We start from the raw sequence: 117972 nt of genomic DNA on the forward strand, positions 1-117972 counted from the left end.
TCCATGCTTTCATGTTCTTTACACCAAATTCTGACCCTACCATCTGAATGTCGCAGCAGAAATCGAGACTGATCAGACCAGGCAACGTTTTCTAAACTTCTATTGTCCAATTTTGGTGAGCCTGTGTGAACTGTAGCCTCCGTTTCCTGTTCTTAGCTGACAGGAGAGGCACCCAGTGTGGCCTTCTGCTGCTGTAGCCCATCTGTTTCAGGGTTCGACGTGTTGTGCATTCAGAGATGGTATTCTGCATACCTTGGTGGTTAACGAGTGGTTATTTGAGTTACTGTTGCCTTTCTATCATCTCTAACCAGTCTGCCCATTATCCTTTGACATCAACAAGGCATTTTCATCCACACAACTGCCGCTCACTGGATATTTTCTCTTTTTTTCACACCATTCTCTGTAAACCTTAGAGATGGTTGTGTGTGAAAATCCCAGTAGATCAGTAGTTTTTGAAATACTCAGACCAGCCCATCTGGCACCAACAACCATTCCATGTTCAAAGTCACTTAAATCCCCTTTCTTCCCCATTCTGATGCTCGGTTTGAACTTCAGTAAGTCTTCTCCATCACATAGATGCCTAAATGCATTGAGTTGCTGCCATGTGATTGGCTGATTAGTTAGTGTCTTAAGTAGAAGTTTGACCAGCTAGTTTACAAGTTTGACTAAAGTACTTTTTTGTTTAAAAATATGACCAGTCTTAAAGAAAAAAAAAATAGCTGACTAACTTAAGACTAGTCTTAAACTTTTATCCAACCAGCCCCTGGTAAATTATAGTTTATTATTGCAACAGATGGGTTACAGTGTACTGTATAGTGAACATTTATAACATTTAAAAAATGAAGCAGGCTGCACACACACACACACACACATATATATATATATATATGTATATATGTGTGTGTGTGTGTGTGTGTGTGTGTGTGTGTGTGTAGGCTATATATAAAACATATAGCATATAAAACACATTTTTAACATTCTTCAGTACAAAATGTGTTATATCAAGTAATATGTTGGTTATACTAAATATTAATTTTGAAATATCATTAACAATAAAAAAGAAAAAAATCTTGCCATTATTTTATTAAAGCCAGGATATATCAAAATGATATGTGTGACATGGAAGCAGATATTTTGGAAATAAAGTCTATATACTGAAGTACATGGATAATCAATTATGGGACAGATTGTATACAAAAGGTGTTTCAGAAAGAAGATTTTTTTTTTTTTTTTTTTTTAATGATGTAGAGACCTTAGAAATACACATAGCAAACACGATACATGTGGCTTTATAAGATTGGGAATGAGGGATTGGGGAGACACATACGCTCTATTCCATTCTGTTGCACTCTGTTTAGCCAGTCATTATGTGTGTCTATTTACAGACGAACAGGGGAGCTTCCGCTGGTTACTGGTTGGCTGCCATTCATTGGCATCACATTGGATTATGTTGCAAAACCTTTAGGCTTTTTAAGAAAGACTCAGAAAAAATATGGGAATGTTTTCACATGTAAGATTGCTGGAAAGTACTTCACTTTTGTAGCAGACCATTTTTCTTTCTCCATTGTGATGCGGCAAAGCAAACATCTTGACTTTCAGAAGTTTGCCGTTGGTTTTTCACACCAGGTAAGTGACTCAATACCGGGGGGGGGGGGGGGGGGGGGGGGCACATTATGAAACAAGCCTGGATCAAAAGAGTACTGTGTTCGGATCTCCAGTGGCTATTCTTTGAATGTCAATTTTCATCTCTTTGAAAGGAATAAGCAATAACCTAAGAATTTTCCAAAGAACAAGCTTCATGAACTGTGTAAGCTATAGGCACAGTGACATCTAATCTGAAAAATCTATAAATGTATGCAGAGATGCCCAGTTTGCTGCCACATAAATATCTCCCTTACCGACAATAACTCCAATGAGGAGTGTACTGCCAAATGTACTGACATGCATATGGTACACAAAAATATACTTTGACATGATTTTTATCGAAATTTGTATTACATGTATTTAAATATATTTGTAATTACATATTTGTAATGTAGCAAAAAAGTAATGTTGCAAAATTTAAAATATGTTAACTTTAAATGTAATATCTAACACTACAGTTAAAACTATAATCAATTACTTTGGATATGCTTTAGTATGTTAGTCAGCTCATCAAAATAAGTGTCTTAAATATAGCCAGAAAAAAACAGGTAAGTGAAATGACAGGATGATTTATTGACAGGTTTGGAGGCAGATCATTAGGAGCAAATAGAAGGTGAGAATCTAGGACTTAGAAACAGTTCAGTGGGTCTTAGCTGAATTCAGATGATAGTTTTCATTGCAGGATATTCATAGATCGGGAACCAGGAACTAAGAAGCACAGCATAGGAGAATCGCAGGAAGATCGTCGGGAGTCCAAAAGGTAGGTTACACAGGTAAGTGCACACTGGGTCTGGGAACAGTTGAGGGTCATTAACGGTAGACTGGACAATCACAAACTGTGGTTATATAGCTGACTTGATTGGTGAGTGCAGGTGCGGGTGATTAGTAATCAGGTGACAGGGATCTGGTGTGCGTCGAAACTGGTGACTGTGATGATAGAGGTGGCTGTGACTGTGATGAATCCCTGACACTACCCCCTCCTCCAGGGGCAGCTCCTGACCTTGGCCTCTGGGTGTGGGATGATCATAATGGATACAATGAAATTCCTCCAGCAGCATGGGATCAAGGATGTCGTCCTGGACCGCTCAGGAACTTTCCTGTGGTCCATATCCGTCCCAGTCAACTAAGTATTCGAGCTGGCCACCCCGTCGCCGCGAGTCCATGATGTCTCTGACCTGATATACAGATGGTTGGTCAAGGATCTCTGGAGGAGGAGGCTCATCTGGCTTGTGGGGTTCTGGAGTGGAAGAGAAATCTTCAATGAGATTAAGGAGGCTGCCAAGGTCCCCTTCCTTGACTCTCCGGTCTCCCCTATGGGGCTGTTTGGACCCGCCATCAAGGGATCTGCAGAGCGTTTTACAGCGGCACAGAAGTCGTCCCAGGCAATGCGGCATTTCCTGCCTAAGCGCTCCAGCTCTGCAGCGGTAACCAGTCGCACCAGAGCTGCACCAAACTGCCCCCAAAATGCCCTCTATTGCTAACCACGCTTGGTTCTGTGTGCCAGTGGTAATATGTTTGTTCTAGAAACTGTTGTGAATACTGGGCCTGTTCCAAAAGCGCCCTTACAAACAGCCACTGTTATAGCGAGAAAAATAAAAAACATTTTCAAAAAGAGAGCACATTTCCTTTTCCAGTTATCATGAGTGTCAAGTTCCTGCATGGCGACTCACCACCCAAACTAATCCAACTCCTCGCAACACAGGCCGAGGCCTGGCAGGCCATCCCCCGAGTGTCAGACTGAGTTTTGGGGATTATAAAACGAAGTTAGTCACTCCAGATCCTCTCGCAAATATGCCCAGGGGACTGGTTCTTTTCTCTGGATCTGAAAGATGTTTACTTTCACATCCAGGTAGCCCCCCATCACAGATGATTCTTGAGATGCGCCTTTGAGGGAGTGGCATATCAGGACATGGTTCTGCCCTTCGGACTGTCCCTGGCTCCCCGCACATTTATGAAGGGCATGGACATGGCCCTCTCCCCTCTGAGGTAGATAGGAGTCCGCATTCTGAATTACCTCGATGACTGGCTCATCTTAGCCCAGTCAGAGGCTGAGTTAATATTCCACAGGTCCCTCCTTCTCAGCCACTCAGAATGCCTGGGACTCAGGGTCAATTTTGCCAAGAGCTCTCTGTCTCCCAGCCAAAGAACTTCATTCCTTGGAGCAGTTTTCGACTCAGTCCACATGAGGGTGGTGGTAACGCAAGAAAGTGCACTGGCCATACAACAGCTCACAGTTACTTTCAAAAACGGAGCCTCTCGCCCTCTCAAGATGTTTCAAAAATGCTGGGCCTCATGGCCTCTGCATCGCTGGTACTACAGCTGGGCCTGCTCCACATGAGACCCCTTCAGTACTGGCTGAAACCTCAAATTCTGTCCCATGCATGGCGTCACAGTTGCATGCGTGTCAGGGTGAGCCAGACCTGTGTAACAGCTCTGGCCCCTTGGAAAGACCCAAAGTGGTTCAAGCAGGACGTGACTATGGGACCTTTGGCTCCTGGTCAGATGTAGGAGGTAGGCTACACATCAACTGCCTCAAGATGATGGCAGTATGTCGAGCCATTCAGACCTTCTTACCGGACCTGAAGTGGTGTCCTATATAAATTGCCAGGGTGGGCTCACCTAGAAATGCCTTTTCGAGATGGTAAAATGCCTCTTGGAGTGGGGACATCTCAACCTGCATTCATTGAGGGCAGCACATGTGCCTGGCATATTGAACCAAGGAGCAGACATGCTATTTCGGAGCAACGTCCCCTCAGAGGAGTGGATGCTTCACCCACAAATTTTTCATTGAGTCTTGGAGATGTTTGGCAGGGCAGAGGTTGACCTCTTTGCCTCAAAACACAACTCTCATTGTCCAACTTATTTTTTGAAGAGCGAGGATGCGTTAGCCCATGATTGGCCCAGCCTCCTAATGTATGCTTTTCCCCTGATTGTTCTGATCCCTCAGGTAATCAGATGAGTCAGGGAACACAGAGTCCTTCTGGTGGCCCCGCTCTGGAGGAACCAGCTTTGGGTTTCAGAGCTGTCTCAGCTGCTGAAAGCAGCCCTGTGGCCCATTCCCCTGAGGCAGGACCTTCTCTCTCAGATGAACAGGACGATTTGGCACCCCCAGCCAGAGCTGTGGGCTCTGGACCACTGGGCTCTCAATGGGAATCATTAGATTTTCCTGAGAGCATCCTGAATACTATCTCACAGGCTAGGGCCCCATCTGTAAGACGTCTCTATGCCCTTAAGTGGTCAGTCAGATTTTTGTAAATGTCCATACTTATTAAAATTTGTTGAGGTCCATGACACCATGATGCTGTCGTTAAATCAAGTACTGTAAAATAAAAATAAAAAGGTGGTTTTTCAATAGTAATACATAAAGGTAATCCCTCAATACAAATAGGACAATTAAAAATGGTGAAGAAACCAACTTTTGATACATTACGAGACTGTAGCCATGCAGATATTCAGACCAACAGCATAAAGCCTTATATTTGTTTGTATTTTTCCACATGAAAAGGAACAACAACATTCTTTCTTGTGCGATACTGCTTAGGTGATATTTATATAATTAGTAATATTAGTAATATATATATTTTAAATTAAATGTTTAATTATGTGATATCTAAGTTAAATACTTTTTTTATTTTCATTTTCATAAAGTAATTACTGAGATTTTTTAAACACAGACAGACGTGTAAATTCAAAGTGCCTCTGTTTCCCAGGAGTTTAAATATGACCACTTCCTGGTTGACAAAGGTCAATGAAAAAGTAATTTCTTCAAAAATGAGCGACAACTAAAGCTTTTCTTGTTGCTATTTGGTTCTGGTGCTAGTGAGTGCCCTGACCGTTTTTTATTTATTTATTTTTATATTTTTTTTGCAGTACATGAGATTAAACAATTCATTGACACTATAGCATTATGAAAGCTCAGTGATTCTGATGTCACCATGTTTCCAGACAGTACGCGTGCAGGCCTGGGTATTCTTCCACTATTACAAGATGTCCTTCTCAGATACAGAAGTAGCTATTGTTTGTTATATTTATTTGCTCAATGTCTTCTGAGGTTTTGGTTCTTTTATTGTTGTAGATAACCCATAGTATAACAAAATATTACATATCTCTTCATTGTGTTTGGGCCCCCCTGGACGTGCGTAAATCCGGCCCTGTGTGTGTGTATCGTTATTATGTATTTCATAGTAGCCTATGTAAGACAAATCATCATCACCATCATCATCAAAAATTGTATTATTTAAAACTTTTTCACAGTCCGAGTTTTTCGTTTTCATGTTTTCATGTTGCCGCTGAGAGCACAGCTATTTTAGTCGAACGAGGGCGCTCATTCACAAGTAATGTGCTGACTTGAGCGCGAGTATATTTCCTTCATCCTAAACACCCGCGGACATTACATTCATTACCTCTGAGATCCGGTGAAGTAAATCATCTGTCATACGTTTACTATCAGATAAATAGGACCGACAAGCACTAAATCCGTTTAATACTTTTTTGGTGCGCCTAGACTTCTGCAGCGTCAAGGTGAGTGTGTATCATCCTGGCCATATTCTTACAACGTGTCAGAAAACGAGCTAACGTTGACTTGTTACACTCGCAGCTATTATGTATTAATTACCGCTATATCTTTATGCTGTCTTTTATTCTATATTCCGCTAAAGCACACCTTGTACATTACATAAAACCTTACTTGCGCGAACGACCAGTAGCATAATAGCCTATTTGTCATTTAACATAGTTCTAAAGCGAAAATTATGTAAATAAAGTAATATGCGCCTGCGATGCACCCAAAAACATGTACAGTGATAAGGAAATTGTAGTAATAATAAATAAATAATTAAAATAATAATAATTGTCTGGGCTACGTTTCTATGACGTGTTTTATGTTTTTGGACAGTAAGCTAAATTGTATTTCTGTTGTTACATGAACTAAACGTTAACATTTCTTCAGTAAATTCATCTAGTGTGCTCGAAACCGGATAACCATGTCACTGTATCCATCTCTAGAAGACATGAAGGTGGATAAGTTCATGCAGGTTGGACATTAATTAATTAATTAAGTTATTTATTTATTAAAATATGTCTAACATTCCATAATGTTATCCTCCCCCCCAGGCACAGAACACCCCCACTTCAAGCCCATTAAAGGCTTTACCTCTTCCCGAACCTTCCAGATGCCAGAATGAGTCTTACTATGATTCAAAATCTGAAGAGATAGGTAAGATTCATATATTGTTCTGTATATATGATTATGTAATCTATGACAGAAAAGAGGCTTAGACCCTAAAACTGAGCTTCAAAGGGTACCAAGGGTACCTCACAAGAGGCTTTAGAATATATAGTCACACTTTAATTTGGGGACCAATTCTCACTATTAATTGTGACTTTCGCCTCAATAAACTCCTAATTTGCTGCTTATTAATAGTAAAGTTGTTTTTAAGTTTAGATATGGGGATGCTTTTGGTATTAGCATGCTAATAAGCAAATCGTTAAAACTGGTCTCTAAACTGAAGTGTTACTGAATATATAGGGTTCTTACAGTCTTGAACAATCAGGAAATATTATGAAAATTTCAAAACTGAAATTTTCAGGCGTGAAAACTAATGGAAACAAATACATTTTAGTTATCAGATTTTTCTCACTTGCATCCATGTAGCTTACTTTCATTTTTTATTTTGTCTGTCTCTCTCTTTAGCTACTTCTAGCAGGTTGTACCCTGAGCTGAATGAGTTTATGGGTCTAAATCTCAGTGCAGATGCTCAACAAACTTTTTCCTCTTTAGTTCCTGACCAGACCAGTGGGGTGAGTGTGTTTGTGTCTGTGAACTGCGCATCAGCTTGTACACACTTTAAAAATAACACACAAAAACAAGACATTCTCTTTTGCATGTATTTTTTTAAAAAGTACTTACTACAGAAATAATTTACTTTTTGCAAAAATAATGAAAATAATCCATGACTAAAAAACAAAACAAAAAAGAAGGCAAAAATCTACAGGAAACTACAAATCTTCATTCATCTTTGGAACACAAAACCAAGAAATCCGAGAGCTTTCTGACCCTAACCATAACCCCAACCCTAACCCTGCATAGACAGCAACAAAACTAACACATTTAAAGTCCAGAAATGTAGTAAGGACATCGTTAAAAAAGTCCATGTGACATCAGTGGTTCAACTGTAGCCGTTATGAAGCTACGAGAATACTTTCTGTGTGCAAAGAAAAACAAAATTACTTTATGAAATTACTTTATTAAAAAATTTCTTCTCTTTCACCACCTCTTAGTTCATTGTCTGTATAATCTGGTTCAAATAAGTAAGGCTGAGCAAAAAAATGCAAGTCATCCTCTCTGTCAAAATCTTCAGACATGTTTAATGAAGACTGTTTTATGTACAGCGTGCATCGTCTTCTGCTTGTAAATAAGGAGTTGCACATTTGGGTTCTATGTCAGAATGCCGGCTCCTGTGTCAGCAGCACCACACGCTTGCGTTGTGGTACTCTTCTGAACGTGCGGTGAAGACTGACACAGAAGAGAAGAAATTGTTGAATCAAGTCATTCATTTTGTTTTCTTTGCACTCAAAAATTATTCTCATAGCGTCATAACTTTACAGTTGTACCACTGATGTCACATGGACTATTTTAACAATGTCCTTTCAACCTTTCTTGGTCTTGAATATGGCAGTTGCGTTGCTGTCCATGCAGCGTCAGAAAGTTCTTGAATTTCATCAAAATTAACCCTTAACCTGGGTTTTGCAGATGAACGAAGGTCTTACGGGTTTGGAACAACATGAGGGTGAGTAATTAAAGATAGAATTGTCATGTTTGGGTGAACTATCCCTTTAATTTGATAATAAGACATAGGCAGTGTTAAGATAATAGCTGACAAAAATCTGAATGAAACAGAGGGCGTATATTCACAAAAGAAAACAAGGAACAAAACTAGATTCAGGTGAACATGATCTGTAAATAAGGAAACTAGAAACTGAAAACTAACTGGGTCAGAGATCGCAGATCTATAACCAGAGGAATATTAAAATGCAGATAAATCAATTCAACAACTTGCATTGTAAGACTTGTTGCCTTCCATTGTCAGTTGTGCTCATTCCTCTTGCGTGTCCTAATCTGGGAACCTACATGATCATCGAGTCTGAAAGGGAGGAAGTGGGACAAACCACTCTCTCCAATATTTTGCATTGTTGACTGCAGTACCCTTTTCTACCGCCAGTTGTCAATTTTACACACTACACCCTTAAAGGGATACTCCACCCCAAAATGAATTAATCACTTACCCGCATGTCGCTCCAAACCCATAAAAACTCCCGTTCTTCGAACACAATTTAAGATAATTTGGATGAAAACCTGGAGGCTTGAGACTGTCCCAGACTGCCAAGTAAAAAACAGGGTCAAGGTGAATAAAAGGTATGAAAGTCATCATCAGAATACTCCATCTGCCTTCAGACGTGCAATCTGGATTATATGAAGCGATGGGAACAATTTTTGTAAGCGAATCCCTTAAGCGAAGTATCCCTTTTAGAAGCTGTTTTTACCTTACTTTATCTTTAAAAAAATTACTTTCATTAGTATAACTTAATTTCAGCTTGATTACAGTAACTTTAAATAATACAATTTGTCTTGAATAAGACCAATTAATTGAGATGTTGCGACATGAAGTATATTTTTTGGTAATTTGACAAAATAATTTTTAAGTATAGTAATAATATATTCCCCAATTCTTTTTAGGCTCTTAGTGTCTGCACACCCAGAATGAGCTTTGCGGCAGCCCCCATAACAGGAAGTGACCTGGGGGTGAAGAGGGCAGAGATTCGACAGGGTATACGGGAGGTGTTGCTGTGCAAAGACATGGATGGGAAGATTGGCCTCCGCCTCAAAGTCATAGATAATGTATTTCTTTAATGATATGAATAATTTAACTTTTACATTTGAATTAATGTAATTTATTAATCTAGATTAAGATAAAAACAGCAGTGCAATAGTCTGCACTTTTTAGGTGAAAAATATATCAAACATTTAGATATTTTATGTTTTAATTAATTCTGTGTATTCTGTGTATCAGTATTCTGTGTTTTAATTAATGACATCTACATTCATGTCATAGCATTACACCCCAATAGTATAATGGTAATCTCTGATTAATATTTCCAAATGTGTGTTTCAGGGTGTGTTTGTGCAATTAGTGCAGGCTAATACTCCTGCAGCACTGGCAGGGCTGCGGTTTGGTGATCAGATTCTGCAGATCAATGGCAAATCGTGTGCTGGCTGGAGTAGTGATAATGCACATAAGGAGCTTAAGTATGCCAACCCAGAGAAGATCACTTTGGCTGTGCGAGACAGGTACACACACACAGATGACACAGAGCATTTGCGCAGGTTTGAAATACTCTGTACAATGATGTTATGTGCCGGTTTCAAATACTTTGCACAATGATGTTTAATTTATGAGGATCAGGTTGCCATGAGTTATTCATGAAGAGATGAGACACAGGAGGGTGTGTGTATGTGGTTTTAGCCTTACAACTGTACAGCAGTTTAAATTATTGATGTAAATCATTGTTGATACTAAAAAGTGTGCGGCTATTAGAGACATTTATAAAAAGAGTTTTTTAATTTGTCAAATTGTATAAGCCAATTAAGGCCTGAATTTTAGCAACAGGAAGTAACAAGAGAGAGGAGAATGAGAAAAGACCTTGAGTTAAAATTCAAGCTCAGGGGCCTCATTTATAAAGCTTGCGTACGCACAAAATGGGCATAGAAATATGCGTACGCATTTTTCCACGCACATATCGGGATTTATAAAAAATAAACTTGCCGTAAATAAGTGCGCAACGTAAGGATGCTCTTGACCGTGCGTACGCACTTCTTTTTCCTGGAGTGAGAAAAGTAATTAAGCAAACAGCGATTTTAAACTCTGTTTTCATGTCGATATACACATTTACATTAAATACTCCACTCGCATTAATGGATATAAACACTAAAAATTACATAATTTTACAAAAAAACTTAATTACATATTTTTTTAACAATAGGCTAAAAAAAATTTCCTGTGGTATGTTGTTTTAATGACAGCGAGGAGTAATAATTCATCTTTAAACTAAACTACAGATCACATGTTATGAGAAATATTTTAGTGAGAACAATGATCAATGATGCCCACTTACTTCGATATGATGGACACTGCTGGATTCAGTGGTCGAACAGTCCATTGTCCGGTATAGGACCAATGATAATAGCTTACTGTACAACCGCAGCTGCACGGAGGTGTTGATGTCGTGTGAAGGCATCTCCACAACATAATGAAAAATACCACTATGTTTGAAGGATATAACTAGGAGAAAACCGGTAAGATTTGCGCCTTTCCTTTTTAAAATACTTTGTCAGTGACAAGCCGAATCAGACAATTGTGTTTACACTGCAATAAATATGGACTTATCTGTTTCCACTAAAAAAAGCTAAAAGATGTTCATCAGCAAAACTGCATACATTTAATTTGATTTTTTTTAAAGTAATTGAAATACTATTTGGCCAGTGGAAAAGAATGAGATCAACTCTATTCTAAAAAAACCATCTTGTGTTTATGGATATTTTCATATATATTATTAAACATAACAAGGATACTGGATAATTTTTAGCAATAAAAAAATTAATTTGTATGGCACAAATGGCATTATAGTCCCCATCTCATATTTCCTTAATGTCTCAGTGTTAAACATCGTGTCACGTGCATGGGAATATGCATGGAAATGACATGCAGATGAGGTTATGCATAGTAAAACAAGGCGTTGTAAGCTCCATATACGGTGATTTCGGGGAGGAGTCGGGGTGGAGATGCACGTACGCACAATCTTCCCCTGACTGGGATTTATAAAGGGATTTTTGCGCAGGTTCTGGCAGGTTTTGCGCAGGTTCTGGCAGGTTCTGCCTTATGTGCGTATGCACACTTTAAGGATGAAATCTACGCAAAGTTTTATAAATGAGGCCCCAGGTCACTGAGCATAAACCAAGCACTGCTACACGATACGCAAAAGTACTGCAGGCTATGGCTCTGACAGCCCAACTACCAGAGAAGCAGGGGAAAAGTGGTGTGTGCTCTGTGTTGGTCACTTAGATATGTAAAACTATATTTATATTCATATATCTATAGTAGGTCTGTGCGATTAATCGAAATTGAATCGCAATCGCGATTTGAGATGTTGCGGTTTTGCTAATCGCAAAGCCTGCGATGTGGAAGAGATATTTCTCTGTTCCAGAGTATTTGCATGAATGCCAGCCTTGAGTGGCAGCCTTACTAACCAATAGAGTGAGCACACATCCGTTCTCCCCAATCAGCTCTGCTCTAGCCAACTGCATAAACGCCTACCATAAAAATAAAAATAAAAACAGAAAAAAGAAAAAAAACAAAGCGGGAGAGAGAGAGTGTGTGATTATGTCGTCTACAGGGTCAGATCGATAGTTGGTAAATTAATACTAAAGAAAAACTTATGTAATATGAGATTACTTCTGCGTCGAAATGACAGACACCAAAAAGGTAATGTTAATTTGCAAGAGCAGCGTCACAACACACATCAAGAGCTCCCTTATCGGTTCTGCTTTCAGTACTGGAGAATAAAAAATACATTCTTAGATGTTTTTATTAGTACATGAACGTTATCTTGCACATTTTTATCTCCCCAGCAGATTCTAATTTGAAAGAAGTTTATAATGCATGTTCGCTATTTCCAATTCAGAAGACCGCACACATAGCCTGTCTCTGATTCTCATACTCGTTCCTCTCATCCGCGTCTCATGAAGGAGCCGTTTACACACACATTACTGTCTCGTAATGCTCGGTTATACTCGCACACAGCTCCACAATGCCGTCTCTGGCAATAAGGATGTGGTTGATGCAAGCGCGCAACCTGTGGCAACTTGCGCATGGCTCCGCGTTTAAAACAAGTGTAAATTCAGTTTAACTGCTTTGCTAATTTCACTTGGATGAAATTAAACATTCAGCAAACTTGTTTTTAAAATCCCAAATGCTTAAAAATTAATAAATCAGCCTATGTATGTAATACTTAAATAATTAACTGAAGTAATAGAGTTCTTTATTTGCACAAAATAAACTATTTTTTTCTGTGAAATTCAGTAATTAAGTAAATTCTGTAAAAGTAGTAATACCATTATACTATTCTCTGCTGAAAACAAACAATAGAGCCCCTCCCAAAACACAATAGAAAATTTTATGGATTTAAGGGTTATAATGGGAATTATATTGGCTTTAATGTAAACTATAATGGTGTCTACTGGTATTTGATAGATTCTATTGGTGGGATGTAATCTGGCAGATGGGAAACAATAGAACAACAGTAATTCCTATTGGAATAATGGCCAAAACACACTACAAAAATGAATTTTGTAATTGTTTTAATGGAAACCATAAGAATTTCTATGATGGTTCCTTTTTTTTTTTTTTTTTTTTTTTTTAGCAGGATAATGATACCCATTCTGTGCTGCACACTACTGACAAATTAATCTGAAGCTTGACTTTGTAAAAATAAAATTGCAAATTAAATCTTAATCGCAATATCTGTCAAAAAAAATCGAAATTAGATATTTTCCCCAAATCGCACAGCCCTAATCTATATTTAGGCAGTGCAGTACTTAAAGTAATTGATACGTTAGATTGATAAAGAAAAACACATGGATGAGAAAATTAAGGTATTAAAAGGTGACCTATTATGTCCCTTTTTTACAAGATGTAAAAAAAGTCTCTGATGTCCCCAGAGTGTGTATGTGAAGTTTTAGCTCAAAATACCCCACAGATAATTTTTTATAGCTTGTTGAAATTAACACTTTTAGGGTATGAGCCAAAACGCGCCGTTTTTGTGTTTGTCTCTTTAAATGCAAATGAGCTGGTACTCCTGCCTCCCTTTACAGAAGAGGGCGGAGGTTCAAGAGCTCATGCTTTGGCATACCGGCAACAGCAAAACAGGACAATATCACGCAATCTGACTGTACTGTGCATAGTAAATGCACGTTTATAAATTACACAGGAGGGGATCATGGCACAATAAAAATAATGACATAGCTGGTCTCATGGTGCCTTCACGTGCTATCATATTATAAGCTCGACAAATTCAAGCAGTCAACTTCACATTGCTTTCATATGCAATTTTTAACTACCACATTCCTATTTACGATCATTCTGGTAGCACGTGAAGCCAACATCAGTGAAAACAGGCAGAAACAATGGTAGCTTTAGCAACATTAGCCTTTACAGAGTGAAAAGAAGAAGCTCTTTTGGAAAACAAAATTTGACATGTGATGCTTACTTTGTTTGGAGTTGATGTTCGGGCAAAAAGCGTTGGTATCGATCATTCTTCAAGAGGAAATCTTTGCACAACTCCAGTGTTGAACTGACCCTCATTTGTGAGGCAGTCCAGCATAAAACGATTAGCACAAACATATAGGACTTTTCTGTTTTTTAACCCTCTGAAGTCGACATAATATACAGACATAATAACAACAAAACTTTGTGCACTTATAAAATAAAGATAACAAACAAGGAGTGCTGTCTGCAGCCTTTGTCTGCGCTGATCTTCAGTTACTCATAAAATGAACTGTAACTCCGTGAATACTCAACACAGAGACATGAGAGAGATATCTACAGAAAGCCTGACATGTCTACTTTTAAACTAAACAAGTGCTGCCGAAAAACAAATATTCTGTGATAAAGTAATCCATATGAAAACAACGCGATGTCCGTTTTTCACGTCTCCCTTCATTATCTTATAATGTGACCACGCCCCCGCGCTGAACGCGCTATTCACATTCTAATGTTTCACTGAAGCGCACGGCTTGAATACGCCCACACAACAGAAGACAGCGAAGCGAGATTGTTCTTCAAGTTTTTTTTATTTTACTGTTTGCTTCGTGATGAGAGGAATAAGACATAATTCACCCCAAAAAGAATGAAGCACTTTATTCAGCAGAGATCATAAACATGAGTAAGTCTCTTATTTATTTATATACTTGTACTAGTTTTCACATAACGTGTAAACATTTTACTAGTTAGACTTTTTCCAAAAACTTTTTCCAAACTATAATTCCTGACTAAATGTATAATCAAGTGAAATATTATGAAGCTTCAATAACAATATACACTACTATACCATTCAAAAGCTTGATGTAAATAATATAAATGTACCAATAAATGTAACTGTAACAAATGTAATAAACAATACTGTTCTTTCAATTTATCCCCCCTAAAAAACCTGAAAAAATATTCTCAGCTCTTTTCAACATTAATAATAATAATAATAATAATGATAATAATAACAATAAATGTTTTTTTTTGTAGAAAATAAGATTGTTAAAAGGATTTCTGAAGGATTGTGTGACTGGAGTAATGATGCAAAAAATTCAGCTTTGAAAGTCAGCTTTGATTGTTCCTAATAAACTGTTTAACTGCACTCACAAGTGAATATTAAATTATGTTGTGGGATAATTAAATATATTCTAAATAAACTACAAACATAAAATTATATACATTTATTTTGTCCTCACATTCTTTCTTGTAACTCATCCCTCTCAGTGACACAGCTGACTGAATGGCTCATTATGCAGCTCATTATGCAGGTCTTTGTCTTCTCAGGTGTGAATTCATGATAGTTGACGCCTACTCGCATATGACTTTTACCAACAAAAAGTGTCTTAGAAAATTTAAATCAATATATTGATTTCTGTAAGTGAGTAAACAAGATGATTTTCACATCATTTAGAAAAAAAAAATTCTAGGCTACAAGCTCCAGTTCTCAAAAGTCCTGGGAACCAATTTAATTTTCTGTATGTGTTTTATTGCCTTATTCAAGTGATTTAACATTTTTAGTTTTTTCACTAACCACGCATACATTTTTTTTCTCAAAAAAACACAATCATGTACATACATGCTGCTCACAAATTATTATAGCCCAGTTTGTGCTGATTACAGTGAGATTAGACTTTAGCTATTTAGATATTTATAAGAAACTGAAAAAGCACAAATGTCAGGGCATGGCAAAACTTCTCCAGGCCCCAAAAATACCCTTAGACTCCAGAGGGTTAAGCAAGATAGGCAATGATTAAAACAACTCAGTGCACGCACACACACACACACACACACACAAAGCACATGCACTGAAAGTTTGCCATAGCATAGGATATCTGAATTGAGTTGTATTTTTTTCGCGGCTTATTGTGGTTGAATGGTCAAACACACACACAATCAAGTCAAAAAATGTCAGTCTGGGCAGGTATTCGGGTAAACACAGTCAGTTTATGACTTAAGTGAACGTAAACAGTTGTGATTTACTATCAGTATCTTGGATCAGTTCATTAGGCCTTAAAGTGACAGCAGCATAATAAACCTGCTGCTGTCTGTGTCCTTAATGTTAATCATACAAAAAAGAAAAAGAGAAAATCACTCACTGCTCTTTACTGAATGGCTTTTTTAGCTTTAATAAGGGATCAATCTATAATTCATACATTAAATACTATGTAGTGTTCTATTTTACATTTGAATATTCAATGTTTATAGAACTTTTACCTGAATACTACTTTGACCACATTTCATTAAAATGCTCAATGATTGAAAATACAAATTGAGCCCTTCAAACTGGCTGTTATTAAGCCTCTCATTACAAGAAAAAAAAAAAAAAAAAAAAAACAACTTGATCCTGGAGAACTAGTTAATTAAAAACTGATATCAAATTTCCCATTTCTGTCAAAGATACTAGAAAAGGTAGTCTCCTCCTCACATTTTTCTTAGAGAAAAATGGCATCTATGATGATTTCAAGTCAGCATTTATACCATATCATAGTAGAGAGACTGCTCTCATCAGAGTTACAAATGACCTGCTCTTATTATCTGATTGTGGTTGTATCTCTCTATTAGTGCTATTGGATCTTAGTGCTGCGTTCGACACTATTGACCACAACATTCTTTTGAATAGACTAGAAAATGATATTGGTATTAGTGGAATTGCATAGATATGGTTCAAATCATACTTATCCGACCATCATCAATTCATAGCAGTTATTGAAAGTATCATATCATTCACAAGTGCAGTATGGAGTACCACAAGTCTCAGTGCTGAAACCGTTGCTTTTCATGCTTTACATGCTACCCTTGGGAGATATCATCAGTAAACATGGTGTTAGTTTTTATTGTTATTCTGATGATACTCAGCTCTATATTCTGATGTTAAAATTTGCGTCACGAGCACTGTATGCTGACCCTCGCATGTGCGTAAAAGAGAAGTATACTTTGAGCTTTATTCTGAGGTCACCGTTGCCACCTAGATCTAGTCTGTATCCAGTCCAGATGGTGGATTAGCACCTAGAGGTGACCTCTACAGATCCCTTGTGAAGACCTCGTCAGACATCGGCTCAAGACCATGAGAACTAGATGTGTCCTCTTCTCAGTGTGACGTGCATTTCAGCCTGGAATTAAACCACACCAATGCTGGTTTCATCTGGCCAGAAGAGAACTGCCCCCCAGACTGAGCCTGGTTTCTCCCAGGGAGTTTTTTCTCCATTTCTGTCACCAAAGGAGTTTTGGTTCCTTGCCTTTGGCTTGCTTAGTTGAGGACACAGTTTCTGGCAACATTGTTGACTTGACTGCACAGTCACTATTAGAAGAGAACTGAACTGAGCTGGACGATGACATCACTGAATCAACAATGAACTGACTTTAACTCATAAACTGTTTTCTAATGTCCTCTTGCATTATCAGCACAAATTTTCTGGTTTAACACTGTAAAGCTGCTTTGACACAATCTGTATTGTATAAAGTGCTTGTAGTGAGTTCGTGTGTGGAAAGGAAGAGGACAAGGGTCGGCTGGACTGCTGACGAGTTTATTACGATTTAAAAATAAATATTCCTTGCAAACACCAATGGTGACTTTTACTTTGACAACAATATACTCTAATGCATAGCACTTCCAGGTTACTTCTTCTGGTTTCTCAGGTCACGTCAGCAGTCCGTCTCTCTCTCAACTGCTCCCGTTTCCCCTGGTGTTTTATACTCTCTCCACGCCAATTACTGCAACAAGAAACAGGTGTTGATCGTTTCCGTCCAACCCACACACTCACCGCTCATCTCCTGACTCTTCTCTCCCGCTGCAGACTTCGCTAAACCACGCCCCCCCTGCCACATATCCCCACCGCCCGACTCAGGCCGGGGAGCCATCCAGCCTGCAGCACCTCCCCCCCCCCCCATTTCTGGAGAGGAAGTCGGCCAAAGCCATCTGAACACCCGGCCTGTGGATCACCTTGAATTTAAAAGGCTGTAGAGCCAGATACCAACGGGTGATCCACGCGTTGGTATCCTTCATGCGGTGGAGCCACTGCAGCGGAGCGTGGTCTGAACAGAGGGTGAACTCCAGTCCCAGGAGATAATAGCGGAGGGTAAGGACGGCCCATCTGATGGCAAGACACTCTTTCTCGATGGTGCTGTACTTAGCCTCTCTCTTCGAGAGCTTCCGGCTAATGTACAGCACCGGCTGTTCCTCCCCCTCTATCTCCTGGGACAGGACTGCACCCAGCCCCCAGTCCGACGCGTCAGTCTGCAACAGAAAAGGGAGAGAGAAATCAGGAGAGTGTAATAACGGCCCGCCACACAGGGCTGCCTTTACCTGGGTAAAGGCCTGCTGACACGACTCCGTCCACTGGACCGTATCTGGTGCCTCCTTTTTAGTAAGGTCAGTCAAGGGGCTGGTGAGGTCCGAATAATTAGGAACAAACTGTCTATAATATCCCGCCAGCCCCAAGAACTGCCTTACCTCCTTTTTGGTCTTGGGACGTGGGCAGGTCGCAACAGCGGCTGTCTTGTCAATTTGGGGATGCACATGTCCATGCCCCAAGTGGAAGCCCAGATACCTTACTTCCACACGCCCAATCGCACACTTCTTCGGGTTGGCCGTGAGTCCAGCCCCCCTCAGCGACCTCAGGACGGCCCTCAGATGCTGCATATGCCGCTGCCAATCATTACTAAATATAATGATATCATCTAAGTAGGCAGCAGCATATGCCGCATGGGGCCGCAGAATCTTATCCATGAGGCGCTGAAAAGTAGCTGGTGCCCCGAACAACCCAAACGGAAGGGTAACAAACTGGTGTAATCCAAACGGCGTTGTGAAAGCTGTCTTTTCTTTGGATAATGGAGACAAGGGGATCTGCCAATATCCCTTCGTTAAGTCCAATGTCGAATAAAAATGAGCCGTGCCTAGCCGATCAAGTAAACTCGTCAACCCGCGGCATTGGATACGCGTCGAATTTCGACACAGCATTCACCTTGCGATAATCCACACAGAAGCGGACTGAGCCGTCCGTTTTTGGGACTAAAAACTATCGGGCTCCCCCAGTTACTATTGGATTCTTCTATTACTCCCATTTCCAGCATTGCGCCTAATTCAGCCTGAACTACCTTTTTCTTGTGCTCAGGTAAGCGATACGGCCGGCTGCGAACTACCACGCCCGGCTCCGTCTCGATATGGTACTGAATGAGGTTGGTACGGCCCAGTAAGGGCGAGAACACGTCGGCAAATTCTGCCTGTAATTTCGTTAGATCAGTAAGTTGGGACGGCGAGAGGTGATCTCCTCCTGGGGCCAGGGCGAGGGATTGTGGTTTGACATTCGCCTCAGGCCCGAGATCATCCTCTCCGCTAATCACCGTTGCCAACATCACTGATTCCGCCTCATTCCATTTTTTTAGGAGGTTGAGGTGGTAGGTCTGATGTGCCCCATTCCTATCGGACCGTATTACCTCATAATCGAGATCTCCGACTTGTCGTGCGAACCTTAAACGGTCCCTGCCACTTAGCCATTAACTTAGAGCTCGACGTTGGGAGTAATACAAGTACTTTCTTTCCCGGTGCAAATTTGCGTAATCTAGTTCCCCGGTTATACAGCTGGCTCTGGTGTCCTGGGCTTGTAACAAATTCTCCATTGTTAGCCGCCCCAAAGTGTGGAGTTTTGTTCTCAAGTCCAGCACATACTGAATTTCGTTTTTGCCTTGAAATGGCCCCTCCTCCCAAGTTTCTCTCAGGACATCCAGCACCCCTCGGGGCTGGCGACCGTAGAGAAGTTCGAAGGGGGAAAACCCCGTGGAGGCATGTGGGACCTCTCGCACAGCGAATAACAAGGGCTCTAGCCACTTATCCCAATTCTTGGCGTCTTCTTGGACGAATTTACGGATCATGGATTTAAGCGTGCGATTAAATCGTTCGACCAGGCTGTCGGTCTGTGGGTGATAGACGCTAGTTCAAACCGATTTAATGCCCAATAATCCGTATAGTTCGCGTAGCGTACGTGACATAAACGCCGTGCCCTGGTCGGTGAGGATTTCTTTCGGAACCCCACCCGGGAGATTAGACGAAACAGGGCGTCCGCAACACTCTTAGCGGAAATGTTGCGGAGAGCCACTGCTTCAGGATATCGGGTTGCATAGTCAACTATGACTAATGCAAAGCGATGTCCCCGTGCCGATCGCTCTAATGGCCCGATGAGGTCCATACCAATTCTCTCGAAGGGGACCTGCATTAAGGGAAGGGGGTGCAATGGCGCTTTTGGGGCGGCCGGTGGATTCACCAACTGACATTCCGGACAAGACGCACACCACCTGCGCACGTTGTCATGAATGCCCGGCCAAAAAAAACAAAAAAACGGGTCATGAGGCGATTCAGTGTTGCTGCCTGTCCCAAATGGCCCGCCATAGGATTAGAATGAGCCGCATGGAAAAGCATTTCCCTGCGGGTCTTTGGAATCAACAACTGGGTTGTATTTATTTTTGTCCGAGCGTCTTGGGTCACTCGATACAACCGATCTCTTAGAATGGCAAAATACGGATAGGTGAGCGGGTGGCCAGGATGGAGAGGCTGACCATCGATAGAGCAGACCTGTTGGAATGCATGAGAACCAGTCTCCCGATTTTGCTCGGTTCCCCCGAAGCAGAACCCAGCGGTCCTGGCTCAGTCTCTCCCACCTGCACACGCGCATCCCCCTTCCGTGCCTTATTTCCCCAAGAGGCATCCGCACATAGTGACCCCAATAAAACAGTAAACGCGGGCCAATTCGTTCCCAGAATTATCGGATGCCGGAGGTAGGGACTAACCGCCACCTCCACACTATGCTTTTGACCCCTGAATTGAATGATGATCTGGACCACCGGGTACTCCACCACATCCCCGTGTACGCACCGCACCTTAACCACGCGGCTTGTATCCAATGCCCCCGGTTGCATCAGGCTTCGATGGATTGAGGTTTGGTTACATTTGGTTATATCCTAGGACGGATATATACCCCCCTTGATACTCACGGGTATTTGGTATTCGCCTGCCTGACCGGGGGTGGCCTGTGGGACATCCGGGACCCGGATCATTGTTCCCACCTCCATCACAGGACACCTGTCCACAAAATGTTCCGGGTCTCCGCAACGCCAACAGGCCAGCCCAGACCTCCCCGCCGCCCCAGTGGCAGGGAGTGGATTGGGGAATTGGCGTGGAGAGAGCGGAGAAACGGAAATGCCTGGCCGGGGCTCGCAGACTCGCGTGGTGCCCTGGGTCAGACCCGCCCCGCCCCCGGACACGAGGAGGGCCGGGTGGACGGGACCTAGGGAGAGGGACAGGTCGAGAGAGAGATGGAGAGGGGAGAGAGGGAGAGAGAGAGATTGATGGAAGGGGTTCGCCGACCCCTGGGCACGCCACCATGTGGTCCTCCGCGAGATGGATAGCCGAGTCCAGCGACGTGGGACGGAGCACTGGACCCACTCGGCTGTTTTCCTGGGAAGCCGAGCGATGAACTGCTCCAGTACCACGAGGTCGTGTGTTCCACGTCACTTCCCTCGGCCAGTAGCCACTTGCGGCAGGAGTCCCGGAGCTGCTGGGCCATCGCGAAGGGCCGACCGGATTCCCCCAGGTCCAGGGAGCGGAACCGCTGACGATGTTGCTCTGGGGACCGGCCGACCCGCTGAAGGATGGCCCTCTTCAGGTCGTCGAAGACCAGGAGGTTCGCTACGGGTAGCTGTTGTGCGGCCACCTGGGACTCGCCCAAGAGCAGAGGAATCAGCCTAACTGGCCATTGGTCGCGGGGCCAGCCGTACGCTTCAGCTGATTTTTCGAAGAGTTCCAGGAAAGCTTCAGGGTCATCCTGTGGTCCCATTTTGTGAAGGGGCAGGTGAGCGGGAACTGCGGGCGGTCCCATGGCCTCAGTACGAACCTCCCGGTCGATCCAGCTCCGGAACCTCTCGCGGTCCTCCTGCTGGGCTTGAAGGATGCCGTAGAACCGCCGTTCCTGATCCGTTCTCAAGTCCAGCAGGGCCTGATGTTGTTCCTGATGTAGGGCCGCGAGGGATGAGAAACAGTCGAGCGACAGATAAGGACAGTAGTTTGTAAGTGTTTTGCCTCGTTTTCTCATTAGACTACTGCGTGATCATCGTTGCTAGGGAAACTTTGCTTCTATCATTATTAAAAAAAAAAAAAACAACCCTGGCTACGTGTTCTGTACTTGACTAACTGAGACTTGTCATAGCACTTGTATACCGTTGTTGTTCTCTCGTTGATCTGATTGTTTCTACTGTTCTCATTTGTAAGTCGCTTTGGATAAAAGCGTCTGCTAAATGATTAAATGTAAATGTAAATGTAATGAGATGATGTCCGCAAGTGGCGTGGAGGACGGGCTAGGCATGGCGGCGGCACTCCTTCCTCCTTTCCCGGGTTTCGGCACCAGTGTAGTGAGTTCGTGTGAGGAAAGGAAGAGGACAAGGGTCGGCTGGACTGCTGACGAGTTTGTTATGATTTAAAAATAAATATTCCTTGCAAACACCAATGGTGACTTTTACTTTGACAACAATATACTCTAACGCATAGCACTTCCGGGTTACTTCTTCTGGTTTCTCAGGTCACGTCAGCAGTCCGTCTCTCTCTCAACTGCTCCCGTTTCCCCTGGCGTTTTATACTCTCTCCACGCCAATTACTGCAACAAGAAACAGGTGTTGATCGTTTCCGTCCAACCCACTCACTCACTGCTCGTCTCCTGACTCTCTCTCCCGCTGCAGACTTCGCTAAATCACGCCCCCCCTGCCACAGTGCTATATAAATAAAGCTTACTCGACTCCATTCAATCAGTGCTCATTACCAATACTCCAGTAGTGCTGGAAAGCATATCATAACTCACCACATGGCTCTGCACGTAAACTGCCTCCACTCTGCAACCATCACCTTCCTGGTTATGGAGGGCTCAATGCCGAATATCATTCTGGGAAGTCACTGGCACCCATGGAGGAGTGTGTGAAGGAACTCTAACAGGGTGATGTCTACACTTCAACTTCCCTGCCTATTCCATTGACTACTGCACCCTCATTGACATAACCATCATATTCTGATATCCTCTTCACCTGGTCCTAGCAACCCTGAAACAGCTCAGAGGAGCATTGGTTGGTATCGCTTACAACCTCATTCAGATCCGAAAGGGAGAGGGAAGATGGCATTTGTCACTCTCATTGGCCACTATGGTCATCGGGTAATGACGTATGGCTTGGTCAACTCTACCACCATGTACCAAATCTTCATGAATGAGGTATTCCGGGAGTATATCCATCCCTTCGTCATCATCTATATTGACATCCTTGGCTACTCCAAGAGCGAGGGTCCGACCATGTAACTGTTATACTGGAAGTGCAAGTTCCATCAGCCTTCAAGCTAGTTTATCAGATATAACATCAGCCTTGCTGGAGTACAGATGGACTGGGGAAGGTCTCCACTGACCAGTCCTGGCCAGTTCCATCCTCTATCAAGGAACTACAACACTTCCTTGGGTTCACTTTTGGGTTCACAGGTGCTTTATCACATACTATAGCCTCCCTGGCACCCCTTTGACTTAGCTTCTCTGCTTCAGTCCGAAGTCTCTGTCCTTTTCACCTTTTAGGTCTGGCGTGGAGGATACTCCCCCTCCTCCGTTGCTCCTGGACAACAGACCCTAGGCATCAGAGGATTTGTCTTGATTACCTCATTGACTGGGAGGGATACAACCCAGAGGAGTGCTCCTAGATGGCTCGGTCAACATTCTGGATCCGGCCCTTCTAACCATCTTCAAAGATTACCACCCAACTAGACCAGCACTGTGTGGCTGGGGCTGGCCCTGACTTTAGACACATCAGTCCACAGGAGCAGCCTGTGGAGAGATATACTGTCACACCCACACCATACTCTCTTTCTTTCAAAATACCCCACTCACAGTCTTCAGAATTCTAATCATCACCACCTATTTCCAATCACCTGACATTAAGACACTATTTCAGCCCGACTCCCTCACTCAGTCAGCGTGAGATCTCGTCTATACCTAAACGTACATAATCGACTGTATCATTGGATATTGTGTTTGTATAATCTTATCTGCCAATAAACACTGTTGAGTTCACTCTGTCCATCTTTCTGTGTCACGTGGTTGTGAAATACCAATACATATGTGAGAAAGGATGCAAGGATGCAATACTCGCCTGGAACGGACCCCCAGGCAACATTTGTTTTGTCTTTATTTTAGGAAAGACATTATGCAAATACAAATCAGCTTTGAAAATACTATTTCTGTTTGCAGGCCACTGGAGCGAACTGTTACTCTTCACAAGGACATGAACGGGCAGCTCGGCTTTCTTTTTAAAAAGGGTCGAATCACTTCAATAGTAAAAGACAGCTCAGCTGCACGTAACGGCCTCCTTACTGATCATCAGATCTGTGAGATCAATGGTCAGAATATAATTGGACTGAAGGTAAATGACATCAGTATTTTGCAATTGTTGGTTTTCCTTCTTTCTTTTTGGTCTGTCTTTGTCTCTCTTAATTATCAATGGCCCTGTAAAGCACTAGCAGGTGACTCGTAAAAGATTTGAGTTCAATTTAAGCTACTTTCCTCTCTTTTCATTTCTTTTATTAGGACTCCCAAATCACAGACATCCTTAATTCCAGCGGAGGTGTTGTCACAGTAACTGTGATGCCAGTGGTTATTTTTGAACACATGATAAAAAGGTATGGAAAATAAACTGCGGGTGGATAAAACCCAATGCCAATTAGCAGTCTATTCATGTAACTTTACTTAAAGTATCTTACTTTTCCTTTTTTTTTTTTATAACTTTTATACATTTTTCTTAATATTCTCTTTCTTACTGCAGGATGTCCAGCAGTATTGTAAAGACACTAATGGATCATTCTATTCCTGAGGTGTGAGATCGTTTGGATCTAACTGTACAACTGAGGATGATTTGGCCACAGCTTGGAGGGCTGGCATTTTGTATAGAGCACAAGTTCAGTTGTGTGTCCACAATCATATGATTTTATATATGTTTATGTTTGTTTAGGAGGTTATTGTCATGCAAAGAACGACAGAGCAAGGAGAACATGAGAGATATTTGGTTCAGTTTTTCCTAATAGTGTACCCAAAAATGACAAGTTCTGTAATAATTTACTTAACTTGATGTTGTTTTAACCCATATGCCTTTTTTCTCCTCTGCCATAGCTGTCAAATGTCATTCACACTTTTGCATATTAAAACTGGTTCATCACGTTCAATCATGACATGCAACAACCAATGCTGTTTGTCATCAGTAATGTTAAAACTGGTGTGACGTGTCTTCACACTTCATAATTTTATATACATAAACGCAAATAAGGAGCTGCTTTGGAGAAGATTTTCAGCAAATAACAGTTTAAACATAAGTATGTTTACTGTATAACTTCAGAAGACTAACAGCACACAAGTCATATGGACTAGTTTTATGACATTTTCATAGTGCTTATTTGACTTGAAGTACTCTTATCACCATTCGTGTCATCATATTATTCTGTATTAAGAATATTTAACATCTCCTTAGGTTTAGAATAAGGTGTGAAACAATATGAAGATGAGTAAATGTTGACAAATTTTCATTTTTGGGTGATGCCTTTAATCCATCTCCTTCATCTTTAGATGTTTTTTGTTAAGCCTGAAGCTTATTTAAATTTCTCGCAACATAACATCTCACAAAAAGCATTCTGAATTATCGTCAACATGCATTACAGCATGCTGATGCTGTAAATCAGTCATAATAATAATGGTGATAAAATTACATTTTAAAACCCATTAAAAACCAAACAAAACAAAAAAAACTATGCACTGCTAAAGATTTGTATAAAAAAACAGTTCAGAATTCAGAGATTAATTATATGACAACTTCATGTTTAAGAGTTATAATTGCAGTACAGTTTTGTGCCTCTGTATTCTTTTTGTTGTTTTTCTTCATATCGTTTATGTTTGTGTGGCCTGTGTGGTTTAGTACTTAAAACAGTAGTTTTCTTTCCTCACAAAAACTTGTTTTTGTTTTTAGTTTTTTTCTTGATATCTGCAGACAGGACTACATCTGTTCGGCACATTGTTTTGCTATCTTCCTATTATATGTTAATCTAAAGACAGTGTCAGGCTGTGAATTATCAATGAAAACTCTATTATTTTCACTGGTTCCAAATAATAAAATTATACATTTATTTTTTAGCAACACATTTTTGTCTCCGAAAGTGTAAAAAAAAAAAAAAATTATATTGTTACATTTATAAAATAATTTGATTTATAAATTGCTATAATGATAGTAATAGTAATTATAAATTATACTATTTTATTATAACTCCAAGACAGCTATAAATTTATACTTATGCAGCTATACAGTGGCATACAGTCCAAACATTATTTATTTGTTGATACTTATAAAATGTGTCTTAACTGTCTTTCATGAAAGTTTTAGCGATCCTGACAAAATATAAATTAGTCAGCTAAATAATGTTGCCATGGTCATATAAATTAGTGTTGGATGAATAAAAAAAAGTTTCCAAATCATAAAATCACATGTACATGACCATGATATTGGGCAAGTGGCATTTCCACAGCTGACCAATTGTTTTATCAGGCATTCATTACACTATGGGTCTTCAACCTTGCTCCTGGAGAGCAGTCTTCTTAAAAATTAGAAGAAAAAAATGGAGAATAAAGCATTATGCTTTCCTTTTTGTAGAAAATTAATCATATTGCTAAACTGTGCAAACCACTGAGAGACAACAGACTGTTGTCTGTAGGCTATTGCATTAATAGAAGGCCAGTTAACATAAACATTTGTTGCAACTTAAGTATTCTTCAAATTATAAATGTAATAGTATTTTCGTTTCATATCTATGTGCACTTACTAGACTGTCTCATTCAAGCGTTTAATGCTAAGCAGGACTACAGCCTTGAAGCCTCACAAGGAATGGACTAGGAAGGATGCATCCTCATAGTATTTTCATGATGAGAGCACGATGTACATTAGGTGGCGGTATGTGCTTACGACACCAATCTGCTATTGGCCCCAAAGAAGAAGAGGAAGAAAAGCTTTGCTCACAAATGCAGAACTTTTAGATCGTGCGATTAACCAGCCTCTCCAAACTCTCTAACGCTGTTATCATGAAGCAGAAGAAAACAGTTCGCAAACAGGCCAGAAAAGGTAAAGTTAATTAGGATTTCGCTTCATACAAGTAAAGTTTTCTTTATGCGTGGCCCAATACATAGATTCAGATGCTTTTCATTATGCAGTGTTATTTAAATGTCACTATTCGGGCGTTAAATTTATAGATACGCGCATAGGTAATCAAAGAATTTCAGCGTGTTATCTACGGAGTAATGAGAGAATGTTTTTCATCCAGAATGGGGTGGATGTTTAATGATAGAGGTTGCAGAGATGAAAGCAGTACACACTCTTTCTGATACTGTGTATAACTTCTCAGAATCGCAGTTCTCTTACCAAAACATATGACAGCAGTATTATAGTAGAGCGATGGCATTAAATTGGTACGAATAATATGTACCATACTGTAATGTGGTAATCATTCACTACCATGGCATTTGCGTCGTACTCCAAGGTACTTCTATTGATGCTACTACTTAATTCATATCCATTATACCATAGTGTTGTTTTAATACTTTTTGACAATTTTTGTTAGTTACAAAGACATTATTAATAATGGGCCTAAAATTTCTTTGAAGTTCTGCAGTGATTTTCACAGATTTAAACGTATACATAAAGGAAGATCTTGGCAGACCTCTGACAAAATAAGTCAGAGGTGGAAGTCAGCTCGAAGTGGACAGGGCATGTAGGTTGAAAGCTCCTAATGGGTTGTAAATATCTTAGCCTATTATCACTTAGAAGGAAAAAAGGAACTGTAAATTCAGTGTTAGTACTTTTTCATTAACTACATTTACATGCAACCAAACAGTAAGTGACCACATTGTTGATTAATTTGGACTGAAAAACCTTATTTTGATTAGCCTTAATTTGAATAAAATTTTGATGAGATTGGAAGGGATGGTATAGGCCTGAAATGGTTTGATAAACAGGAAAAAAGTAAGCATGTAAACACTAGAAAATGAATATTTCTCTCAGCTGGATTCAGAAATACCTTGCATATGCGGCTGCTCCAGGATTTATTTATTTATTTAGTTATGTATTTGTTTGTTTGGGAGGCTTAACGTTTTAAATATTTATTTACCCGATGGGCAAAATCAAGTCCCACTCTACATTTTTTCCTTATTCAAGAGTTAATTTCAAATAAATATACAGGGATTGGACAAAATAACGTGAAGACCTGGTTAACAGGAAATATTTCATTATTAAGGTGTTTTAGCATCATTTGCATTTAATACAGCTTCCAACTTTTATACAAAAGCCAGTTGCTTCAGAGATGTTAAAAGAAGGAAACAGCATCTCACTCTTTTTTTTAAGTCAGGTGACCTAGCCAGGGCAGATGTTCTTGGTGCTCCAAATGTCCAGGTTTATGATCATGACACCATCTTTTTTCACATTTTGGCATTAGTGTTTACGATTTTTAGCAGTTGCAGCTCTTTCATGGATGTTGGCTTTGTGAATTTCTCTGAGGTCAGTTGTTGTGGAAATGGGTCTTCAAGGTGAAAATTGAGGTAGAGATTTTGGACTATTGCCTCTATCACGGTTACACACATTGCTGTGCTACGTGGTCATGAAAACCTATCAGTTGCAAGTGTTTTTCAGTATTGTGGATTAAAAACAAGTGATTTAATGCCATTGAAACGCAGTCAGCAGTGGAAGATAACTAGTATTTAGATAAGTATTTAAGTATTATTTTTTGCCGCTTTACCCGTCTAAAGCTAGTGTTATAGTTTCTGTGTGTGCAAAGGTCCGTGTACGCGGAGGCTCTTTGCAGACATTCGCGTACCTCCCATTTTTTGTAAATGTATGGACAAGTAAGCATGGTCACTAGGCTAAAAAAGCACCAACTTCGCATGTGCTGGAAAAACAACATGGGTGTTGAATTTGAAGAGAGGCGGTGTGAAGTCGTCTGTCTCCTGTCGCTACCCACACCTCTACAATCTGTCGATAAAACAATATAAAGACAGCCAGATGTGCAATAACTCTTGGAGGTTAATTGCCTATGTATGTTTACTGTTCAAGCCAATCTACAGCACATGTATGGAACACGTCCGCCAAGCGGACCCCAGCATACACTTCAAGTAGTATAAAATGCAAGTAGTCTGCGTCTGTGCTGTCCACAGCTTTCCGTGTATGTGTCCGAACTGGAGTATAATTGAGGCCTTATTCTTCAACGCAGAAGTAAGCCTATGGGCAAAACTTCCAGTTCATTAGCCGCTATAGGGAAATAATGAGAAGAACAACAACGTGCAGTTATGGCCATAACCAGGGTTTAAAAAATTTTGAGTTCTGGGGTGGAGTTAATAATTGTGCTATAATAACACCTACAAATACAACTCATACACTAAAAACTTAAAAGAAACAGACACGTAGATGCTTTTGAAATATGTTTTCTCTGTTTTGGCTGGGGGATAGACATTGTTAAATAAGACCATATTTATTGCATCAAAATTTGTTAATACTTTATTATAGACCCCTTAAAAGTTTGTAAACATTGCAACGTCTCCGGGTGGGCGGGGCTTAGCTGGAGGCAAAAAGAGGCGCGGACGCAATGTTGACTAGGGCTGGGCGATATATCTAACGATATGATCATGCGTATCTAGTCAGTAAAGCCGGTTCCCTGATTAGCGCTAAATCGCCATCACCTGCTTTCAAATGGAGCGGCATTTAATAGACAGAGCCGTAGTTCACTGACAAGGTATGCAATATCGCGTTCATTATCGAAGGCGATTCATCTGCCCTAATGTTGACAAGCGTAAACTAGCACGTTTTAGGAGGGATTTATTAAACATGGATGCAGAAGAAGGTTTGGAACTGTCCGAATATGTACAGTCACTGACTCTGCGGGACCGTGACAAAAAAATAATAATAAAAAAAGTGGGAGTTAGCATACATTTATCAATTAATTCAGTTGATCACTGACCAAACTGGTTATCTGACCAAAATATAATGACGAGTGGATAACATTACAGTAGCCTAATTTATTTATTTATTTATTTTTAGCTAAGCCTGGTGTAGTTCTTGTATCTTGTTCTCATTGGAAACATTTTAACCAGGTTTTGGATATTTCCTAGACAACATATTAATTACTTTCGGGTGGTTTGGGGAATTTTGTGAAGGCTTATTGTCTAATGTAACCTATCGCTGGGCTAACTATGATTAGTAATGTGGATTATTTTAAGAGACCATTCAAAGGATGGCACACACATCTATCGCTGTATGTTTGTTTAACATTTAAGCTAGCTAGTGCGCTGAAGGTTGACGACTTTTCACCTATAAAACATAAACTTGCTGATTTGTACTAGATAAAACCAACACAGCAGTACATATGCATAGATTATTTTACCTAATATTAAGTGTGCACTGCAAACACGAGCATTATTTATGATCGTCTCTGTCTAGTCTGTACGCCGTATTGCATTCAACCACAATTGTCTTCTTGATTTCTGTGAAGGAATGTCGGCAGGGATCCGGTGAAACTTTAGTTTTGAACCAAAAGTGCTGTTCCTTCTATTCTGGCAGCCAAAAACACAACAAGACGACATTTTAAAGTCAAAACCTCAAACTTTTAGCGCGCCTGCTATGAGTTTTTCCTTATGTTTTGCCTCCAGCTAGAGCGGTGACGTCACAGTGACGTAGGCGATTAAGGGGTCTATTGGTTAGGGGTGGATAATTGTATCATTTGTTTATTATGTAACACTATCCCACATGGTGTGTTAGTGCATAAAAAATGTTAAGTTAAATCAGATTTATTTGATACACAACATTGTTTCAATTCAGCTTTACAGAAAACCACAACAAGGCTTATCTCTTTATATCTTCATGCCATAGTCACATTTATATATGCTCTCAGAGAGGTGTCCAATAATATAGTTTACAATTTGCGATTATTATATATTGGTTTGTTTATTAATTTGTAGTACTTCACAATTAAAAATCATAACATAATACTTGTACACATTATGTAATACATAGGCCTAATGCATAGTGTTGTTAGTCCTCTTGTGTGCAAGCCAAAGTCTACTGTGGCAAGGTACAAAAACTCCATGTGATGTCTGGATAATGGAGGGAAAAAAAATGCCTTGGGAGAAACCAGATAACAACGATTTGTCTGTAAATGACAGTTTTATATGGATAATGTTTTTAAACTTGATCAACAATTAGGCTAAGTGAACCTTGTCACATATTGAAATTATTTAAAAAATTCATGTCATGATCCCTTTAAAAGTCAAGTCAAATGAATCTCAAAGTTATGTAGTTGTTTGGTTTTGTTAGTTTTGTGTTTTCACTTTTAGAATTTAAAAAATGGGAATGGGGATGAGAATTAAGGCTTAAACATACAATAAAACGTAAAAAAAAAAAAAAAAAATTATATATGTGTGTATATATATATATATATATATATATATATATATATATATATATATATATATATATATATATATATATATATATATACACACACACACACACACACACACACACGCAAACAAAACCAAATTAAACCCTGCGGCTCATGACGATGACGATAAATTGATGTGTAAAGACAAAAACGATCAGTCTGTGCAAGAAACTGAACAGTATTTATATGGTTTAATTTTTTTTTTTTTTTTTACCTCTGATTCACACAATGTGCGAATTGTTAGAACTCTCCTGAGTTCTTTCTCAATAGGAGGCATGAAGCGTCATCTTCTTCTTCTTGCTTTATGGCTAATCACAGACTTATAAGTGCATTAGCGCCACCTATCTCTCAAGTGGACCATTGACACTCTAACTACAATCTCAATTAGGAGTGTCATTGGAAGAAGAAGAAGAAGCCTCATGTGCCTGCTGCTAAGAATGTGCTCAGGAAGACGCGTTCAGGAGAGTTCTAACAGTTCGGACATTGCCTGACTCAGAGGTAAAAAAACCCCCGATATAAATACAGTTCAGTTTCTTGCACAGACCGATCGTTTTGTGTCTTTACACATCAATGTATCGTCACGAGCCACAGGGTTTAATTTGGTTTTGTTTAGGGGTGCACGATAAATATCGACCGATAATTAATGCGCATCTCGTCAGTAAAGCCGGTAATCTAATCAGCGGTAAATTCCATCAGGTGCGTAATTTCACATAGAGCAGCTGTTACTACACAGTAGGGTTGTGCCGATAGACAATAGTATTGTATATCAACGATAGTCAGAGATATTGACAATGTCTCTGTCGATAGTCAAGATGATATTAGGCTCATTCTCCTATTAACGTATTAAATTATAATAATAATAATTATTATTATTATTTTTATTAGGTGGCCTATTATAATTCAGCTATCAAACTCCCCAGCTATTTCACTTCAGCACCGCATTTCACACACACACACGCGTGCAAATTAGGATTAGAGCCTGTAGCCTGTGAAGAAGTCTCCATCCACAAACAGACGTACATCGTCTGCAGATATAAGGTATTTCATTGCACTTTAAGAAGTAATCTGAACGGCCTATATATGTGCAATATTTTAAACGAGCCCTCACTAGCTGAGTTTAATGCCACAGTTATGTTAGAAAGCTTCTCATTCTTGTTTCTGTGTGCGTCGGGCTCGTCATGCGGCGCGCGGTCCGGAGCGCTGTATGACTGATGCATCCATTCAATTGAACTTTACTCCAAATATATGAACTTAACTGTTTTGAATACTTTATATTTAATGTGTTCGTTTATGTCCAATATTAGTGATAAACTGTTGAACTTTAAATGAAATCTTCTATGATTTTGACTGTTGACTGATTTTGCAGAACATTTAGACTGAAAACTTCCGTGCTCCGATGCGGCAAATTTGTCACAGGACGCGCGATATGACAGTTGCGTCCGACTATGTGAACTAGCTGTTTTAAATACAATATTTTTATATTTAACGTTAGTTTATCAGTATATTTGAAAGTATATTTTTTCGATTATTGGTGATTTCAATAGGCTCTCTTTCGTGCACCTGCGCGGTTAAAAACACCAAATAGTTATGCTATGACAAGAACAAAGAGTCTCTCTCTTGCTCCACCCATGCATGATAATATCATGTATTGTCGATCTCACGGGCTGACGATATGACGATTTGAAAAATGACCATATCGCCTAACTCTACTACACAGAGCCTTTGTTAACTGACAAGGTGTGCAAATCCACGTTCATTATCAGGGCACCTGATTTACCGCTGATTAGAAACCCGGCTTTACTGATGAGATGCGCATTAATTATCAGCCGATATTTTTTGTGCACCCCTAGTTTTGTTTATTTATTTATTATTATTATTTTTTTAGCTTTATTGTATGTTTTAGCCGTGATTCCCATCCACTTCCATTATAAGAATGATAGACTGCAGTGGTTTGTGTTAAAAATCTCCGTTTGTGTTCTGCTGAAGAAACAAAGTCACCTACATCTTGGATGCCCTGGGGGTGAGCAGATAAACATCAAATTTTCATTTTTGGGTGAACTATTCCTTTAATAAAACATTAGCTGATGCATCATCATCATTCTGTGCATTCTCCACTCTTAATACAAAACAATATAAAAGTAAATACACATTATTTTTAAGGGTCTTTTCCCATCCTACCCTACAGTATGTTATTTTTACATGAACAGAATGTGCCATAGAAGATTTAGTCTGGTTGGATTTTGGTACTTTCATGATTTTTATTTTTTATTTTTTTTATGTTTTATTACAAAAAAAGTATTAACACCTAATCTGCACTAACACTTAAAAAAAATTATGGAAAAAAAAAATCTCAAAAGTTGCAGTCTGGTCTTTTGTCTTGAATGAAACGTAGGGAGGTGGGCTCAGTGGTCAGTTGTGACAAGCTTTTCTCAGTGGTCAGTTGTGTCAGTATGTGTGTGTTTAGCTATATAACTGTTGTCTCCATATGAGGTCCAAAAGAGGGTGTGTGTACAGCAGCTCTAAAAATACCTAGGAGGCAGTGCATATATCATGTTGCAGCTAAACCAGTGAGATGTACTTCATGTGAGCAGTAAAAGCTTTGCTTTTCTTTTGCAGTTTAGTTTGCAAAATCTAGAAACCCCAAAGGATGGGTGAAACCAGTGTAGATGAAGCAAAAATGACAGGTATAGTCTGACATGTTTAGACATGAGCTTTTTTTGCTGGGGCTTTTACTTGTGTGGTGTGAGCAAAATCTAAATCTGTCAGATATAGTGTAATGTTTCACATGTGGTTGTTGAACTCAGTGCTGGTTTGAGCATGAAGTCTAAAGTTAATCTCTTTGTGTGTTTGTGTATTGTATTTTTCATAAAATGTGAGCTTGTTATTGTTTATACTGTCATGCCATTTGTAGTTCATTCATTCATAACATGCCACTGTAGTTGTAACAACTTTCTGTAATTATTTTTACATTTGAATTTAATTTGTTTAACAAATGTATGTTTGATAATTGGTTGTATTTTGGACTGACTAATCATTGTGATACTAATTACGCTGGCCCTCTCAACCTTGTGAGGTCACACCCACATGTATGTAGCCACCTCCCCATTCGTAGATGGGACTGAAAAGTAGAGCTGTTAGAGTATGATCACATAACATGTAACATACAGACAACCTTACCTGTCAAGTGTAATACAATCTGTAATATGATCGTGTTATTTATTTTAACCCTTTGTTATTCACCTCTGTGAGTGAACCATTCCCTGTGGCTTTTTACATTCAACATTTGACCTCATTTCAGAACATTACAGGTACTTTTGTTGAATAAGAAGGGCACAGTGCCAGAAGATCTAGTACTACCAATTTTTAAAACTGAAAGCTCCTATAGTGCCAGTAGGGGTAACAAATTAACACGTTGATATTAAAGGGTTAGTTCACTCAAAAATGGAAAAAACACCCTCATGTTGTTCCAAACCAATGGAACTAAATGTGGACCGATATAGTTTTTTTTTTTTTTTTTTTTTTTTTTTTAATATGGCACTCTTTTATGTTTACAGTCAGTTAATTTTTTTTTTTCATTTTACTTTCGTTTTTTAATAAATAACACAACAATAATATATTTTTTTAAATAATCAGAAAATAATAATAGATAAGTGCTTTGAACTTGAATAAAAAGATCTGTAAAATAATTTTCCAGTACAAATTAATAGTTTTATTTTGTATACCAACTTCTGTAATCCTATTTTGGCATTTTTCAAAAAATAAAATGATTAAATGCATGAATAAAAAGCAAGTAAACACTGTAACCAGCAGTGCAATCAATCTAGTGGTTTTTGTATACTGAGAACCATATTTTCTCCAATAAAGATCAGGCAATGCTAATTTTACACATGAATACGACATAGAGTTCAGCTAGAAATAGCACAGCATACCTGCAGTTTGAGATTGGAAGCTGACCGCTTGTGCTTAGCTGAACTCTCCTGTCTGCATCCAACAGACCTTAATCAGGGTAGTGCAATATTTAAATTTTGGCGTCAATGAAAATGAGTCTATGAGGGATAAAATTACTGTGTGTTCAACAGGTTGTGCTTGTGTGATCACAATGAATTGTATGGAAATGCAAATAGTGTAAAATGTACATGCATGGTAATTAACTGTATATCCTTTTTTTCTTAGTGTCTTTTTTGCCAACCAATCAGTACCTGCCAAAATGTAGATCTTTTTTCACAGCCAGAGTCACTTTCTGTTCTGTTTGTCAAGGTCACACGTCTGCTAGTAAAAACGTAAACCCACTGGAGAGCTACTTTATAATAGAAATTCAAGTTGTAATTCTAATTGAAATTGACAATGACAATGTTTCTTCTTGTTTAGCCTAATTCTGTACAATCTATTATACAATCTATTGTATGAAGTGCTAAATAAATGTGACGTGTCTTGACTGGAGTGTCAAATTTTAGAGCTTGTACAAACGTATCCACATTGATATGATCAGATGCTTTCTTAACTGCTGTTTTCTTACCACTCATTATTGTTGTACGTTTATTTTGTTATTGAGAGGATAGTGCGCAGCACATATTTATCAAACCATAGTACCACATTTTTTAAAATTATTAATGTTCTGAAGATGAATGAAGGTCTTATGGATTTGGAATGACATGAGGGTTAGTAAATGATAACAGGGTGAACTGAAACTTTACAGTTTTTTTTTTTTTTACATAATTGCTTTTTGTATTTGCTTAACTAGCATTTTTTTAAAAACCTAATCTGTTTCTAATTCTAATTCTGCATTCAGATTTTCAGTGTACATTTAGTTTGTATTCAACTTAGAATGACAAATACAGTAGTTTTGAGAATCTCATTCTGTGTATTTGTCTTCTCAGACTCTCCAAGTGGAAATACAGCCGTTAAGAGTGAAAAAAAGACAGAGGGAAACTCTTTCTTTAGCTGGCTGTTGGTGCTGGCTTTTCTGGGGGCTTGGCTGTCTGTGGGTGTTGTGTGGTTTGACCTTGTTGACTACAACAGTGTGATTGGTAAGTATTTTTAAAAACAGAAATGTGTTTAGGAATGTAGACTGCTCACTTTTTGGTAAAATTACTTTTTTTTTTTTTACACAAATTGTGACCTAAATGAACCATGCAGATCTCTGGAGTGTTTACTTGAACATTTTATAGTGATGTAAAATTGTGTGTGTATGGACACACCAGTGGTAAGACGCACCAGTTTGCAATATCAAGCAGCAAAACAAGCTGTTTTGTACAGCTAAACATTTACAAAGACATTTAAATTTACAAATTGCTGCGCCCGCTCTTACGGGAAAAATACGGTGGGTAGGGATACGGAAAACTCGGACAGAATTGCTGAATCCAAAAATGGGATTTATTGTATAATGCGGAAATGCACAGAATTTGTTAAAGTTTGGATGACATAATCAAAAGTAGGTCATTACACTTAAATCATGGACTAGTATCTGTAAATATTAGGCCGCAAAATAAATATGAATCCTGCATGTTCTGTGTGTCTCTGTGTGAATGAAAGGTGACACGCGGTTTCATTTACTACACATTAGGGATAGGTGATACCACTTATTTTGTTTTTGATAAGATACTGATACTTTTAAAGGCCAATATCATCGATATAGATACCGATATGATACTTCTAAACTGAACTTTTAAATTATGAAATTTATTAAATTATTAAATTACCAAAAGTAAAATGGGTAATGATACCCACTTAACTTTTTATATATGAAACACATTTTAACATTCAGTATGCCTTAATTGCAACTTACTAGGTTATATTTTTGTTTACATGTGTTTAAAATATGTTTACTGTAGTGGTAACCACGGAAATCTACAAGTACTATATTTGAACTATGGTCACTTAGTGAAACCACTATGGTTAATTTTCATAAGCGACTGCCAGTGAAAGCCTGTTGCATGCATAAAATGCAACCTTTTTATTCTGACAGCTATGATTTATATTAACATCACAGAATAGAACATGATCAATATGAACTTTGTGTTTAATTTAAATAAATGTAATTGCACAATCTATAGGCTACAATTTCAATTTGTTTATTGTGAAAAACATACGTTTTTTCTTCTTCTTCTTCTTTTTCTTCTTCTTCTTCTTCTTCTCTGTCCTCTGATAAGCATTGATCTGCCATTCCCAAAAGCATAAATGGTTTCTTATGATACTTCTGGGAAACACAGCCCTGTTTGAATGCACTGTCCGAAGTGAGTGAATGCTGTCTGTGATTGATAAGTTCTGTCTTGCAGCACTTGCGTGTGTTCAGATGAGCAAGAAAATAGTTATATCCTACACAATTATTCACTAACATAAGTTATTCGTCCAATTCAATACATGTTGTACATATAAATTTTTTGCTAAACAAAATCACTGGTTAAAAAAAAAAAAAAAAAACACACCTTAGTATCGATATTTTTTATTTGATAAATAAAGATACTTTCGATACTCGCATCATTATCGATATATATATATATATATATATATATATATATATATATATATATATACACACACACACACACATCAGGATCAATACGCCCATCCCTACTACACATGCTGAAGCGCGCATAATGCTTGCGGTTATTGCAGCATCTCCTGTCTCATTAAATGAGGACATAAATACATAAACAACGTTTCCAGAACTTGTCTGAGAGTAACGTTACTTTAGCATTTTACCGTTGTATTTAAAGGTACAATATGTAAGATTTTTGTTTTATTAAAATATCCAAAAAAGCATTAGAACAGTTATATATTATGATATATTTTGCTGACTTGTGTCCTTACAGTATCCCAAATGTTTCGAAGAATGTTTAAATCCAGAGAAATAAGCAATTTTAACTAGTGACACGGACTGTGTCCATGGTGTCATTGTGTCGCCAGCCAGTGACGTCATAACCCCTCGATTTCCGAGGTTTTGTTTTGTAGAAAACATATGGAAACACCAAAGACGCTCTAATATATTATGCGTTTTATTAGACCGGTGACGACCGCAGAGAGTAGCATTATAACAGAACTTTCAAACGTATCTAGTATGATAAAACAGCGCTGCTTTTTTCCCCACATACGCACGACCGGAAGGAAGAGAAGCGGTCGACTATGACATAATAAAAGCTCTGCTGCTTTTGAGCCGTGTGTCACGCTCGTTCAGCAGCCTCGTTTTGCTTCGACGGCCTTCAGCCTCAACCTGCTTCATTCTACTACGTTAATAAATCATTAGCTCACTCATGAACATGATTTCTGCCCGAGTTCCGTCAGATTGCATCAGCTGTGCAGATGAAGAACACAACTCCAATGATTCCACACTCAGTTACGGTCATCAAACCAAGCTACCTGGTCTTTGTTTATTTTGAACACGGGCACTCTAGCGGTGAAAAAATACATATTGTGCCTTTAAGTAAAACTACCATCATATCATACACACTGAAGTTTAAAGGTATCCACCTTTTTCCTGACGTAAAAATGGGCGCCGCCATTTGTAAATTCTATGGGTCTAGCTTCCGGTCTCATTTGCGTCCAGCTATTTTTAGATGTACAAAACAGTTCGTTTTACTGCTTGATATTGACAATTGATGTGTCCTATCATGTTATTTTATTCTGTTATCTTAATTAAGAACACACTGGTTTGTACTGCAAACAGTTTTACCGTTTACTGCACATTGTTATTCTCCTCGTTATTTACCTATAGCGGCTAATGAAATGGAAGTCTCACCCATAGGCTTACTTCCGGGTGGAAAAAGGTGGATAGAGAATGGGAATATTAGATTAGATTAGATTCAACTTTATTGTCACTGCACATGTAAGGTACAAGGAAACGAAATGCAGTTAGCATCTAACCAGAAGTGCAATAAGCAGTAAGTACAGAATATACAAGGTCTACAATATGTACAATAACTATACAGATAAGTATTATGGACATAATTTACAGATTTTACATTTTAAATACTATCAGCATGATATACAGATAGGTGTACTATGAACATACTATACAGATGGAATATGTGAAAGTGTATGTACACTATAGGCAGAACTATGAACATATGAACATAATTTACACTATTGCAATGGAAAGTAAAGTGCATAGAAAATATTTCAGTGTGCAAATGGGTTTATTCAGTGTATCTGGATGAACAGACAGTAGTGCAAGTAATAACAAGTTTACTGTTTTTGCTTGTTGTAAATAAATAATAATAAATAAATCGGTCAGATGTAGTGATGAAATGGGGGAGGAGTCTGTGTGTATGGTGTGGGGGGGTGTCAGAGGGCAGAGTTCAGTAAGGAGACAGCTGTAGGGAGGGAAAAAGCTGTTCCTGGATCTGCTGGTCCTTGTCCTGAGGCTCCTGAAGTGCCTCCCGGAGGGCAGGAGGTTAAACAGTCCATGGTCAGGGTGAGAGGAGTCCTTAAGAATGCTGCGAGCTCGACGCAGACAGCGTTTCCTCTGGATGTCCTCAATAGCAGGAAGTGGTGTTCCTGTGATGCGTTGGGCAGTTTTCACCACCCTCTGCAGTGCTTTGTGGTCAGCCACCGAGCAGTTCCCGAGCAGAATATGTCGTCACAGCGGCAATACATTCTGAGAATTTAGATCACAGGAGCTACAGCGGAGACTGGATAATATAGTGAATGTAGACGTTTGATATTATTTAATGTTTATATTATTCTGCTTAAGATCGCGTTGGAGTGGTTAGGCTCACTTTACATCATTTGCCATAGCCCTTTGCACGGCCGATGTGAAAAAGCGTTAGAAAGCTGAAAAAGCAGAGGTATTTCCTACAGACATTGATAAGGGCTATGCCATAACCCTTATCAATGTCTGCATTAAATACCTCTGCTTTTGATTAAGGTTATGTTGATACAGTAAGTGAATCATTGCAATGCGATATTAAGTTGAATCATATAAACAAAATATTATAAAATGTCTACATTCACTACAGAACTCGGATGAAAGTTAAACTGAACCTCGGTAAACAACTCAAATGAGATATGTCTTAATAATTGATCTTTGTAGATTTATTATATACAGTGGTTTGCATTAAATTGTAAGCCTTCACACTAAAAATAGAAGAAAATCATATATGGAAACGTTATTTTTGCGGCAGCTCGTTGATCCCCAGCCACTTGTTTGAATGGATTAAGTTTCATTCATTCATTTATTTGATCGCATGCATCCTTGTTCGGCATCTCTAATAGTAAAAATCTTCAGCTTGGTTCAAGTCCATGTATTAATTTGCATAGCATCCACAATACACAACGTTTCAAAGCAGCTTCTAGTAAGCTCTGTTACCTCTATAATGTCTTAATTCTTAACACTGGGCAGTTTTACTGGGCAATACGACGATAACAATGATAAATGATCCGAGATCTAGCTATGTTTTCTCTCCTTTAAAAAATAGCCATGGTTTTGCTACTCTAACCAAAGTGTTTTATCAGTTAGCCTATATCAGTACCACTGTGTAGTGAAGGAGACTGAATAATTAATATTTGCAGCCTCTCAGACAAACCACAGTGCGTTTTATTTTATTTTATTTTATTTTTATTATTTAAAGAGATTTACTTATTATTCTGTTTTATTCTAAGAGTATAAGATGGTTTAAAAAAAAAAAAATTAATAGTAAACGGTAGGCTTTTTCTGTGGTGATTTGCGTGTGTTTACACTGTGTGCTCCTGAGCGTGACCTAAAACATGGCGTCCATGGAGTCCAACGCGGCGTCGTACAGTAGATTCCCATTCTCTATTCATGGCAATGCATCAAAATAAACATTTGGTTTAACATCATGCCAAAAATATTATTATTTTTTCAGTAGAATGCATGTAATACTACCACTATTGCTGCTGCTGCTAAAATTATTAAAACTTTATTTTTTTTTTAAGGAATAATCACACAATATTCTTCCATATGTTTTAGTAAGTTATGTAAGTTTAGTAAGTTATTATCCCCTTTGTTTGCCAAAAAATTAAGTTTGTTAATTTTCATTCATTAAAAGCTAAATTAAATGAATGTTTTATGCCCTCATTTGATAACCAGAAAAAAAAAAACATTATTATTATTATTATTATTATTATTATTATTATTATTATTAAATGATAAATACAAATCATAGGGCTATCGTAAGAATACATTTGAATAAATAAAGTTTTTATTATGCATTCAATTAATTAGACATGCTAAAACACATAATTTAGTAACAATAAAACATAAGGTGAGAAAAAAAAATCATAGGGCCTTAAACATATAATTTTGTTAAACTTTTAATAAATTAATGTTAAATTGTATAGGTTTCATGATTTTAATTAAACATTATTTTTGACTGATAAAATGTAATGTAACCATTAAAAAAGAAACAGAAAAAATAAATAAATAAAACATATTTCATATAGGGCCCTACATCTATCCTGCTAAATGCCTTTCTTTAAAGGGCAGTGTTGCTCAAGTTGCCTCTACAAAAAATGTCTCTACAAAAATAGTGCTAGTGTATGTTTTTCAGTTTTCAATAAGAGCACCGCATTTTTAAAAATACCAGGAATGTGATGAGCCACTGAGCGTTTGTTTCACGCTAAATGTTGCATCCTCAGCATTTTTCTTTCTCGTCGCTGAGAGTCGAAGAATGTTCAATTTTGGGTGAAATGCAGAACTCATCACTGTCAATTTTAAGTCAGCTAACCAATCACAGTGGACGTGGGTCAGAACGAATACAACACCGACCAACTGTCACACCCTGCTTGTACGACAGAACACCAGTGTAGAATTTATTTATTGCTTGTCTCCAAGTATTCATGTCTTCACCAGATGGAATTCCTGGACTACCACAATATTGTTATGAAAAAGAATGCTTGGAGAAACATGTGTCTGCCATATTACTTTAGAAGCTATTCCGTATCATAGCAACTGAAAACGCTGCGGTGCAGAAGCGTTTTTCAACTGGCTAAAAATGCTTTGGTGGACACGGCCTTAGGGTTGGGTGAAATCCACAGAAGATTTTTCTACCTAAGAATAGGGTTTTATTTACAATACCTTTTTTTTAATGTAGTATGAACTACAAAGTTTAACAAACTTTTCCACTTTCTGTCAGAATCAGGCACTTCTGTCGATGATTATCTTGTTGCACAGCTTAACTGATTAAAACTTCTAATTAAATGGTAGGACCGGTAATCGTACACACACCAGGTTGGATAGAGAGGGTCATAAAGCATAAATGAATCTAGTTATTCTAGCTATCTGTCACAAATTTAACTCTTTTTCTTTTCAGTCTTTGGTTTGCTGACTGATTTGTGAAGGAGACACAGAACAGAAAGTTCACACCCACCAGTAAAGCTCATAAGTTTTTGTTCAAACCAGAGATTATTCACTGTGAAGTCATGCGCAGTGTGAATGGGCCTTAACAACCTCATGGTTCATTGTGGATGTGCAAGACTGACAAAAGCACAAACAGGGTCTGGAGCAAGAATTATGTTTGGAAATGCATTTTGTTTACTGTGTTGTTGTGTTGGACCCTCTTTACTCTGCATCTTTAAGTCTTTTATCCTTGCTCAATGAAAGGTGCTCTTGGAGGAGTATATGATGCTGATGGCGATGGAGACTTTGATGTAGAAGATGCCAAAGTTTTTTTAGGTGAGTGGAATTTACTTGTGTATGTGGCTTTTTTCCTGCATCACTGACTGAGGTGACACACGCACACAGTCTGGTTCACTATCCTTGTAGGGATTCCCCATAGGTGTAATGGATTTTATACTGTACAAACTGTATTTTGTATCGCCCTACACCCAAACCTACCCCTCACAGAAAACTTTGTGCATTTCTACAATCTCAAAAAAAAAAAATCATGCTGTATGATTTATAAGCTTCTGTACCCATGGGGACCTCAATTTAGGTCCCCACGGTAACACAAGTCCCCATGAGTTGGTGTGTATTCAGGTTTAAGTCCCCACCAGTATAGAAAAACCTCTACACACACACACATTTTTCAGACTTAAGATAACTAATTGGTCAAAACTAGCTTTTCCTGTGCCACTAAATTAAAATGTGATGGTAGTAGACTCCTCCGCTATGTCTCAAATGCAGAAGTGTGTCTGCATTTGAGGTTTCCTGTCATTTGATGGCGTTAGCAAATACTTAGCATGAAACTTAGTTTTGTGTTAGTAAGGCTGGCGTCTCAGCTCATAGTTGTTGTTTTTTTCTTCCTTTTTTTTTCTCTCTGTTATAAACTTTAGATCAAAAAAGAAGTGGATCAGAAAAGTTCTTCAAAGTTGTCCTAAGACAAGAATGGGTATTGTTTTGATTTTAGGACAACTTTGATGAAAGGTTTTGATCCACTTCAAATGTTGACTACTGTAGTCCTGACACATTCAGAATTATCACTGGCAATTGATGTGGCAGATTTGTTATCTTGGTAGTGAGCAGTAAGCTTTGTCTCATTAAGAACAGATGAGACATTGTCCTACTCAGATCTGTTTCACAGTATGTTCTCCACAAATGCAGGGCCACTTATTGAAAATTTATTTAATCATTTTTTTATTATTATTATTTTTATTATTAATTATAGAAGTGAAGAAAGAGTGGTTATTGACTGGAAATATTTTATTTGCACTAAACCTGCACATGAACATATGCTTTCTACAGCAAACACACATTGCATGGTTAAGTGACTCCACAAATTATCCTGCTCTGTAAGCTTCACATTGATGTGCTTCCTGAATGGGTTGTTACAATCTGTGGATAAAATCAAGTTGTTGTTGTGTTTATTATTATAATTTTTTTTTTTTTTTTTTTTTTGAATGCCAGGTAAGTATAAAGTGCTTGGCTTGTATGAAGTGGTTAATAACTGCTGTAGTGTTTTCTTGTGATGGTAAGCGTTTATTTATCTTTCTATGCGTGTGCATATGTACATTTCTATTTATAGGTATCATTCTTATAATTTTCTCTTCTTCAGAGAATGCTACTGTGGCTACTAAGGAAAAAACCTTAAAAAAAAATATCACAACGGAGGGAGACCGTATCCAAGCAGGCCATTCCAAGCGTACATGTAAAGACATTTTGTGGCTATCACGGCCACTTGTACCTATGTTTTATATTTGTCGATTGTGTTTGCTTGCACCGAGAAAGCTGCAAAATGATTTAGCTTTTCTGTTACACTGGCATGTTGGAAAGTATCCATTGGTGTGTTGTTTGAGGTCTTTGAAGAAGCATTTTATTCTGACTTGGCTCTTAGCACTCAAAATTGACTGAAGTGGATTCATGAGACTGGAGTGTATGTTTAAAAAAAAAACTTTTCAAATTGACAAATTAATGGTACGGAAGAGGATTAGGGCCAAGCAATAATAAAAAAATAAAACCATCTCGAGATTAAAGTTTACGAGATTAAACTCGTTAAATTTCGAGAAAAAAAAGTCGAAATACAATCTTGAGAATAAACTCATTAAATTTCGAGAATAAAGTCGTTGTGTTTCGAGAAAAAACTCGTAAAATTTCGAGAAAAAAAAAGTCGATATACAATCTTGAGAATAAACTCATTAAATTTCGAGAATAAAGTTGTTGTGTTTCGAGAAAAAAACTCGTTAAATTTCGAGAAAAATAGTCGAAAATAATCATGAGAATAAACTCATTTAATTTCGAGAATAAAGTCGTTGTGTTTCGAGAAAAAAATTCGAAATGAAATGTAGAGAATAACGCATTCGATCAGTGTTCATTGCATAGCCTATAGAGGACATGGCAGAGTTGGATCACTTAGTCAAGATATATTTTAGACTTTCTTTCAGTAACAAAGAAATACTATCAACTTTAGCTAATTATGACACAATAATAATTAGCACACGAACTTTAAAGAGAATTTGCAAGCGGCTAGGTCTTTTTAGAAGAAAAAATCAGTCCAATTTGCGATGTAGGCTACTCGCTTTTGTCCAACATGAAATGACAACCAGAGGACAAATGCAAGGTTATCGCTGGCTTCACCCAAATGCACTCTTGCACTTGGACAGCTATGATAAATTAAAAACCGTACGGCATTGCCATTAATGGCGTGTAATGTAATGAGTTTATTCTCAAGATTGTATTTCGACTTTTTTTTTTCGAAATTTAACGATTTTTTTTTCTCGAAACACAACGACTTTATTCTCGATATTTAATGAGTTTATTCTCAAGATTGTATTTCGACTTTTTTTTCTCTAAATTTAACGAGTTTAATCTCGAAACACAACGACTTTATTCTCGATATTTAATGAGTTTATTCTCAAGATTGTATTTCGACTTTTTTTTCTCAAAATTTAATGAGTTTAATCTCGCAATATATTGACTTTAATCTCGAGATGGTTTTATTTTTTTATTATTGCTTGGCCCTAATCCTCTTCCGTAGAATGGTTATTTGTAACAACAAAACAAAAGAAATTTACTTCCATTTTAAAATTATTTAATTCATGTTTAAAATATTATGTAAATGTATTTTATGAATAAATATAATTAGTTTTTGCAGAATGATTAAGAAGTATTTGGTGAATAGATTAAGAAAAGCAGTTGAAATTATTTATCAATTTATTATTATTGATATATTTAGCTGCATTTTTAAACAAAAACATGAATTTGTTTTAAATAAATGTCAATTTGAAAAGATTTTTTGCTTTTTTTTTGTTAATATAATGATAATTTCTGTTTTTATAATTAACACTTTTAATCGTTTTTTGTAATGGCACTCCTCCATGCAATTGTTGGCTGATGCATCACTTTGTAGATCCCTGCATGGTGCAGTCTGTGTTGCATCATTTTTATAGAGAAGGTCATCTGTGTGTAATGCAGTGTGCTTCAACAATATTTGCCATCACAACAGTAATGAAAACATTTTAATTTGCACATACAGTACTTATACTCATATTGTACTTGTACGGATAAAAAAATCTCTATAATTTTCTTATTAGGACATACAAGTTTTTACTTTCCCAAATTCAGTTAAAAAAAATAAATATATTTGACGTATATGACTATATATGACTGTTGACGTACGACGCTGCTGACGTGTTATCTTTGTTATTGGGTGCACCAGAAAACACGTCAGCAGCGTCGTACGTCAACAGTCACAGCAGTCGCGTTCACAACAGACCCGGAAGAGAAGAAAAAAACGCGGAATAAAGTCGTAATTTTTGTTATTTTTGGAACAAAATGTATTTTCGATGCTTCAATAAATTCCAACGGACCCTCTGATGTCACATGGACTACTTTGATGACGTTTTTATTACCTTTCTGGACGTGGACAGTATACCGTACATACATTTTCAATGGAGGGACAGAAAGCTCTAGGACTAAATCTAAAATATCTTAAACTGTGTTCTGAAGATGAATGGAGGTCTTACGGGTTTGGAACGACATGAGGGTGAGTCATTAATGACATCATTTTAATATTTGGGTGAACTAACCCTTTAATATATGGGTGTAGAGCGCACAATGGTTACAAGAGGGCGCACTTCCGACCAAAAGATAAACCTTTCATGCGGAGCCCCCCAGTCATTTTGCACCCTAGGCAACTGCCTATGTCACCTATACCACGGCCCAGCCCTGTTGTAACTGCATCTGGCAGTGGTGGATCCTGGCATGTGTAAGCAGCTGCCTAGGGCCACTTTCTTCTCTTATTTATACTTAATTTTAGGCGGCTTCTATAGCGTGATCTTAATGACAATGTCAAGAGCGCATATGCAATCCATGTACATCTAATGTGCGAGCACGAATCTCCACTCGCAAGCAGATTTCCTTCACTCACACAAAACTGGATGTGTGCTTTTAAATATACATTGCTCTTTTATGAATTGGCTCTGCTCTCGCTCAGATATTACGTGTACATGCTCAAACGTTTTCCTCGCATCACTGAAGACCAGAGAAGCTTTTTTTTTTTTCCTAATTCAGGTGAACAGTAGGCATTTCTCACTAAATGGAAGCAAGCTGTATATAGTCAGCCTTTTCTAGTTATTTATTTTATTAATACTTATTTTAGTTAAGTGCTTAAATTGTAGATATGCATTTATTAAATTTATTTTATTAAGTGCATTTGTATTTTGTTGTTTTTGTTATATAGTTACACAATAAAAGCGAATCAACCAGGTTCCAGAAATAATCACAGATGGTGCTTTTGAAATTAGTAAGGGTGCTCTAGTCTTTATGCACATTTTCACACATTTTGTCTCGTCTATTGCTATGGTCATCACCATTTCAAACACTGCTCCTTCGAGAGCAATTCCAGCATAAATATACAGATGTCATTCCCAAAACTTTGCAACGTGTGTGTGTGGCCAAAACACAAAGTTCTACATCTTAAATTGACTGCCTAGAAAGCTCACAAAAACCGCTCATAATAACCACTAAAAAGCTGTCAATCTTTGTTCATCGCGATCTCACAAAGTTGTGTTACCAATGAATCCCCCCACATGCTCGCAACCTGTGTCAATTGGCGCCTGGCTCCGCATTTAAAACAAGTGTAAATTCAGTCTAACTGCTTTGCTAATTTCACTAAGATGAAATGAAACATTCAGCACATTTTAAAACTTGTTCTTAAAATCCAGTTCTTTATTTACACAAAATAAACTAATCTTTCATGTGAAATTCAGTAATTAAGTAAATTCTGTAAAAGTATTAATACCATACCATTAATACCATTGTTATATTCCCTGCTGAAAAAATAAAATAAAAACCAATAGAACCCCTCCCAAAACACAATAGAAAATTTAATGAATTTAAGGGTTATAATGGGAATTATATTGGCTTTAATGTCAACTATAATGATGTCTACTGGTATTTGATGGATTCTATTGGTGGGATGTAATCTGGCAGATGGGAAACAATAGAACAACAGTAATTCCTATTGGAATAATGCCCAAAACACACTACAAAAAGGAATTTTGTAATTGTTTTAATGGAAACCATAGGAATTTCTGTGACGGTTTCTATTGTTTTTTTTTTCGATACACATACCATGCTGCACACTATTGACAATGTTAAGCTGAAGCTTGACTTTAATTAAAATCGCAATTAGATATTTTCCCCAAATCGCTCAGCCCTAGTAGGCATGTTAAACAGCTTTTGAGCTTGCAGCCTCTGCACAGTAACGACCAGCTTGTGCGAGGAATCAACTTCCTTTCCTCCGCACCTGGTTGAGCAGCAATAACACATGGAGAGACACAAAAAGAGAGAGAAAGAGAGCACACAGCAGCACATAGCAACCAACAATATTACATAAATAAACACGGAACGTAACAATACTGTATTCTATATACAGTACCAGTCAAAGGTTTGGGCACACGAATGGGAAGTGTGTCGAAACTTTTGACTATACTGTACTGTAATATAGCCTACACATAAAGAATATCGGCATCAGTCTTTTTTTACTCCCTAATAAAGGTATCGGCATCGGCCCCATAAAACCCATATCGGTCGGGCTCTGTTTAGGCTCCCTAGAAAAGTGTGTGTGTGTTGTTCTTTTTTATGATTAGCTTCATTAACAAGTGACTTTCCTGTGGGCACACTTCTGTTTAGTCTCAGTCCTCAGAATGGTGTGAAAATGCTTTTAATTTCACTATTAAAGGGGTCATATGATGCTATTTCAAGTTTTCCTTTTTTCTTTGGAGTGTTACAAGCTGATTGTGCATAGATAAGATCCCTGAAGTTGCACAGACTAAAGTCTCAAAACCAAAGAGATATACTTTATCAAAGTTAAGACTCTGCCATGCCCCCCCCCCCCACAAACAGGCCCCAACATGTCTACGTCACTATGTGGAAATATTTGCGTAAAAATACCACCCGTGGTTTCAGTAGCTGCAGTTAGTGTTGAAGCAGCCATGTCAAGGAGATGCTGTGTGTTTCTAGGTCAGTGGTTTTCAAACCGGTCCTGCGAGCACCCCCAGCACTGCAGATTTTCTGTGTCTCCCTCATCTATCACACCTGATTCAACTTATCAGCTCATTAGTAGAGAATGCAAGACCTGAAATGGGTGTCAGATATAGGGAGACATACAAAATGTGAGGTGCTAGGGGTGCTTGCAGGACTGGTTTGAAAACCACTGTTCTAGGTGAAAGCAAAGGCACTTTATTTGGCCTTATGGATGACAGTTTCGTGAACCTAGGAGAGGAGGTAATTCTGACTTGCTTCGAAAATCTGGCGCTTCTGAATCAGCTACGGTAAGTATGTTTTGTTATTAGTTTAAGTATTTGCTATTGACTGTTCAAATGCTGAGTTTTGCGCATTGTGTGTGTGTGTGTGTGTGTGTGTGTGAGAGAGAGACAGGGTCACATCACAGAGTCAGCTGTCTTAACCGTCCGTGGCTTGTGTACTGTACACACATTCGAGCTTCATCACTGTGTCTGGCACACTACTCCACTTTCTGTCTTGAACTGATGGTAAAACTAAGGACATTATTAACTGTCTTTACATTTATTTTGAAAGATGAAGCTCGCGATTATGGAAAGAGGCCTTACATTTCCGACAAGTGTTTGCGGTGTTCAGCCAATCACAATGCACTGGGTCAGTTGGCCAATCAGAGCAGATTGCGCTTGTCTGAAGGAAGGGCATTGTAGAAAACGACGTGTTTGAGAGAGGCGGGGCATAGAGGACCTACATCAGGGGTGCCCAACCCTGCTCCTGGCGATCGACTGTCCTGCATTGTTTAGCTTCAACCCTAATCAAACACACCTGCCTTTAATTTTTAAGTGAGCCAGAAGACCTTAATTAGTTGCTTCAGGTGTGTTTGATTAGGGTTGGAGCTGAACTTTGCAGGACAGTCGATCGCCAGGAGCAGGGTTGGGCACCCCTGACCTACATTGTAATGTAATGTACAGTATTTGAAAAATAATGTGTTTTTTGAACATTTAAGCATGTCAACATATTCTGTTACACCATATACACAAAATAATGATCTTTAAAAAGCATCATATGACCCCTTTAAACATAGCCGTTAATGATAATTCACTTATTATTATTTTAATGAAATTTCAAGCATTTTGGTGATCTCTAATCATGATCATTCAAGATTTTTTTCTGACTACAGTGTTTACATGGAGTTATAGTGAACAAAAAGTTGACTCACCTTCTAGGATTTAATAATGCATTGGCCAGTTCTTTACCCAATTCCAGTGATCTCACTAGTTGATGCAGGCCAATATTTTGCCCCTTCTGGAATCTATTCCAGAGATTGGGAGCCAAATGCGAAAAAGCTCTACCTCCTTTAGTGGACTTTGCTATTCTAGGTACTATCAAAAGTCCAGCGTTTTGTGACCTTAGGGAGCGTGACGGGTTGTAGCGTGGTAGAAGACTAGTTAGGTACGCAGGAGCTAAACCATTAAGGGCCTTATAAGTAAGTAGTAATATTTTGTAACTGATACTGAACTTAATAGGTAGCCAGTGCAGAGACTGTAAAATTGGGGTAATATGATCATATTTTCTTGACCTGGTAAGGACTCTAGCCGCTGCATTTTGGACTACCTGTAGCTTGTTTATTGAGGATGCAGGACAACCACCTAGCAGTGCATTACAATAGTCCAGTCTAGAGGTCATGAACGCATGAACTAGCTTTTCTGCATCAGAAACAGGTAACATGTTTCGTAGCTTGGCAGTGTTTCTAAGATGGAAGAATGCTGTTTTTTTTAACATGAGAAATATGATTTTCAAAAGACAAGTTACTGTCTAATATAACACCCAGATTTTTGACAGTAGAGGAAGTAACAGTACATCCGTCTAGCTGCAAATTGTAATCTACGAGATTCTGTGTAATGTTTTCTGGTCCAATAAGTAATATCTCTGTCTTATCTGAATTTTATTGGAGAAAATTATTGGTCATCCAATCTTTTACATTTTTAACACACTCTGTTAGCTTAGATAATTTTGAAAGTTTCACCTGGTCTTGTTGAGATATATAGTTGAGTATCATCAGCATAACAGTGGAAACTAATCCCGTATTTTCTAATGATATTACCAAGGGGCAACATGTATATTGAAAATAGCAGAAGACCTAGGACAGATCCTTGTGGCACTCCATATTTTACTGGTGATAAATGAGATGACTCCCCATTTAAATAAAGTGGTAGCGATCGGACAGGTAGGATCTAAACCATCTTAAAGCCTGCCCTTGGATACCTGTATAGTTTTGTAATCTATCTATGAGTATGTCGTATTCTATGGTGTCGAACGCAGCACTAAGATCAAGTAAAACTAGCAATGAGATGCAGCCTTGGTCTGATGCAAGAAGCAAGTCATTTGTAATTTTAACAAGTGCAGTTTCTGTGCTATGATGGGTCCTGAAACCCAACTGAAATTCTTCATAGAGATAATTTTTTTGCAGGTAGGAGCACAATTGAGCAGACACAACTTTTTCTAAAATTTTAGACATAAATGGAAGATTTGAAATGGGTCTGTAATTTGCCAGTTCACTAGGATCTAGTTGTGGTTTCTTAATAAGAGGCTTAATAACCGCCAGCTTGAATGGTTTTGGGACGTGACCTAAAGATAACGATGAGTTAATGATATTGAGAAGCGTTTTTTCTGCTACAGGTAACAACTCTTTCAGTAATTTAGTGGGTACAGGATCTAGTAAACATGTTGTTGGTTTCGATGCAGTGATAAGTTTATTTAGCTCTTCCTGTCCTATAGTTGTAAAGCACTGCAGTTTATATTTGGGTGCGATGGTTAAAACTAAAGTATTAGATGCTGTAGAATCTACATTTGTTATTGTATTTCTGATGTTATCTATTTTATCAGTGAAGAAATTCATAAAGTCATTACTATTTAACTGTGAGGGAATATTTAGATCGGGTGGAGTCTGGTTATTTGTTAATCTAGCCACTGTGCTAAATAAAAACCTTGGATTGTTTTGGTTTTTTTCTATGAGTTTGTGGATATGCTCGGCCCTGGCAGTTTTTAGAGCCTGTCTATAGCTGGACATACTGTTTTTCCACGCAATTCTAAAAACTTCCAAGTTAGTTTTTCTTCATTTGCGCTCAAGACTACGAGTTTCTTTCTTGAGAGCGTGGGTATTACTGTTGTACCATGGCACAATATGTTTTTCTCTAACCTTTTTCAATTTGATGGGGGCAACAGCTTCTAATGTATTAGAGAAAATAGTGCCCATGTTGCCAGTCATTTTGTCTAGTTCATGTGTATTTATGGGTACACAGCGCAGTTGAGATAAATCAGGCAGGTTATTTGTGAATCTGTCTTTGGTGGCTGGAACAATAGTTCTGCCCGGACGATAACGCGAAGCTATATAGTTATTATCATCAATACGCAGAATGCACGATACAAGGAAATGGTCAGTAACATCATCACTTTGAGGTACGATATCTATGTCCGTAAGATCGATTCAATGCGATATAATTAAATCTAGAGTATGATTAAAACGATGAGTGGGACCGGTGACATTTTGCTTTACTCCAAAACAGTTTAATAAGTCAGTAAACGCAAGTCCTAATGCATCATTTGAATTATCAACATGAATGTTAAAATCTCCGAAAATTAGCGCTTTATCAGCGGTAACCAACAGGTCTGAGAGGAAATCTCCAAATTCCTTTAGGAATTCTGTATATGGCCCTGGGGGTCTATACATAGTAGCCAGAGAAAGAGATACAATAGATTTATTTTGCATATCTGACAATGTAACATTAAGCAGAAGTATTTCGAATGATTTAAACCTGTATCCTGTTTCCTGGGTAACATTGAGAATATCACTATATATTGTTGCAACACCTCCCCCATGACCAGTCTGAAGGGGCTCATGTTTATAACAGTAGTTTGGTGTAGTAGACTCATCTAGACCAATATAATCATTTGATTTTAGCCAGGTTTCAGTCAAGCAGAGTACATCAAAACTATTATCTGTGATCATTTAATTTACAATAACTGCTTTGGGTGTGAGTGATCTAACGTTTATGAGCACAAACTTAAAAAATTGTTTTTGTTCATTTATTTTAAGTTTTTCTGGTTTAATCACGATAAGATTTTTTCATTAACATTACTGTACCTACATTTAATTTATATTTTGACCTCATTATTCGGGGGAACAGACACAGTCTTAATAGATTGGACAGCGCAAGTACTTCTAACATTTAAGCGGGTAGAACAAAAGCCATCATAGCAGTTATTTGAGAATTGGCTTACTAGTCAAATGGAGTGTAGAGTCCTGGAGATGTTGTCCGAGAGGAGATCCGCTCCGACTAGGCGCGAAAAAGCCTAGGACGCTCCTAGAAAAGATTCCAATTATTAACAAAGAGCAGTTTCTGTTCTTTACACCATGACAATAACCATTCATTTAGAGCAAAGAGTCTACTGAACCTTTCGTGTCCTCGTCGATACGTGGGCAGTGGTCCTGACACGATGATTGTCGCCGCGGGCGTCGGTGCTGCGAACCATCTCGATCAGGCTCCTGAAGTCCCTCTTCAGTGTCTCCGTCTGCCGCTGCGTGGTGTCGTTAACCCCGGCGTGAAGCACGACCGCTCTGGGGCTCTCGTCGGCCTTCAGGATCGCGGGCATCTGCACAGAAACATCGAGAACACAAGCACCAGGGAAACAGTGAGTGTGCACTTTACCTTCGGCTAACGCAGCACGGACGTGTTGGACGATGGAGTCTCCGACGATCACAGCGTCGCGTTCCGTCTCGCAGAGGGGAGAGAAGCGGTTCCTTGTGGAGATCTCGAAGACCGGAGGGGGAGAGGTCGTCGCCCGGGGCCTGGCTCATGTCCTCTGCTGCGAATGCACCCAGGGTCCATGGTGTCCCGGCGCGAAGGTGTCCCTGGAGTGAAGGACATCTGGGCAGATCGCGTCCTGGGTGCACCGGGCCTGTGCAGAGAAACACACGGGGTGGAGGTGGTGAAACTGTTAGTAGCGCACTGCATACTTGAAAGTGAAAGTGACGTGACATACAGCCAAGTATGGTGACCCATACTGGGAATTCGTGCTCTGCTTTTTAACCCATCCAAAGTGCACACACACAGCAGTGAACACACACACACTGTGAACACACACCCGGAGCAGTGGGCAGCCATTTATGCAGCGGCGCCCGGGGAGCAGTTGGGGGTTCGGTGCCTTGCTCAAGGGCAACTCAGTCATGGTATTGAAGGTGGAGAGAGCACTGTACATTCACTCCCCCCACCTACAATTCCTGCTGGCCCGAGACTCGAACTCACAACCCTTGGATTGCAAGTCCGACTCTCTAACCATTGGGCCACGACTTCCCCTTACCCTGGACTTGTGAGCGTCAGCCCGGGAGGTTTCCAGCGTGGCTCTCCGCTCTCTCAGCTGGGCCTGCCTCTGCTTCCAGGACCCGAATCTGCTTCTCCACGACCTGCACTCAAAGGTAGACAAACATCCGCCATTAAAGCAAGTAACAGTGAGTAAAGCAATTGTAATGTGTGTGAATAGAGTATTAGCGATGCAAGCGGGTTTAGCGATAACCACGCTGGTGATGCTAATGGGCTATAAGCTACTAGCGGACTCGGGAAATCAAAATAAAACTAGTGATAACAAGGTGCTCTGGTTGTTTTTGTTGTAGAATACGATAGAGGATATATTCACACATTATAGAAACGAAAATGATGGTGTATAAAATAGATTTCAACAATAAAAAATAGACGATAGAGAAATAACGTGACGGAGCTCAAACTAGAGGCATGCGGCAGCAACAAAACCATAAATGATGACAGAATTTATTTTTGTGTGAACTAACCCTTTAAAAAGTTATCTATTGAATTAACTAATGCAATCTGATATGATTCCTTGCTATCTCTTACCTAGTGCATTCTTAATTTTATTTATTTATTTATTTATTTTTTGTTCAGTTATCTTTTGGTATTTAGCTAAAGGTGTTTGTGCCAGACATTGGATTGCTGTTTTAGTAGAGCATGTGTTCTCTAACTTGGCAGTTGCAACAATTACACAGCTTTCAATTACACTGGTCATTCATTCTTCTAACTTCTGTTTGCCCCTCTTTCACTGCAGATGAGAGACCTAAAGAAGTGGGGCTTAAAAAAGACAGAGGTACTTAGCATGAGTTATGGAGTTAGTAGCATAATAAATTAGCGTTAGTGACGCTCAAAAATAATCCTATCATGTTTTACTCACCCTCATGTTGTTCCAAAACCTGCGTGACTTTTTTTTTTCCTGCAGAACACATTATACTTATTTTTGTATGTATAAATGCATACAAACTGTGTGTGCGCACAGCATGTAATGTCTTACATTAACATGTGTTTTAAAATATAAGGGGCATCAATTGCAAAGCAATGCAATTTCATCAGATGCATGAATGAAAACCTTTGTGTTTTAAACTGTCACTTAATCAGTAAATCAATAAAACAGTACATACTTGAACTAAAATTGCAGATAAATAATATATAAAATGCACAAAAACTGAACATCACAAAATCTTAAATCTAAATGAAAGAACTGAATGGGAATTTTCCTTCACTCATGAATTATGGAAGGTAGACAGTTATTCAGTCACCTAAGACATCTCAGTCACATAATATGTGTTTGCATGGGACTTGAATGATGAGCTTTCTGAGATGTGAATTTTTGTCCTACTCATTCTCAGAACATCCTACCAGGGATATTGGCCAAAATCTGAAAGCAGCTCTGAAGGAGCAGCTACAGATTATTCATGAGAAGATTGAAGCCAAAAAGATTGCCAAACTAGCCCTTGCTGAGGTCCATAGTGTTTTGGCTCAAGAGGAGGAGGAGAGACAAGCTGCTTCTGCTGCCAAAAAAGTAAAAGAAGAGGCAGAACTTAAGCTTCAAAAGGAACGAATACAAAGAGAACAAGAGGAGAAATTAGCCAAGGGGAAAGCAGAGAGAGAAAGAGTGGAACGAGAAAAATTGGCCAAAGAAAAATCTGTAAAAGAAAGGATGGAGAAAGACAAATCGGAAAAGAAAAGACTGCCTAAAGAAAAAGCAGAAAAGGAAAGACTCGCTAAAGAGAAAGCAGAGAAAGAAAAACTCGAGAAAGAGAGGCCAGAAAAGGAAAAACATGTAAAAGAAAAGGCAGAAAAAGAAAAAATGACTAAGGAAAAAACAGAACAGGAAGGGGAGAAAGCAGTAAAAGAAAGACTGACCACAGAAAAAGAGAGAATTGTTAAAGAAAAAGCTGAAAAGGAAAAACTTGAGAAAGAAAAAGCAGAAAAAGAAAGACTGGCTAAAGTAAAAGCGGAAAAAGAAAAAATGGAGAAAGATAAAGCAGAGAAAGAAAGATTGGCCAAAGAAAAAGCAGAAAAAGAAAGACTGAAAAAAGACAACACAGAGAAAGAAAGACTGGCCAAAGAAAAGGTGGAAAAAGAAAGACTTGCTAAAGAGAAAGCAGCAAAAGAAAGACTGGCCAAAGAGAAACCAGAAAGAGAAAGACTGGCCAAAGAAAAGGCAGAAAAAGAAAGACTTGCTAAAGAGAAAGCAGAAAAAGAAAGACTGGCCAAAGAAAAGGCAGAAAAAGAAAGACTTGCTAAAGAGAAAGCAGCAAAAGAAAGACTGGCCAAAGAGAAACCAGAAAAAGAAAGACTGGCCAAAGAAAAGGCAGAAAAAGAAAGACTCACTAAAGAAAGAGCAGAAAAAGAAAGACTTGAGAAAGAAAAGGCAAAAAAAGAAAGACGTGAGAAAGAGAGAGTTGAAAAGGAAAGACTGGCCAAACAAAAGGGAGAAAAGGGAAATCTGGAGAAAGAGAAAGCTGAGAAAGAAAGGCTTAAAGTAAAAGAGAGTGCATCAAAGGGGCAAACACAGAAAGATGTAAAGAAGAAAATAAAAAATGTGAACAATTACAAAGAAGAAAAAGAGACAAAATTAAATAAAGCTCATGGACAAAAAGTCAATCAATCAGAAAATGAAAAAGAATCAGCTGATGAAAAAAATACCAAAGAAGAGAAGGTATCTACTCGTAGTTTACTTAAATCTTCGAAAAAATAAATAATAGTAAACTGCCATAACTGTAAGATTTGATTTAAGAGACTTGGAAATATAAACTCTTAAGGCATTTACTAGGAACAGCCCTGCAAAGTAAATAACTAAAAATACTACTAACTTTTTTCAGTAGTGAACGTATTCAGCTGTTCAAAACACTAACAAGCTACTTTTTCGAACAAGTAGTGGTGTAGTGTAACAAAACACGTTTACACTTTATTTTAAAGTGTCCTTGTTATAGTCTTATACATTTAAATACTGAGCAATATTAATTAACTACATGTACTTACTATATGGTTAGGGTTATGATTAGGGTTTGGCTTAGGGTTACTTGCATGTAATTCTGCATAATTTAGTGTTATTATAATAGTAAGTACATGTGTAACAAAAACACCTTAAAACAAAGTGTTACCCAAAACACTACATTGCTGTTGGTCCGATGGTACAGCTGAGTGAAGGAGGTAATAACCCAACTGTCAACTCACTGGGTTGGGAAGTTTGACTGAGTGAATATGTTCGCTTGGATGTTTCATGTAAATAAACATGATTTCTTAGATCCAACTAGCCAGTGGTTTTCAACCCTGTTCCTGGAGCCCTCTCCAACCATTCACATTTTGCATTTCTCTTTAATCAAACATACCTGATTCAGTTCATCACATTAGTAGAGACACCAAGATCTGAAATCAAAAGTGTAGTGTTGGGGTACTCCAGGAACAGAGTCAAAAACCTCTGCAATAAGTGATTTAGCCTGCACAGAAGTCTAGACTGCATTTTCAAAATATTTAGTCATTATATACATTAGTGTGTTTAATAATTTTACTCTGTGAATATTTATTAATATTTATTATACTCTTATTTTTTTGTTTGCCAGATAAAAACTGCTGTAGTTGCAAAATTAAATATCAATTGAAAGTTATGTATTTATAAAGTGTATACTCTTAGCTTCAATTTACTAAGCAGCTCTTTGTTTGTAGCTTGTACTGTAGAGAACTACCTTTTTAAGGATATCTTGATTATACACTAATTCGGGCTCCTTTAAAGTAAATGCACCCAAGATACATTATCAGATAGTGATCGGATCTCTCGAACCACAAAAGTTTGGTAGTGGTCTGGTTTAGGACAGACTTTGACCCTTTTTAATAAATGTGCATTTTCACATTCTCCTTATCTGTTTTCTTAACCAGAGAGCAATAGTCCCAGATGCCCATTCCCAGAGAGTACAATGATCTTGCAGGCGACTTCAGTAAGGAAAAAAGAAACCCAGTCATGACTCCACATAAAAAAATGCCTATACATACTGTAAAATTCACTGCGGTTTCCAGCTCAAATAAAACACACTAATACACCAGAAAAAAGAAAAAAAAAAGAAAAATAAAAAAACAGTAAAACACCAAGCATGTTTATTCTTATGAATTATGATTACAGGGCAGTTTATTGATAATTACATAATTATTTTCACATGGTTCCTTGTACAATACTATCAGTACTAACGGATATGGATTATTTTGATGGCCAATGCTGATACCTTAGAGAGCAAGGTGGCTGATGGCAGATTTAACTTTGTACTTTAGTATAATAGAAAGACAAGTGCTGTTAAAACAGTAAACTAATTAAGTTCTGACACTTGTCAGCCAAACAGAAAAACTAACACCTGATGCAGTTAATTAAATGGAGGTATATATTGGTTACAATATCAGCTGAACAAATACATTTTCATGTTTGCATCACAAAACCATCTGAATATTGTGTTTTCCTGATGTAGTAAACTTGCCTAGTAGCTCACCATTGGATTGCAGAGAGCTCTGGTACGAGTCCCATGAAACATGTGTCAAGACATTCAATTGAAGAGCTCGAAGACTTGTAGTGTAGTGGTACTTTATTTTATTATATGTAACACATCAATAAAGGGGTCATATGATGCGATTTTAAATTTTCCTTTCTCTTTGGAGTGTTACAAGCTCTTGGTGAATAAAGAAGATCTGTGAAGTTGCAAAGACTAAAATCTCAAATCCAAAGAGATATTCTTTATAAAATTTAACACTGGTCCACGCCCCCCTGAAACGACTCATTCTAACATGTCCCCACATATCTACGTCAGTATGTGGGAAGATTTGCATAACGCCGCACAGATGTTCACTCAAAGAAAGAAGGCATACCTTTTATTCTCGTTGTAGTATTGTTGTTTCCGCTGCCGCCATGTCGTACAGACGCTGTGTGTTTCACTGTGAAAGCGAAACTACTTTGTTTGGCCTTTCAAAAGAGGACTATATCGGTTTCGTCATGCCTGGAGCTGATACGTGCTGGTCGCTGAGGAAATACATCAACTTTGCACTGTGGATCGCTGAATTGGCTTTCACCTTGGATGAAGCGGCGTCCAGCCTGGGGTCGTCACGTGGTTGCCCCAAGTCTCAGTCTTTTTCATTTGCAACATGGCATATAACACAACATGGTATTGTGTACAGATGTACCTGAATTTGTTCATATAGCGAACTGTGACATTGATTGTAGCGATTTTTGAATGAGCAGATGAGTGAGTGGTTTAAAACATTGTATGTTCATGAATGTGTAAAGTACTTTAGTTTATTTTGTGTTAAGTTCAGCACCACTGTGAGATGCCATAACAAACATGAGCAGATTTTTTTTTTTGTTTTTTTATAAATCATCTCTATTCACACTGACAGTTGTTTTCACTTCTTGTTGAATTAAGTCTCTTGCTGGCACTTAAATCATTACTATGACATTGAGTGTAGATATACTGTACAGATTGATGCAGTTTCATCGGATTACTTGCAAAATGAGTGGAGACAGTCTGTCCTAAAAGGTCATATTTGAAAAACAACTAATACTTTGGTGCAGTGTGAACAAATTCTAAAGTGCAAAAAATATCAGATAATGAGTGTTGATTAAGCATCAGTTCTGCTTTTTCTGAGCCAGTGAAGGAGCTAATGAAGAAAGAATATGCTCTCCAAGTTCAGGAAGTAAAGCTGTGCAGCTACAATGAGGATTAAGTTTTTAACATTTGCTTATATTTATTCAGCAGCTGTTAGACTAGTGTATGTCTAACCTACTGTCTTTAAACTTTTTTTATTATTATTATTTGAAACTAAATTTTCAGATCAGACAGTGCTAAATTATATAAAAATATATTTTTACTGATAGTTGTTTTATGTATGTTTACATTCTGGGTTAGTTTTGTCTAGTATTAGTGAGATCTTATCAGTTCTTTGATGGATAACCAATTTATTATTGAATGAAACCTTTTTTTGTGTGTGTGTGAAACATTTTAAGGTTTAATAATGTTAATGATATAACAATAATTATATAGTAGAATGTTGTTGAAGTTTTTACCTGACAGACAAAAGTAATGTTTCTAGATAGGTTTATGAAAAAAAAAAGAATAAAAATATTAAAAAGCCTGCTGAGCAATTGTCCCATCTGCCATTACTCAAACTAGTTGGGTTACGTGTCTGTTTCAACAAACAGCAATGCTTTTCAACATGCAAAAGACTATATCTTATTGTGCATATTTGACTAGGATAAGACAAAGTACATTTTTAAAAGTGATGTAATTTTTATTTGCTGATATATTCATTGAAATGGTTTATCAAATATGTTCAATGAAACTAAAGTGTGTGGTTAAATGTTCTAAAAAAGTATCTAGGTAACTGCCTCAGTCCCCCACCCTTATTTATATTTGGTCTGGTTAATACATTGTCAGGTTTGCTCATTTGTGAGTGCGATGATAAAACTTTCTTTTCCCAGTTTATTTGTATTCTTATTGACTGAAGATGAATAGTCATTTTATTTTTATGTTGTATGATAGCAATACTCTAAATCTCTATGGTACTTTTTGTAGAATTACATTGCAGAAAAAAACTGTCCTTTTAAGGTGTTTTTTTTTGTTGTTGTTGTTGTTTTGTTTTTTTTCCTCCTCCTGCTGCGATTGTGTCTGATTTTACTCAACATTCATACAGGTCTGACTGAGAAGCCTGTTACTGTGGCATCAACCGAGAACCCCTTAGGAGAAAGAGGTAAGGAAATGGGTCGAAGCATTTCCTCATGCCGTGACAGACTAGGGTTCCATGGTATACCTGTGCTGGTCGAGCCTCGAAATACCGACGATGCTACAGTATTTTCCAAACTATAGTACTGTGATTAATAGTTGTATTCTCATATTTGTTATCGTTGTACTCTGTGACAAAACTGGCTGGTGCTCAAAATGACCAACATCGTTTAACACTGTATCTTGCACCAAATCAAATAATAAATAAATCATAAAACTGTTAAGAAGTTGCAAGCAAAAATATCAATTTTTCACATCTCTTTACCAGTAGTTGGTGCTGTGACTGCAAGTATTTAGCTGCAGGCAGTAAATATCAAGGTCCAAGCACCAGTGTCTCATGTAGACGGTATGGATATGGTAGCACAAAAGCCATGTCTCTTCAGATATGATTCTTTAATTCTATGTATGATGTAAAAAGAAACAGATAATGTTCTATTTGTTTTAATTAGACAGAAATACATTTAGTTGTGTCTGGCAACTAGACAAATAAATTTTTCTATCATTAGGACAGGGGTTCTCACATCTTTCCCTCGAGGTCTCCGGTCCTGGAGAGTTTAGCTCCAACTTTAACCAAATAAATCTGTACAAGCTAATTAAAGTCTTCAGGGATTACTAGTAAGTGACAGGCAGGTCGGTGTGATCAAGGATGTAGCAAATATTTGCAGGAAAGTGACCTCGAGGGCCAGAGTTGAAAACAATAGGATTTACATTTAGTCATTTTGCAGATGCTTTTATCCAAAGCGACATACAGTTGGGGAATACATAAAGGCATTCTTCTTAAAGGATTAGTTCACTTTCAAATTAAAATTTCCTGATAATTTACTCATTCCCATGTCATCTAAGATGTTTGCGTCTTTCTTTCTTCAGTCGAAAAGAAATTAAAGTTTTTGATGCAAACATTCCAGGAGTATTCTCCTTATAGTGGACCTCAACGGCTACCAAACGGTTGAAGGTCAAAACTACAGTTTCAGTGCAGCTTCAAAGGGCTTTACATGATACCAGATGAGGATCTAGGTCTTATCTAGCGAAACGATCTGTCATTTTCTAAAGAAAAAAAAAAAATGTTTTATAAACACAAATGCTCAACCTTGCACTGCTCTGTGATGCGCGTCCATGACTTCACGTAATACGTAATCACATTGAAAAGGTAGGTGGAAGACTAAGTCAAACACCATTTACAAAAAAAAACCTCTCTCTTTTTTTGTAAACAGCATTAAAGAAGGTAGAAATGACCGATTGTTTCGCTAGATAAGACCCTTATTCCTCATCTGGTATCGTGTAGAGCCCTTTGAAGCTGCACTGAAAAAGAAAAAAAAATTGTTTGCTAGAGCAGCTGGGGTTGCGTGATTCTTCTGGATGAATCCAGGTCTCAGTCAAGTCCAAGATGCTGAGTGTGGATTGTAAAGAAAAAGCATAAATTAAGTCTGCTTTGTTGACAGCTGACTGACAATTCCAGAGACCCACAGAGAAAGAAAGAGGTGCATTAGAGGATGTAGAGATAGGCTGCAGGTTAGCAAGATTGCATTGCTGTCTGTGTGTGATGTTAGAGCATTGTCGAGAGACAACCGGAATGTTTTGGAAACATAAAAGAGGTGGAAAAGATAAAAGAGGAAAGGAGAGACTGTAAAGGGAAGATAAAAATAATACTTAAGTGCGTTGCCCATTTTGTTGCTTGGATAAAGTCGCAAGTCTTTACACTTGTCTGTCTTCACGCGAGGAGGCTGAGCACGAGCAGACATCAAATAAATACACCGTCTAAAACACTAAAGTGAAAACAGCTGTGTGCACCTTCTGATTAGCACAGCCAATAGCCTATAGCAGGGCAGTTGTTCAAATTGAAACTATGGTTCGCACTTAAGTGCAGGAGGGGAGCAATGCAAATAACACAGGCTCCTTCTTAGCCGACTGCAATTATTATATTACCCGTAAGTGCAAACAAAATTACAAACTACAGCGAAAATACAAAGTAGAAATAGACAGAAAATGGAATATTCTTGCCTAGCAGCAAATAATAATTTAAACAACAGATCTACAAACAAGTATTAAGCAAAACACTCACGTGCTGCTGTCCATCTCTTTATAAAAATTTAAGTAATATTTAATGACCTAAAGCCTTTACGATTTTTATTTTTTTTTTTTTTTTAAATAAACAATATTAAACTAATGAATGAAGAATATATTTATTTATTTATTACAAATATACAGAATAAATTGCTGTTAGCCCCCTAAGCATTAGGAATTCCTTAAATTTTGGTATATTTCCTCAGTGTTGACCATGTGTTCCAAGATAAGTTTGGACATTGCGTTCACAAGATATAAGACAATTAGTCGTTATGCGCCATCCACAAATATATTGGCCCATATCTTCACAAATAATAATTCTTCTGTTAACTTTTATAAGTGCCTCAATATGGTAAATACCTGTTTTTTTATGACTCAAACAAATGCCCTAGGGTGAATTTGAAAAAGTAGGTTAATGTAAAAATTAGGTAACTTGAAATTATGGAATTTTTAAAATTATTTATTTATTTTGTGGAATATGCATTATCAACTGATTCAAATGAGAAACTAAATTTGACCTTTATGGTTCCAGTGTTATTGGGTGTCAATATTCTTATTACAGTACCACCTTGTGACTGATTTGCACCAAATTTAATACACAGCTTAATCTAGACTCCTGCATATTTGCCAAATATAATATCAGTCAGGCATTCAGATATGACATAATAAGCTGCTGAAGATTGATTGGCTCCTGGTGGCCATGTTTGTTTTAATGCAAGTGATATTTAGTTACAATCTCCTCCAAAGACACCACATAGCCAATTTCAGCTTGAATGGTCAAACAGCTCGTTTGTTACGAGAATTTTTGTTGTTATTGTAGCGCCCCCTGTTGGCATGTTAATGCGACTTGGTGCATGTCCTCAGAATATCTATATATCCCCTTTTTTTAATTTAAGCTTTAAAAGATTCATATTGATACAGAGCAGGGTTGCAAGTATGATACTTGTGTTTCTGAGAAAAAATGCATTATATAAAACTACATCTGTTAAATCTTTGTGATTTGTTTTCAAATTTTGCACAAGCATCTCAGGTCTAAAAAGTCCACTGCTTTTTGTTCCATCAGCCTTTGTTCAAGTTATATTAGAGCATATTTTACAACATCTAACAAAGAAGGTGATTACCAATTTTCAACTGCACTGATCATATGGTTAACAATTTAATAATGATTTCCTGTTGTAGCACTCCCCATAGGAGTCATTTTTATGCGTCTATATGTTTCAAGTTTTGTAAAGTTTGGTTGTAGCGAGGAGAAGATAAAGGTCAGTTCGTGAAAAATAAAACATCTAGACTAATTAATTCCTATATATATATTTAACAAATCAAATATGATGGAAAAGGCAGAAATTGAACTGGAAATGAAGACAGAAATTTCATTTTGTTTCTAGCCCTTAGGGTTCCTCATCTTAATGTGTATGAATATAATGCAGTATTTTGCAAAGTCTGTAACAACTCTTAACTTTTTATTTTGTTAAATGAAAATATGTTTAGTGCTAGTTTGAATTCTGCATTAGTCTTCAAATCTCTAATTTCTGTAGTAGCTGTAGTTGTTCTAAAGTAGGTTTTAAATGTACAGAAGTGTGGAAGATGTTCTTTCTTTCTTTTAATTTTGTTGTCATTTGTGGCATTTCAGAGTTACATGCAGAATCTCTGCCTGGTGAAAACAAAGGTAAGAGAAATATTTGACTAAAATACTTAAGCATAATTTATGTAATGTGTAATTTTTTATTATATTTATAAGCTAAAGTACACTATATGTGTCCTGCAAAGAATCCACATCACACTCTCCACATGGGTCTGCATCTGATGCTGAACCTTCATTAGAGTTCAAAACAGAGGAATCCAGACCTGCAAACCAAATTTCACCAGACTTGTCACCTGCAACTCAACCTGTGCCTACATCAGTCTCCACACCTGAATCAATTACTGAGACAACAGAATTCAAAGAATCCTCAGTAGAATCCAAAGAAGAAAAAGAAGGTATGTTAGCTTGCTTTTAATACTGTTTTGTTTAAACAAACAGAACAATGTTCTGATAGCACCACACAACCACAGTCCGCACACTTTTCAAAGGGAAATCAACCTATTTTTTTTGTCTCTGCTTGTTTATTTATTCATTTTAATTAGTCTGCTTTGAAATGGATACTTATTGTGAAAAGCACTATACAGATAAACAAATATTACACACTTTTTGATTTATTAAGTTATTTTAAGTTAATGTAAGTCTAATGCTGTGGTGAATTCTTTTACAGCCAAAAAGAAGAAACCAAAACTTCTTAATAAATTTGACAAAACAATCAAATCTGAGGTCAATGCTGCAGAGAAATTACGCAAGAAGGTAAAAATGTATACTGTAAAAAAGTGTTTTTATTATATTACCAGAGGAATAAAATGTGTTTTGTAAAATTTGGCAGACAGTATTTTTTAAAATAATAATAATTTTTTCAGGGGAAATTTGAGGAATCTCTCCGTGCTTTTGAAGCTCTTGTCCAGAAATTCCCACAAAGTCCGAGATGCCGATATGGCAAAGCTCAGGTAACACATAACCATTAAAGGTAACAATATGGTCACATTATGGTCACTCTCATTATTTGTCTTCAGTAAAAAAAAATCCTTGTTTTTTTTCCTGAGAAATGTGGTATGTGTCCAGGCAGAAGATGATCTGGCAGAGAAAATGCGCAGTAATGAGATGCTTCTGAAGGCAGTGAACACATACAGAGAAGTAGCTGAGCTCCCAGACGTACCCCCTGACCTCATCAAAGCCACATTAAAGAGACGTGCAGACAGACAACAGTTCTTAGGTATACAATTTAATGTAGCTGTAGAATTATAGTGAAAAAAACAACAAAAAATTTGTAATATTGATGCTCTAACAAGGATTACTATTGCTTAAACTTACAGGGACAAGTTTTCAGAGCCCTTAACCCTAAATATTAAAAGGGACATTGGATGCCCATTTTCCACAAGTTGGTATGATTTTTAGGGTCTTCATGAAATGTCTGTAACACACTTTGGTTAAAACTCATCAGTGGTCATGTAAAACAACATCCTTTTTACCTTGTCAAAAACAGCTCTGTTCACGGTGACCTGTTTTGGTGCATTTCTCTTTAAATGCAAATGAGCTACTGCTCACCCCACCACTCTCTTCCAGTTTTTTTGTGTATTCGGTGACGCGTTACCATCAAAAACCCAACTAATCTACTGTGTCCTCAGTGGCTCTGATGTTGGGAGAAAATGAAGACACTTATGTTCACTTCTACATCCAACTACAAAACACCCGCATTGCTTACAAGACATTGTTGTCGATACAGCTGCTTGAGCGTAGAGAAAATGGTTGACAGCATACAACTGGCTGAGGGTAGAAATATGCTAATTTAGGACAGTCCGTCAGCAGTCGTGGGTGGGGCCTGAGCAGTATGACCTTATACTGCTCAGAAAATCAATATGGCTTGATAATTGAGACTGTTTAGGTTTTTTGGGGATATAAAAAAGGAGTAAATGGATTTTTTATCATTGCAGGGTGGTTGTGTCCACACACTGCTAAGACCCATTTATATGCAAACACAATGTAAAAGTGAATTTTGCATTTGATTTCCACTTCAAACTAAATATTATACTACGCCCCTTCAGGGCTTAATGCTTGGGTTTTTTTTTCCCAATGACTTATTATTTTGAAATGTATGTGCTTTTTCTATGACTGGCTACTCATTTAAAAAAAAGGAGGGAGATAAAATATGCACTCTTACAATCATCTAAGACATATTGCAATGTAAACACCATTGTCATAATTCATCAACAGTTGATCATAACCAGTCGCATGGCATAAATGTGCAATATTTATTGATTGTGAATTGAGTGTGAGCCTGTAGAACATGCAACAGCACCATTTTTTGACTTTAAATGTACAGTCTTAATATTTATTTCATAAAATCATAGCTTTTGAAGTTAATCACAATAGACTGTACCGCAATTCCTTGTTTTCCATTCCAAAATTTAAAACCTCTTAAATAGACTTAATACACTTATGCTTTTTTTTTTGGATTTTATGACCTCTTTATAAATTACATTTTCTTAGACTTTTTAAAGACCCATGGGACTTTATTCACACCTACTGTATGCTCCTAAATACAGTTTACGTCTAACATCACTGTCAAGCCTTGAGTCCCTTACCATGCCTTCAGATCGCCGCCGAAGAGAGCTTCAAAATTCGCTCTAGCCGCACTGCCAAAAACACTAGAAAATTTTGTGGACGCTCTGACATAGATCGAATCATAATCCACAACAAAGAGTCACCCCAAAGGAAACAAGCATGTTGATCTTTTGCAGACTGACCACAAGTAGGGTATAAGTTAACCTCATTAAATATTTTAAATGTGAAAGTAAGAAATTGATCGATGGAAAGAACTTAACATTTGTGTGGTGTTTTTTGTGTTCATGGTTAAGTGCTAGCCTAATTTCAACATGCAGTTTATAGTAGACGTTTACTAGCCTTGGTCTTAAATTAACATTAACATGAATTTGTGCTTAGCCTACATTACAAACTTCATCCTGGTTGAAGTGTAGCCTAAATGTAATTGGTCAAATCTGTGTTGTTTTGAGCAAATTAATTGCATTCCCGCTGAAAAACAAGCGTTCTAGCATGAAAATGCTTGGGAAATAATATGGTTGGAACCAAAGTTTACAGGACTCTGTTCTCTGGAATCCTCTCAAGCGGAGGACTTCTACACTCCTATTGGTTCCGCCGAACCACGTCATAGTTCATTACCATAAAGTTGACCTGACTTCAACTCTCCTCGACTCCAACACCGTCCAAGACACGCCACGCCACTGCTCACCGCTGTTCGCTGCCTCACATTGAAAATGAATGACTTCCAGCCACTTTGAAGCTCTCGCCAGCAGTGGTGTGAACGCACGGTTAGACTTATATCATAGAGACCTGAAGAAGGGCTCTTTTTACTTGGCCAGTATGCAACGAGAACTTTTTAGCAGCTGCTGACAACCACTCAGAACACCCTGTCTAACAAGCCCTGGCAACACCAACATCAGCCTATCATCAGGATGTCACTTTTTTTTTGCCAGCAGTACACTTAAAGTAAATGTTAACATTTGTTTTTTATTGCAGTAGACTAACCTTAATCCTAAAATAGAACCTCAGGCAGAACCATTTGTCCATAACAATATGAGAACATTGCCAAAGGATGTTCCTTTGTCTTTTCCTGTGTAGGTCGTTCACAGGGATCTTTAGCTACTTTGGAGAAGCTAGTTCAGATTTTCCCAGAAGACATCAGCCTAAAGAATGACTTGGGAGTGGCACATCTGCTTCTGGGTGACAACAAGGGTGCAAAACAAATATATGAGGAGGTAAGATATTGCTATTATGCTGTTATTATGTTTAGCAATGTGATGTGGATTACAAATTTTCCCCTTTTTTAAAATTCCTCTTCAGGTTTTAGCCCATGCCCCACATGATGGATTTGCTAAAGTGCATTACGGATTCATACTTAAATCTGAAAACAAGATTGCAGAGAGCATACCGTACCTGAGGGTAATTCTAATTTTATGGACAGAAATGCACAGCATATACTTCCAATCACACACACATACAAGTAATTAAATATTTTATCAATATTTGTGTGTGCTTAGGAAGGTTTGGAGTCTAGAGAGCCAGGAACTGATGACGGAAGGTTTTACTTTCATCTTGGGGATGCTTTACAGAGAACAGGAGACAAGAGTGTAAGATGAAAAAAAGAGTACGATTAAAATAGGAATTTACAGAGAAAAAAAAAAGTTGTTGTTTTTGCATGTGTTTAGGCCTATGACTGGTATGAGGCTGGGCATCGACAAGGTCACTTTGCCTCTGTATGGCAGAGATCTCTCTATAATGTCCCAGGGCTTCGGGCTCAACCCTGGTGGACGGCTGAAGAGACTGGATATACAGCTTTAGTCAAGGTAAAGTCCATTTCCTTTTCTGCATGCATAAAATCTGTTACTTTGTATGTGTATATGTGTGTGTATATACAGTGGTGGGCCGTCAGGGTCAGTAGGGCCTTCTTTGCTGGCCCTATAAAAAATAAAAGAGTGTGAAAAATGTTATTATTATTATTAATTATTATTATTATTATTATTATTATTATTATTATTATTTAGGTATCATTTTTATTTGTCCACAAAATGGCCTATGATTAGTTTCGTTGAGGTTGAACTGGAATATCCTACATAAAAAAGTCTGCGGCCAGCACTACAGAAAGTGCTTCCCGTTTGTTCAAAGATGTTGCATCTGATTTGTAATGAGCATTAGTGACAGAATCATCAGCCAGTCAAATTTTGACGTTCAATGACAGCACACCCTCTGGGTCCAGCGACGTGCCCAGTGCTACCCCCAGCCAGGGTTGCCAGGTTTTCTCGACAAAACCTGCCCAATCGCGTTTCAAGGTGGTTCCCCTGATAAAATTACATTCCAGGAGCTAAATATCACGTTTTTGAGGTCGCTTCAACCACCGGACATGAAAAACAACCCACGGCAACAGTGTTAAAGTAGCCCAATTTGGCAACACTGCCCCCAGCGTTTAGTTGGGAATTTCCAAGGTATGAAAGTGAATTTAAATGAAAAGAAAATGATAACCTCAGTCTACACCAGATCTTGTTGCCGATCTACTAAATGTCTTTTTCAAAGCACTCTTTTGCAGACAAAAGAGGAATAACTGAGAAAGGATAAACTATATATGTATTATAATAATATGCTTTATTATTTGATAAGTATTGAATCATCCACATTGTTATGGAGGTTTACATGGTGCGTTTATAATACTGTGGCGTGGTCTGTGGATGTCCAGCATTTGTACAGTTTTGCTGCAGTGGGCGCGTTGTCATTTTAGAGTGACGTGAATGTTCATAGTGACCCGTGTATTGGTGGATTACTTTTATTGATCCATGTAGGGAAATTTACTCTGCATTTAACCCACCCCAATCTAGCCTACTGTTGAAATTGTTGATCAACTGTTATTGTTGTTGAGAGCCTGTGTGTGCATAATATGTGAATTATATGCATATTGCTGTGTTAGCTGTTACAGAGATGTGTAAGATAGATGTGTAAGGGTATGTAGTTTACAATTGAAAGTGAAAGTGAAGTGAAAGTCATGACATTTGCCAAGTATGGTAACCCATACTCGGAATTGGTGCTCTGCATTTAACCCATCCAAGTGCACACACACAGCAGTGAGAAGTGAACACACTGTGAACACACACCCGGAGCAGTGGGCAGCTATATCCAGTGCCCGGGGAGCAACTGGGGGTTCAGTGCCTTACTCAAGGGCACTTCAGCCGTGGGTTTTGAGGGTGGAAGAGAGTGCTGTTCATTCACTCCCTCCCACCTACAACTCCTGCCAGCACCGAGACTCGAACCTGCGACCTTTGGGTTATAAGTTCAAATCTCTAACCATTAGGCCACAGCTGCCCCAGTATTGCTTACTGAAGGCCCTGACTGAAACCCCACCGTACGCTACTGTGTGTGTGTGTGTGTGTATATATATATATATATATATATATATATATATATATATATATATATATATATATATATATATACACACACAGTGGTGCTTGAAAGTTTGTGAACCCTTTAGAATTTTCTGTATTTCTTCATGAATATGACCCAAAATATCATCAGATTTTCACACAAGTCCTGAAAGTAGACAAAGAGAATCCAGTCAAATGAGACAAAAATATATACCTTTGTCATTTATTTAATGAGAAAAATGATCCAGTTTTACTTATCTGTGAGTGGCAAAAGTATGTGAATCTTTGCTTTCAGTATCTGGTGTGACCCCACTTTTGCTGCAGTAACTGCAGCTAAACATTTCTTTATGGATGCACTGAAATGAAATTTCTTGGCCGAAACCGAACAAAATGAAACACTGGGCCGAAGGCCGAATACCAAACACGGCACAATTTTTTTTTCTCCCATGTATTTTGGCAATTATTTTTCACCATTGCATAAATAAAATGTGCTATTCAAGGAAAAAAAAATAATTACAAAACAATGTAAAAATACTTAACACTTAGGGCTGGGACGTTTAATCGATGCAGAATCGATTCGTGGATCGATTCTTAGATTTTCAGAATGCATCGTGATTCCTCTGGAATTGATTCTGAGCTTAGATTTTAACAGCAGATGGCGCTCTAATGTAGTTTTTATCCGCACATTCAAATGTTAATGAAGAAGAGGGCTAAAGAGCGCTAGTGCATTCGGCATATCATGTAATTTCACCTCAGCTTAGAATGCTTTTATGACGCGAGATTAATGTAAACCCAGGCCACTGTGAACACCTTTGAAATTCGCCTCAACCTTTTCGAATTTTATGAATTATTATTTTAGGTTCAAGTGTGTGTAAGGATTTGGAAACAAGCAGAGTATGGTTGTTTCTAAAGCATGGAGTGCAATCTGATGTTCAAAACTATGCTCAGAATCGATTCAAGAAAGAATCGCGATGCATTTGGAAAATCTCAGAATCGATGCTGAATCAATTCTAGATTCACGATGCATCGATTTATTTTCCCATCCCTATTAACACTGAACATTTTTAACATTCTAGCAGACACTATACCATAAAAAATTATAAGTTAGTAAAATAATATTTTTTGGCCATCAGACCCCCTTTTTGAATCAGTCATGTATTTTTTACTGTACAATTAAAAGCAGCCTTGCTAAGTAAATGCTTTAATTAAAACGTTAGAAAATATTACAGATCCTAATTTAAACACTGTGTGAATGTTATAATAAATGTATTAACAGAGCTGTTGTAGCGATTATTATAATTATTATTGTCTTTTTATTTGATTTTACAGAACAACGGTAAAATTACCATACTAACATTTATGAATGTTGATCGTGCGTGTATTAGAAAACATAACGTTCTGCAGTTTATTTACTAATTGTTTAAGGTCATTTCACGATTTCAATCATCATACAGTAACCAGCAACAATCACCCCTTCCTCTTTTTATAGAGCACATGCGAGGCACTACTAAACAGTCTCTCGCTGTCAGTGCTTGTAATGATTTTTGCTCTTTCTCGGACAGTTATAAATGCTTCCAAACTGTTGACATGTGTGCTGCATTATAAAGAGTGTGTGCCTCTCACTCTGCGCTGGTTGCTATTTGATCGCGTCATATCGTTTGGTACAATTTATTGAGTCTTTTCAGTTGCTGAACATTTGGTGCATCCCTACAGTACATTTCTTGTAACTCCTGATCAGTCCTGCACAACAGCTTATAGGAATTTTAGCCTATTCCTCCATACAGAACCACTTCAACACTGTGAGGTTTGTGGGTTTCATCCTATGAGCTGCTTGCTTAGGTCCTTCCAATATTTCAGTTGGATTAAGGTCCGGACTTTGACTTGGCCATTCCAAAAAATTAACTTTGTTGTTCTTTAACCCTGCTTTTGTAGAACGACTTGTGTGCTTGGGGTCATTGTATTGCTGCATGACACATTTTCTCTTGAGATTCAGTTCTCGGACAGACATTTCAGACAATGACATTTTCCTTTAGAATTCGCTAGCAAAATTCAGAATTCATTGTTCCATCAATAATGGCAAGCCGTCCTAGCCCAGATGCAGCAAAAAAGGCCCAAACTATGATATTACCACCACCCTGTTTCACAGATGGGATAAGGTTCTTATGCTGGAATGCAGTGTTTTCCTTTCTCCAAACATAACGCTTCTCATTTAATCCAAAAAGTTATATTTTGGTCTCATCATTCCACACAACATTTCTCCAATAGCCCTCTGGTTTCTCCACATGATCTTTAGCAAACTTTCAGACAGGTATGCAAAATTCTTTTGAAGGGCTGAGGCTTTCTCTTTGCAACTCTGCCATGCACACCATGGTTGTTCAGTGTTCTCCTGATGGTGGACTTATGAACGTTAACATTAGCCAATGTGAGAAAGGCCTTTAATTGCATAGAAGTTACCATGGGGTCCTTTGCAACTTTGCAGACTATTACAAGTCTTGCTTTTGGAGTGATATTTTTGGAGGTGACCACTCGTGGGGAGGGTAACAGTGGTCTTGAATTTCCTCCATTTGAACAGAATGTCTCACTGTGGATTTGTGGAGCCTCTTCAAAGATGGATTTGTAATCTTTTCCAGCCTGATGATGAGCAACAACAACTCTTTGTTGAGAGAGATCTCCTTTGTTTGTGCCATATTTCACTTCCACAAACATGATCAGACTTTGATAGATCCCTGTTCTTTAAATGAAATAGGACAGGCACTGACGCCTGATATTCATCTCATTGATTCAAAACAACTCTAAACAGAGTCTAATTCTGCCTACAAATTAACTGCTAATCCTAGAGATTTACATACTTTTGCCACTCACAGATATGTAATACTGGATCGTTTTCTAGAATAAAAAAGAAAAAGAAAGAAATTTACTTATAAAAAGTATGTTTTTATAAAGATCTGACTATCTTTTTTTGGGTCATATTTGTGCAGAAAAACATAAAATTCTAAAGTGTGTATATATATATATAATATATATATATATATATATATATATATATATATATATATATATATAAATATATCCAGTTACTGCAATTTTACTTGCAATGAAAGTCAAAGGGGTCTAAATGAGGTTTGAGTGAGGGGTCTTTTCACATTTTGACACATTCTTCAAAAATGTAAAAATATTGTGTTTTTCACATTGTGTTATTCGTGTTCTATCATCGGAACAGCTGACTACACTGTTTAAACCAGAAGTGCTTTGCGTTTTTAAAAGTTTAAGTTTTTTACACTTAATGCATTAAAAGCTGTTGTATGTAATTCACAATTATAATGCACATAATCACTATTTCAAGTCAAATTAAGCCAAAAACATTCATATCTATAAACACTATTTAAAATTCACATAAAAGGCATCTTCTGCTGAAATCCCCAGTGGAGATCCATTACACATTGTTTGGCATGCTTCTTGAGTGTGGAAGAGAGCACTGTCCCCACCTATATTTCCTGCCAGTATTAAAAAATCGAACCTGTACGTTACTAGTCTGACTCCCTAACCATTAGGCCACAACTGCTCCTATGTAATTGAACCTGCCCTTAATTATTCATCACTTTAACAGTGAAGGAAGTGCTCTTTGTATGATTATCTCTCAGCTTTGCTTTTATTGTGTTCATATATGTCTTTACAGATGTTGGAACGTAACTGGTTGAGCATTAGAGATGAAGCACTGTCAGTCTTAGACAGCAACAGTGGGCAGTTCTTGCCTGAAGATGAAAATCTGAGAGAGACAGGAGACTGGGGCCAGTTTACACTGTGGCAGCAGGGTAAAATATATAATTAATATATAATATCCACCAACATGTACCTTACATTTACTTAAAAAAAATCCTTATATAATTACACTGGATATACATCCATCCATTTATTTTTCCATTTATTTTTCAGCCGCTTGTCCTGTGTAGGGTGACAGGGATGTTAGAGCCTAACTCGGGATTTTCATTTTTAATGGTTTTTGCTTCTTTAAGTTGTAGTCACATTTACCATTGCTGTGCAAAATTTTGCATCCAAAATCCAGCCATTCCAATAGGAATTTGTGCGATCAGTGAATTCACAGCGTTGACCACTGAAAACCTGCTTAATTTAAAAGTGACTTCTTTGTGAACAGTTCTTAATAAATCTCTGTGCTATTTACAATAGACAATTAACCTTTTTTGATTGTGAAATTTAACTGTGACTGTAACTCAATTCAGAAAATAGCAATAAAAAAAACAGCACAAAGTTATTTAATTGAGAAAATAACTTTACGTGTAATCCACATGGTTTTTCAGCTACAAGTGAAAACAGAGTTGCTTCCTTTAGCAACCTAATGTGCATTTCTTTGAATATGCTAGTCTTGGGTGGTTACAGAGTGTTTTTCTGTATCTAATATTGAGACACTTTTGGGGAAGACACATAATGTGTATACAAGTTTTACTCTTTCTCAGGTCGAAAGGTTGCTGCTTCATGTCGCTATGTCCCAAAAATCTGTGCTTTGCTGGAACGTTACCCAGAGGCCACTAGCTGCAAAAGAGGACAGGTCAGTCCCCAGAAATCAGTTATGGCTAAGTTCTACCCTCTTGCCTAGCTGTACTTTTAATTTAGTTTCACCCTGCCTCTTTTTTTACAATGCCTATTTCGGTTTATTAACTGCTGCCTAATAATTTAAATCTTCCTCTTTTAGATAAAATTTTCAGTAATGCAAGCTGGTACTCATGTATGGCCTCACACTGGTCCCACCAACTGTCGTCTACGAATGCATCTGGGCCTCGTCATCCCTTCTAAGGGATGCAGGATTCGCTGTACAAACCAAACAAGGTCAGTTAAATCATAGTAACAGAAGACACATTGGGCCCTATTTTAACGATCTAAACACAAAGTGTAAAGCGCACGGCGCAGGTGCACTCAGGGCGTGTCCAAATCCACTTTTGCTATTTTAACGACAGAAAAATGGTTGGCGTGCCCGGGCGCATGGTCTAAATGGGATGTCCCTATTCTCTTAATGAGTAATGGGTGTTTTTTGGGCGTAACGTGCAATAAACCAATCCGTCGTACCATGACGGATTTGCTATTTACACGGCGGAATTTGGCAAGCGCAAAGACAGACCGCGTCTCCGAGGAGGAAAAAAAAGGAGCTGCTCTTGTGCGAGCAAATAGATAGCCTAATTCTGATACATGCGATGACTATCCATTATGACATGTAGGCATTTTTATATTTAATTAGCCTACAAAAAATTCTTATGCATTGCAATCCTTTAATTTGTAATATTTGGCATGTTTGTGTGCTGCTGTGCGTCCCTGTGTTTAATAAGCAGCATTTACATGGTTGTGGACCCGTCTATACTAACACGCTCTTTAAATAACAAAGAAAAAACATTATGCCAGACTTTAGACCAGGATCCAGTTGGTCTATGGCGCAGTCTATTTTCAGCTCCTTAAAATAGCAATGCACCTGAACACACCTCTTTTTTAGACCAGCACGCCCATGGGCGCAATTATTACAAAGCTTTTAAAATGTTTCAGGGAACACTATTGACACCTCCATTTCCACTCCAACTAGTTGGTTACAGGGTTTTAAATGAACACTTGGCAAGCATCAAATGTGAATGAAAATAAGCAAGTAGAAGAACCTTGGCTAGTTGGCCTATTTTTATATTGATTGATTGATTGATTGATTGATTGATTGGGGATTAATATATGGCATGGCTTTTATTAATTAAATATTTATTCTGTGAATGTTGATTGTCTTTCAGGGAGTGGGAAGAAGGAAAAGTGTTAATATTTGACGACTCATTCGAACATGAAGTCTGGCAGGAAGCAGAAAGCTACAGACTCATCTTCATTGTGGATGTCTGGCACCCAGAACTCACCCAATTACAGAGGCAGACTCTGTCACCAATATAGAAGATTTGTCCAAAAACTGAGTTTTGAAAAGTAGGTCGACAGCCAATCGGAGTGACAGATTTACTGTTCTTAGCCAATCACAGATTTCTTAAATCACAAATATCTATTGTGCTGTGCTGTCCTGTGTTGCAGATTACAAGGCAATGTGAATGTATAAGTCTTATGATTGATAGTTGTAAATAATATAAGTGTGATTTTTGAAGAACATAAAGGATGGATTTAGAAGTTCAAGGGTTTTAAAAGGACGGTTCACCTAATATTCAAGATCTTAATTCAGGTAAAGCAAATTATGATTTAAAATCATGTTTCAGAGGGATGTTTTTAGGGCTCAACAGTAAACAGTAAAATTAAAGAAACAATAAAGATTAGAACGTACATTTTGAGATTTAAATCTTAAATTAGATTGAAGGGTTACCTTTAGTGAAATAACAGTACAATGAGATGCATTTGCTCTTTCTTACTGAAAAAAAGAGACCTCAGTCAGTTTTTATAGATATATGATTGAACATCGCACTGTATTTTGTGGGTTACTTTGTATATGTGTGTCCAGGTGAATACATAAATTAGTAGATGTGTTAGCTATAAGAGATGTGTGCACAGCCATAAAAAAAAAAACCCTTTGTGCCTTTTCCAACCTTGGAAAGTATTATATTAAAGGGGATACTCCATCCCATAATGAAAATGTTGTCATTAATCACTTACCCCCATGTCGTTCCAAACCTGTAAAAGCTCCGTTTGTCTTCGGAACACAATTCAAGATATTTTGGATGAAAACCTGGAGGCTTGCGACTGTCCCATAGACTGCCAAATAAATGTCAAGGTCCATAAAAAGTATGAAAGTCATTGTCAGAATACTCCATCTGCCATCAGACATGCAATCTGGGTTATATGAAGCGATGGGAACACTTTTTGTAAGTAAAGAAAACAAAAATAATGACTTTATTCAATAATTCCTTTGTCAACAGTCTCCTCAATGTCTCACCATATCACTGTATGCTGCGTATGCTATTCTGAGTCATCCGCGCCACAAAGATGCACAGTTTCTACGTGTATTATGCTTTGATTTGAAATAAAACCGCACATCCTTGTGGCGCGGATGATACAGACGAGCATACGACGACTTTTATACCTTTTATGGACCTTCACACTGTTATTTATTTGTCGGTCTATGGGACAGTCTCAAGCCTCCAGTATTTCGTCCAAAATATCTTAAATTGTGTTCTGAAGATGAACAGAGCTTGTACGGGTTTGGAACGACATGGGGGTAAGTGATTAATTACAAAATTTTCATTTTGGGGTGGAGTATCCCTTTAAGGTCATGTGTACTTGGTAGACTTGCCAAGAACATGTCCAGGTCATCAAACAAAAGAAATGTGACTTTATTTATATATTTTTTTGGTGAAATGTGGATATGTTTTCTTCAGATACAATGCAAGCACACTTTATTAGCACATTTTATTAACACTAGATATATAAAAAGATATATAATAATAATTTATAAAAAAAAATTAGAAAATAAAAAACGCTAATAAAAACACAAGTACATTTAAAGAATTATCCTAATCAAAAAAATATTTCTGTTCAAATGCACTTTTGCTTCCAGTGTATTGAGGTTTGTAGTTATAGATCAAAGCTTTCTCTCCTCTCCTCTGTACTAGGAAAGCTATGAAAACTTTTCCTCGCTGTAAAAGCAACAAAATAAATAAGGAAAAAAGTTAGTCTGTGAAGGTCTAACTTCTCAATTTGAGTAATCGATTGGAATAAAGGAATCAAATTTAAGTAACAGCTAGTAAAAACACATTGTATGTTGTTCAGTAGTAGTATTATTAACCATACCTTCATTCACAAAAAAGTAAGCCATGTAGAATGTGGTCTTAATGGCTGAAGGCATGTGGGGAATATAGGGCCGGGTCCACTCAAAAGCATTTTTCTCTGGATGCCATTGAGCACACTTTATTAGCACATTTTATTAACACTAGGGACATGCCAGTATCAAATTTTCCTGTTGCGATTAATTGATAATGCTTTTGTCACAGTATACGGTATTATCATGGTATTAAAATTTAGTTTTAAAAAAGTGGTCATAATACAGTATAACAGGTTAAATAACTTTTTTCTTATAACAAAAATAACTGAACATTTAAATACAATAAAGCAATACAGAAAAAATATATAAAGTTAAAAGTTTTACACATTAAAGTGCAAAAGAACTATAAAGACCAATAGGTATCACTTTACAATAAAGACATCATTAGTTAAAAACAAATAATGCATTAACATTATGCATTAACACAAGTCAAGTTTATTTATATAGCACATTTTGTACACAATGGTAATTCAAAGTGCTTTACATGAAAGAAAGAAAAAAAAAATCATGAAGAAAAATAACCTCAAAAATAAAATAAGCGATTTAAGAACTTTGAAAATGATTTAAAAATGGACTTAAAAAGAATTTAAGACAGTTTAAAAATAGAAAATGATTTTACATAAAATATAGTGCAATACATAAAATATAGTGTTATCAGTTCGGACATCGCATAGTGCTCATTCAATAAATGCACAGCGAAACAATGAGCAATAGCTACATTTGCTATAGAAGTTATTAATCTTTGTTAAAAAATACAAGTCTTAGTTCATCTTAGCTCATTAAATAACACAGTTGCAACTTTCATTTTTAACAATGTGTTATTAAATATTGGAATACCTAAGATTAATGAATGTTCAGAAGAATTTTTCATTGGCAGTTTGTTAACTAAAGAAGCCCTAATGTAAAGTGTGAATGAACAATAAAGAATCAAAACACTTTCAAACAATATCTAGGACATGTTGTAGTCCAGATTAAAAAAAAAAAAGTTTGAAAATAAATAGCCTATTAAATCTAAATGTTAAAGTATTTGGCTCCGTGATGAACACCATAGCAAATCCACAAATCTGAATGGCTATTTAAAATTATTTTAAAATGGTTTAGAAAGTAGTAGCAGCTGCTTTATTAATGGGGTTTACTGGGTAAGGGCTGCAGTTTAGCGCCATCTGCTATCAGAGAGTGAATGTGCTTTCATTCAGCGTGTCTCTCACATGTTCCCCCATGTGCTTCTCATGTGTGCTTGTTTACATCAGAGCGCATGCTTCTTTCAAGCAGCATACAGCAGTGTTGTGCATTTTGAGCAGTTGATGGGAAAAATATTCTTAAAATGCATTCCAAATTCTGAATAATTTGTAATATATAATTATTCACGGTATTTAGAAGTGCCCACGATAACAATACCGTACATATTCATTACCGCGATATATTTATTACCGAATACCGGCACAAGTCTAATTAACACTACAAATTCTACATGATTTTTGTATACATGTTTGTTTACATAATTTCATCATGCCAAAATGTTTGTTCTTTGTATTGTTTGGGAAATATTCAATTTTGATACGTCTAAAAAGATATATAATAATAATTTATAAAAAAAAATTAGAAAATAAAAAACGCTAATAAAAACACAAGTACATTTAAAGAATTATCCTAATCAAAAAAATATTTCTGTTCAAATGCACTTTTGCTTCCAGTGTATTGAGGTTTGTAGTTATAGATCAAAGCTTTCTCCTCTTCCTCTGTACTAGGAAAGCTATGAAAACTTTTCCTCGCTGTAAAAGCAACAAAATAAATAAGGAAAAAAGTTAGTCTGTGAAGGTCTAACTTCTCAATTTGATAATCGATTGGAATAAAGGAATCAAATTTAAGTAACAGCTAGTAAAAACACATTGTATGTTGTTCAGTAGTAGTATTATTAACCATACCTTCATTCACAAAAAAGTAAGCCATGTAGAATGTGGTCTTAATGGCTGAAGGCATGTGGGGAATATAGGGCCGGGTCCACTCAAAAGCATTTTTCTCTGGATGCCATTGAGTAGCATAGATTGGGAAATTATATGCTGTGGATATGCATAGAAACAGTAAATGGCAATGTTACTCAATAGAGAGAGGTGAAAAGCACAGTCTATATGCTTTCTCTATCAACCCATCTGATTATCATCACTCACCTTCTATTGTGGACACAAACTCCTTTTGTCCATCTGTGTTGGTACTTAAAACTCTGTAGAAACTTTTCAGGGTCTTACTCTTGGTAAAGTTCTAGATTTAAAGGTTTGGAAATGCCACATTTTATTTCATCCAGCAAAAACAAAAATATACATTTGTGATGTTATTTTTTCTTTCTTTTTTTTCTTTCTTTTTTTACATTGCAGTTTTAAAATAACCCTCTAAAATTAACATTGCCATCCATCATATGAATATTGCAGTTTTGAATATATTTTCCTGTGAGAACTAAAACATTTCAGTGACACCTCTATTTGACCAAATTTCTATCACAGCCATGATGTTTAGGTTGTGCGTTAGCGTGTATACTGTATAATAAATAATGTCTGGTGATACTAATAAAGTGATAAACTATTACTAAATTTAGTGAATACATTCCAAACAATCAATACATGTATTAGACACTGTTTTCTAAGATATAAATGTGTATTTTCCTGTTGTGTACAACTGGTTACCAGTAAAGCACACAATGCAGAAAAGTTCATTATTTGAAAATAATTATTAAAAGTTTAAAAAATGTAACACTACTTTGTTAATCATTTTTTTTATATTGTTAATTTAATCACTAGTTTATACATTTTGTTGCCGATACCACTTGTTTATTTTTATTGCCATCCCAGCATCTATGGCTATTTTCATAGCTAGATATTTTAAAGGAAACTAGTAGTATCACAGTAGTAATGAAAACAACAATTAAGAAAAAGAAATAGTTGTTGAATGGTTATAGTAATATTTGACACACTACCTTTGTAGTAATACTCCATCGATGAGAGTTCTCTGTGATTGGTTCCGTTTCCAGTGATTTCATAAGGTCTACAGGGAAGTCTTTGAACAGTCTACTGTCTCTAACATCTAAACAGCATTGGGTAAATTAATATTTATACATTTATGATGACTACGACAATTATTTGATAAATTTATACTAGCCGCACTGCAGTGGTACCATGATAATTACATTACATCACTGAGTACCAAGTTAATAGTCAATTTTTGTGAAAAAAATAAAATAAAACCAATTCCTGGAGGTAAGCTGACATTGTACTTGCATTAACCATTATGTAAATATATATGATTTTTTTTAGTTAAATGTTATGAAAACATGGCTTTACCATCTGTGAAGTTCAGTGGCAAGGCAATACCACTTGTGTTGGTGCGGGACAACAACAACTTTCCACTTGTTAGAAATGTGAGCAGTTCAAATCCTAAACAGGTTCCCCATATAGGGAAATAATCACCATTTGAATTGGCCTGTTAACACACAAACACACACACACACACATTTACTCATTGGAAAAATTGGTTGGAAAATTAAATTACACCAACAAATTGTACTGAATAAAAGGAGCACCAAACAACAAAATGCAGTATATGTGTGTAAAATGAAGATCATTATGACTCATGATTTTTTTCATTGCTCAGGGGTTAAAGTTTTGCCAGACCTCTTTAATAGCTCTAACAAAAATCACAAAATTGACTGTAAACCCACAGTCTGACCTCTGCAGCTTCATTTAAAGGGTCATGAAACCCCAGACTACTTTTTCTGAGATTTTAGCAGAGATGTTTGTGTTGCACATCATAGAAGACAATGTTAGCATTCGATAGTTCTAACTGTTGGAGAAAACTGGTTAATTTTAAGCTTTTTTTGCAGTATTTTCATCTTCCGGGTTTAAAATCTACATCGTGTTGACGTCACAATTTGTGATGTGACAATGGACTATAGTCAGGGGTACACATAAGTGGTCCACATGTGCGACCAAAATAAGAAATGAGCTGTGTAAATTAGTTCAGAGTTTGCGTTTGCGTACCGACATAGGCTTGATTGGTGTCGCGTCATAGCTGTGTGGGCGGAGTCGGCATGGAGGAAAAGAGTCCTTTCCCCCTCATTGGAAAAGCATGGTGTTGACTCACAATGGCCTGTATAAAATAATTTCTTCCGCTCGACAGAGCAACATATGCATAAAAACTGAGCTGTATTGGGTCGGACTGTCCGTACGGTATCGGTGACTGGACAAATGACCCAATGGAATGGCCAGAGGTGTCGTTTCCCGACATTTTTTGTTACCTAACTGAGCAAGAGACAGCTTACTACAAGCCTATACGAGACGGCTTGTGAAAGTAAACATTTGTTGTTTTGTTTTGCTTAATTTTAATAAAGTGATAAAGACTTGAGTAAAAGCCTGTTGTACTTTCTTATTGATATATTAAAAAGATTTTTAACATTGACAAAACCGGTAACATTAAGGTCCACTGAAGTGCCTTGAAATGTGCAGCATTGTTCTATGTGGTGTGTGCTGCGGCTTTTTGTTGTATCCAGTGGGGACAGAATTACTGATTGTAATGACTTATACTGTCTTTTTACTCGTTGCATTGCATCCCGCCACGTAAACATAAAACCATGTCTGCATTTGTGATCGGAGAAACGACAAACAACAAGCGCTACTCTACACTACTCAAAACTCGCATTTGAATTATCAGTGGCAAATCCTTTACATATGAAAACGTACTCTTCTCTCCCAGGATCAGGAAACAGTCCTCCATAAAATGTGCTGCACAAATCTGAATATTTGGGTTGAACTGTTCTGAAACAGTGTTGTAAATACAACTTAACCACTGATTTCTAGTTGTGTCCTCTTTTGGAAGGCCAAACAAAGTATTTTCGCTTTCACAACGAAACAGCGTCTCCACAACATGGCGCCGGCGGCAACAGCGAGAATCAAAGTTACGCCTCCTTTCTTTGCCTGAACATTTGGTCGGCGTTATGCAAATCTTCCCACATCGTGACGTAGACATGTGGGTGTTTAAATGAGCCGTTTTAGGAGGGCGTGGACGAGTCTTAACTTTTATAAAGAATATCTCTTTGGGTTTGAGACTTTAGTCTTTGCAACTTCACATATCTTCTATATGCACCAAAAGCTTGTAACATTCCAAAGAGAAAGGAAAACTTGAAATTGTATCATATGACCCCTTTAATTATTCACAACAGCATGTGTTGATTTGCTATGACATACGCTTCAGACTGCGAGACCGCGTACAATAAGTAAGAGAAACATTCCTGGATCGAAAGAGAGTGTTTGTTTTTGCTTTGTAATAAGAGTTCGGCACAAACACGATTCATTCACTTAGTGAGTGTAACCGTTTTTACAGCTCCGTGACACAACCCGTCAAAAGACTTGTATAAATGCCACAGAATAAGCCTAAAATTATCAGAGGTGCAACAGCTTGTTCATATATATGTTTTCGATTCATAGTGCAAATGGCTGTGGATTTATTTGTGTTTTTAACTCGATGGGAGTGAAATGAAACTGTCTGAAACCGAAGCTGTCTGTACTGTGTCTACCCACTTACTCCTCCACTCTGCAGTGCACCACGACCACTTTTTTAGCATTTTTTTAAAACTGTATGGAGAACTAACCAGTGCTGAAACAGAGTTTCATGACCCTTTTAAATTGCATTACTATCAATGTTTAAAGGTGCTGCTTAATGTTTAAAAAATGTACTTTGGATTGATTGTTATGCTAAATATTTTTACCAAATGGACCATTAGTACACAAACCTCAAGAGCAAGTCTGTAGAAAATTCCAGCTGCTTTGGAATAGCCGGATGATTTAATACTGACTCCACCTCCAGGAAAAAGGACTCTAGATTTAGAGAAAAGGTGTCACAAATCCCTTATTGTAATCACTGCCATAATTATAAAAGACTTTACTTACCCATTTATGGATCTGAAGAGCCTTCTGTACTCATCATCTGACTTGTTTATCCTAAAGACATTTTTAAAAATAAGTTGCTTTAGTGATGAGCGTGCCTACAGAGTCAGTTACCGACATGTTAGTGACAGTGACAGTAACTGTACGGCATGTTCAGATTAGCTTACTACAATTTTATGTAGCAAACAGTCTGGGCACACTATATACTGTAAGAGAGTATGCCACATTGTAAATGTAACACACTCCATGGAACTAGAAATATCATTATTTCCAGTGTTGGAAAGGTTACATTGAAAATGTAATAGGTTACAGATGACAAGTTACCCTATTTAAAATGTAATATGTAGTGTAACTATTTCATGAAAAGTAATGTAACTGATTACATTTGATTACTTTTCAAAAATTTTCAACTGTTAATCATTTTCAGACATTTATAGAAGCAGGATTAACCTTACAGTTGTACTCAACACTGATTACTGTCAGACTTTCAGAATCCTTCTTCACTTGAATTGAGCCACAGCCACCTCAAAATCGGACTTTAGTGCCTTTTTTTTACTTTGAGATCTGTTTGAGGTTAAATACAGATTTAAAATCATAAGATATAGATTAATAGTTATGATACTGTTTTTGAAATCAAGTCTTTGCATAGTTATGACAGGAAACACTGGCATCTAACAATGCCTTGGGGAAAAAAAAACTGTTAATCTTAAACAAACAAACAAACGAACAAAAATCATACAAACCAAAATAGGGAATAAAACTTATTGCATAATCATGTGTCCTATTCTGTTTCCTCGAGTCCTGAAACATTGGTGTCTCATATTTTAAATCTGTATGTGTGTGAAAAATTCAGATGTAACCCACTTTGTAATCATTAACATTTTCACAAGTAACTAATTTAATTACACATTTTTTCTCAGTAACTGTAACAGATTACAGTTACATTTATTTTGTAATTAAATTACATAATTTAGTTACATGTAACTACTTACTCCCCAACACTGATTATTTCTGTGATAATAAATGGACACCACCTCTAAATTAAACATGAGATGATATGTGACAACAATGTAACATACTATTTATGAAATGTTAAGGCTGTCAATCATTAAAAAAAATAATAATCTAATTAATTACACAATGGGATGATTAAATTAATCTAATTAATCACATATTAATTGCACATCAAATTTGGTTGAGAAATTACCGACAAACGATCATTTAAAGCCATTATTGTGTTACATGAGTAGAGCATTAAATATATATTACAAAAACTAGCTTTCAAAATATTTTTTATTTTTAATTTTTTTGAGGGAAAAATCCCTTTAATTAGTTTTTTTATTAATATGGATTTTTCATTTTTATTTTCAGATTTTTGTATTAATACGTAATAAATATGAAATTACTTTTAAATGAAATTATACTCTAAATAACTAGATAGTCTAAAACTGCAAGTAGATGGCAGTAATGCCTTAATAAACAAATCATTAAGTCATTCATTCATTGGATTCATTCAAATGGCTGATTCATTCAGGAAGGAAGTAAATGGACCAGTGAATCATTGGTTCATCCGATTCATTCAGAAATTGTGTTGCTCAGAGATGCATAACAGTTCTGCCGTGGCTTAATTTAATAGGTAACATAATATATACGTTGACAAAACTGAGAAGAAAAAAGACAATATTGTGTCTAAAATATAACACAATATTAAGATCTTATTTATTAAACTGTTGTATAAAATCATTATCACATTTGCACTTGTGCTATTTGGGACAAAAATGACACATACACTCAAACTGGGCCGTTTTTCCCCAACATCTTGAATTTTGGTGGCATATAACCGCATTCAATAAGCTTCATCACACCGTGAATTGTTACACTGCATCATGTTCATCACCAGTCAATTGTGTTCGGCTCTTTGCTGCGCAGACCGATTATTCTTTGATTTACATTAGTTAACAGAAATACAGTTGTTCATTGTTAGTTAATGTTAGTTAACAGTGCATAATAATGTAAACAAACACAACTTTTTGATTTTAATAATGCATCAGTAAATGCTGAAATTAATATTAACTAAGATTAATAAATGCTGTAGAAGTAGGCTATTGTTTATTCTTAGATCATGTTAACTAAAGTAATTAACTAATGTTAACTTATGAAACCTTATTGTAAACTGTTTCCAGAATATTGTTAAAATTGTTACTGCCTTTAGTTATTATTTTGGAATAAATATAATGCATAAATGCATAAAAACACTATGAAATGTATAATTGGTATATATTAAATAAAATAAAAAATAATAAAATACAAAATAGAATTATATTTGTTCTCTTTTTTATGGAATATTTATATATAAATATATATTTATATATAAACTGCCTCATTTTAAAACACCACCGCACACCACTGAGATATATATACACACACTATATATACATATATATACACTATATATACATCTATATATATTACAATTCACAGTAAAATAGAAGTTTCTCATGTTTGTTTGTCTGTTTGTCATTGTATTTACTTCTAAGACATGGCTAAGTTGTAGCCAATTAAGTTGTATTTTACTTTCCAAGCAAAAAAAACAGTTGTATAATGAAATAATACTATTGCAATACATTTTCTGTACAAAAAAAGACTATTTATGAATGACAATTAGCCTATGATTTATGTTGCGTATTGCTTCCACAAAATTGTAGTCTCTATACTGCGCAGTATGGATTAGGCAACGCTAGTAGCCTAAGTAATTGTGTACTAAGTTGATGTTTATGCTGCAAGTGGACAAGTTGAAACAACACTGTTCCTCATTTTAATCAACAAACCCTGCGTGTTTACAGTGAAGGAAGTTTCTCTATATAGTGTTTTTTCTTACATCAGAGGCACCACACGAGCGCCAGCAGATTCCAGAAACTTAACGTAGGACGCCGCGATATATGAGTTTCTATGAGGTGTCGGTTTATACACTTCCTGGGCAAGAACACCTAGACAAGATTTAGACATGGTTTACTTCATGGAATATGTAATGATAATACATTGGCTTGAAACTAGCATGCACTCTATTTAATAGAGCTTTGCAACTCACCGATTATTGGTCTGTCATTCGTTTTTATTGGTGTTCCGATATGGTTAGAAAACACGGCATTTGAAAATGTAAAAAGGCAGGCAAGGTAGATGCGAATCATGTTTTCTTTCGATTGGAAATGTTGTGCTTCCCATAGACAGTAAAAGAAAGGTGCTTCCTCATTTGACTGTTCAAGCAATTTTCCTCGTTTATGACGTCATGTGTGACGCCAATGGTCATTTGAGTGACACCTACAGTCCTTTCATGGAATTACCTAATACATAGCCTACATATATATGTATATACCTCTTGTCAAAGAACATCTCCAAGGCACTATGAACCATCTGACTAGTGAGTAAAACCTCAAACATTCAAAAGTTTACCAGATATATATATATATAAATAAAAAAATCAAATAAATATCAAATATTTTTTGAGTCCCGTATGTCTTACTAGGCCATCTCGTTTAACACTGCATTGAGGACACTACAACCAGAGGGGTGCAACATAATTCAAAACAAGACGATCAAGATGATAATAAAAAAGTGCTTTGAAATAAAATTAATAATGGTAAGACAGAACCAAGCACTGTGACTGTTCCTCAATTCAAAGTGTAACAGTCTGTAATGGTCATTATCTGCCATGCCAGACGGACGTTGAAGTTGGGAATTATAAGTAATTTTTTCGTCAGTTTGCCAATCTAACATCAAATGTAACTATAGATTTATAACGTTTTGTATTGTAAAGTTAAGTTCCCATTTTATAATTTCCTGTAAGTTAAATAGCATGTGAAACAGTCTGGGTTACAGTCTGAGGTAAAATTATAAATTATATATATATATATATTTATTTATATTTATATATATATATATATATATATATATATATATATATATATATATATATATATATATATATATATATATATATATATATATATATATTTGATATGTATAAAATATTTTCTAAACTTCAAATGTAGTTAAGTGTTTGTTCAGGTAGGCTTTGTTGCTTGTGGAAACACGCCTGAAAGGTGTTTAAAACTTAAAATCTTATTTGCACTCTTGAAAACTGTTCACCAAAGACTAAATTTCAGTCTGGCAGAATTTTCTGCACACTTAACCACAAAGGTCAAAATGAGCATTGTAAATGTAAAAGCTTCACTTTACATTTATAACAACCATTGTTAATGTTTGAATTGTATTTCAGGGCTGCTCGTGAAGACAGATAATCAAAAGATGTTCTGACAACCTGGACAGAATTCAGCTCCAGATCCACCCTCCACACCAGACTTCTCACTTACAAGGACTGCTGTCTACTAGCATATTATGTGTTCTCTTCATACTTAGGTACATGCAAATATTACTCAGCGACATGAAAACGTGAATATTGCAAGAATAGGGAATGGATCTTATTTAAGAATATAATGTTAATTTGCTTTTTTAAATTTTAATATCCTTTAAATATCCTTTTTCTGTGATGTAAAGCAAAATTTCCATCAGCCATTACTCCAGTATAAAGTGTCACATGATCCTTCAGAAATCATTCTAATATGATGATTTATTATTAAAATGATCAGTGTTGGCAACAGTTGTGCTGCCAAATATTTTTTTGGAAACTGCAATACTTTTTTCAGAATTCTTTGATGAATAAAAAGTTAAAAAGAACAGCATTTATTCAAAATATAAATATTTTCTAACAATATACATCTTTGCTATCACTTCTTATCAATTTAACACATCATTGCTGAATAAAAGTTTTAATTTCTTTCAAAAAAGAAAGAATTAAAGTTTACTGACCACAAAGCTTTGAACTGTAGAGTATATTGTTAGAAAAGATTTCTATTTTAAGTTAATGCTCTTCTTTTTAACTTTTTATTCATCAAATAATCCTGAAAAAAAGTATCACAGGTTCCAAAAAAAATATTAAGCAGCACAACAGTTTCCAGCACTGAAAATAAATCAGCATATTAGAATTATATGTGAAGGATCATGTGACACTGAAGACTGGAGTAATGATGCTGAAAATTCAACTTTGTATCACAGGAATAAATTAGATTTTGATGTATATTAAAATAGAATAATGTTATTTTACATCATAATAATATTTCACAATATTAAAATTTTTCCTGTATTTTTGATCAAATAAATGCAGCCTTGATGAGCATAAGAATCTCCTTTAAAAAACATAAAAAAAAATTGTTCTGATCCCAAACATTTGGCCAGTAGTGTATGTGTGTCATTGTGTGTTTGATAAAAAATAAAAAAATTGGCATATGATTTCCAATAAATGATTGGATTATAGGGGCCTAATCTACAGCTGATTAGTTGTATTACAATGCTTGATTCAGGTTCAACGGGGGAGCATGTGATTAGTTAAGTAATTGTGCATGGTTAATGATGGCTCTTAAATATTTAAATGCAGTGTGTTGAATGCCTACTAAGACTTGCATATTTGTTCAAAATGTTTTGACCCTGGATGCTTACAGAAGGATAATCTTTCTTTTATGTGCTGAAAACATCATGAGCATTCATAATTTTTGTTGGTTCATGCTGAACTGGTGTTGATAAATGTACTCTTTAAATTAAATATCAATTTAATTTATGGCTTACAGGAAAATTTGGAAAATTAAAAATTCAGTATCTCAAAAAATTAGAATATTTTCTCAAAGATCAATTAAAAAAGATTTACAAATTGTTCATGATCTCCAAAGTTGGTTTAATTATGCACTCAATACTTGGTTGGGGCTCCTTTTGCGCAAATTACTGCTTCAATGCGGCATGGCATGAAGGTGATCAGCCTGAAGAATACATGAAGAAATCATCACTGACTTCAGAAACTTCACACTGGACTTTGGATTTTGTGCCCTTCCAGTCTTCCTCCAGACTCCAGACCTTGATTTCCAAATGAAATGCAAAATTTACTTTAATCTGAAAAGAGGACTGTGGACCACTGAGCAACAGTCCAGTTATTTTTCTCCTTAGCCCAGGTGAGATGCTTTTTGCGTTTTTTTCTGGTTCAGGAGTGGCTTGGTTCTAGGAATGTGACAGCTGTAGCCCATTTTTCTGAAGACGTCTGAGCGTGGTGACTCTTGATGCGCTGACTCTGGCTTCAGTCCACTCTTCTTTAAGTTCTTGAATCGGCTTTTCCTGACAATCTTCCCAAGGCTGTGGTCATCCCTGTTGCTTGTGCACCTTTTCCTACCACACTTTTTCCTTCCAGTCAACTTTCTATTACTATAATTCAATACAGCACTCTGTGAACAGCCAGCCCTTTCAGCAATGACCTTCTGTGACTTACCCTCCTTGTGGAGGGTGTCGAGGATCATCTTCTGGTCTTTCCCATAATTGTGGATGCATGTTCTAAACTAGCCCAGGAGGTACCCAGTATTTATACTCAAAATTAATCAAACTAATCAAGCTCAAAATTGAATATTCTTATTTTTTGAGATACTGAATTTTTAATTTTCCTAAGCTGTAAGTCATAGCCATCAGAATAAATAATAATAAAAAAAAAACTCTTGAAATATTTCAGTTTGTGTGCAATGAATCTAGAAGTTTGCTTTTTTAAATTAAATTACAAAAATAAAGACCTTTTCTATGATATTCTAATATTCTTTTTGAGATGCAAAAATATGTTTGCTACAGTCTCCCATATCTTGTTACTGCAGATGTTTTCCATCTATACCTAGCTTAGAACTAATACTTGTTTCCAGTTTTGTGTGCAATATGCATCTGACACTTTACAAACAGACAGAGGTGTAAAAAGTACTCAAAAATTTTACTCAAGTGAAAGTACAAGTATCTGGTCAAAAACATACAGGTACTTGAGTAAAAGTAAAAAGTACAACTTTAAATTGTACTCGAGTATTAAAAAAGTAGAAGTACTTTTTTTTCTGACAGACATACAGAAGAATGGTTAAAGGGAGAGAACAATAATAGAAAAAATACAGGGAAAGGGATTAAAAGTAAACTCCATCCTTTCTACCGTCATGCCATCCTATATGACTTTCATTTATTAGATGAACACAAACTAAGAGTTTTAGAAAAAAAAAAAAATTTCTCTTTATATAATGCAAGTGTATGGGACATCCAAAAATTACACTTTAAAAACTATACACAAAGTGAATATGACAGTAACTCATGCAACCCCTGTTAAGGAATCACTGTCTTCTTAAGTGAAAGGATAGGCATATGTAAGAAAAATACAAATACCATGACCGTCATGTTCACTTTGTGTGGTTTCTTGTGTGGTTTCTGAAGTGGTCCTGTCCCCTTGCATTATATGGATTAAAAATCTTTGCTTGTGTTAATGTGAAGAATGAAAGTCATAAACATCTGGGATGACAGAGGTTCAGTAAATGGTCAGAGAATTTTCCCTTTGAAGAGCAAGATGTGATGGAGAGGCTAGAAATATATTCCAGACAGAAAACAAGAATGTGTTGAATTAATGAGGAGAGTCATATAATTAAAACATTAACATTTCTAAAGGCCAACTTATTTGTGTTGTCTATTCAACATCACTGTCTAAAAGGAAAATTAATCTTTTAAATGTTTATTTGGGGCATTTAGAGTTTTTTTTTTCTCAGCAAATATTGATAATTATTTGTGACTAATTAGATTAATGAGAAAAGCATGTAATTATTAAGATTAAAAAAAATTCACTGACAGTCCTAATTCCTACTTAATGTTTCATATAATGACATATTGTAAATACAACTTATCCACCACCTGGTAAGAACATCACTAAACATTAATCACAATTAATATATAAAAAAATTTTTATATAAACACAACATTGGAAATAAAAAAAAATAAAAAAAAAAAAAAAAAAAAAGCCACAAAAATATTAATTGTATTTAAATTCTCATCACTGTTTTTATTTGCACTCAATTTTGTGCATTCAGCTAATATATTACATAGCTAATGGCACTAACGAAAAAGAACAAACAATGAATAAACTTATTTTTTTGGGGGGGGGGGGGGGGGGGGGGGGGGGTGTCGTTTTTGCTTTAAAACGACTGACATAGCACTTTTTATTTTGAAGTCATTCTGGATGTTTAGTTTGTTGTGTCTGTTACATCTCCTGTTCATTATAGTTTCTGTCAATTCATTGTCATCACCTATCTTCTATTATAGTCATTAACTGGGATTTTAAAAGAGAATGTGACTAATTTTCAACCAAATTTGTATAGTTATAACACTATATATGTAAATGATCTGTGCATACTTTTTCTCCATGTTACCTGCACCATGTATCCCTGTTTATTTGTCGGCAAAGTCAATTGGATGATATGTTTTGCATCATATACATTCATTTACATATACAGTACAAAACTGTCTCCTACAACTCCATATTTCAGCAAATATATCAAATATTTAATTACATTTTTCATTTCTTCAAGCTTTTTTCTTTTTTATGTAATTTTCCACATTCATCTGTCCACACTCCACAAAGGGACTATGTGTTTCTACATTCTTCTATTCTAGCAACACTGGTTAAAACTTTATATCTCCTCATTGTCATCATTTAAGTCTATTTTATCCATTTATCTCTTTCTCTCCTTTGGCTGCTCCCATGATGCTGGGTATACATCACCACAATTTTCAAAGTTGTCGGATCGTTGTTCTTTTCATACTACATGTGTATCTTCTAGCTGCTTTGGTCTGCACATTACACAACGATTCAGCTACTAGGGGTCACACTACAAACAATATTTCACTAGAAAGAATCCCAGACAACTCTATAGGTCTCGTTTACAAAGCGCATGCACGAGAAGTGATACGTGAAATCACGTAATATCACATATGGGCAGAATTCTGGCGCCAGCCTGGAATTCCTCCAAATAAAAATTATGTTCCACAAAAAGCTTGATTTGCAGCAAAAAAGAAAAACAGAAGTCCTCCCCCATAAATTTCCCTTGCCCTGTATCTTTCTATATTTAAATATTTTTTTAGCTAAATATTTCTTTGGCATTGACACTTCTCTGTTTGGTAATTCACTCTATGTGTTCGTCACTCATGTGAACAAGATTAGCCCCAGATTTCGAGCTTTGGTCTGCAATCTCCAAAAAACTGACGGCAAGTAAAACTCAGGGCTAAAATTGTCTAGTGTATACCCGACATTAAGGCTCTTCTCAGCGGAATTATCCGCACAGCCATTTGGCACAGGTTTTTTTGCCAAGGGCCTTCCTGATGCAACCCAGCACTGAAAGTGTGCAACCCTGCTGGGACATACTCACACACGCGCTTACTTGTTATATCCATTTCTGTCTCACAAATATATTTAAACAATCATTTGAAACTGCAGTGATGGTTATGTTAAGGGGTTGACCTTCAGGCTTGCTTTTTTATACCCTAAAAATCATACAAAATCAACAGGTTGGTTTGTTCTTGTTCCTCCCCATAACTCCATCCCTGTACGCATTAAAATCCCACATATTGACATCCTGTTTTCATCCATCCCTTCAATTTTATTAACCTATTCAGATCTAATTTCATGCCTTTCTTCCAGGATCAGACTTCAGTGATTGTTTCTTACAAAGTTGTAACCATATAATGCACCAGCTAACAACAATGGTTGTTCAACAGTCTAAATCCATGAGGGAGCTTGCATTCAAAGTTTGGTGTTCAGAAAGCGACCTGTGGATCTGGAACGCTTAACAAACTGGTCCGACCCCTGCCTCTTGCAGCTTTTGGTTCTTGCCCCCACAATGCAATATGTAATATAAAATATGAATAAAACTCCTGTGAAAATTAAATGCAAATCAAAACAAATTCATATTCCTTCATATTTAAAAATTAGACATAGACAAGTGTGCGTCATTCCAGATGTCCAGATGGTGTGCCTCATTCCAGATGTCCAATCAAGTTAATTTGCCACCCCATGTACCTTTTGAATGCTATGTAAATGCATTCCATGTGATCAGATAGTCTTAACTCATGAAAATGCTTAACACAGTAGAATTAACACTAGTGTGATTAGTTTAGATTACATCATTATGACCAATCGCCAGATCAGTAGTAAAGAAAACTTATGTAACATTTTTTTATAAACCTAACCACAAAATACAGATGTGTATCTTTTTGTTTGGGAGTCTCTTGGTTATGACTGAGTGCTCCCAGCTGGCTGTCAATAAAACTGTTACTGCAAAGAGCATCTTGGGGGTGGTGTCTTGTATGATGGAACTTGGAAATAGAAGTTCTAAAGAAGAAGCACACAGGACTTGGGCAATGTATAGACTGAACTTACACTGCTTAACTCTGAACACTGCTGTATCATCTGACAGTTATGCAGATACCATTTCTACAAAATACACTGAAATAACCAGTGCTTGATTAAGAAGTCCAAAATGATGGAATTGTAATTACATTATTAAAGCAATAAACCCCATGAAGCCGTGGTTTACAGTGAATTTAGAACAGCTAAGGGGCATTGTAAGGAATGACCGGAGTCTGTGAAAAAAGATGGACGATGCATCTCCACTTCCTTTCACTGTAGAAAAGTGAAGCCAAAATATCCCATGTACAGCCACTGTCATCTTGTGCTGATGATGTCATTCAGAGTCTTTTTCCCCCCTCCAATATTGCATTTCTAATCAACTCCTGGCAAACACATTTTAATTTTTATTATTTTTATTATCACTTAACCATATATTATGTGTCTTTGTAAGGATTTTGTAAGGATTAAAATGCATATTTACCGTGCAATCACAAACACCAAACAGAATGAATTACCGAACTTTTTTGTCAGCCAATCCCCTTCGACCCCCCTCCCCCCCCCCAAGATTTTAAGTAACATTTCATTAATATTTCTACACATTCACGTTTGCAGTTCATTAATGATAACAATGAAGTATTTTTATTTTTACTCTTCAAGTGTTTATTTTGATTTTTTATTTTATGAGTTAGTCAATTTGAGTTGTGAGCATTTGCAGCACGTGTGTTGTCAAATTGATGAAGATGTTTTCTTGATTTGCTGGGGCTTTTTCTATTTGCATATGTTTTCTGAAGTTGCAGTGCGTTGAGCTCTCTCGGCCACTGTAATAAACCCCATGGAAACCTTGGTGTAATGTAATGTTTAATGTGCTTTATGAAGTTGACAACAAAGAATGGAATATGTTTTTAATGAGTCATGTATAAAAGTAATCTAAAACTAGTCAAAAAGTAGTCAAAATACATTACCTATTTCCTTCATGTACTTTGTAGTCAGTAATCTACCCAAGCACTGGAAATAAGTTTGGTTTTAGTGTGGCATCGTGACTGTGCACTTGGGGTAATCCCTGCGTTCCATTCAGAAGGGCCCATCCCTATGCCCTAATCCCTTCACAGGGTTTATCCACCAGAGTGAGAGCTTCGAAGGGGTGAAGGGTGTAGGGGTCCAAACTCTTTTTTTGGAACGCACTTCTGCATCATCTTAACGAGATGATCAAGGAGGCGACTTTGTTGCACATTTTGTACGCTGGTTGACCCCCAAATGTATTATACATTAAATATAATGTATATTTGTATATGTAATGTAATATGTATTTGTAATGTATATTGTGTCTATGTATTTTAAACATTTGAATGGACTGATAAAGGTAGCTGTAAAGTATTTTTGTTGTAGTACAATATCGTTTTGACCATCATAATGCACCAAATCTTACTCATATAAATATTACAGTACAGAAAAATACTATACATACATTTATAGTTGAAGTTGAACTACGAGGCTCCTGTTGTACCAATTCTGTGCCAAACAACTTCCCTGTACAGTGGTTCATGGGGGCCTGAAGTGTCCATCGGTTGTACCCTTCAAAATCCTTCATTCTAAAGGGCCCTTTGAAGTGGCCTGTTTTGAGCACTTTGGTTTGGGATGACCCGTCAAAATGGCGGCCATGATTATTTTCACTCCGAAGTGTCCTTGGGAGAGAATTTATAAATGGCAGTGCAGTGAAGCAACTGACGCAGGTAGGTCAGGTGACAGTAACAGCATGGCGGATGTTGTACGTCAGAATTTCATTCATAGTATCCGATGGGCACCTGTGTTCATACTCTATAGAACAGGAATCTTCAACCCTGCCCCTGGAGAGCTACCGTCCTGCAGACTTCAGTTAAAACCCTGCTCCAACACACCCGTCTCAATTATCGAGTAGCCATCACCTTCATTAGCTGGTTCAGGTGTGTTTGATTGGGGTTGGAGCTGAAATCTGCTGGACAGTACAGCTCTCCAGAAGGAGGGTTTGGAGATCCCTTTTTAATGCTTGTGAAGTAGTACATTTAAATAGTAGCCTACTGCTATTTCGTTTGCCTTAATTTTTCTATAGTGGAAGGAAATAGAAAAAAAAAATTATATATATATATTTTATATAGCTATAGCAGAAGAAGCCGTAGTTTACAGGAATTTTAGAACCTCTAGCTAGGGCGTTTAAAAAACAAACCAAAGCTGTGTTGAAATCACAGTAACCATCACAGGAATTATTGCTTTCATATAAAAAAAAAATAAAAAAAAATAAAAAAGCTTACTACATATACTTCAAGGTTTTTTTCTTTTCTTTTCTTTTCTTTTCTTTTCTTTTCTTTTCTTTTCTTTTCTTTTCTTTTCTTTTCTTTTCTTTTCTTTTCTTTCATAAATAAACACAAACAACAGGTCACGTGGCTCAGCCAATCTTTAGTCAAGGACCGGAATTAGTTTTTATAAGTAGAATTTTACATTTGGTCCCGTCAGCAGAATGCTATGAATGCACAAACACAAATTCAAAAAACGTAAATGGTATTTCTCCACTGCAGCATGACAGAGACACGAGCGCCAGAGTGAGACTCGATCAGCCGGTTCTTCCGTTTCAGAGGACTTCCGTGTTTACATCTCTGCTGCAGGCACTGATCCATCATGGCTTTCATTACGAAGAAGGATCGCAGCAAAGAACGGTAATGTGCATTCACATTTTAACTGACACTTAGTGTATACCGGCATCCTAGACGGATCCGTCCCGTGGGACTCTGACTTCAGGCCTATTTTGTCACTTTAGCTCGCTTGATCATCCTCCTCATAGGCCAGTAAACACAACAAACATGTATCAGTGTTGTTACACGTAGCATTTATGTTGCTGCATATTTAAGCTTTTCTTGTGAATAATTTTATTTTGACCTTAATTAATATTTTTCTAGCATCGGGTGATTAGTATGGAGAGAATATAATTCCCGGTCTCTTTATTTGTCTTATGCGTGTGAATATTCCCCTTATAGCAATAATGTTAAGACTCACAATCGCATTGTAATCGCAATACGGTTTTGTTTTGATCTAATTTAGAAATTCTCAGTTTTTATTTGCAGTTTAAAAAATCTGTTTGCACTTACATGGTGAGGGCTGATGTTACATGACCAGCTGTGTCATACAGTTGACTTTATTATTTATTAATTTGTTTAACGTTATATTATATAGCTCAGGCAGTGCCCGAGCCACTTTACTAAGTCACTGTGAAATCAAAATGGACAATTCGTATTTATTTATTTATTGGATGTTTCATTGTTTATTGTAAATTATTTATCTCTCACATCATTATCGGCATCATAATATACCTGCAAAGCACCAAAAGATAACTTAAAGTAATTTAAAGTAAACTTTTCACATTTTTAAAACTCATTGTACACATTGTAAAACAAGAAGTAGGGGTGTTAATAAAGATTAGATTACATCTAATTTTTATCCCATTAGGGACTTTTAGGAACCTTTACACATTCCTTTAGAAATGTATCACTGTGGACAAACTGTGCAATGTACTGTGTAATTAATATTCAATTAATTTGTAAAGTTCTCAATATTTTGTGTTCCATTATTTCCTGTCCTGCTGCAACCCGCTTCAGTTTAAACATTTGCCAGTTGTTTATGTTTATATGCAGATTTTCACTGCTGTTGCTGGATCTGGAGGAACATTATTTTGAACAGCACACTGCATATAATCTGACCAGCAGAGGTCCGGTGGCAAACAGGTGAGCTTACTAACTGAATAACTGATCTTGAATAATTTATTAGGGAAATGCAAGAGGTTTTCAGAATATGACACCGAATTGCTTGGCTAGATGTTTGTCTAGTGAGGGGGAGTCGAATCCAAAAAAGTTGATTCCTTTACTCTGAATAGCTCTTGTGTCAGGTTCAACTGTAAAACAGGAATCGACTCGTTGACCCTCTTGATGTGTCTGAAATCGTTTACTTGTTCACTCATTTATGATCCCTGTACAGTACAGTGCATGGCAGTTACAGTACATACATTATATCAGCAAGGAGTGAATTAAATTTGGACACATCACACATCAGAGAGCTGGAGTTGTTGCAAAAATAACTTTGTTAATATGTTTACCTACACTCGTTTGTACATTTCATTGTGTCACAGGTGTGCATCGGCCAAAACAGTGACACAACATATAAGAGACTGAGCTTGATTCACTAGCATCATGTTTATGTTTATTTTCAAAACAATAAGAAATTGTGTGTATAGCAGTATGTGTTTTTAATAATGATTCCTTGAACCCTTGATATGACTTTTATGCTACAGCACATTCTAGTCCCCTCGTCTGTATGATTCAGAATTTGTCACTGAACAAATATAACATTTGATGTCTCTGTAATATCTCTTTTTATACACAGACGAAGTAGTGGCTCGCTAAAAATCTGTTCCAAATCAGTCATTTTCGAACCTGATGATGCTGTTCAGCCTATTTTAAAGGTATTATCTTCATATTATCACCAAACTTAGTTACTGTTTTTTTTTTTTTTGTTCTACAATAAGAAAATGTGTTTCATACAGATTCCTCTGAAAGACTGCAAAGGAATAGCAACATTGGAGGAAACGGTCCACAACCCATTTACAGAGTAATACTGATGATTAATGTTCAGATAAATAATTTGTTTTGTTTGATGTGTTTGAGTTTAGTGTAATCTTGCATGAAGATATTTATAATTCTTTTCTTTTTCAATTCCTTTTTACCTGTTTGCAGAAGTAAACCTGCCTGTATTATTATAGAAACCAAGCAGGTAAGTGTGCTTCACAGTTCCTCTTAATTCTTTAATAGCTGTAGTATCAAGTTTTATTAATTAATTTTTTTCTCTCAGATTTATCTAATTAAAGAAGAAAATGTGGTTGCTCCGTATAAATATGAAAGGGTGAGTTATTTTTTTCTGTCTCTGTCAAAGATAGATGTGAAGTGGGTGCGGAACAAATATTACAGTGTTGATATTTTCATCTGTTGTTTATTCCCTCTTAGAGTTTTGGCAAATTTCAAGACATAATATTTATTAATTTATGTGTTAATTGATTGATGCATGTTAGGGAGAGACAAAGGTCACATTTCAGTTGGAGGCACCCGGAAAAACAGAGGATGTTGTTCAGATGTTATTACAGGTTTGTCTCCCCCCACCCCCCTTTTCCTTTTCTTTGTGATTTCTGAATTTTCATTGTGACTTTCATCTTGTTTGTTTAAATAATTTGGCAACTTTTACAGTTACACAGAGCATCTTGTCTGGATAAGCAGGGTGACCAGACAGCAATGGTTAGTAAAATGAAACAAATTTCCATTAATAATCATTTGCTTCCCTTTTTGAAGATTTATTGGTGATCTTTGTTTGATCTGTTTTTCTGTTTAGTTGCAGCTATATTGCAGTCCAGGTTAGCAAGAACATGTTTTGATAAGAACAGGTAAGAACCATAAAAGTATCATATTCATGTTGATAATCTCAGAGGTTGACACCGCATGCAATAGTACATAAGCAATACATACACTACTGTTCAGAAGTCTGGGATCAGTAATAGTTTTTGTTTGTTTGTTTGTTTTTTTTAGAAAAAATTCATGTTTTTATACACAAGGATGCATTAAATTGATCAAAAGTGAAAGTAAAGACATATGATGTCACAAAAGACTTCTGTTGCAAATAAATGCTGTTTTTTGAACTTTCAATTTAAAGCATTTTGGTTTCCATAAAATAATTGCATTGATAATAATAATGTTTCTTAAGTGCTAAATCAGCTTATTATAATGATTTCTCAAGGATCATGTGCCATTAAAGTCTGAAGTAATGGCTGCTGAAAATTCATCCTTGCCATTACAGGAATAAATTACATTTTTATATATAAAAACAGAAAAATTTCTTTTCAATTGTAATATCATTCTTTTACCAAAATAAATGCAGCCTCAGTGAGCATATGAGACTTCTTCCGAAAAACAAAAAACAAAAAAACTGATCCTTTTGAACTGTAGTATATTATTAGGTTACAGTATTCAGATAACAGACCCCAAGCTTCTGTATTTCAGAATTGTGATCTAGTAGAAAGATGGATTAATTACAATGCTTGTGTGTGTGTGCAGTTTTCAGCATGTAACAGAAATCCCACACATGGAGTGTGTGGCAGAAATGGTTTCTCCTTTGGTGACAAACGCTGGTCACATTTGCATCACTGATTGTAATCTTTACTTCCAGCCTATGAACAGCTATCCTGTGAGTTTTTGTGCGAGCCATGCTCTCTTTGGCGTATATAATTTTATTAGACGTGCAGTTCCTTCACTGGGGTTCTTATGTGTGTTTCTGTATTTCTAAAAGGATTCAGTGGTGCAGATTGGGTTACATAGTGTAAAACGCATCTACAAACGGAGACATGGGCTGAGGCCTTTGGTGAGTGTTTATGTGATGTTTTTCATTTTAATTGTTCTCTAGTTTTGTGTCTGTTATGGTATTTACACACAAAATCAAGGATATTATTTGCAGAGACATATTCATACGTGGATTAATGTGTATTTACTGGGTGTGTGTGTGTGTTAAGGCCTTGAGGTGTTTTGCACAGAGAATGATCTGTGCTCGGATATCTACCTGAAGTTCTACAATACTAAAGAAAGAGATGAGCTTTACTACTACATTGCAACTTTCCTTGGTGGGTTTTTTTGTATGTTAATAAAGGTTTCACTGGGAAGTTGTCACATGGGCAGTATTTCTGTAAATATAGGTGTGTTTAGCAGTAGTATTATGTTGTTTATATATAAAAATGCAAGATTATCATATTTTTGAAATAGTTGTTGGTTAAACACAGTAGTGAACATAAAACCATGTTTTAATAAAAAAAAATGGTTGTAATTATATTAAAATAGTGATTTGATATTTTTGTCACCTTTTCTATTATTGCTGTTTCATGAATTGTTTTGTTTTGCATCTTAAATTTAGCATGTGCATGTGACACATTTTAAATGCATTATATTTATATTCCAATGTAGTGATAAATGGTTTTACTTATATGTTTAGTTTAGTTGTTTTACTTACAGTATATGACATTCCAAAAAAGCTGAGTAATAACAGAAATTATTTAGTAGTGTTTTTTTATTTATTTATTTTTTTAAATAGGCAAATAAACCTAAATAACCTAACTAAAATATTTGATGGGACATCCAGCCTTGTCAGTATTATAACATATTATCCTGTATATATAAAGGTTTAACTTAAGGTGAATAAAAGCTGTCTACTGCTGGAAAATCAGCTGAAAACTGTACCTATGGTACTGTAGCTGGTTTTGCTCTGGTACAGCGCTGGCCATCTATGCTTATTAGCTGGTCCAAACTACAAAGCTAACAGTAGCTGTTTGTTTTGTTTTTCTTTATATATTTGAACATTGGGTACTAAAACACCTTTATGGTTGAAACACTGAGATGTCTTTTGTATGTATTTGTAGTTTGGTTACATAAGTCTGTCACCTCAGACCAACCATTATTTTTTTCTTCTCCAAAGTGCACTAAATGTTGACAAACTAGAAAGTACAGTGAACCTTCATTGACTTTTTGACACAACCCCAACTCAGAAGGTTGGGAGTCAAAGAAACCCCCCCTCTTAATTCCTGTTATTTAACTTGTTAGTATGACTTGAACAGAGCATGAAGTTGGTCTCCAGGAGCAGAAGTGAGGCCTGTTCTAACAGACTGACCTTAAAAACATGTAAAACCAGCTACCAACAACCATGTGCCAAAAACAGTTCTTGGTTTTCCAGCAGGGTCCAGAACAAACTGAGTTTGTAAGTATGTACATTCCAGTTTGAATGCATTTTATTTACTGAAAATCTGTGTGTGTGATGTAGAAAACCATATAGTGGAGTGCACAGCAGAGAGCTACATGCTGCAGTGGCAGAGAGGTCACATCTCCAACTATCAGTACCTACTTCATCTAAACAATTTAGCAGACCGCAGTGTGAATGACCTTTCCCAATATCCAGTGTTCCCCTGGGTCATCAGTGACTACAGCAGCACAGAGCTGGGTCAGTCTCTCTCTAGCACAGACACAATCCTGAGAACACACATCACACGCATATACAGAAAAATATATTTTTTTCAGACTTGCTGAACCCTGCTTCATTTCGAGATCTCAGTAAACCAATTGGAGCTTTGAACACAGAAAGACTTGAGAGATTACTGGTGAGAAATCTAGTAATCACAGATAGCCTTTTTATATTCAGATGTTACTTATCATCATATAAAAATGGTAGGTGTGTATGATTTGTTTTTGTCTTGTGTTTGTGTGTGTGTGTGCAACAGGAACGCTACAGAGACATGCCTGAGCCTCGGTTTATGTATGGCAGTCATTATTCATCACCTGGATATGTGCTTTTCTACCTTGTAAGAGTTGGTAAGAATCTATTTATCTGTCTCCCTCAGGTCAGTCTCTTTCTCTGCCATTGCTTAAGTGCTTTTTTTAACCCTTATCATTATCAAAAAATAAATTCCCATTGTCCTTTTGGCTAATTCAAGTTTAAAGTCTAATTAATTAATTAAAAATGGTTTCAGCTTTATGCTTCTGTAGCACTATTCAGACAGAAGTAGTTTTCAAAATGAAGTTTGAGTTTCATTTTTTAATGGATGACCTCTGAATACCGATCTGGACAGGTAATGAAAGGATGGTTTTCCTCACATGTGACTTGCAAAAACTTTGAACACTTTGAAATGTTGCCTTGTAAACGCAAAATGAAGGAGAAAACACAACATTATAATGATTTGTGTCCCTGTTTCAGAACAAGCATGCAATCTGTAGGTTTGAAAATGCCATTTGTGATAGCTTTGGACACTGCAGTATTTGATGACATATCTTTTGCCTTCCTGGCTCCAGAGCACATGCTTTGCCTACAGAATGGACGATTTGATAATGCAGACAGAATGTTCAACAGGTATTTTACACACACCAACACACACATACTGAAAAACATTTGTTTACTTTAATGTGCATTTGTGTATACAGTGTTGGGGAGACGTGGAAGAATTGTTTAGAGGGAGGCACGGATTTCAAAGAGGTGAGTTTTACGAATGCAGTGTCCTGACTTTCAATCATATTGCAATACCATGTTTTTTTAAATAATTCAGTGTGCTGAAATTGAATGTTTTGTGAACCGGTCCAAATGTAGGTCATGCAATAAAGTACTTGGTGTGTTTTTAATCTGTGTATTTACAGCTGATTCCTGAGTTCTATGGAAGTGATGGTAGCTTTCTGAAGAATCTGCTTGGTTTGAATTTGGGCAGGAGGCAGGGAGGAGGCAGAGTTGAAAAAGTTGAACTTCCTCCTTGGGCATCAGGTGCACATTCTTTTTTTATGTCCTTCTCACTTTTGTTCTCTCTAACCTTCAAAAACATGAGAAAAGGGCATTTCAATTTAAATTTCATTAAAAAAAGATATTTCACGTCCTCATTTAGCCTTAAACAACAGTGGAAGTTGTGAAATGGTTGGTTCAGCTTGTGTATTGGTCTGTATCAAAATTGTCAAGTTGCAATGAATTGGTAAAATATAAATAAAATTCACACAAAGATGAGCATGATTTTCAATTAATTGTATGAAAAACAGTGTGGAAAAAAAATAATGCCCTGCATTATGGCAGTTTGCATCAACTTGCTGCATCCTCTACCTTAGTGGATCCCAATCCTGGTCCTCGAGAACCCCCAACACTGCTCAGTTTAGGGTGCTTTCACACTAACACTTTTGGTGCGCACCCAGGTTCGATTGACGTCAGAGTTCGGTTCGTTTGGATGATGTGAACGCTGTCTTTCGAACTCGGGTGCGCACCCGCAAACCATACCCGAGTCCGCTTAAAAAGAGTGGTCTGGGGTACGGTTCATGTGAACTCCGGTACGTTTTGCTGCTGATGTGAACGCAATCGTACCAAATCGCGGAAGTGAACCGCTATTAATGACGTATTATTTGATAAAAATGTGTGTTTGTGTGTGTGTTTCACTCACTTTCCAGATGAGCGTGACTGACGCGCTGCAAGCAGAGAGCTGTATATCTCATTTCTGTTTGCCTTCAGCGTTCTTTAGAGCAGTTGCAGTACATTCGTAAGACAGACGTTAAGTGCCTTTATGTATCAAAGCCTTGTAAACAAAACGAACGGTTCAAAAACGTAAATATATAAAAGTGCAGAGAGCAATGTGATGCATTTGCTGCCTTCTCCTGCGCCGTCATTACTAAGCAATGGGGTAAACAGCTGCTGGCTTGATAACGCAAATGAACCGCGGAACGGACTCAAATATTATAATATAAACACAGTCCAGATGGGGCATGGGGAGGGGGTAGCAATCGAACTCGGGTTCGAACCAGGCAAGCGAACCAAGTGTGAAAGCACCCTTAGTCTTCCTAATCAAACACGTATGATTAAACTCAACAGTTCATTAGTAAAGACTCCAGTTACACAGCTGATGAATGAAATTAAGGTGGCATGTGCAAATAAACATCAGTGTCCGACCAGTTCTGCTTCAGAGCTCTATGTATGAGATCACCTCTTATCTTGGCTTTCACCATAATTTCTTTGTAATACTTTACAATATGTTGTTTTGCTCACATTTCTCTGTGTTGTGTACATATGCAGATCCAGATGACTTCTTGGAGAAAATGCGTTTAGCACTGGAGAGTCAGTATGTGTCTGAACACCTGCATGAGTGGATTGATCTGGTTTTTGGCTACAAACAGAGGGGATGTGAAGCTGTGGCCGCCCATAATGGTAAAATAGACAAACGCAGATTGGCATCAGTCAAATTCAATAAAAAAAACAGTGTTAAAAGTATGAAGGATTAGTATGTTATTTATATTATTTTATAATGAGTAAATGCAATGATGCCTACTATATTACAGTTTTCCATCCAGTAACATATGAGGGAGGAGTTGACTGCGATAGGTAAACTTCATTAAATTAAAATATCTCTCTAGTTAAATAGCTCATACTTGACTGCCTGAATATCTTTTTGATCCAATTTGTACAGTATGTGTTTTATATTAGTTAGTGTACATTTTCAGTGTGTATGTCTGTGTTTCTGCAGTATTGAGGACCCAGATCACAAAATAGCCATGCTAACTCAGATATTGGAGTTTGGACAAACGCCACGGCAACTCTTTGTCACACCTCATCCTCAGAGGATCACTCCACGCTTCCACAACCTGTCAGCAACCCCCAGCCTCAGCAGCAGTGAGCTCTCACCAGGTACAACAGTAACACACAAGCACTGTATTAGTTGTGTTTGCTTCAGTTCAGTTTTCACATTAAAGTATGGAAAGGCACAGATTGAACAAATAATTCTGCTGAATAATCTTCAGCTGAGGCTGGCACTGTCACTCCTGTTGTTTTCTGGATAACAGGTGGGCCAGGGGATCAGCACAATATTATACATTAACATCTAAAGTCACTATGCAATAATGAGTGTGTGAAGTGAGTGAATGTAAACTTTATGAATGAAATGAGCGCAAATCAAACAACCATATTGCTGATGCCTCTTCGTGCCTCTTTTAGAAATCAGAGCTTGGCAAGAGCAATATAAAAAATATGACATCATACACGTTCTACTATTTAAATGTCAATGATTTAAACCTTGTACGATATGATACACAAACAAATGGAATAAGCACAGTGCGATCGCCAATCAAACGTCTGTGTTGCTGTCTCTGCGTGTCTCCGTCTCTCAAAAACCAAACCAGCTGTCTTTCAAGAGTAGGCTAACAATCAACTTAGATATATATATTTTCTACTAGTCCTACGCATTTTCTTCTTTATCTTTTGCTGGTTTGCATCGCACATTTGTTTAGTGAGGTAAAAAAAAAAACTTTCGTAATGAAAGTTTGTGCCTTGAATTAATTCAGTCATGTTCAAATGATCACTAAATGTTTGTCATGAAATCTGTGCTTGTATGATAAAAGTATTTTTAGAAATTATTAATTTTATATTTTAGAACACTGAATAGGCCAAATAGTCGAAACAAATATTTTTTCCATACTCTGTTCTCTTTTTCCCATACTTTTCCAGACTTGCAAATTACTTAGGCCTTAATGAAATTCCACACTTTTCCAAGCTGCGCAGGAACCAGAGAGCCAAGGGAAAGCAGGTTATTTTACATAAACCTCTAAAATGACTATGCAATAATGAGTGTGTGAAGTAAATGAGTGTAAACTCTATAAATGAAATAAGCGCAAATAAAATAGCAGTGTTGCAGTTGCCTTTTTCCATGCATTTCCTGGAAATTACTTAAATCAATTTCCATATTTACAAACTGCGTAGGAAACCTTACTATTTTAATTAGAAGATATTTAAATATTTGTTTATCGGATCACAAAAGGTCCCCAAGCTGGGACTCGAACTTGCGTCACCTGAAGCACAACTGCACATCTCGAAGCACTGCCTATACAAGTGTATCGGCTCCGACTTTTAGAAGGTATTTAAATAAATGTTATAATAAAAAATTATAAATTGTAAAACCATAGACATAACGGTCTTCTCAAGTAACTGTAGGAACTTCAAGCCCCATCTACTTCTGGTTTTATCCGAATACAGACACAAATAATTTTGTGATTATTACAGATACAGATACAAATACAAATACTGGCCGCACACCAGCTGCACACCAAGTGTGCACCGTTAGCATTGCATTTCTTACTTTTGTTTCAGTCTGACCACTCAGATTTGATTTTGCATAGCTTTTTTTTGCCAATGTCCTTTTCTCACACTACGTAAAATTTAAACAGGTTATACGTTTGTAGAAAACATGATGAATTTCTTTGCAGAAACAAGGCTTTATTGTTGCGAATGCAAGTCAAGCAGAAAATAACAACATACTGCTGGTCTACACACCTCTTTGAGTTTTGAGACTGACAAAGATGGCAGCACAGAATTCCAGCTTCCTATGTTTCTGCTTCTGCATAAGGCAGAATGTATTCCAGTGTGACAGCAACATGTTGTCATGTTGTACGACAACATCTGTATTGGGCATACCAACGTCATTGCAATAGAAACCAATGCAAATATTCAGTTAAACAAAAGAGCGCCACGGGACACAGAAATTGGATCTGAACAATTGCGATACACAGTGTGAAAAGTCAATCACTTAAATCAGATTCCAGTCGGATACACAAATAATCAAGTTTGGACTGACAGTCTGAACAAGACCTAAACTATTCTTAAACTACTCACTACGAACAAATTTCCAGCTGTTTATCAGGGAAATGGCTCGGTGCTTGTTTTCTCTTTTGTAATCAAACAACATTCTTTCCAGCCTAATGTGCCACTTATCCAACCAAAAGCTTCTGTTTCCCAGCATGCAGAGCTGAAATGGTCCTGTGGATTCAGATAGTTCAGGACATATGCTTTGACCACATATAATGTAGATAGCCTCAATGGGAAAGAGCACATGTTGTTTTGCTATTGTACTGTACAATTATACTCTTGATTTTGTTTATATAAGAGGTGTTGCGGTATTTCATATTTTAAAAATTAAGAATCAATATTGCAATTATACTACACATGATAATGTCATATAATGCAAGATGCTGAACCAAAACATTTGAACAATTTAAAGTGTTACATAGGCCATTGAATCATCATTAGACATAGTGCTGACAACAATGAAACAACTTGGGAGAGAATTGTCAGGAGAATTAGCCTATATATTTGCACAAAGTAGCACAATAATATACAAACCCGATTCCAAAAAAGTTGGGACACTGTACAAATTGTGAATAAAAACAGAATGCAATAATGTGGAAGTTTCAGATTTCAATATTTTATTCAGAATACAACATAGATGACATATCAAATGTTTTAACTGAGAAAATGTATCATTTTAAGGGAAACATAAGTTGATTTTAAATTTCATGGCATCAACACATCTCAAAAAAGTTGGGACAAGGCCATGTTTGCCACTGTGTGGCATCCCCTCTTCATTTTATAACAGTCTGTAAACGTCTGGGGACTGAGGAGACAAGTTGCTCAAGTTTAGGAATAGGAATGTTGTCCCATTCTTGTCTAATACAGGCCTCTAGTTGCTAAACTGTCTTAGGTCTTCTTTGTTACATCTTCCTCATAATGATGCGCCAAATGTTTTCTATGGGTGAAAGATCTGGACTGCAGGCTGGCCATTTCAGTGCCCGGATCCTTCTTCTACGCAGCCATGATGTTGTAATTGATGCAGTATGTGGTCTGGCATTGTCATGTTGGAAAATGCAAGGTCTTCCCTGAAAGAGACGACGTCTGGATGGCAGCATATGTTGTTCTAGAACTTGGATATACCTTTCAGCATTGATGGTGCCTTTCCAGATGTGTAAGCTGCCCATGCCACACGTACTCATGCAACCCCATACCATCAGAGACGCAGGCTTCTGAACTGAGCGCTGATAACAACTTGGCTTGTCTTTGTCCTCTTTAGTCCGGATGACGTGGCATCCCAGTTTTCCAAAAAGAACTTCAAATTTTGATTCGTCTGACCACAGAACAGTTTTCCACTTTGCCACAGACCATTTTAAATGAGCCTTGGCCCAGAGAAAACGCCTGCGCTTCTGGATCATGTTTAGATATGGCTTCTTTTTTGACCTATAGAGTTTTAGCCGGCAATGGCGAATGGCACGGTGTATTGTGTTCACCGACAATGTTTTCTGGAAGTATTCCTGATCCCATGTTGTGATTTCCATTACAGTAGCATTCCTGTATGTGACGCAGTGCCATCTAAGGGCCCGAAGATCACAGGCATCCAGTATGGTTTTCCTGCCTTGATCCTTACGCACAGAGATTGTTCCAGATTCTCTGAATCTTTGGATGATATTATGCACTGTAGATGATGATAACTTCAAACTCTTTGCAATTTGTCTCTGAGAAACTCCTTTCTGATATTGCTCCACAATTTTTTGCCGCAGCATTGGGGGAATTGGTGATCCTCTGCCCATCTTGACTTCTGGGAGACACTGCCGCCCTGAGAGGCTCTTTTTATACCCAATCATGTTGCCAATTGACCTAATAAGTTGCAAATTGGTCCTGCAGCTGTTCCTTATATGTACATTTAACTTTTCCGGCCTCTTATTGCTACCTGTCCCAACTTTTTTGGAACGTGTAGCTCTCATGAAATCCAAAATGAGTCAATATTTGGCATGACATTTCAAAATGTCTCACTTTCAAAATCTGATATGTTATCTATATTCTATTGTGAATAAAATATAAGTTTATGAGATTTGTAAATTATTCCATTCCTTTTTTACTCACAATTTGTGCAGTGTCCCTTCTTTTTTGGAAACAGGTTTGTACAAGGATTGCCAAATCATTGTTTTAAGTAAACATAACAATACAAAAATTTAAAAAGAAGGGACTCATAAGAAAAAAGCAGAAAAATGCCAAGCAAGTGTCCAATCATAGAAGTGGGAATTTATATTAAAATCTTAAACTCCCACTGCTGTCACTAAATTTATCCCTTAGAACTCAAATTTGATAATCAAAATGACATTTAAACTTTTTTTTTCCCCTCATGAAATTATTTTTTTATGCCTCAAAATGGCTTGAATATAACTCTACACCCTGACCTCTTTCAGTATATGTGGATCCATGACTATGCAAATTAGAGAACGAAAATGTCATTTTCTTTGTAAATTGTGTCAATTTTTGATGTTAAATTCCTACTATAAGTGCAACTCAGAAAACATTATAAAATAATGTAATTCATGACCCCTTTAAATTAGCAATAAACCAGACTGCCACATTTTCCAGAAGGATGGCCTCACAGTATTTGATGGATGTTTTGTGTAGTGTCTCCTAGTATGGAGTCATTTGAGGACCTGACTGAGGAGAGTAAGAAAATGGCCTGGAGCAACATGAACAAACTTGCATTGCAGTCTTGCCACAAAATACACAAAGAGTGAGTATCTGTTGAGTACCTTATCTGTGTAATTGCTTATTTGAAAGCAAAGATTAGTATTGGGTTTTTAAATCTACTTTTGACCCTATTATTTTGGTTCTGCAGAGCAGTAACAGGCATTGCTGTGACCCTTGGTGGGGATTCCATCTTCTCAACTTCTCAAGGTTAGGACTTCATCAGTTATTTAGTCTCATTAGTCAATGACAGATTTCCATAAATTAGCTGAGATTGATTTCTCAGAACTTGAATGATCACTTCTCACAGGAAGTGTTAGTTAACATGGCCTTTATTCTCACATAGACTCTACACTGAAGATGTTCTCAAAAGAAAATGGACTGCAAAGAAGTGTGTCCTTCTCGAACATGGTAACCTTTCTAGAAATTTTACTGTAGTAAACACAGAGTCCCAAAAAGGTACAAACAAATTAAACAATAGTTTTTAACTAATATAGTTAATGTTAACAAATGAAACCTTATTGTAAAGTATTACCAGAGTTTTATATATCATTCTCTCTTTGTGAATGAATAGAGTGAATAGATTTTTGAGTGCAACCTGGATGCACCAGTGAATGGTGGGATTTTTTGGTAATAAAATGATTGTACCAGAAGAATAGTGTGAGGAAAATTATGTCTGGTCATTTGGTATCATCCCAGTGAGATTTTATGATGTTTTACACATAAATAAAAGACGTACAAAATGTCCAGGGTGGTGGGGCCCCAGGACTGAATACCACTGCTCTAATTTGATTGGCCAAGAAGTAATCTAAGAATGCTTTTAGTTTAGTTTAACTTCATTGGGACGTTTTGCTGTCTGTAACATATTACTTGTCTGTTTTTGTATACCATGGCCAGGTTAGATAAAAGCTTATATTACCTCTAAATAATATACATATATATTTTTTTTTTTTTCTCAAATGACCCTTAGCACTGTCCTCCTGTTTGATGCTGCCTGACGATAAGATCGTTGTGTGCTCCTCCTGGGACAACAATGTGTAAGCATTTATATAGTAACCACAATCATATCCCTATAAATCTTGTCATCAATTGAGCACATTTCTAAATTTCTTTCATTTTTATCACTCTTCCTCCCCTTTTTTCTGTTCATCTACTCTTCAAATCATTTCTTGTTCCCTGTAGATATTTTTATTCAATAGCATATGGAAGAAGACAAGACACTTTGATGGGTCATGATGATGCAGTTAGTCATATTTGCTGGAGGGATGACAAACTTTACACAGCATCTTGGGATTCTACTGTTAAGGTATTCTCAATCAGCCCAGCCAAGTTCACTTTCTTGCAAAACATTTAGGGATGGATAAATCTGAACTTAGTTTTAACTCTATGAGCAAAGCTGAATGTACTTCAAAACATATTTTTTTTATATGTAAATCACCTACTGTTTCAATTGACTTCCTACTTTCTCTGTTTTACTTGAACAGATTTGGAAATGTGTAGCAGATGACATCTCAAGTAAAAAAAGGACTCAATTTGACCTGCTTGCTGAATTTGAACATGAGGCCGGGGTTGGTGCTTTCTTCCTTTTTTTTTTTAAGATAATTTCTTGACAGATCGTAGGCAAGGCAGATGTACAATGTTTATGTCAGACTGTACAACAAATTGTAACAGAGACATCTAGCCACGATGCACAGTTGACTAAAGCCAGTCAAAAACAGTGCAAACTGGAATAGAAGGGGTTATCAATATTATTAAAGTTCTCTAAATAACTTTATTCAAGCTCCAAAAAGATTTCATATTTTGCCTAATTTAAGTGATCACTCAGTAGTTGCTAGTTAGGTTGGACCAGATTTTGGTTAGTTATTGCAATAAATTTAACTAAAATGTTTGATTTATATTTCCTTACATTATAAGATTAATTGGTTGTGCTTGACAAATTCAGTATGTAAAAACTGATTTTAAACAGATTTTTTGCTTGTCTTCCCACCATGCTACACAAAGTGTCTAAATGATGTCCATGCCACAATTTTAAAAGAGTTTAGTTTTTTAAATAGTGCAGGTTATTTAGGGTTAACAAGAGATTAAAATATAAAACGTCATTAATAATTTTTCCATAATTAATTGAGTGTCAGTTGTAGCAGATTTTAATCCTCTTCTGTTATATAATTCTTTGATCTTATGGTTGAATTTGGCATATATAATAGTTATTTCACTAAAGAACATGCAGAGTTGTGCAAATGTACATTTATGTGTGCACTGATGCTATTTGTGACATATTGAAGAAAAGTGCTTTTATATTATTTTGTCTAAAATTTTAACATTTATCTAATTTGTATATTGTATATACATATGTTTTTACAGGTTAATACTTTAGATCTCAGCCCAGCTGGCACACTTTTGGCAACGGGTACTAAAGAAGGAACACTCACTCTTTGGGACATTGCCAACCCTCTCCCACTAAACCAGCTGACCTGCCATTCTGGAAAGATTCATCAGGTGGCCTTCAGTCCTGGTGAGTGTGTGTAATGCATGTTTACGTTAGAAAATGTATCAAGATCTCTGTGACTTTTTGTTGTTGTTTTGAAGAGTCATTTTATACAATTTTGTTTATGTGTTCAGACAGCAGACATATACTGAGTGTTGGGGAGGATTCGTGTTTGGCGGTTACAGATGTGCAGACAGGCATGCTCATCGCTACTGTACATGCAGAGCTAGAGCAGAGGTGACCAGAACACACACAGTATATATACTGCACAGTGTTTCATGTTAAGGAGCTGTTATATCAACATGCAGAACTTCCTATATTTTCTAAGCCAAAGATCACTTTCCTTCTTTTAGGTGTCTCTGCTGGGATGGTAACACTGTGTTGTCTGGAGGTATGTCAGGAGATCTCAGTGTATGGGACCTCCTTAGCAGTAAAGTCATCCACAAGATACCTGCTGCTCACTCAGGTAAACACACACAGTGAGCAGAGTGAGTCTTACCAGGGTTCAATTCCCAAAAGCAGCGTTAGTCAATTATGGTAATTTCTGTCGAACTCTGTTAGTAATGATGGAACTTGCGACCATATTTTATTTTTTTAAACAAACAAATGCTCTGACCAACTGTCATTGTCACTCATGTTGGTGTGAACAAGGCTTAAGTCTGCATCCTAACTGAAATGGAGTTACTTTAGTGATTTTAAATATAGGCAGAAACCCACGCAGATTGCACTCTTCGTCTGAGGTGTACAAGATTATTGACTTAAAACACATTCCAGTTGTGTTGGATATTAGTATATTGCAAAGCAAACAGTGTGAAACTCTGAATAATACATAGCACACAAATATTGACTAAAATAGTACATTTTGTTTTATGAAAAATCCCTCTCTCAGCGTTCTCTTAATTGTCTGCCATTTTGGATTTTTTTTCTTCTTCAGTGAGCTTGGGGAAACTGGGATTGCCTTGTCTAATTTAAGGATAGTGGCTTGGAATTTAGTCAAAATGCATAATATTTTTGTTTACTCATTTTGTTACTCAGTATTTAGCATAGTCTTAGTATATGTAGCACTCTGTTCCGAAATCTGAAATGTTTCCTACACAGTGCTTCATATTAACCTGACTGTGTCTCTTTAATGCAGGTGCAGTCACGTGTATGTGGATGAATGAACAATGCAGTAGTATCATCACAGGTGGTGTGGACAAACAGATCATTCTTTGGAAACCAGAGTATTAATAGTAACACTTCAATAATGATCGATAAAACAATTCAGCAGTTTTTCCAGACCATTCAGACCAAGATCCATTTTCACCATGTGATTTCATGGGACAATTTGAACAGTACAATGAACAGACAATTTGAACAGAACAATCCTCTAAAATAGAAATCTAGACAATGCATTTTATATAATAACTGTAAGCACAATTTTACACTATTATTTAGCTTTTTCTTCTTCTTTTTTTTTTCTTTTTCAAGATCTGAAGAACTAAAGCTAGCTCTGTTTGTTAACTTGAATGTTACCAAACATTCAAAAATGGATGTTCTATTTGGCTCAGTGATTTTTTTTCTCCTTCTTTTCTTCTACATGTTTAACATTTGCTGTGTCAAATCTCTTTCAAAACATGCATAAAAACAGCACACAATTCATATGATTTATAAAAGACAATCAGTTATTATGATTGCCATTAATATTGCTTCTTTGGATAAATGTAATCTCATTAAAATTATAATACATCATGCTCACAAAATGTAAAAGTTCTGAGATTAGCTCTTGACACCTTTATTATAGGTGACTGAGGAATGTTCATATGTATTAAGTAGTTATATAATATGTTTGATCTCCTGAAGGTTTGCTGCAGTCTTTTTAAGCGCTAAATATTTGATGGGATTTATTTTTTTTTTTTAATGTGCCTTAGGTTTTAATCATTTGAACATGAGCATTACTATTAATGCCCACTCTTTTAATATGCTTGCATGTTCAGCTAAAATATATACATAGAAATTATAACATACAAGTTATGTACAGTATGACAAAATATTTAAATGAAAGAGTAAAACATTCTGCAGTATAATAAACTATAGCGTTGTCTTAACAGGTTATGCTTGCATTTGTGTATATAGAAATTTTATATTTCATATACTATTATTTATGTTACAAGAATGGCTTGAAAAATTGTTCTTCAGTGAAGAACATTTTGTTATGTATTTAAAAAAGTAGAAATATAGTCAGTATTATTAAAGTCAAAATTATGCAATATTCTGTAAACCCTCAATGAGCTTACAAGTTATTAAAGGGATAGTTCTCTCAAAAATGAAAACTGTCATCCCCCATGTGTTTCCAAACCTGTATGACTTTCTTCATTCTTTCTAACACAAAAGAAGATATTTTGATAAAATGTCAACTTTTTTTCATACATACTATACAATGAAATTCCGATGACTCTAGTATTATATAAAATAAGAAAGAAATGAATAAATGCATACAGCTGTGGAGCCACATGAGGGTGACTAACTATGAAAAAGTTGCATTTTATATGTGGACTACGTTTTAGTATATTAGGTTTATGTATTAGACATATTTTCTGTTCTGTATGTTTTGGGTTTTAATGTTTGTTTAATGTAATGTTTTGTTGTTGTTGTTGTTGTTATTAGCTTACATTTTATTGCCATGGGGGAAAACTGCTGGAATACCAAAATGTCTGCAAATGCACAAATGTTTTCTCTCTCTCTCTCTCTCTCTCTTTCTCTCTCTCTCTCTCTCTGTCTCTCTCTCAGTTTATGTAATATTGGACAGTTATTTTTTTAAAAAACTGTTCTCTTTGTTTTTTGTAACCTGACTAAATAAGCAAAGATGGAGATTAAAACTATTCTTAGTCTGATTATTTGTATGCATTGTTTAACACTTCCATTTGGTGTGTTCATTTATATAGTATTATGAAGCTTTTTAAGGAATTTGGCACTCTGGTTTAGTTCAGCCACATTGGAGGGTTTTCGGGCATGAACCTGAACATTAGGTCCAGCATCTCTGTTGGGTTCAAAACTTTCACTAGGCCACTCCAAAACTTTAGGGGTGGTTTCCCGGACAGGGTTTAAATTAAGACAGGAGTAGGCTTAATACAGAATAGTTAATCATGGTTTAAAAATGTCTTTTTGAAACACAGATTAAGTACAGATTACTAACTCCTGGACTATGGAATCCTGAACTAAATAAACTGCATTAATTTAAAACCAACTGTCCTAATCTGAATTAGCACAACAGAGGTTGCCTATAAAACATGGAATGAACCATGAAACGCTTAATATTGTATGGAACTGAGAAGAAAATCCAAGGAAAACAATAGCAAAGTAAACTGCACACATCAGGTGTCAAATAAAAGAAAAGGAATGCTTAGAAATCTCTTTGTAATTAATTATTGCATAAATTCTTGCAATCAGCTGTTGTTGTCAGTTTTGCATCTTTTTTATTTTTTATTTATTAAGTTGTACATAAAGTAGATGTTTTGTAGCGAGAGAGAGAGAGAGTCATGGTCAGAATTATTTTGGCTCCCTAAGAAAATATGATCAAAGAAGGTTATGAAAGGAAATCCGTATTGTTTATCCTTTTGATCATTCAATAAATAAATAAAATACATAAAAAATACATTTAAAAAAATCACAAAAATCTAACTTTTCAACAAAATCACATTATGAAATTTTTTTCCCTAATGCGCATTGGCCACAAATATTTGTTGTCCTAGAAATTATTATGAGTAAAATTTCTAAAGATCTACATTCCCATTCATATTTCAGTTTGTTAGACTAGGAACATGGAATTATCCAGCCATGACTTCCTGTTTCACAAGAATGTAAATATGAGGGAACACAGGAACACAAGGGTCAAATTCCCCTTATCATCCATAAAAATGAGAAAAAACAAAACAAAATATAGTTCTGTCATGACATCTCTCGGAGGGATTGGCATGGTAATGTACAGTACATGACAATGTTAATGTATCTGGTGTTGGCAGAATAGATCTGCTATTACATCTGCCAGTACATCTACAATATGCTGCTGTGGGCATGTAAGAAATACTACTGCTGCAAATATAACATACATGAAATAACCCCATAACATACATGAATCACCTTGTAGCAGATCTATACAGGTGGAGCTGGGGAAGGTGGAGGGTTTCTGAAACAAGCTGCACTGCAACGGCAAGCTTGAGTCATATATTTGAATGTTGAGCAGCGAGCTCATTGACTACCAATACAGGAGACAACCAGTCAGCTGTGCCATGTGATAATGATGTCATTACTTCAGATTGGGTTAGACCTACCGGACTGCTATCAGAGTTTCATGCCAGAACTCTGTATTTCTGATGTGCAGCAAAAGATTGTTAAAGGGGTCATTTGATGCAATTTCAAGTTTTCCTTATTCTTTGGCGTGTTACAAGCTGTTCGTGAATAGATAAGATCCCTAAAGTTGCAAAGACTAAAGTCTCAAACCCAAAGAGATATTCTTTATAAAAGTTAAGACTCATCCACGACCC

The 117972-nt window shown here is 36.8% G+C and overlaps 4 protein-coding genes across 13 annotated transcripts; 3 read left to right on the forward strand and 1 right to left on the reverse strand.

The window, feature by feature from the left end:
- Positions 1–5303: 5303 nt before the first annotated feature.
- Positions 5304–26144, forward strand: LOC109065681 (syntenin-1-like). 6 transcript variants are annotated; one of them, XM_042760891.1, is made up of 9 exons: positions 5304–6165; positions 6606–6659; positions 6757–6859; positions 7337–7443; positions 9380–9541; positions 9816–9991; positions 24263–24434; positions 24599–24690; positions 24834–26144. In XM_042760891.1, exons 2-9 carry the CDS (start codon positions 6627–6629, stop codon positions 24886–24888), a joined length of 900 nt encoding a protein of 299 aa, XP_042616825.1. In that variant the 5' UTR covers positions 5304–6165; positions 6606–6626; the 3' UTR covers positions 24889–26144. The 6 variants fall into 6 exon arrangements, with proteins under 6 accessions (XP_042616825.1, XP_042616824.1, XP_042616823.1 ...); XM_042760890.1 differs by having other exon boundaries at positions 5305–6165; positions 6593–6659; XM_042760889.1 differs by having other exon boundaries at positions 5306–6165; positions 6606–6677.
- Positions 26145–26971: 827 nt separating this feature from the next.
- On the forward strand, positions 26972–89281 carry LOC109056419 (aspartyl/asparaginyl beta-hydroxylase-like). 5 transcript variants are annotated; one of them, XM_042760895.1, is made up of 19 exons: positions 26972–27167; positions 36405–36554; positions 43085–43156; positions 44475–44567; positions 61414–61470; positions 65194–65229; positions 65331–65540; positions 65813–65898; positions 66009–66095; positions 66211–66361; positions 68785–68921; positions 69007–69105; positions 69204–69293; positions 69372–69509; positions 74752–74887; positions 75548–75639; positions 75784–75917; positions 76853–77033; positions 89077–89281. In XM_042760895.1, exons 1-18 carry the CDS (start codon positions 27128–27130, stop codon positions 77001–77003), a joined length of 1959 nt encoding a protein of 652 aa, XP_042616829.1. In that variant the 5' UTR covers positions 26972–27127; the 3' UTR covers positions 77004–77033; positions 89077–89281. The 5 variants fall into 5 exon arrangements, with proteins under 5 accessions (XP_042616829.1, XP_042616828.1, XP_042616832.1 ...); XM_042760894.1 differs by lacking the exon at positions 89077–89281 and having other exon boundaries at positions 26973–27167; positions 76853–77685; XM_042760896.1 differs by lacking the exons at positions 26972–27167; positions 89077–89281 and adding an exon at positions 33869–34211 and having other exon boundaries at positions 76853–77685.
- LOC109113352 (gamma-glutamyl hydrolase-like) lies at positions 80196–88083 on the reverse strand. Its single transcript, XM_042760900.1, has 9 exons — positions 87889–88083; positions 87679–87787; positions 84804–84854; positions 84647–84731; positions 82203–82341; positions 81839–81945; positions 81039–81129; positions 80796–80930; positions 80196–80642 (listed from the first exon to the last, which is right to left on the reverse strand). The coding sequence occupies exons 1-9, from the start codon at positions 87986–87988 to the stop codon at positions 80521–80523; spliced, it is 939 nt and encodes a 312-aa protein (XP_042616834.1). The 5' UTR covers positions 87989–88083; the 3' UTR covers positions 80196–80520.
- Positions 89282–97577: 8296 nt separating the features above from the next.
- On the forward strand, positions 97578–116322 carry LOC109113334 (protein FAN-like). The gene is made up of 31 exons (XM_042760901.1): positions 97578–97775; positions 98748–98837; positions 99493–99571; positions 99653–99717; positions 99843–99879; positions 99958–100008; positions 100175–100246; positions 100347–100395; positions 100489–100540; positions 101208–101337; positions 101440–101511; positions 101659–101767; positions 102955–103131; positions 103209–103288; positions 103409–103499; positions 103971–104034; positions 104106–104157; positions 104316–104436; positions 105721–105852; positions 105984–106026; positions 106169–106329; positions 110902–111010; positions 111116–111174; positions 111311–111375; positions 111934–112001; positions 112147–112270; positions 112449–112532; positions 113326–113476; positions 113584–113686; positions 113803–113915; positions 114585–116322. The coding sequence occupies exons 1-31, from the start codon at positions 97738–97740 to the stop codon at positions 114677–114679; spliced, it is 2736 nt and encodes a 911-aa protein (XP_042616835.1). The 5' UTR covers positions 97578–97737; the 3' UTR covers positions 114680–116322.
- The last annotated feature ends 1650 nt before the right edge of the window (positions 116323–117972 follow it).

This window comes from Cyprinus carpio, chromosome A7, assembly GCF_018340385.1.
Source record: "Cyprinus carpio isolate SPL01 chromosome A7, ASM1834038v1, whole genome shotgun sequence".
NCBI classification, from domain to species: domain Eukaryota; kingdom Metazoa; phylum Chordata; class Actinopteri; order Cypriniformes; family Cyprinidae; genus Cyprinus; species Cyprinus carpio.

Coding starts and splice junctions, on each gene's coding strand:
- LOC109113334 (XM_042760901.1), top strand. CDS start 97,738: ATGGCTTTCATTACGAAGAAGGATCGCAGCAAAGAACG. Junction 101,338..101,439: donor AGCCTATGAACAGCTATCCT/GTGAGTTTTTGT, acceptor TATTTCTAAAAG/GATTCAGTGGTGCAGATTGG. Junction 113,916..114,584: donor GATACCTGCTGCTCACTCAG/GTAAACACACAC, acceptor TCTTTAATGCAG/GTGCAGTCACGTGTATGTGG.
- LOC109113352 (XM_042760900.1), bottom strand. CDS start 87,988: ATGATTCGCATCTACCTTGCCTGCCTTTTTACATTTTCAAATGCCGTG. Junction 81,130..81,838: donor GATGGAGTATTACTACAAAG/GTAGTGTGTCAA, acceptor CTTTAAATCTAG/AACTTTACCAAGAGTAAGAC. Junction 80,931..81,038: donor GTTTGTGTCCACAATAGAAG/GTGAGTGATGAT, acceptor GCATATCCACAG/CATATAATTTCCCAATCTAT.
- LOC109065681 (XM_042760889.1), top strand. CDS start 6,627: ATGTCACTGTATCCATCTCTAGAAGACATGAAGGTGGATAAGTTCATG. Junction 6,678..6,756: donor AGGTGGATAAGTTCATGCAG/GTTGGACATTAA, acceptor CCTCCCCCCCAG/GCACAGAACACCCCCACTTC. Junction 9,992..24,262: donor ACTTTGGCTGTGCGAGACAG/GTACACACACAC, acceptor TTCTGTTTGCAG/GCCACTGGAGCGAACTGTTA.
- LOC109056419 (XM_042760895.1), top strand. CDS start 27,128: ATGAAGCAGAAGAAAACAGTTCGCAAACAGGCCAGAAAAG. Junction 43,157..44,474: donor AGATGCCAAAGTTTTTTTAG/GTGAGTGGAATT, acceptor TCTCTTCTTCAG/AGAATGCTACTGTGGCTACT. Junction 69,106..69,203: donor AGAGCATACCGTACCTGAGG/GTAATTCTAATT, acceptor GTGTGTGCTTAG/GAAGGTTTGGAGTCTAGAGA.